The following is a 127,936-nucleotide window of genomic DNA, read 5'->3' on the forward strand; positions in this document are numbered from 1 at the left end:
GCATTCAGTGGAGGGTTTGTTTGGTTTTAGCAAGAGAGTTATTGTAGCTAACCTCAGTGAGTCTGGGAGTATTCCAGCTTCATATGATTCCTCATACATGTTGAGAAGTGGTAGGATTAATTTATTTTTAAATGTTTTATAAAATTCTATTGGAAGTCCATCAGGACCTGGGGTTTTACCACTGTTCATGCTGTCTATTGCTTCAGATAGATCTTCTATTGTTAAAGGACTATCGAGAGTCGTTTTCTCCTCCTCTAAAAGGGTTTTGAATTTTAATTGATTAAGAAACGCAGCTTGTGTGTCTTTGTTTCCAGAGTATTCAGACTTATACAAGTTTTTGTAAAATTCTCTAAAATTTTCATTTATTTCTGAAGGGTCTGTGGTTAAAATGTCCAATTTGGATTTTATGCTGTTAATAGTTCTTTCCGCTTGCATCTGTTTTATCCTCCAAGCCAATAATTTACCAGCCTTTTCTCCTTGATCATAAAATGCTTGCTTAGTCCACATTAAGTTTTTTGCCACTTTCTCTGTTGTTAATTTATCATATCTGGTTCTTAAAACATTCAATTTGTGCAATTTTGTCTGATCATTGCTCTGATAAACTTCTGCTTCGCTGGATTTAATTTGTCTCTCTAATAATTTTAATTCTTGGTTATATTGTTTATTTTTATTACTGCTATAACTGATAATTTCTCCTCTAATATAAGCTTTAAAAGCTTCCCATCTAATACTAGCTGTTGTTTCATCTTTATTCATTTCAAAATACTGATCAATGCAAGTTTCTATAAATGTAACAAATTTTGAGTCTTTTAGCAAAAGTGTCTGCATCCTCCATCGTTTCATCCCTTGGTCAATCTTATTTACTTTAATTTCCAAGGACACTGCAGCATGATCACTAATTACAATACTATTGTACCAGCAGTTCTCCACGTGAGGCAATAACTCCACGGAGATAAGAAAATAATCAATACGCGAATGGTATTGGTGTGAGCTTGAATAACATGAAAATTCCTTATTAGTTGGGTTTCTTGTTCTCCATACTTCATTTATTCTTAAATCTTTTATATAATTAAGGAGCATGTTCCTGGTTTGTGAATGACTGGTATCAATTTGAGTAGATTTATCCAGGCTTGGGTTAAGGGTACAATTAAAGTCCCCTCCTATAATATAAAATCCCTCCAAGGTTGACAAGGTTAAGAATAAATTTTCATAAAAGGATGGGTTATCATTATTTGGTCCATAAATATTTATCAAATTTAGTTTTAATGTTGAAATATGTCCCTGCACAATAATATATCTCCCATATGGGTCTTTAATTGTCCTTATAATTTGAAATGTTATTGACTTATGTATAAGAATAATAACTCCTCTGGCATGACTGGTAAAGGAAGAGTGATATACCTGACCCTGCCATCTTTTAATTATCCAATGTATTTCTGACTCAATCAAATGAGATTCTTGTAAAAAAATTATTTTAGATTTCAAATATTTTAGTCGGTCTAATACTTGTTTCAATTTATTTAGTTTTCGTATTCCTCTGACATTCCAGCTTGTAATTTTGATATTCAAACCATTTCCTTTGGTTGTTTTTTCCATATCAGGTTAATTTACTGTTATACTAAAATAAAGTAGGCAAAAATAGTGCAGAAAATGCAGGTTTGCACATACATTCACACATTCAACCTGTCAAGAAAACTGGCATGGGGTTGTGAGATCTTTCCAGGTACACGCAGAAAAGGTGCATGAGGGCCTGAGATAAATAAAGCAATCTTGTGATTTGATTAAAACAATAATTAAGTTGAATATATATGAATACAATTGGTAATATGGGTATAAGTAATCAATAAATAACTTTCTGAAATGTACTTCTGAATAATGAACTGTAACGATTACAATAATGTAATGATTATGTTTAATGATTATAATAAGTAAAGAATGTGATTAATTCTTAATGAATATCAAAGCTATGATGATTTGAAAAAGAGATTCAAATGTTTTTAATACAAGTTGAATGTGTTTAATGATTTGTAACATGATTAGTAACAAATGATAGTGAGTTATAGAAAAGAGAGGAAGTTACAATGTTAAAGTCAGCAGGATGGGTGAGGCCCAGCGGCTAGGATATGTTGCAAGTGGGGAAGAAGGGACTTTCCACCGACTCGGCAAACAGGTTGGGGGCCAACGGGGTTTTCCACCTGAATCAGCAGATGGTCAGGAAGTCACGTAGACCACACTGTCCGCACACACATATGGGTGTAGAAAAGCAGAAGTTCAAGAAAAAAATAGTAAACCGAGCTGCCCATACACACATATGGGGAGGAATAGTATAAAACAGGACTGAAAAGAGGAAGCAACCGTTCTTAGTCCGCGGCGTTGAAGAGGAGTCGACACGTAGAAGCAGATTAAGCAAAAAGGACCGCACCCAAGAGCCACGGGAGAAGTCCAGACTTCGCGCCGCCAAGAAGGGACAAGACACCGATTGCCCCATCCCTGGCTCCTGATTCGACAGTCGGCCCTGCCTCGACCCAACGATCTCAAAAATTCTGCGACAGACTTGGGGGAAAGACAAAGGTCCCAGAGGGATAAAGAGCTGGGTTTTCGAAGGATTTGGACCCGTTCTGCTTTGCTTCAATTCAAAGGAGGATTTTTTCCGTACAAGGACAAAGACTCTGACCAAGGCTTCTGGATGTTCCTGTTGCTAAAGATCCATTAACAACTGGGTGTGAGTTGAATCTGCTCCCTAAAAATCTATCTCAGAACTTGCGACATAAGTTAGGGAAAAGAGACAGGATAGTATGGTTATACATGTGGATTTTATTATACTGCTCTTGAATTATATACAATTGATTATAGATTTGTATGTCACATATCCCTGCTTAAGCTTGCTTAATACATTTATAATATAAAATTCTAATGAGGTTGGTGGACATTGGAATTAATTGAGTCATTTAATCATTTTTCAGTTCTTTTAATTAAGGTAAAACTAATGTACATGATTCCAGTAAATAGGTGGCTTCGTAATTTCCTTTGGTGAGTGTAAATAATGACCCTGGGACTTATATCTAAGTCACTAAACTTAATCTAGCCGGTTCCAAGAGCGAGTTATAATTTAGAAAGCAAGCTACCGTTAACAGAAGTGGTTATTGGAATTATGCAGCTGCGAGGGCTACTCAGCTGATTGTTTCTTAACTGTAAAGGGTCGTAACTTCTGGATCGGAGGTAGTTAGAGCTAGACGAATCGCTTTCGCCACCAGTTTGAACAGATCATCTCTTATAGATCTCTTTTAGGGTAATACCCAGGTCTCAGAGATTTTCCGGACCTGTTAGACAGAGAACTGGTCAGTAGTCAGTCCAAGAGAAGTTGTGAGGAGTGGGTGGGGCTGGCTATTGCTGAATAACAGACAAACCATACAAGACACAGAACTAGTCATGAACAATCCCCAAACAAACTTTTGCATTTCTTTATCTGAAATGCCTCCCCCTCCCCTTGAACCCAGTTTCTGAAGGACGTTGATCCACATTACTGAGGAGCAACTAGTCAACATGTCCTCACCAAAGCTCTCCACAGCAGACAGTGTCCAGCTATAAAATAATACCATTAACCCTTGATAGAACGGTAATAACTTGCTTAATGCTTAACTTTTAGCATTAATGCCAAAACAGTTCAAATTAGACTTCGAACATGTGAGCGCATAAGAGCAGTCGGTTATGTTTATATGAACTTCCCATTAACTTAGTACGTATCCTGATTATGATCCGGTTGTTGAGGAACAGCCACATAAAATGTCTTATCGGTTTACCTGTTTCTTAACCATGACTCACTGATCAGAGGCATCCGCTGTGTTTATTTTGGAAGAGTCTTGTAAAATGTTTCAGCTTCTTGAGGTGTTGAGAAGAGATGGATCTTTCCACCGTGGAGAACTCGAAGTTTGCAGGGGTTGTGTTGGAATCCGTGGAATGCACCAATGCCGACAAACAGCTTCACTACCGGGTGGAACCCGCGTCTGATCTGTACGGTCTCCGCCGATAGATCCTGTGCAAACGTGATTTTGGCCCCGTCTTGCATAATATCTCTTTTCCTTGCCTCTCGGTACACAAATTCCTTCTCCGGGAACTTTACGAAGCGAATCAGAACCGCTCTTCCCTGGTTTGGTTTCCCAGAGGCTGGTGTGCGGTGAACCCGTTCCAATGTGAATGACTTGTCCGGTGTGAGTTCCAGCCACTTCGGTAGCATATTGCTAATAAAGTCGAAAAGCGACTGTCTTCCTTCTGCTCCTTCTCGGATGCCAAAGACACGTAGGTTCTTTTGCCTTCCTCGGTTCTCCAGGTCATCTGTTTTGGCCTCAAGGAGCAGGATTCGTTTCATAGCTGAAGTCAACGATGTTTCTGCTTTTTCAAGCGAGCCTTCTACTTCGGCAATGCGGGCCTCAGCCTCCTCCATATGAGCCGCCTGGTTTAATAGGTCCTGTTTAACCTCAGACACTTTAACCTCCAGTGCAGTCATAGCGCTCGCCATTCCAGTCAGTCTTTCATCTATACTATCCAGCTTAACTCCAAAGTCCGACCAGAGTGACTTTAGCTCCTCCAATACTTGAGCTATGCTAGCCATATTAGCTTCTTCACCGCACGTTGAACTCGGTGCTGTTTTAGAGGTTGTCTTACGTCTTTTTGAGAAGATTTCGCACTGTTTCACAGACGAAGCTTTAGACATATCAGTGTCGTATCTTTTGAGCCTTCTTTACTGCTTTTGCAAGGGTTTTAAGAGAAAATTCGGAACACTGTCCTTGGAGCTGTTCACTGTGCTGCCATCTCGATCTCGGTCACGTGACCCCTCGCTTTTAGCACTTTTAGTATTTGACTAAACCACCTGGCTGGAAAACCCAATTTGACACAGGTTTGGAATGAACAAAACTAAGTATGAAATAAAATGGTACGCTCATCTTTTTAAAAAATAATTTATCCTTAAGCAGTGTCTGTCAACCATAACATGAAACAAATCAGACAGCTTAAAGGCAGAAACAGTGACATAATAGAATTACTGCAAAAAAAGAAAGAATACTTATCCATATGAGCCTAATGCTGTGGCACAAAAATCAAATTTGGCAAGCTGACAACCAACTCCTGCATGAAAGCATCTGGTATGCTAATAATAAGGCTAATAATTTGTACTTCCAACATTCTCAAACGAATCACTCGGAGGAAGGACAGATGGGATTTATGATAACATTAATGAATTCATACTCGACACATCAGTGATTCAGAGCTGAGGAGCCAGAGATTGGTGGTATCGGCCGGTGACATTACAAAAAGTCTTTGTCTGGTGGGAAGTAGAGTCTGACCATTTAACTACAGCTGCTTTCATTCAGGATCAGAAGGAACTGGGTTAGAAAAGCTGCTGCGGTGGATCCGGGTCCAAACAGTCATACCATGGTGTTGCCCTCAGTCACCTTGTCCATGTACTGAAAGGAAGGAGAGAAAAGTCAGTGTCATTAATGTATAAAAGACTACATAATAAATAAATAATGCATGTCCGTAACCTTGATGGTAGTGACGGGCCCTATCACCACCATCAAGGCACACAGACATTTAACAAATTTATGGTGTAGAAAACTCCACCATACAGCTGAGCACTGTGCAGCTGAGTAGCATCTACTTGATGCTATGCACTGCTACTCAGCTGCCTGAAGTAAAGCTCCTGAATTTTCCTTTTCCTTAATAGAAGTTTGGCAGGAAATTTTAAAGGATCACAACCCATTTTATTAAGAAAGCATCAGGAAGGAAGCTGTAATACCTAGAGTCGGGGACTAGCAGCAGCTGAAAGCCTGACTAACTGACCACCACCTGACTAAATATCAGTTTATTTCTTCTTGTGTTACTCTAAAAACCAGTAAAATGGTGAAAAGAAGAAACTTTGCAGTCCTTTGCAGTATGGGTTGTTGTACTTGATTTATCTGAAAACAACCACAGCATTAAGCAGGTGTTCATACCCTATTTTCACTAAAGCATGTGACACAATCAAAATAAAGACATGTGACGACCTCATTTTCAAAGTAATAACGTGTTACATTATTTTATCAGGAGTATGAATAATTGCTGCTTTTCTTTCCTTTAAAAAAAAAGCAATTGTGTTTTTGCATTATCAGTCACTAATGTCAGTAAGCAGAACGGAACTGAAGGCTGACAATCACTGCTCTATCAGATGAACATGAGCAGAATGTCTCTAGTCATTCTCAACAATTTATTAACGTTAATGTGTTTGTGTGTGCATTCAATAATGTCGCTACACAAAATAGACCTATGTCCCTACATCCCATTTAATCAGAATTGTGGATCTCTGCAGGTCAGCTTTTATTGTATTTCAGTATCTACCCTAACCCCTAACTATTTCATTAAAAGCCACTGATACCTTCTGCAACCTTGCAATCTGCAATTATTTGTCTTTCAATTGTCAGATTGGGACCAACAGATCATGTGGTACATTTGTATTTTATTTTTGTGTAAAGGCTGTGATAAGGCTAATAATAGAATTTTTATTCATGAATTTTTATTCATGACCATGAGTGTCATACCAGCCCATGCTTACTTATGGAATTAAACTGCCAGTGTGGTGTAAGGTGTGGAAATGGTTACTGAATTTGTAATCTATGTAATGTGTGAAACATGATTTGTAAACCGTTAAAAACATTTTGTGCGTAATTCCGGGTACTTGTACATATGTGGTCAAATGCACACATAAATGTTAAAAATTATGAACACACACAATTACAATTTCCACAAACATTAAATTTCAACACAGGTTTTTAAACTTCAACATCACAAATTTGATCATTTCAAATTCATACCTTCTTCTATGCCTACAAATCATTAAATAAGTGTGAACAAGCTCCCTGATGCTTATAGGTGGCTGATCTGCATTCACGCACAGATCAGATTACAAGTGCACAAGGGTTTTGATACTCATTTCATTCTTCAGGGAGTCTCAGATTCGTGCATAAGTGATGTGTTAAAATGTTTAAACAGCGACATATTCCAAGTGTTTAGTTCTGTCAGTTTTGATGATTATGAAAACTCAACAGTTTTTTCTCACATTGAAGAAATTAGTTCATAAAAATACATAAAACACTACATATGCACAACACATTTTTCTGATTATTTACAAAAAACAAAACATGTATTGGTTTTCCACTTCACAGTTACTGTATGTGATATTTTGTGTAAGCTCTTAATAAAATACATCCAACATGTTATGTGAACATGTTCACAGGCTGTGAATACTTTTGCAAAGCACTTTACCAAAGGATTTTCAGAGAAATATTTTCTTTGGTAATCCACCAACCTTTTCCAAGTTTCACACTGTTCCCAGCATGTTGAACCAACTACACCTTTAGTACTACTTTATTCAGTTGCTTTTAGTAACTGAAGAAAGTTATTGTAGTAACTAAAATAGCATTGTTATGCCAACTACGAGAAGCAAATGGAGAGATTAAGTGAAGATCAAGATGATGCCTAAAGATACAGGCTGTAGATCAGAAAAGTGTGGAAGAGGAAATCACCAGCTGACATAAGCTTAAATTTACCCGCAATTCAACTGAACAGTCTTAAAAATGTTCATCTGTTGGAAAAGAAAAATAATTTTTCTTTTAAACATGGCAAAACTTCCAGGTTTTGTGTTGTAGACACGGAATCATTAATGTCCTTGATGAGCTGAAAATCTCATAAGAACCACAGCGGCATGATGGAAGTAGTAAAGAAATGTAAGTAAGTGTTTTTATTCTCTCTTCTGCCGCCCAGAGGCCACTGCAGAAGTAGGACACCATGCAGATGAATAGTACCAGCAGATGTTATTGAACGAGGAATCCCACTAAACTGCTGACAACAGCAAGTCTATGCACTGCTTCAGCATTAACACTGCTTCCGTTGTATTGCTTCATTTGCTGACATCTGGTCTGGGGACCACAGTTCAAGAAAGACTGGTGTATCTAATAAAATATTTTCAAGGGCGATTCAAATCAGGAAGGGTTGTCGTCAGGGATGCCCTCTCTCTCCCTTACTGTTCACACTAGCAATCGAGCCTTTGGCATTAGCTATTCGTCTCCATCCACAAATCTCTGGGATCACCGTGGGTCCCACAGAGCACAAAATATCTCTATTTGCTGATGATGTTATTTTATTTCTAACAGATCTAAAAAACTCAATTCCAGCGGTGATGGAAGTGATCCAGGAATTTGGGAGAGTCTCTGGCTACAAAGTAAATAATACAAAATCCTCTATTCTGGTATTAAATCTAGGTGAAAGGATTAACCCTATCAGTGAGATTAAGCAATTTAAAGTAGTGGAACATTTCACATATTTGGGTGTTCAGATTTTCCCTGAACTACAACAGGTGGTCAAATCCAATTACGAACTCTTAATGAAAACAATAGCTACCTCAATTGACAACTGGACATCTCTGCCTATATCCATATTGGGAAGAGTTAATGTCCTTAAAATGAATATACTTCCAAAGCTATTATACCTCTTTCAAAGCATTCCACTGCCGCCTCCTCCTGAATTATTCAATTGGTTAAAAAAAAGCATTTTGGCTTTTGTGTGGAATAATGGAAGGCCTAGGCTACGCCTCTCGTTGCTTTATTTACCATTTGATAGAGGGGGGTTAAAGTGTCCCAACTTTAAACTTTATTATTGGGCCACTCAGTTAAGGACTATTATGTTCTATTTTACAGATAAAGATAATCCTCACTGGGTAGAAATGGAGTCCCACAATTTAAGTTTAGCTCTTCCATTGTTCATATACTCTGACACGTCAAAGAAGTTACAGAAACATATTACGAATCCCATTCTGAAAAACATGATAAAAATTTGGCAGGATGTTAGAAATTACCTTGCGGAGCCAAACGACATATCCCAATTTAGCCCAATATGGGGTAATCAGCTGTTTGCTCCAGGTAGAGCAGATGGAACCTTTAGGCTTTGGGCCCTGCAAGGTTTAAAAACTGTCGGTGACCTTTACCCATCAAATTCTGATATATTTTTGTCATTTGCAGAGCTACAAACCAAATTCAATCTGGATAAAAAACATTACTTCAAATTTCTTCAGATAAGAAGCTTTGTTAAAGCAAATTACAACAATCTTAACAAGCCCCCTCTTACATTACTTGAAAAATTAATGACTCGGAATAAATCAAGGAAGGGCATCATTTCAGATTTTTATAATGTGCTGATCTCTAACTCATTAGAGGACTCAAATAATAAGCTTATAAACTGGAATTTGGACCTATCATCAAATATCAGTGAACAGGATTGGGAAAAGGCTTGCATTAAAATTCACACAATGTCCATAAACAGTCGTCTTAGAATTCTACAATTTAAATGGCTAATGCGTATCTATGTTACACCTGTGCATTTAAATAAATACAATAATAACATCCCAGATCTTTGTGTAAAATGTAATTCTAAAGGGACTCTAATACATTGCATGTGGGAATGCAGACAAATCAAAGCATTTTGGACAGAGGTGAAAGATATAATTGAAAAAATTATCTTAAAGCAAGTTCCACTGGATCCTAAATTGTTCCTGCTAGCTTTATTCCCTGGGGAACATAACTTTAGTAAATCAGAACGCACTTTCATAGATATAAGCTCATTGGCTGCAAAAAAATGTATTGCTTTGACTTGGAAAAATATCAATAGACCTAGTGTCACGCAATGGTTAAAACAGATGTTGTCTAATTTGCCGCTAGAAAGAATAACATATATTAGGAAATCCAAATGGTATCTTTTTGAGAGGATTTGGGGGCCTTTCATTAATTTTATTAAGGACTTAGACTTGACAGAGGGTTTGTTTGAGCTCTGATTTGCCAGAACCTGTGGTGTGCCATGTTGTGTAGATGTGTATAATTATATCTGACCAATTTGTAATCTGTGAGGATACCCCAGTTTTTGAGAAGCTGTGTTCTTTGTTTTGTTTTTTTACTTTTTATTATTATTATTATTTATTATAATTATTATTATTTTTTGTTTTATTTTATTTCTCTGGGTTGAGTAAAATAATTACTGTCATGTAACAACTACAAAGAGAACCTGTTCAAATAACTACATGCTTGTATTTCCAAAGTGTAAAAACTCAATAAAAATATGTTGGTAAAAAAGAAAGACTGGTGTATTTTCATGTTTTTGTACAGTTGTGCATTTTTTTTGTTTTCAGATGATGAACTAATTAGAGTTCTGTGAAATGGTAATATTGGGATATTGTTCAAGTATCTAACCCCGATTTAAACATATCCACAACGTCACCTGACCTGCCTGCTGGGTTCCTGGGTTTTCATGATCCTGAATGTTCTGTAATGCTTTCTAAACAAACCTCTGAAGTCAGAAACAGATAAATAATCGTCACCTTATTTGATCTATTTGAAAAACTATGGAAAGAACTGAAGATCAATATGCAGAGAGAATATCTGCCTGATATTCACCTGAGCAATGTATCTGACTAGTTTTCCCATTAAAGACACACCTTGAAGTTCACTTTAACAAAACACAAGTCTTGTTCACAAAGTATTAACAAAATTTGTGAAAGTGTGTTCAATACTTCTTTCATATATTGTTTAAATTTTTTACACATAACTGCATTCCTGTTTCTTTTGTATGTGTGGATTATTTCTGTTCTTGTTAACATCTAATGTAAATTAGGAAGCAGCTAAAGAAAGTTTGGCTTCTTGGCAGGAAATGATAAATAATTGAGAAATGGTTTACAGACATTACAAGTAAAAAAACATGGAAAATACTGACAGTGATAATACTTCTAATGATGCTCTTTTCTTATCTAAGATAAAAGACTGTAAGGTTTCCCAATGTACAAGAGGAGGTAACCATTGTTTGGGTGGGATTTAGCATGCAGTGAAAAATTGCAGTGACTGACCACAGCTGCTGGGTATCCTCAGAACCAGCTTAGGAAGGCTTTAAAACAAACAGTTAAAAGAGACACAGATGTTAACCTTAATTGTTGAATTCTCACACAACAACATAAAAACAGCATATTTATATTTAAAGAATGAGGATATGTAAGATGCCTTATTGATGCTGACTAGACATGGGCTGGTGTGAGATTCTTATAATAACTTGAGCTTGAAAAAAGAACCTGATCAAGTTTATTTTAAATAAAATAAAATACTTATATTGCTGCAAAAATAATACAGAATCTTGATTGGTAATGCAAAAATGTAACATTTAACATTTGTTTAAGCTTATTTAGATTTTTATACATCAATTTGAAAAACATATAGAACAAATATTGTTAAATTTAATAGTAGTTTACAAGTGCTCATTATACAGAATTTTAGAATACCAGGCTGATATTAGCTTCTTAGTAAGTGGAACTATCTGCTAATGTTGATAGGCAGTAGCCAGTAACTTAGCAGGCCTGCTGCTTTTAGATTTTGACTACCATTTTAAAACAGTCTCACAGAAAATCTGTGGGATGTAACTTTTGTAAAAAATTGTTTACATATTTGTTGAAACTGTGATTATGTTTCACAACAAATTGTGTTCTAAAACAATCTGTGAAAAAAAAAATCAAGCTCCTGTGCCTTCTCCCAATGCACCGAGTCCACAACCAGTCCGAGCTGAATCAATCCGACAATGGCACACACCAATCATGGCTGGGTGCATGCCACTCTACCTCCTCTTCCCCTTGCTCTCTGCTACCATACAGCTTCTAGCAGTCGCGAATGCTAAGGCTAGTTAGCATGGCTAACAATGAGAGCGGATAAACGGTTTTTCTGTAATGGTAAGGTGTTTCTTTGGCATTGAACAGCAAGTTCACAAGGTTGACTGACATCGCTAAAGGTCCTTCCAACCAATCACAGTCTCGTGGCTGTGATTGGTTGTTTGTGGTCGGAAGCCTAACCGTAGCATTATGGTTATGGTTAGGCCTGTAAGTTAACCAGCCTGTAAGTTAACCAGCATATTTGCAAAACAGGGCAAATGGAATATTGATGCACTGCTAAACTGACTTTATTAAGTTGCAATAAATTGTTTCTTGCTCAAGCAGCAAAAAAAATCAATTCCTTTATGTTTTTATATTGTGTGATTATAGTTGTGACTGTGTCATTGTACATAAACTTACTGGTCACTTAAAGTGTTATTAACCCCCTTCTGAAAGCATAACCCCATCCCTGGCAAATTCTGAAAAATTCCAATGAAATTGGCAGAGCCAAGACACAGCTGAGTGTAAGAGGATGGAGGAGGAGAGGAGAGAATTGATGAAAGAGACACTGTTGTCAACCTACCCACTTTGTCACTATATTTATCAATTTTTCAGACTCCTTTGTCAAAACTACTTGTTTTTTCAGAAACAACTAGTTTTTGAAACTCCAGTGACTCCTTTTCTGTGTTGTTGGAGACTACTATGGCAACAACGTTCTGCAGCTCAACTGCAGGCAGCCTGTCTGTCCTGAGCAAGCAGTGAGAGAAGCTAATGCCGACTGCCATTAGCTTCTCCCGCTTCCTCAGCACTGCAGCCAGACTCACACAGTCATCCATTCAACACCAAACCTTCACCAATAGTCAGAGCAGAGGAGACCCATTCCATTTAGTGTCCAAATTGCAAATAAATCACACATTTGTAAAGCTGAGTAATGCTACTACCAGCTGCCACGGAAACACTCCAACTCCTTTTTCGCCACCGGGTGGGCAAGACGGAGAAAACATCTTACCGGAACACTGCACATATGGAGAACTGAGTTATTTTCTCTCTGTACCATTAAACTATGTGTTTACAGAACAAGGATTAATGCAGTCTCATAAACTTGAAGAAGATTTTGGATGTTGAGATTTAACGGCTACTTTGTGATGACAGTTACTATTTTGTGGCAATCGGCTGCTGTTGAGAGACTTGAGCAATGATCAATGAGCAATAAAATGATTCATGCATGTGAACACAGCACAGCTGCAAAGACTGCTGCAGTAGTGGTCAATACTCACAGCACTGATGAAGGGCAGGTTCAGGATAGAACCAAGAATTGGTATTCTTCTGATGAAGCCAACAACAACTGGGAAGAAGCCCCTGCACACAAACCCAGAAGCAGAGAGGGAATCAGGAGAGATAAAGCAAATTCAGAGGAGAGATCTGGGTTCTGAAAAAGAGATTGTGAGTACATGATGCAGTTGTAGTTATCTTTACTTCCTCTTACCTAAAAAGGAGGAAAAATCCATAGATTTCCAGCACAACTCCAATGATAGGCCAGCCAATAAGGACCACAAACACTCCTCCCAGGAAGAAACTAGTGGCCTTTAATTTGTGCTTCTGAAAGAAGAAGCGGAACGTTCGCTCCAAGCCGATGACGAAAGCCAGGCCAGCGACAAACAAGATCTATGGAGAAGAAAATGGTCAGTGTATGGTATACAGAAAACTGCGACTAAAGGACAAAACATCTGATCCACATGATAGATAATATACCTCCACCTTGAACGGATTTGTTCCAGACTCAAATTTCTTGAATTGTCATTTTTAAAATAAGAAATACTGCAATTCAGTGGATAGATGGATGTTTTAGTTAAATTGACAGAGACTAAAGAGGGAAAACAAAAATATTTTTAAGAACTCTTTTTTCTTTTTTACTTGGACCATGAAAATACTTGTCAGACTGCAAAAAAACACCTGCTGTTCAATCAGAACATCTCCAAAGAACTCAAACTGTAAATCAATACCATCTAGCCAATTTTTCCTTCCTTCTTCCCCCAAAAAACAACCAGAAGTACAAGAATTATGCATCAAGCAATTGTTACTAATCTTTAGATTTTAACTGGAACCAAAAAGTACATTAACATGCATGTGTGATTGGTCAGCATGGATGACTGGTCTGTTTATCAGAATTAAAGTGGAAGGGGGTTCTTAGTTTTGAAGGATTGGATGAACTACAAAAATATCTGGTGAATTGGTTGAGTGGTTGGTATGCACCTCTTATAACCAAGTCATTCTGCATTATACTAGAATGCACATACATTGCATTGCATTGTCGGCATGGGTGACACTACACATGTAGATCTTGCAGCATGATATACATGTGTATCACAGAAAGCAATACTCACATTTCCAATGGCCAAAAGCGCCTTATCAAAAAACAGGATCATCCCAAAGAAGAGGAAAAATACGCCAAAACCTGTTAATCCCATTCCAATTTCTGACAAACACAAATGCACGCACGCACACAACATGCAGAGACACACAGACACATATTCAAATCGCTATAACAACCTGATGTTCATTCAGCAATATATATATTTTTTACTTTTTTGCTGTTACAATCCAAAAAATATGTTTGCTTGAAGGTACTTAGAGGATAAACTGGCACTGATTAGGTGTTCTCTCCTTTAATATGGACATCTTTAGTCTGGTATAAACCAGCCCCTTGTCTTGCGCTATTTGCTTTGTACAGAGGGTCTGCGCTCTCAGTTGTTGAGAAATGATCGCTTCTTAGAGGCATGGACTGTGTTGAGGTTTTAAATTTTACCCAATTGCTAAAGTTTGCCCGTGACATATGTAATAGTTCAACCCTATGAAGCTAACCGGAAATTCCCTGAACATCATTGTTCACCACTTCTCCTGTTCGTTGACTGATGTGGTAGAAAATCTACCAAAGACAATTCAAGTCAAAGGGAGAGAGCCCAGACTGTGTTGTAAGCAAATTTTTTTGTCGAGTGGAATTGTACAGGAAGGCAATGGCCAGGCTAGTACAAGTGTTTATATTTATTTGTAAGGTCGTTATTGTAGACAAGAACTTGTTCTTACTAGATTGTCTGGTTACATAAAGGTTGAAAAATATGACGGAAAAGGTCATTTCTTCCAAAAATTCAATTTAAAAACTGAACTGATTCATTCCAGTTCAGTTTTTGAACAGAAATAACAGTGTTTATTTCTGTTAATTTAGAAACAGAATATATGAGTATTCTCACTCACGTGAGTTTACAGCTGTCCTATGCAAACTTTCTACCACCTCTTTCTACTGCACTTTTCCCCTCCACTTAACGTTCCATTAATGTGTCTGAATAGTACTGACACTGAGCTGACAGCTTCTTAAAATAACCTAGTGTGGCTTATCTCCCTTTTGGAGGACATCAGTGATATCACTCTTCTCGTAACTGTGTAGGCAACAACATTTCCATATCAAATATAGTTTTTATAGGTGTAAATAATGGTAAGTTATTGGTTTATAATGCCTATTTCTAAACCTTTCTATACCTGATCATTTACATTTAATATTATTAGTATTTCTTAAATTATGATTAACAATAATATAGGAATTTTATTCATTTATTTTTATTTAGTCGTTTCTTTATACTTTATATTTTAACATGTTCAAAATGAAGCGAGCCATATCATCAGTACCACCATTGCTAATATTTCATTATAAAGCAATAAAATAAGACTGCTTGAAAACTTCCTCGTTTACCTTGATTTTTACTTATAACTTAAGTGTCTTACAATTCACTAAACACCAAGATGGTGGTGGAAGTAAGAGGGTTGCAAAACTGTTTAGCAATACGAAAATTTATTTACATTGAGCCCATAAGTGAGACTGTTCATGACATGAAAAGTGTAGGTTGAAAGCTTCTGCAGCTCAGATGGTGCCAGTTTGACATGGCCATTAGCTACAATTTCTGTTCAACAACTAAGGTCTTACTTTGAGAGTCCGTTAGCGAAATCATCCTGATGCTGAATCAGTAAGTAAGGTATAAAACAATACAGACAAAAATAATAATACAAATATATTTTAAATTCTTCTAATGGCTTGGATGACAGACGGCTGCCACAGAATCGGCAGCCACGTCTTCCGGAAACACTTGTTATAGGGTGGTAATCTTCCGGGACACCTTAGCGAGCTACATTACACACACCAAACTTTATTTAACGTCACTTTACATGCATACTTTTGTCATGCCAAAGTATGCATTCGGACTTTAACCACGTAAACGTATGCATTTGGCATAGTTGCATAGGTCTTAAAGCAAAAAAAGAGAGACCAGAACAGGAGCAAAAAGGCTACATTCGAACGCGCTATAAAATTAAACTTCTTGAATGCGGCACAGGAAGGTTTCTTGATATCTATGCCCTGCGAATTGTGTGACAGGCAGTACTAATGTACCCTGAACAATTTAAAGTGTTTGTTTCAGACCAGACTTTATTTTTCATATGTTAAATGTAAACTATAATATATTACTTTGAAAAATACACGTCGTAGCGCTCAAGTTGAAGAATCTGTGACATTTTTGGAAGGGATTATCTTACCTTTCTAAGGTCCAGTTCAACCAATTCATCTAATGACTAACCTAGCGGACTAAATTCAGGGAATATTTTGTCTTTTTTGTCCCTTTGCTTTTCCTGTGTGTTCACTTGGACCAAGGTGTTTGACTGGTCATTTCGCTGTCGGAATCAAGTAAGCAAACCCTACTAAGCCCACCTTTAGCACATAGTTTCGACTAGGAGAAAAGCTACCTTTTGGCCTGTTTGGCTTAGTATCTTGATTTTCTGAAGAAATCAGTAACCATCACCTCATCATTAAACTCTTGTAATTTTTTTTTCTAGTTGAGCCTTTCTTGACCGCCCTCTGTTACATGTGCAGTATGTGAAACTGGAACAGACTTCACATGTTCTACGTTATTGAACGTTCATGGAATCTAAGGTCTTCCACTCTTCGCGAGCTAAAGTGAACAAAAATAAGGTTGAGAAAGCTTAAAACCTGTAAGTATGTTTTTCTTGACAATTTTTTGTATAATGGTATTGGTATTAAAAAAAAATTAAATGTGTCTGCCTAAAGTACAGAATCACTTTTCCATATTTTGTGACGTCACGGTGACTAACTTTGATGTATTTTATTGGAATTTACTGTGATAGACCAACAAACCTCATGATGTATCATGTGAAGTGAAAGCACTTCACATGATACAAATAATGTATTATGTATGACACAAATAACACACTGTTCAAAATCCGAAAAGTGTCTCAGCTTCTGTAGACATAAAATCCAGTTCAACCAATTCACCTAATGTCTAAATTGAGTCCATCTGTGTGTGATTTAAAGAACATTAATGATCAAGCAGTACTGTCTACCCAAGGAACAGGGTAGACTGGTTCAGAGATAAAATTTAAGGTATAGACAGACATATTTCATAGTAGATCATTCATGAAAACAGACACAAGGCATCAAACAAACTCAACAGATTTAGTTTGTATGAAGGAAGGACAAGAACATCTGTAGCTTCTCTCAAGCTATAAAGGAGACACAGCACCCTGAACACATTCAGCAAAGACAGACTTGGTCATACATCCAAAGCTACAGCATGTACACATTCATTAATTGTAGTTAAATAGTAGTTTGCAAAAGTTATCGTCTCTAAATGTGGAAAGTTGATGGGAGTCATTTCCCCAAAAGACTTAGTAGCTGTATTTGCGGTGAAAGATAGGTGCACAAACAATTGACTCACATGGGGCTTGAAACAAATTCTCACACACATGGACCTGTATGGTCACCAATACTACTAGTCTTGGTTGCTGTGGTGCTGAGTTTCACCTTTAGGTTAGGTTATCAGTTGACGTTAAGACAATTGAGTTTCATAGTTTGTCAATTGATTCTAAATCATTAGTGTCTGAATCTCGATGCATCAAGGTTTTGTCCCTGCCAGGCAAATCATCACTCTTTCACCCCACCATGCTTGAAAGCTGGTTTTAGTGTTTGAAGTGATTGACATCTTGTTCCACAGGTTTATGGTTCAACTTCTCAAAATTAAGTTGTGCCTTCTGGCAACAAATTAACTTTAAACCATGTTTATGATGTTTTTCCTTCTTTGCATGGTTATAACAGCACCTGTATGCTTCAGACCACTCAGCTGCCTAGACTAGAGAGTCTCTGATGGTGATCAGATAATTGATCATCATTTTGCTGCTCTTTGCTGTTACTTTTTTCTTCACACAGCTTTTCAATTTGCTGTGTAAATCATGACCATGAGTGTTTTTCTGCACCTGAGGTTATATTTAAATATTAGGACCTCATAAAGACCAAATAACTTCTTGGTCATTTCTAACACCAGAATAATAAAAACAAAATGAAAACATGCAACTTAAAAAAAAACTGACTGTTGATTATTTATACAAAATTAGAATGAAAGTCAACTTTGCTTCTGAAACAGGTTTACCTAATGGGAAATCTTATTGTGGTTTAACAGACTGAAGATTGAAACACCCCTGGAAAGATGGATTCTGGTGTTGGAACTATAGGTGAGTGATTCTTTATAATTTATAATAGTTACCCCTAACTGAAGATAGAGAGACATTGTGCTACAAGTATAGCTCACAGTCATGTTAGTAGCAAAAATATTGTGACGGTATGACTGCTCAGCAAGACATCACAGCTGCCTTATAGTGAAGACCAAGAATGTGGATTTCAGAAGGGATAGGGATCCTCTTCATCTCCTGTACATCGGAGGAGCTTTTATTGTTGCCATGCCACCCAGTGATGTAGGTGGAGAGAACGCTCTCCTGCACAGGGTGGTTAAGGCTGCACAGAGGACTCTGGTGAGTAGCCTTCCCACCTCGTCAGATCTCTACACACCACGATGTATGTGTGTATGTATATGTATATATATATGTATGTATGTGTATGTATATATATATATATATATATATATATATATATATATATATATCAGTGATGTGCGGTCAGGGGAGGCAAGTGAGGCAGAGCCTCACCTGTCATAATGGAAAATTATAATGATAAAATAATTTACATTGCTATTTTTACCATGTGGTTTGTACTGTAAAGTGTTTATTTTTTATTTAGCTTTACCAATTTTGATAATTTTTTCTTCAAAATCAATGAATTTTCGTATTTTCCCATTCAAATGCTCGGAAGCGCAGCTGGTGATGCAGCATTGGTCTGAGCATCACCTGGGATTGCGCAACCTCTCACTAACTGCACTGGTTGCCATTCTATGAGCGCATGTTCCTCCTGTCTGTACGTCGCCAATAAAATGGCTAAAAAACATTTAATTTATGAACTGATTTTCCATAATTTAGCTTATGTATATAATGTACAATGTTTTTCTCACCAATTGTATGTGTTTTGTGTGCGGAGAAGCAATCATAAACGGCAGAGAACAGATTCGAGGTGAGGCACGCAGTTCTCTTGCCTCATGGCATGGGGTGCTCATGTTCAAAGACATTGTGACTCCACAACTGCAGAGTAAGATACAGTAACAACGAGCTAGCCATACAGTACAGTAAAATCAAGTGCAACAATATATTTATAGTCTCCTTGTACCACAGTAATCACTTATTAATAATCACAAAATAAACAGTAAGCCTAAAACCATACCACTGCAACAGACTGAATGTTCTGCTCTTTGTGTGGGAAATATTTCAGTGTTTTTTTTTGGGGGGGCGTTGTTGTCAGTTGCTATGGCAATGAGTCTGTGTGTAACCTGGCCAATACAGAGCGTGGGAAAGATGTGGTTTTGAGTTGTACTTTAACAGTTTTTCCCTTTGCTGTGGAGCATAGCACGAAATTAATAATACCTAAATTTCCAAGTTTCATTGAGTTAGAATTATTCTACCGCGGCAGCGCAGCTATGGATGGCATGTAAAAGATTTGTCTTTTTGCCCTCCAGCATTGTCCACATACGTGAAATTTCCTTATGTAAACAATAACAATTGTTACTATAATAACAATAACAAATGTAGGCAAAAATCAGGTCTACGTTTGTATATCTGATTTGATATATATTATTTTGAAAATCGACACGCAAAATGAAGCAGTCACGTGACCCATGCAATGCGAGGCATCGTTTGTTGCCAGTCACGTGGTTTTCAGCAAGACGACACAAGCATCGAAGCGGGGCTTCATCTGACACGCCCCCTTTTTACTCGGTACATGCCTCGAAGCCTGGCTTCAGATGGCCCGTCAGTAATACACAATGTATCACAAAAGTGAGTACACTCCTCACATTTCTGCAGATATTTAAGTATATCTTTTCATGGGACAACACTGATAAAATGACACTTTGACACAATGAAAAGTAATCTGTGTGCAGCTTATATAACAGTGTAAATTTATTCTTCCCTCAAAATAATTCTACATACACCCATTGTTATCTAAACTGCTGGCATCAAAAGTGAGTGCACCCCTTAGTGAAAGTTCCTTAAGTGTCAATATTTTTTGTGGATATCATTATTTACCAAAATTGCCTTAACTGTCCTGGGCATAGAGTTCACCCGAGCTTCACAGGTTGCCATTGGAAGGCTTTTCCACTCCTCCATGATGACAACACAGAGCTGGCAGATATTCAATACTTCGCGCTCCTCCATCTTCTGCTTGAGGATGTCCCAAAGATGTTCTATTGGGTTTAGGTCTGGAGACATGCTTGCCCAGTCTATCACGTTCACCCTCAGCCTCTTCAATAAAGCAGTGGTCGTCTTAGAGGTGTGTTTGGAGTCATTATCATGCTGGAACGCTGCCCTATGACCCAGTTTCCAGAGGGCTCTCTATCAGGCTCTGCCTCAGTATTTCACGGTACAGATTGGAGTTCATGACATGTAACTACCCAACACCTGCTGCACTCATTCAGCCCCAAACCATGGCATTCCCACCATCATGCTTGACTGTAGGCATAACACACTTATCTTTGTCCTCCTCACCTGACAGCTGACACAGATGCTGGAGACCATTTGAACCAAACAAATTAATCTTGGGTCTTATCAGTCCACAGTTTCCAGTAATCCATGTCCTTTGTTGACATGGCTGTATATAGAGTTATTTTGAGGGCAAACTGTTTGCAGGCTTTCTTGTGTACAGACTTCAGAAGACCAAGGAGACACATCTTTCCAGGGTGACAGCCATGCAGACTAATATGATGTAGTGTGCAGCGTATGGTCTGAGCATTGACAGGCTGACCCCCGACCTCTTAAATCTCTGCAGCAATGCTGACAGCACTTTTGCACCTATCTTTCAAAGACAAAATTTGGATGTGACGCTGAGGACATGCACTGAGCTTCTTTGGACGACCAACAGATGTCTGTTCTGAGGGGACTCTACTCTTTAGAAAACTGAATGATTTTGGCCACTGTGCTGCAGCTCAGTTTCAGGGTGTTAGCAATCCTCTTGTAGCCTTGGTCATCTTCATGTAGCACAACAATTTGTCTTTTAGGATTCTTAGAGAGTTCTTTGCCATAAGGTGCCATGTTGGAACTTTCAGTGACCAGTATGAGAGCGTGTGCGAGCTGTACTATAAAACAGCTGAACACACCTGCTCCCTATGCACACCTTAGACCTAGCATCACTAACTAGACGCATGAGATTTTGGAGGGAAAATGACAAGCAGTGCTCAGTTTGGACATTTACAGGAGTAGTCTCTTAGGGGTGTACTCACTTTTATTGCTGGTGGTTTAGACAATAATGGCTGTATATAGAGTTATTTTGAGGGAATATATGTATGTATGTCTGTCTGTCTGTCCGTCTGTCTAATATGCATGTATGTATGTATTATTAATATGTATGTATGTACTCTATCATTTATTTATCAGGCTTCTTGAGAAATAGCCTGATATTTTGAACCAGTGTTTGTATTTCGAACCACAAACAAGCACATGTGGTCTGATATGACAAATGAAAAATATTTGAATCCTTGAAATTTAATTTTTCTAGATCTTCCCTGCAATATGTATTTAACCCTTGCTACTGAGATGGTAGGTCGATGTGTTTTGAACTATGGTTACTTCAATTGTAGAGATTAGAATTTGCATTTGCATAATTTAGCTTTTTTGTCTTATCTCTCTCTCTTTGTACATAAAAATTGGACGACAAAAGTGTTCAGTCTGGTGCACTGGTTTCAACTACCGTAATTCTTTTTCTGAAGAACACTTTTGTTTAAGACTTCATAAATCATTTTATTTGTTGTTTCTGTTGTTTTGTGTATTTATTTTCAATATTTAAAATGTCTTCCAGTTCAAGTGTTAAATGTTCAATAGAATTTAAAGTTTATTGATCTTTAGAATGTGTTCTTGTATTATTATGCCATTGAAAATGGTTTCAAAACAACACAATTATTGTTTTTTGCAATAATATGGGAGACAATTCATTGTCCAACAAAATTTATGACAGTCCTATGTGTGGCAGTATATGTGAATGTTCCAATAACCATGTGACTTGATCAGCGGCAAACAAATAGACCCCAGTAGTCCATCTAGCTACTGGAAAAAAAACAACAAAATAAACAAAAATAAAATGTTATATTTCTATGTCAGTCACATGGATTTAATGTTCAATTTGTTTCAATGAGGGCTATGAATGCATAGTAATTGGTGGTGTTTGTGTGCAGAAGTGCAGGCAGAGTTGGACTTGGTGGAGGCTGAGCTGAAGCAGGTGGAGCTTCAGGTCGCAGAGCTGCTGAAGAAGCAGGCTCAGTTGACATCTCGCAAGAGCGCTCTGCTGCTGCAGCTGGAGGAGGCCTGCGACACCATCGGTTCCTCATCCTCTACGACCTCAGTTCCCGAGTGGACGATGAGCAGGCAGGTGCTGCAGCACTATGATGGCTCAGGTACCAGACACCCATGGTTTCACCAGCAGCTTTTTAAACAGAGGTGCATGTCTGGATCCCAATTTGATTATGGAGTTGTGGAATAAGTCCTGGTTGACTCTTCTTGATAGATTTCCCTTGGTCCAAAGAGGTGGAACAGCATCTGAAAAGCTCCTTTGGTCTTTCTAAGTTCAGACCGTTGCAGCTCAGAGCCGTCAACCTAACCATGGCAGGCAATGATGTGTTTCTGGTCATGCCTACAGGAAGAGGAAAAAGTCTCTGCTTCCAGCTGCCTGCAATCTGCTCGAAGGGTACAAACACACACACCCCTGCATACAATCTGTGGTCTTCTGGATCTTTCTGACGTTTAGGTTTCTTTTTTCTTGTAAGGCAAATCTGTTGTTACTTAACTATCACCCACAAAACACTTCAATCAATCAGTCAAATTTATTTGTATAGCACCTTTCAGCAACAAGGCATTTCAAAGTGCTTTACATCACAAATACACAAAAATACATCATAGAACACACAGCCAATAATTGAAACATTACATATTGTCAAGTGTCATTGTTACACATCAGAATGTTGATTAATGTTTCATTTATGATGTTTCAAAAGCAACTCTAATTGGGTAGATTTAACGGCACTCACTGCTTTGTGTGTTTTGCTGTGTTCTGGAAGTTTATTCCGTATTTGTGGTGCATAAGAGCTGAATGCTGCTTCTCCATGTTTGGCTGGTTCTGGATGCACTGCAGACCTGAGAGGTCTGGAAGGTTGATACAGCAGCAGCAGATCTTTAATGTATTTTAGGGCTAAGCTGTTCAGTGATTTATAAATTAACAACAGTATTTTAAAATCTATTCTCTGAGCAGAGAGCCAGTGTATGGATTTTAAAACTGGGGTGATGTGCTCTATCCTTCTGGTTTTGGTGAGAACACGAACAGCATGCAAGTCAACGGGTTGGTGAGGACACCAGTGTCCTAGTGACAGTTAAGGGGTTAATGTACATTATTATTAATTCATAATAACAATACTGATGAAGTTAAACACACACTGTTGTTTACATCACGAGGGATCTTCTTTTTTCATCCACCTGTATGGCTATGATTGACTGGTTGGTCATTATGTTGCAGGTTTCACATTGGTTATCACACCACTTGTGTCTCTGATGGAGGACCAGATCATGCACCTGAAGTCTGTTGGTATTCCTGCAGTCATGCTGAATGCATCGAGCAGTAAGGTAACTACTGCTAGTCGTCTCTCAATCACTGGTTCTGTCACTGGAGCATCGTTGGTCATCACATGAGCCTTTACTTTTTTTGTACGATAATTGGCAAAACTGTTGGTGTAGAGCAGGGGTCTCAAACTCCAGTCCTTGAGGGCTGCTGTCCTGCAGTTTTTAGATGTGCCACAGGTACAAAACACTGGAATGAAATGGCTTAATTACCTCCTCCTTGTGTAGGTCAGTCCTCCAGAGCCTTGCTAATGACCTAATTATTCTATTCAGGTGTGGTGCAGCAGAGGCACATCTAAACGTTGCAGGACAGCGGCCCTCGAGGACTGGAGTTTGAGACCCCTGGTGTAGAGTCTCAGTCAATCCAGAACACTCCACTAATCTTGTGCCCCTGATCTACCTTGCATCATAGTCATAGACCTATAACCCCTATAAACTGTAAGGGGTGATATGAGATTGCAGAATGTGTGTAATGTAGTGAACTAATGCAAAGTTATTGAAAAAGACTGCTTGAATGCAGTGTTTGGTAGGAGATTACATTAGAAGTAACATGCATTCACAATATGCCTGTATTTCCATACCTGATGTATGTCTTTAGTTCCTGAGATGCTTAAACTCACAGAGAGTTGTATGTGGGGGGAAAAGGGGTAGATTATGGGTTAAATGTAATAAATATTGGCACTGCAATTTAGCTCAATAAAATCCAAATAGAATATTTTCCTGACATACTGCAGCCTTATTTCTGTACTTCTTTCCTTCCTCTCCCCCTGCCTCTTTTTTCAATCCTTCTTTTTATCCCTCTACATCCCTTCTGTCGATCTTTTTATTTTCTTACTGCTTCTACTTTCTTCCTCAATGTCTTCTTTGTATCTTTCCTTCCTCAGTATTTTTGTGTCCATCATTCATACCTTTCAGTATACAGAGTTTGCAGATGCCAGACGTCTGTATGTGCCAAACATTTATATAACATTTTAGTTTTTAATATTACAAGAAGGATGGAAAACTCCTTCTGGACTAATTTGTTCATGAATTTGTCCAATTCTATGCGTAGTTAACAGTTTGCCTAAACGTAAGAGACTGGACTGGATTGTTTGTCTCTTCTTTTTTTTTTGAGTTTTCACTTCTCAGGCTTCTTCAGATCTAATAATGGATTTGGAGCATCAAACTAATAATTTGCATGCAACCTGTTAACCATGAACAGAATATTTCTAGGGAAAATGTAAGTTCTTATCTTTATTAAACGGAAGGCTTCACAACAGAATTAACTACAGTATGAGACACACATACTTTCTTGACCTAGTCGTGTCAAGAAAGTACCCAATTAGGGTATTTTGTATGTGCCTTTTGTATGGAAGGCACATACAAAATAAAACAACAGTAAATTCAGGCAGATTCTTACTATTTTATATGGCTTTCCTTTAACTGCAGGAGCATTCCAAGCTCGTCATGGCTGGAATGACGGATGTGAAAGTCCCCTTCAAGATGGTGTATGTAACTCCAGAAAAGGTTGCCAAGAGCAAGCTGCTGATGGCTCGCCTGGAGAAAGCCTATAAAGCCAAGCTGCTGTGTCGTATAGTTGTGGATGAGGTGCACTGCTGCAGCCAGTGGGGACACGACTTCAGACCAGGTGGTAATTGTTTTTATTAGCCAACTATTAAAGTATTATTATTTTGTTATATTGTTTTCGGTGAAACCATTTCACATAACGAATGAATATATTGTCTTACTACATTTAGGACTGAAACGATTAATCAAATATTGAAATAATCATAAACTAACTTAGTAGTCAATTAATTAATTGATTGTAAACTGGAGTATACAGACTCAAAAAAGGCCGTTGGCTTAAAAAAACATATTCAGAGCAATAATTAAGCCAAAAGTGTAAAAAAATATATAAATTTTTCATCTAAGATGAAACAACCTTAGCCTGTAAATTTTAGCCAAAATTACACAATTGACAGTTTTAGCTTCACCTGGTTCAGAAATACTAAAGAAATGCTTTGTTATTGCATTTTAGGTAATGTATTATTTATTCTCTTATTTAAAAATGAATTTAAGTATTTGTTTATGTATTTTGATTTATTTATAATATTGTGTAAAAAAGGCTTAAATGAAATATCTGTAGAATAAACCATTTTAAAAATCTGATTAATTGTCAGAATAGATTAATTGGATAGATTAATCAATTACTAAAATAATCGCTAGTTGCAGCCCTAATTAGGTAGTAAAAGCTATATGTTAGGAAGAAGACTGTTTGGAAGTGGTCAAAGGAAGCTGAAGACATCCTACAGGGTTGTTTTGAAGCAACTGACAGGAGTGCTCTTTGCACATGGAGATGACATCAGTCCATGGCTGAGTATGTGACTGAGTACATAAACTTCTGTATGGACAGGACCATTTCCACCAGAACAGTGAACTGCTTCCCAAATAACAAACCCTGGATCACCAGTGAACTAAAGGCACCGTTGAACAAGGAAAAAAAGCCTTTAGGGAACAAGACAGGGAGTTATTGAAGAGTATACAGAAGCAGCTCAAAATCAAGATTGGACACAACAAAGAGACGTACAGGAAGAAGCTGGAGAATAAACTGCAGAGGAACAGTTGTCTAACATGTGTGGTCAGGGATGAAGATTACAGACTTCAGGCAAAAGGAGGATAAGATAGATGGAAGCCTAGACAGAGCAAATGAGCTTAATACATTCTTCTACAAGTTCAGTTCAGGAACAAATTCATCATCATCCTCTCCTGTTCCCAGCCAAACAAACATCCCACCCTCCTCTGACCCACAGGTTTCCTGTCAGACCTCAGATGTTTCATCTTCCACTTCAGTCATGGACTCTTCTGCTTCCACAAGTTTATCTTTAACCAAATCTAGACATCCTGTTTATCCCTTTGCCTCCGCCTCCCACTTTTCTGTATCTAGAAGTCAGGTGGAGAGACTGAACTGGAACAGTCTCTCCTTGATGACACCAACCCCAGGACTCTGGCCCTGGGGCTGGAGCTCTTTGCACTCTGGTGCAAAGAGCAGCACCTCTTCAGCCTTAGCTTGACCTAAGAGAACGTTCCAATGTTGTGAAAGACAACTTGCCTGATTCAGGTATTGAAGAAAACTCACCCATCAGACATGAACAAATATAGACTTGTTGCCCTGACATCCCACATAATGAAGGTCCTGGAGAGACTTCTGTTGGCCCACCTGACTAAGCAGGCAAGCTCATATCAAAACCAATGCAGTTTGCTTATCATTGTGCAGTTGAAGGAAAGATGCCATCATACATCTGCTTCAACAAACCCACTGTCATCTGGACAAAACAAGCAGCACTAAGAGGATCATGTTCTTTGATTTCTTCAGTATTTTTAACACAATTCAGCCTGATTTGCTTTGTCATAAACTCCAAAAGACACAGGTGAAGGTTCACTGGGATCTATGACTACCTCACAAACAGATCACAGTTTGTGATAAATAAAGACTGTGCAGGGTTTCCCCCAGAAAACTTGCTAAGCCCAGTGGTCGGGGCGGTCCACTGGTGGTCCACCGTGTTTTTGTATTAAAAGATGTTAAGTAGACAGAAAAAGTAAAAATATTACTGGATAATTATATGTTAAGGGAAGACATCACCATTGAAACAATATTTAAACCCACAACTAGTCTTTAAAACAACAAATCAAAAAACACAATTAAAATGAATATTAATTATTTGCACTTTTGTTTAATGCAAATTAAGTCAGCAGCTCCATAAGGCTCCCAGGGCTTCAGGGGCCCTTAAATGCTAATATTTTAACACAAACCACAGATACATAAAGGTAATATTTGTTTATTGAGATGATCAATGCTGCTAAATTTAATTTAAAGATTTTAAGTTGTTTAACATTTGTATGTAAGACTTCAAGAAGCTGGTAAGTTTACTTTATAAAAGTTCAAAGAACAGTATTCATAGTTAAATTGTTTTGTTACCAGAGCAACAATCTGATGCTGTGAGTTTGAGCTTTGTTTGTTCACAAATACAAACTTAGTAAACTGCGATTATAACTTATTGCTTTTTAGGTTGGCCAATTAAACTACTCCCAGATTTCACTAAATCTAACACAGAAGCTGTTAGAGAGGGGCCCCTAGGTCAGATTCTGCTCCAGGCCTTATACAGCCTTAGACCGGCCCTGCATGATGAGTTAAATCCGCTGCACTGCGCAGAGATGCGCAATAAATGGGAGATTTGATTCAGTGCTACTAATGTGGCTTTAGCAGCTTTTCGTGTCTGTTGAGTTTTTAACAAGGGAACACAGAAAGGGGACACAGAAACTACACTGCTCAAAAAAATAAAGGGAACACTCAAATAACACATCCTAGATCTGAATGAAAGAAATATTCTCATTGAATACTTTGTTCTGTACAAAGTTGAATGTGCTGACAACAAAATCACACAAAAATCATCAATGGAAATCAAATTTATTAACCAATGGAGGCCTGGATTTGGAGCCACACACAAAATTAAAGTGAAATACACACTACACGCTGATCCAACTTTAATGTAATGTCCTTAAAACAAGTCAAAATGAGGCTCAGTATTGTGTGTGGCCTCCACGTGCCTGTATGACCTCCCTACAACGCCTGGGCATGCTCCTGATGAGGTGGCGGATGGTCTCCTGAGGGATCTCCTCCCAGACCTGGACTAAAGCATCCGCCAACTCCTGGACAGTCTGTGGTGCAACGTGACGTTGGTGGATGGAGCGAGACATGATGTCCCAGATGTGCTCAATCGGATTCAGGTCTGGGGAACAGGCTGGCCAGTCCATAGCTTCAATGCCTTCATCTTGCAGGAACTGCTGACACACTCCAGCCACATGAGGTCTAGTATTGTCCTGCATTAGGAGGAACCCAGGGCCAACCGCACCAGCATATGGTCTCACAAGGGGTCTGAGGATCTCATCACGGTACCTAATGGCAGTCAGGCTACCTCTGGGGAGCACATGGAGGGCTGTGCGGCCCTCCAAAGAAATGCCACCCCACACCATTACTGACCCACTGCCAAACCGGTCATGCTGAAGGATGTTGCAGGCAGCAGACCGCTCTCCACGGCGTCTCCAGACTCTGTCACGTCTGTCCCATATGCTCAGTGTGAACCTGCTTTCATCTGTGAAGAGCACAAGGCGCCAGTGGCGAATTTGCCAATCCTGGTGTTCTCTGGCAAATGCCAAGCGTCCTGCACGGTGTTGGGCTGTGAGCACAACCCCTTCTGTGGACGTCGGGCCCTCATACCATCCTCATGGAGTCGGTTTCTAACCGTTTGTGCAGACACATGCACATTTGTGGCCTGCTGGAGGTCATTTTGCAGGGCTCTGGCAGTGCTCCTCCTTCTTGCACAAAGGCGGAGGTAGCGGTCCTGCTGCTGGGTTGTTGCCCTCCTACGGCCTCCTCCACGTCTCCTGGTGTACTGGCCTGTCTCCTGGTAGCGCCTCCAGCCTCTGGACACTACGCTGACAGACACAGCAAACCTTCTTGCCACAGCTCGCATTGATGTGCCATCCTGGATGAGCTGCAGTACCTGAGCCACTTGTGTGGGTTGTGGAGTCCGTCTCATGTTACCACGAGTGTGAAAGCACCACCAACATTCAAAACTGACCAAAACATCAGCCAGACAGCATAGGTACTGAGAAGTGGTCTGTGGTCCCAACTGCAGAACCACTCCTTTATTGAGTGTGTCTTGCTAATTGCCAATAATTTCCACCTGTTGTCTATTCCATTTGCACAACAGCAGGTGAAATTGATTGTCAATCAGTGTTGCTTCCTAAGTGGACAGTTTGATTTCACAGAAGTTTGATTTACTTGGAGTTATATTGTGTTGTTTAAGTGTTCCCTTTATTTTTTTGAGCAGTGTATTTTGGTTGGTCCAGTTTATGGGATGAGTTTCTCAGATCTCCGTGCAGCCGCGCATATTAACTCTGTCTGACTACGTGGACAAAGCATTTGATATGGTTTTATGCTTCGTAACCGGAAAAATAATAATAAAATAATATAAAACCAGCGTGATGCGTGACTGCGAGGCGAGAGCGAAAGCTCCTCACCGGGCTAACCTGAATGATGAGGTTAACACTGGTTCGTTAACCACTAACACTCCGACCAACCGGGACCACATACATAAACTTTATTAGCGCAGACAGAGCAGCGTGTTGAGATGGAAAAGTTGCACAAAATTCTTTGTCCATAAATATAAATCATTCTCACCACTCGCTCAACACACCTCTGAAAGCGCCACTACAAGTTCTTCCTGCTGTTCACATAGAGATGCGCAACCACAGCTAACGTGGTGGAGTTTAAACTCCTATCTTGATCAAAAACTCTGGAAAGAAACATAATTCTTCACAGGGGATTGATGTAAATATCCGTACAGGTCAGCCTGTATCCAGTTTGAGTGAAAGGAGGCGCGCGGGATCCGCGCTGATGTAACTTAAGACATCCAGCTGCTGCAGCGCGCGAGGCTCCGGCTTTAAATGCATAAACAATAAACTCATCTTCTATAACACATCGTCTAGGAATAAATCTGCTCCACCAGTGAAACGCTCAGAGCAACAGAGATGCTTGCATTGCGGCTTAAAAAAAAAGAATAAAAATAAAATAGCGTGTTTTTATTTATTATTATTTTCCTAGAAACATAAACAAGAAAGGCTTAGCCTGGCGGTGGGGCTCGTAAAGCATGGCGACTGCCAGGCCTATAATATACTAGGGAAAACCCTGCTGTGTGTCTAACCAAGTGATCAGCAACTTAGGAGCAACACAGGGCACTGTACAGTCATGGCCAAAAGTATTGAGAATGACACAAATATATTTTCACATGATCTGCTGCCCTCTGGTTTTCATGTGTGTATGTCAGATGTTGTCATCACATACAGAAATACAATTGCAATCATATTATGAGTAACAAAAGCTTTTAATGACAGTTAGGATGAGTTAATGCAGCAAGTCAATATTTGCAGTGTTGACCCCTCTTCTTCAGGACCTCTGCAATTCTCCCAGGCATGCTCTCAATCAATTTCTGGACCAAATCCTGACTGATAGCAGTCCATTCTTGCACAATCAATGCTTGCATTTTGTCAGAATTCCTAGGTTTTCGTTTGTCCACCAGTCTCTTGATGATTGACCACAAGTTTTCAATAGGATTAAGATCAGGGGAGTTTCCAGGCCACGGACCCAAAATCTCTATGTTTTGTTCCCTGAGCCAGTTAGATATCACCTTTGCTTTATGGCAAGGTGCTCCATCATGCTGGAAAAGGCATTGTTCATCACCAAACTGCTCTTGGACGGTTGGGAGAAGTTGCTCTCGGAGGACATTCTGGTACCATTCTTTATTCATGGCTGTGTTTTTAGGTAAGACTGTGAGAGAGCCAACTCCCTTGGCTGAGAAGCAACCCCACACATGAATGGTTTCAGGATGCTTTACAGTTGGCATGAGACAAGACTGGTGGTAGCGCTCACCTCGTCTTCTCCGAACAAGCTGTTTTCCAGATGTCCCAAACAATCGGAAAGGGGATTCATCAGAGAAAATGACTTTACCCCAGTCCTCGGCAGTCCACTCCCTGTACCTTTTGCAGAATATCAGTCTGTCCCTGATGTTTTTCCTGGAGAGAAGTGGCTTCTTTGCTGCCCTCCTTGAGACCAGGCCTTGCTCCAAGAGTCTCCGCCTCACAGTGCGTGCAGATGCACTCACACCTGCCTGCTGCCATTCCTGAGCAAGCTCTGCACTGCTGGTAGCCCGATCCAGCAGCTGAAACACTTTTAAGAGACGGTCCTGACGCTTGCTGGTCTTTCTTGGGCTCCCTGGAGCCTTTTTGGCAACAATGGAACCTCTCTCCTTGAAGTTCTTGATGATGCGATAGATTGTTGACTGAGGTTCAATCTTTCTAGCTGCGATTTTCTTTCCTGTTAGGCCATTTTTGTGCAGTGCAATGATGACTGCACGTGTTTCTTTCGAGGTAACCATGGTTCACAGAAGAGAAACAATGATGCCAAGCACCAGCCTCTTTTTAAAGTGTCCAGTAGTGCTATTCTTACTTAATCATGACAGATTGATCTCCAGCCCTGTCCTCATCACCACCCACACCTGTGTTAATGGAGCAATCACTGAAACAATGTTAGCTGGTCCTTTTAAGGCAGGGCTGCAATGAAGTTGAAATGTGTTTTGGGGGATAAAGTTCATTTTCTAGGCAAATATTGACTTTGCAATTAATTGCTGTTACGCTGATCACTCTTTATAACATTCTGGAGTATATGCAAATTGCCGTTATAAAAACTGAAACAGTAGACTTTGTAAATATTAACATTTGAATCATTCTCAAAACATTTGGTCATGACTGTACTCTCACCATTTCTTTTCACTCTGTACATTTCAGACTTCCAGCACAAGTTCAACTTCTGTCATCTACAGAAATGCTCTGGAGACTTTGCAGTTGTCGGGTGTATCAGAGATAGGGAAGAGGCTAAGTACTAAGATCTGGTGGACCGCTTTGTGTCATGGTGTGGGAACAATCATCTCATCTTGACTGTAAAAATATAAAACAAAGGGGATAATTGTAGATTTTAGAAGGAAAACCTATATCCATCATGAGAGAAGAAGTGGAGGTGGTTGGGGAATGTAAATACCTTGGTGTTCACCTTGTCAACTGACTGGACTGGTAACGAAACAGTGAAGCCCTCTATATGCAGGGACAGAGCAGACTGTACTTCTAGGGGAAGCTAAGATCCGTCAAGGTTTGCAGCAATATGCTGCAAATCTTCTATAAGTTTGTTGTTTTCAGAAATTATTTCAGCTAAGAGAGAATAAATATAATTTGCGAGGTTTGTTTATATTTGAAGGTGCAAAAGAGAAAAGCCAGATAAAGTCTAGGTGTGTTTCAGTTATTGGTGTGAAACTGTGGAATGAATTGAATGTTGATTTTAAGTTATGTCCTTTCTTGGTGAACTTTAAAAGAGCTTTAAAATGTAAAATGATAAAATCTTACGCTGTTATGTAGATTTCTATATGTACTGTGAAGATATCCTGGTAGGTTGTTAGGTAAGAAACAGGGTAGGCAAGAATAAGCTTTTCTTCGGCCTATTCCTTTTTTGGTAAACTGTGGGTTTGTTTATTGTTGTATTTTTATTTTTATTTTGTTGTTTCCTGTGTTTAATGTGGACAATTTACCTAAATAAAGTGATTGATTGATTGTTGAGAGCGTTATCTCTTTTGCTGTTATCTGTCGGGCCAACAGCATCAGAGCCAGAGATTTCAAAAGGTCTAACAACCTGAGACAGAAGGCTATTTCTGTTCTGGGGACAACTGTGAAACCTCTGGAGATGATGATGATGATGATGATGATGCAACCATTATCCTTTTATGAAGGATAATGGTTTTTATCCTTCATAAAACCAAGAAAATCATCAGCCACCCTCACCATCCCCTTCTTGAGACTGTCTTTGGAAAACAGAGTGTCTTCAGTCAGAGGCTTCTTCAAACTTGCTGTAATACGCTACAAGAGATCTTTCCTGCCAGCAGCCATCACTATCTACAATAAGTTTTTGAAGAGTCTGAATTAATTAATGTTTGTTATAATGACTTACAACAACATTTAATTTCCCTTTGGGATCAATAAAGTTTTTTTGAATTTGAATGACTCATATCTATTTGTTTACTTTACAGATTATAAACTCCTGGGTATCTTAAAGAGACAGTTTTCTTCTGTGCCTCTCTTTGGCCTCACTGCCACAGCAACCAGCAGTGTCCTCAAGGACTGTGAGAAGATACTGTGTGTGGAACAGCCAGTCACTATCACTGCCTCCTTCAATCGAACTAATCTCTTTTATGAGGTAACCATGACATCTGAACCAGCTAACATTTTTCAACAATATGCTTCATAGATAAGTGCATGCTAAACATGTGTGTACACATATTACATTACAACCACAAACCTTGCTATATATGTTTTGGATTGTATACAATAGATCAACACAAAGTAGCACATAGTTACAAGCACAAAGTGTTTTGGAAACATTTTGGAGAAAGTTGCAATAAACTCACAACTGTTCATTAGTGTGAAAAAATGTGACCGTCTGTGGATTTTTGCATGAATTTCCATTATTGCGGAAGTACTGGAGGGGGGGTTAAGGCTGTCAGTGATCAATGAAGTTCTTACTTATTGTCTTTCCACTGTGTCGTGGAAAAAAACTAGGTGTAACCTAACTGTAATTTTTCCACATCACACTGAACATTATGATCAAAGTTCTTCAAGTTTAAATTTTTTCTACAGTTGTTTCCTTGTGTGGGGCACAATGGAACCTGACAGTCTGAAGTAACGTGTAGAGACAAGTGCGAGACTGGAAGTATTTCACCTTATGTTATGAGGTGAAAAAAAATTAAAAATTTAAAATGGTATAAATACTTTAGCATGGCATTATATGCACTGCTCATTAAAAAAGCATGGATTAAATACATGAAAGTACTCATTTAGTATTTAAGAAGCAATCTAATTTACTTTGCAAGAGTAAATCCCCACAATTTATTTACCCCTAACAATACATCACGAGCGGTCTGTTTTAATTCCAGACTTCCTATTGCTTTATTTTCAGCCAATAGAAGTTGATCCTTTTAAAAAGTATATAAATCCACAAAGTCTAATTTTATGAAACAATAAATTAGACAAATAGCTTAAGATTTGTATATTTTTTCTTAACAGGATGAGATTTATAAATGTCCTTTGTGTGCAGGATCAGTCAGAAAAGCCTAAATTCATTTTGACTACCGTATTTTCCGCACTATAAGGCACACCTTCAATAAATTTTAAAACTTTTTTCATATACTGTATAAGGCGCACCGCATTATAAGGCGCATAGAATAGACACTACAGTAGAGGCTGGGGTTACGTTATGCATCCATTAGATGGAAAAAAGGAACGTCAACAAAACAGTCAGGTCAGTCAAACTTTATTAATAGATTACAAACCAGCGTTCTGAAAACTCCGTTCATTTCCAAAATGAATAAACAGCTGTTTTAATATTTTCCCCGAGGTAAAGTAAGTGACGTGGTATTTTCGTGACACAGTTTATCTTTTAACAACAGCAAGGTATAACATATAGTGGAGGGGAACTTTTCCTCGATTTAATAGACACGTAAAAAACAGTCTGATACTGTTACGCTAAATCAAACGTTAGTGCAATCACAATATATATCCACTTCCGTACCATTGATTCGTTCATTTTAAATTCTCTCGCTGCTGCTCTATTCCCGTGTTCTACTGCGTGACTGATCGCCTTGAGCTTAAACTCTGCGTCGTAAGCGTGTCTCTTAATAGGAGCCATTTTTGGGTCTTTACACAAAACCCAGCGTGCACCGTGTGCTTCTTCTTCTACGGGGGAAAATGAAGTCAGCAGCTGCTTACCGTAGTTGCGAGACCTGTTGTGGCTCAATATTGGTCCATATATAAGGCGAACCGGATTATAAGGCGCACTCTTGGCTTTTGAGAAAATTGAAGGTTTTTAGGTGCGCCTTATAGTGCGGAAAATATGGTACTTGAAATTCTCCTCCTCTTCTTTTGATCACAAAGACTAAATGAAACTAGGCAGTTTCATTTAAATTAAGAATGCATTCAATTCAGTACATCCCTGAGTGCAGTGGATGTATACATTATATGCATTTGACTTTGCTTGCTTTGTTTTTTTCCTAGGTTCGCAATAAAGTCTCAGATGGTGATGCTTTAATGAGCGACATTACCTCTCTAATTAAAGACAAATACAAGAACCAGTCAGGTAGTACACACCAATGACCTTTGAAGCTAGAGTAATTTCTTCTCAGGTTTTGTTTTCAGTTCACATATTAACATAGAGAGCAGCCACTTTGTAACAATGTGCCACATGTGCCACAGGCATTGTGTATGTGTTCTCTCAGAAGGATGCTGAGATGGTGTCTTGTGAACTCAAAAAACGCGACATCTCAGCATATCCTTATCATGCCAGTATGGACCCAGAAGACAAGTCGCAAGTTCACTGCAGATGGACTTCAAACAAAATCCAGGTGATAAACTTGATTGATCTTACAAAAATGCTGTAGTATTACTAATTACATGTACATATTAATACATGCATGTTTTATAATTTTGATATGTGTTTTGAATTTTACTGTTGATTGAGTGATTCAGTTTCTTTGGGATAAATTAGCTGATCTGTTTTATATATTTTAGAGGTCCAATGACCCATTTGATTGTGGGAGTCATAACCGAGCATTTTGCTGAAATATCTGTATTGGCGTTCAGGTTGTGGTTGCCACGGTGGCGTTTGGCATGGGCATTGACAAACCAGATGTCAGGTTTGTTATCCACCACACCATGAGCAAGTCCGTTGAGAACTACTACCAAGAGAGTGGGCGTGCAGGTACACATCATCATTAAGGGGTGCCCTGATAAATCAGCCTTAATTTCCTTCATTTTGAGCAATTGGCAGACACTAGCATGACAAACCGATCTTATCCACCGATCTTATCTGTCTATGCCTGGGGTGGTGAACCAGTTCAGCATTAAGAACCAAATTAAGCTCTTCGTCACCAGAAAGAACCACATAGCAATTTCAAGATTAGCTTTGTACCACATTGCTGAAACAATTTTTTTTTACCCTACACCTTTAGTGGAACTCAAGGAAGTTTTTAGTTTTTAACAGTGTCTTCAGGTTTGGTTTGTATTCTATTATAGCTACTTTCATGTACAGTATGTTATCAAGAACAGGACAATTATTAGACTTAACTTGCTTAAGTAGAGTAAAAACTTATTCACAGATGTACAGAAAATATTTGTCTTTGTCTGCCAAACTGCCGGATCTGGAAGTGTCTCATGCAGGACATTTTTGAAACATGTAGGGCAATTTACTCACGTGGGTCAGATGTGCATCTATTTGAGGGTATTGTGGTGACTTCTAATGTTTGCATATTTTACACTGTACTTAAAATATTATTTTGGTGTAACATCCCAAGATCATCACTGGACTCATTTAGCCCTCTTTAAAAACTTCCTGGATACACACCTGCTCAGTAGTCTTAAGAAGGCCTTTAATAAAAACATTAATATTCAAACACTAATACATTTGAATATTTTGAATGTGACGCACTAACTTAAAACTCACTCAAAGGTTAAACACAGCAGGTGTGACGCACATTAATAAATATCATTATTTATTTAAACTCTAAAAGGAGTCTTTGTTTCTTTCTGATTTTTCTGACTTTTGTTCTATTTTTTTGCAGTAGAAAAATTGCTCCATATCTCAAGTACATAATCCTGCTACTCTCCACATCAACGCAGTGCACACATTATTGATTGCGTTATTGTGACCAGAACCAGTTTGCTTTTCTTAGTGGCAAATTCTTAGCAGCACCAGAACCTGCTGTGCAAACTCTGACATAATGTTTGCTTGTATCTTTTTAGTGGTGGGAATGAACCACAGTCTTCTGAGCTTGGATGTGGCGTGAAGTGCACTGACTTGAAATAATGTAGCCAACAGAAATACAGAGATCTGTTGAGGAAAGCTGTTGCCATGGATGCAGATTTTAATCCTAAATGATTCAACTCCCATCTATCACCTCAAGTCTTCCAGACTGACAGCTACTGCAGACTTGTAGCACTAGGCAGCACTGGCAAAAGCAGTGCTGCCTTCAGGGAGTGTGGGAAATTTCAGTATAAAAGAGCCGCACAGGATGCGTCAGAGTTGCTGCTCAAGAGTTGCAGGTTTGACACTCCTGGTATATGCAAAGATCTGAAAATCAGCCACTGTCCTCTTTGCTCTGCCGTGAGAGAGGACTGACTGACTGACCCGCCCGCCAGGTCACATCTGCATGTATGGAGCTGACAATAGTCAATACACTGTTGTAGCAACGTTTTAGAAAAGAAAAATTGGTGTCAGCCAAAAATCTTAATTAAAAGATCAGTGATCAATTAGAAAGATCCTATTGGTGCACCCTAATTTTCATACATTTAAGTTCTAATAGCAGCTTCAGTGCTCATTCGTTCTTTGAAATACATAATGTTATTCTGAGTCCTCAGGTCGAGATGATCTTCCAGCAGACTGCATCGTATATTTTGGCTTTGCTGATATCTTCAGGATCAGCACCATGGTGGTCATGGAAAGTGCCGGCTACCAGAAGCTGCTGCAAATGGTCGCCTACTGCCAGAATGTTGACAGGTAACAAGCTACATGATTAATCTCTGGTTCACCCTATGGTTAGAGGTTATCTGATTGTTGGCTGTGTGAAGGTGTCGGCGCTCTCTCATGGCTGTCCACTTTGATGAGGTGTGGGACAATGAAAGTTGTAACCAAATGTGTGATACATGCTGCCATGAAGAAGGTTTGTATGTATAGCATATTTACACCTTGAATTTAGAAAGATTTTCAATATGAGTGTGTGTAGCATATAAGCATCAGCTCTATACTCCTTTAGGCTACACTAGTGTGGACATTACCCAGCATGCAAGACAAGTGGTGCTAATTGTAGAGCAAGCAGGGTCCATGAATGAAAAAGTTACCCCACTGAAGCTGGTGGAGACATGGATGGGGAGGGGCCCAGCCAAGCTCAGGAAGATGATCCAGACCACGGCTCTGTCTCGGCTGCAGGCTGAATCTGTGATCGTCTCTTTGCTTCTTCAAGGATATCTCAGGTGACTCATCCTGTTTCTGTGTTTTAAGTTTGGTTACAGGGGCTAGTAAAACTTCCTAACTTCCTTTTGCTTATTCTGACTGAAATGATTCGTGAAGGAGGTCTGAAATTTTGCAGTTATTTTCCTTTTTTACTTTAGTTTTAGTTAAAATAAATAAATAAAACAAGAATTTACATTAGTACATTTTTGTGATGGCAAAATGAAGCAAGAGGAAATATGAAAATTTGCCCACCAATTTTAAAACTAGAGAGCAGCTTCCCCATGGTCCAGTGATGCAAATGTTTATGGTTACTTTATACTTTGGTTTTTAGAGCAATGGTTCGTAAACTATCTATAACAAATATCACATCAATGCCAGGATTACCATTCCTACCATAATGACAGTATCAGAACATAACATGAACTTCATATTTTGTTGTATTATCTCAAGTAAACAAAAGAGGGAAAAAACTTTACCAATACTTTATAAGTTGCACCGTAGAGTATCTGGTTTGAAGTTATTACAGCCTTGATTAGTCTAATAATAACTCTGAATAATGAGGGTTTATTTTATTTTTATTATTTAAAAACTAGCCCCAAATGGTCCATCTTATAAAAAAGTAATGAAAATGTTATATTAGAACTATTTTTTCTACTTGACCTGGGAAGAAGACTAACTGGGAAGAAGACTAAATTTGCTGCATTGTTTTTTGTCTCAATTGGAGTGGGGTTTTTTGGGGGGGTTTTTTTAGTAAACTTATCCTGTTTATATTGTAAGTTTATAACATCGTTTTGCTGCCTCTGAAAGTTTTAAACCTGTTTACTCTTCATTTTGAAGGCAGAGGTTAAATTTTGAAGTATTCAGGCTAAAGCAATAAAATGATAATTAATGTTGTAAGATTAACAATATATAGTATATAAAATATTTGATGAAATGGGAATCATTACATCAAATGACTCCCATTTGATGTAATGAAATGGGAATAATTTCATTCCCATTTCTTAATTACAGCAGCTCATTCAACTAGCCTTCTAGTTCCAACTTACTAGAACTTTTTAAAAGATGACCCCTCTTTAAGCCACGTTGGCCTTTCAGTTGTGAGCTGGTCAAGCTGTCCATGTTGCAATGTAATGTTCAGGTCTAGCTGGTCACAATAAGACTCTAACTTTCATCTATAAAAATAGCTCTGTTTGCTTCTGTGTTGAATTTAGAGAGGATTACAGCTTCACGCCATATACCACCTACTTCTATATGAAGCTTGGCCGCAAAGCTCCTCTGCTAAAGGAGGAGACTCACACAATCAACATGAACATGTGGCCAGCTGGAGACGGACCTTCTGTGGTGAGTGTTTAGTTTAAAAGGTTTGTCTTTAAGTAAAAAGGGGGATTTTAAGGTTAACTACAAATTCTTTGAAAGTTCTCCCATCCTCCAGGTTCTGAAAAGTTATTCTCACTTCTCATAAAATTTGGTCTGGATGGAGTTTCAGAAAACATTCCTTTATTCAGGCTGGGCAACAAGGCTGTTTAAGAAGGCTGTCAAGGTCTGTAAGATTAGAAATGGGCCAATTACCTCTCAAGTGTATAAAGGTCTCCAAGTATGTCTGACGCTTAGAGTAACACATTACTCTCACACCGTCACATATTGCTCTTTTCCATGACTTTGCAGAAAACACAAGTATTTCAAATTGTACAAATCAAAACTGAAAGAGCGCCACTCTTTTTAAGCTAACACAGTTTCAGAACTGCAGTTTATATGCTATGAATTTTCTTGGTGCCATTATCAGGTGAGTTGTATTAATATTTTGGCATTTTTACTAATATAGACAATATTCAAGTATTTGAAAATTTATGAAGCTCTAGTGAACTTGGGGGGAATAACAAGGAATTATTGGCCTACCATCCATCAGTTCACACCCCCTGTTATATAGGAATATTAACTGGAATTTGCACACCCTAACCCACATCCTTGTAAATCTGGCCCTGTGTGTAGATGCCAAATGGGGTAGGTGGCTTGTTGAAGTTAGAATTGAACTGAACTCATCAAAATAGAGGAGGAAAGGATTTAATTTACTTTAGTCGCGGCTGGATTGTTGGTGTAAGATGTCAATGTCAAATTTATTTATATAGCACTTTAAAAACAGGTGTAAAACTGCACCAAAGTTCTGTACAAGAATGACAATAACACAAATGGATAAAAACAGAGTATCAAAACACTACTTCAAATAAATGCCAAAGAATAAAAATTAGTTTTGAGAAGCAATTTAAAATGATCTAGGCTGTGGACAGATCTAATTTGGAAAGGTAAATTGTTACATAGAATAGGAGCAACAACAGAAAAAGCCTAATCTCCTTTCCTCTTAAGTCGGGTCCGAGGAACTGTCAGTAATAGCTGATTATTTGATTGTAGGGTTCTGGACACAGACTGAAATTTTAAAAGGTCCCAAAGATAAGGGGGAGCTAACCCATTTAAAACTTTATAAGTTAATAAAAGAATCTTAAAATCAATTCGATAAAAGACGGGCAGCCAATGTAAGTAAAGAGGCCAGCTGCATTCTGGATCATTTGAAGTTGCTGCATCTGTGATTTATCCATGCCTTTATATAATAAATTCCAATAATCCTAACGAGATGTAATGAAGGCATGGATAAGTCCTTCAAAGTTCTTAAAACAAAAATAAGATTTAACTTTTGCTAAAATCCACAGGTGATAAAAGCTTGATTTAACAACAGAGCTAACTTGTTTATCTAGCTTTAATCAGCTATCAAAAGTAAAACCAAGATTCCTAGCAGAGGTCTGACAAAACCGAGCTAAAGAACCAAGAATCAGATCTGGATTTGTAGTGTGAAGACTTTGACCAAATAATATAACTTGAGTTTTACTTTGATTGGGATGAAGAAAGTTTTGTTCCATCCAAGATTTGACTTCAGCTAAACAATCTATCAATAGCTGAAGAGATTCATTTTTACCATTTTGTAGTTTAAGGGGCATATAAATCTGGACGTCATCCGCAAAGCAATGAAAAGAAACGTTACATTTATGGAAAATTTGACCAAGAGGCAATAAATATAAGATAAACAAAATGGGACCTAAAATTGAGCCTTGGGGAACGCCGTACTTTAAAGGTTTGGCCCCAGAACAGCATTGGTCAAGATGAACTGAGAAAGTTCTGTTTTCTAAATAAGATTTATACCATTCAAATACTGGGCCTCTCAGGCCAACACAATGTTTTAATCTATATAAGAGAATCTGATGATATACAGTGTCAAATGCTGCGCTCAGATCTAGAAGTAATAAAATTGCGACATTGGCTAAGTCAACTGTTAAAAGAAGATCATTATACACTTGAAGCAAAGCTGTTTCAGTGCAATGAGCAGCTTTATACCCAGACTGAAATTTCTCAGTTATATTATTGCAGTAGATCAGAAGATAGGCTAATCTTCTGATCTACTGCAATTTTCACACTCAACCATTTCTGCTTTCCAGCAGAATGAAAATCTGTGGATAATGGAAACAGGTTCAAATGGTAAATGGCTTTTACTTGGATAGGGCTTTATCAAGTCATTGATGCATGCACTCACACACTGATTGTGGCAAGCTACTGGATAGTAGCCACAGCTGCTCTGCGGCATCTGAAAGAAGCGAGGCTGCCATGCACCTTCGCCACCAGGCCCTCTGACCACCAGCAGCAGGCAAGGCAAAGGGTAAAATGTCTTGCCCAGGACTTGCCTTGGGGTATCCAGTGCTGGTTTTTTGACACTTAGAAGGGACTTTTCTCAGCTTTACATTATACTTCTTGTCAGACAGGATGTCTGTTTATTTATTTATTCATTTTTTTGAATCAGAAAAGGATTTGGTGGCCTCCATAGTCACCCGATTCTGTCCCTGTAATGGAAATTGTATTTTATTAATTTATAGCTGTACCTATTATACAGAACACTACACTTTATATTACTCAGCCCTTATTTGCATAGCACACTTTGATGTTAGTCTCTCTAATATAATGTTGATAGATCACAACATTTTCTGGCAATATTTACTGTTTTATATAATTTTTAAGGACAGAGGATTCTTAAAGTTACACATGGAAACTAAAGGTGTCCCATAGTGTCTAGCCCACTGAGCCAAGGATAAAGAGAGATTAGAGTCAGTAGACTAGAGGCATTGTAGCACAGACATTAACAGGAGCTGGATACTTTCTCATAAAATGAATGAATATTTTCTTTCATATTTCTGGCCTCTGTTCTTTAAATCTTGTTTCTTCTTCTCTGGCTGATGTGTTTTCCATTTACCGTTTTAAAATGTTTCTGCACGTTTTGCAATATTTGAAGAGGTAAGTGAGTAATGAATGTATTTTTTAATTTCTAAAGACCTGCTTGTAGTAGTAACCTTGCTTTTTGTTACGTTTCAGTTCACTAACTTGTTAAAGAAAATTGATCACCTCATAAAAATATCCTTTTGAGTCTTATCCTATTTGTAACCGAATTAATCATAAATAATTGTGGTGTATGCATTTATTTACTGCTAGTATCAAAGAAAAGGGGTGATTTTACCAAAGTTTAATGATAATCTCTAGTTCAACAAGATATGATCTAATACCTGTTTATCCAGGTTGAAACCAGAAGTTTGCATACAAAGAATAAAGTCACACCCACCTTTGTTTCTCAGCACCTAACTTCTCTTGTCAAGTGTAGATATACAAAAATATGTCAGCGTCCAAAATCTATCCAAATCAGACACACTTATCTCTGGGACACGGGTTTTGTGTCCCAGAGATAAGTGTGTTTTAGTCCAAATGTGGAGATTGACCCCAGAACAAAAACCAAAGACCTTGTAAAGATGCTGCTGAAGCTGATAAGACAGCCATTATCCACAGTGAACCATGTCCTGCACCAACATAGGCTGAAAGGCCCCTCGGCAAGAAGGAAGCCAGTACTTCAAAAGGAACATAAAAAGCCAGTTTGCAGTTTGCAAATGTCTATGGGGAGGGTGGGGGTGGGCGGAGGCACGGGTATGGTTGTACCATCCTAACTGTGAAATATGGGTGTGGAAGTATCATATTGTTGCTGCAGGAGGAACTGGTGCACTTCATAACATAGATTGGCATCATGTAGAAAAGAGGAATGGCCCAGAATTCCAGTAAAGTATTGAGAAAAGTTTGAGGAAGGAAAACCACAACGTTTGACCGAAAACATGCAGTTCAAATGCAATGCTACCAAAAACTAAGGAAATGTATGCAAACTTCTGATTTTGTAGACATAACAAACCTCTGATATACACTTTTTCGTATTATAATGGCAAATAAATAATAGAAATACATCTAGCAAATAGAAACAATTCTGATAATTTTATCTGACCTTAAAACAATTGGTTTGGTCTTATTTAACTTGAGACAGTGTATGTGTCTTTGTATTAGGTGTATGTAAACTTCTGGAGCTGGATGGAGTCTGTCATGAAAAATAAGAATGTGGTGTTCTTGCAGTGTTCTTTTGGTTCACTCTGTAGCTGTGGACCATCTCAAATAAAGACTGTTGTTAATGACTTATAGGTAAAACCTACAACTGGCAAGGGAAAATCCAAGGAGGAAAAGAGATCAGTTCAAAGCTCTGGAGACTCCCATGTGTCCAAGAAAGTCAAGACAAGGCTTTCCTAGTCCCCTCAACCCCTACAAACCCAGAAGACAAGTCAATAAAGTACAGTCCATCATTCTATACTCTGTTCTCTTCTGCTGCTATTGGCATGGCACCATCCTGATGATTGTACTTGATGTTTGAAACTGAATGTTGGAGGTTGGTTTGGTATGAAGGTACTTCTTGTCTAATATTAACAGGTTAAATCAGTCAAATCATTTTCACCAGCAAGCTTGGACAATGCATAGAGAAAAACTGACCTCTGTCCACTGCAAATAGGTGGCTAAATTGTAATTCCTTTTTAAGTGTCCAACCTCCGGAAACATAAACTCATCAGGTCTGGACATGTTTCCATTGTATGAACAAATGAAGACATTACAGTAAGCTTTAGAATTCCTCTTAGCAGTATAGACACTGGGGGCAGTCTACCAAAAATTATGGATGTCGTGATTGTAGTTTCCTGGCTAATTCTCGATCTTTAAAAAGCCTTACCTGCCAATTTTGATTTTGGCTAATATCAATTACTTTTCCGAAAAGCCGTTAACAATGGGGTGAGTATTGTTAACTGCACATGTACAGACATGACCTAGTGTGGGGGGTCTCTTAGTCTCTTGGCATAGTATAAGTGGACAGTGGATGATTTTCAGACTTTTGTGTTGGCAGGCAAGACTGGTGGAAAAGATCAGTTTCTAATGTATCAGCTGATCAATCTTCCAAAATGAAGAAAATCAAGGCAGATTCATTGGTGCACCCCTACCAAATATGCAACAAATTGATTTGACCTGCGTGTTCTCACATCTTTTCATCAGACCAAAAACTATTTGAAACAATTGTGGATCAGACAGCAAAGCTCAGGTCATTCTAGCTTCTCTGGTAGGCAGTTCTTTCACACAGCAGACTAGAAACATTCCAGTTAATTTTCAGCTTTGCAAGAAAATGATACAAGTTTGTACCTACCTCGTGGCAGATGGGATTCTGAAATTAAACTATGATGCAGCTCTATATAGCAGTGACTCAACTTGCAGTGAATATAACTTAACTAGGGGTTGCGCCAACTAGTCGACTAGGATATGCTTAATATAAACTAATATTACACCGCTAATACACAGCTTCAATCTCAAATAATATTGCTACCAACATGCTCTATTTAGCACGGTTTAATAAAAAAGAGTGTTATTAAACTAAAATATTTTAAGTACAGGGACGGTTATAAAGCCAGGTATAAATAAAATAAAACCTACCTTAATCTTTGACAAAATAAAATGGATGAAACGAAACTTCTACAGATAGAATATATTGATAAGAAATGAGTAAACAGTATGTGACGTAGCATTGATGTGTGCATGCACATTACCGCAAGGTAGGGCAGATTCACGGATAGCACAGAAAGTTAGAACACCGGTTAAAAAACCCCCAAAAAACAACAGCTGGAACACCGAAATAATATGCGACACTGCCCCAGGACTTTTCATGCATCCAACATTTCAATAGGACAGAACGGGGCATAATGGTGAAGTTGAAGGAAGCAAATATTTCAATAAGTACTGGGAATTTTGAAAAGAAGTTAATCATTAAATTTAGGAATTATGAAATTATAGATGTAAAGAAAGATTTTTTTTTCTCATTCCAACTTATGAGTCATCATCGTACAAGCCTAATATTTATTTCCTGTATCATATGTCATATGTCACTAACATTTCATCCCATCATCATAAACTGGTCAGTATGTGCTCAGTAACTACACTTGTGAAACCTACCATTGCTGCTTGATGCTTTAGAAAACTCTGAATGAAAGTGATCTGTATTATTTTCTGTTTTTAATGCTTTTTTCCACATTGAGCCCTTTATTGTTGCTAATTGTCTATATTTCACTGATACAGGACAAATCAGCTACTGACGTCGATGAGGAAAAGAGGTCTGTGTGAGCCCTGATCCCCCTGCCATTAAGAACAGACGTCCCCACAAAAAAAACTGAAGCTGAGGAAACAAGAGCTAAAACAATCCAGAAAGCTAGAGGGAGCACAAAAGCAGCCTGCTCACAGACAGGGAGCGGAAGAAGGATAAGAGGAGGTCATTCATGTCCCACAGCGTCGCTATAGAAATTATTGTAGATGTAAGTGACAGAACAAAGCTTAATCAAATTATATCTTTTTCCAAGCCAAACTCAGCTAGCTCTTTAAGGGCAAGGAGAAAACAATGTGAAAAAATCAGAGCAGCAGGTCAGAATTTTCAGATACAGCCCTGTCCTCACTGTGTCCAGCTCTCCCTCCCAGGTTTCACTAAAGTAAAGCAGTTCACTTGAGTTTCTTGCTTAAAGAGTAAATCAATGCTGTCATAGGAACAAACTCTTTCACCTTCTCTTCTGAGAATAGAATCACATTTAATTTGGCATCTCAATATCCATGAAGACTACACAGCTTCTGTAACTTTAGGCTTATTGTTTCTTTAGTTTCCAATTTGATTTGTATCCTATCATCCTGTCACATTTCACTGAGTTTTTTTTTTTAATGAAATTTTCATTGATGTAATAAAAGATTTAAGAAAACTGTCTTCCACTGACAATATTTCTTTATAAAAGTTGAAGCATTTTTCATAGATTAAAAAATGTAGTTTTAGGCATAACATCTCTGAGGAAACCTTCAGAAGGATAAGATAATCCCACTGAATAAGTTGTCTTATTTCTTATCCCACTCAATAAGAAATGTTTTCTTTGATGGCCTTTTCGGTGAAACACATTAGGAACACATTTCTCAACAGTTATCATTTTCATTTGGAATTTTTTACATATGTATATAAGTTCTAAATCTGGATTTCCACCTGAACTCTAATATTTACTGTCGCTGTGATACAGTTATGGGATATGTGTTATTATATAAATATATTCTCTTCATAAGTCTCAGAAACCAGACTCGCCACTAGTGTATATTCAATGCACGTTCTCGTCTGTTGCGCGCTCTCGTCATGACCACGTCGCCATTTTGATTCGAAATTTATGACTTGAGTTTTTCCTGCCTTGCTTGCTAAACTTAGCCGCGCGTTAAATATCTTTAGTGAGTCCAAATCATACCTTGTACATATGCAATAATACGTATTACTGTTAATGCAAAGGAGCTATTAATGCGTAAAAGTTGAGGATTTAATTGATTCTAAATCTATATTTGACTAACGTTAGCTAAGTTGATCTAGTTCATGTTAGCCCTGTGCTGTCTCAGACTGAACCATTTTCAAAACAAACCACTCAGAGGCTAACGAATGCTAGCCAGTTCTGCTAGCTAACAATTAGCTGGATAGCTTGTGACCTAGAACACTGCTTATGGATAAAACCCACTAAAGTTTAACAGAGAAGTACGGAACAACACTGGACTTTAAGCCAAAGGTAAGTCTGTGCATAAACATCTTCATTTAACGTAGTTAACCAACGAATGCCAGACTGGTACGGTAACGACAAAGTTGAATCTAAGTTCGGAAGCTAAGTTTGCTAACTTCGCTCAACAGTCAGTGGCTAGTTAGCGTACATGCTGATCAGAAGAATGAGGAACTGGTTAAGACGGGGTTGATTATTCGCCTTAGAAAGGGCATTAATATTGTTAATAGGCTGATGATATTGCTCAGTAGGTCAGATTTTCTTGAAAAGTCTGTTCAGGTGTTGAGATCAATTGTTGCTATGTAACATAACATAATAGCTAAGTTTTGTTGGACTGGTAAAGTTGCTGCTGTTGAGTGTGGTAGATTTTCCTATTGCAGTGATTCAGATCATAATGGTTTGACTTTTTTTTCTTTGGTGTATTGCCACTAATGTGAAAACCAATAGGGAGACGTTTGTTTTGTGGTGTTTTTGCACACGGTCTGACTCGGCTGAGACCAGAACGAACTCAGCTTTTTTTTGATCGTGTACAGGAATAAAGTAAACATTGGCTTTCTCAAGCGAAAGTTCAGTCCGCGGGGTTGATTTAGGATTATTGTTTTGAGATTGGGGTTAATTGATTTTCATCTGGTGCTGTCTGCTACCGGTGCCTCACTTGGTTTGAAGTAAACAGAAATCTGAGCTCCTACACCAAGTCAGTTGATGTGCATTTCATGCCAGAGGCTAAGCAAGGTGATTTTACATTTAGTTTTTTACCTTACCTCTGCTTATTTATTGGTTTTATTTAAACCTATAGTTAAAGTGACACCCTCTCTTGTCACAAAATATCCTGAAAGGTAAATATACATTTTTGTCATTCACTGCACAGAAACATTACTATATAGATTTTATATACCACCAGGTTAGTGAACCCCATTGTCATTCCATGCACCTCCGTGTTGATCATCTAAACATATGTATGTTCTACTTGTGTACTACTGGGTATGTGTATTGGTAACAAAATAATACATGTACTGTGTGTCATTAGTATCTAATTGTGAAGATGAATGTAGAATGTTTTCTAATGTTCACATTTATTGTATATTATTTTCTAAAACTGTAATATTGAAGGTAAGTATTACTCTGTTTTAAATTATTTTGATCCATGTCCCTTTTCGGTCAGCTATTGCATATGGAATTTGATAGATTATTACTAGAGGTGCACCAGTCAGCCTATTTCTGTTTGATACAAATTTTTGGTTTTTGTGTTTTTCTTTTCTATTTTTTTTTTATGTCTTACCTGCTAATTTGGATTTTTGTTTTCTAAGAACTGTAACAAAAGAAAGCAAGCATACTTTAGGAACTTTAATAGAAGACATAGATTTTAATCTAACAGAAAACGAAGAAATTATGAGATTATGCCATTGATGCATAAAACTGATTTCCCCACATTTTTCAGTACACAACCTGCTGGTCACATATCAGAGCGGATAAAGAGTAAACTGTCTAATTGTGATCTTTAGCCTATCGAATCACTAATTAAGATCCCTGGTCAACCCACAAACACTCCAAACAACCTTCTCCTGATAGCTATTCAGGTCAAACCACATAGTGCAATACGATATCACTGATCAATAGGCCTGTCGCGATAAACGATAAATCGATTAATCGTACGATAAATTAAAACTATTGACGTCATTTCAATTATCGGCATTATCGTCTCTTTTTCTCTTTCTGTTAATGACACCGAATGAAAAAATCCTTGGTATAACGGTTTGATCGGGTTCGTTCCTGCCGTGTGGTGTCCAACAATGGGCACAAAATAATGGCTACAAGTCCAGTTAACTAATTTTAAAACCAGGTATTAATCAATGCATTACTACAATCTACCTGCAATGCATGTGGCTAGTGTCAGCGTAAAGTCCTGACTGAATGAAAATCATTATAACCTATTTACGTCACGTTAACGAAGAACAGCTGAAAAGTTACCGGGTTTATCAACTGCGGTAGCAATTTCGCTCCAACTCCTCCTCTTGTCATTTCTATATTCTTTGCATGTTGAATAAACATTAATGTTGTTTCCACGTCCGCTGGACTTCGGGTTGCGCCGTGTCAGCTGTTTGGGATTCCCCGACGTAATTTCCCCTCAGAAAACACGGAGGAGAATCCGCGCTTTCTGATTGGCTGCCTGTCACATTCAACAGGCTGAGTTAAAGCTCCCAGTCGGGGAAAAACCCCTGATTTAGATCGGAGCGGCAACGAGGATCTACCGTAACACACCACACAACCTTAGGAAGACCAAAGGTCTAAGATTGTTGTATGGGGAAAAATAGGAGCAAAAAATCATGTAGTGTGAATTATTGCATCAGGTAGTCGATGTGCCCATCTTCTCTATTTAAATCTAATTATTACTGAAGGGCAACATAGTATACAGACTTCATAATCTGCACTCTTTTGGTTGAATGCAGTATTTATTTCCACTTTGGCTTTATGTTGTTTAGTTTTTATCAAGTACATTTTTTGTTAATGGAGACTGAGAATCCATTTTGTTTTGGGTTGTTTTGTTTATTTAGTTTATCAGCTCCAGTGTTAAATATTCTTTTGAAAATAAAGTGTATCTATCTTTGGCAGGAAATCACATGCATTATTACGTCATTTCTATTAAATCAGTGTAAAAAGGTCTTCAGACAATATTATCGTTTATCGCAATAATTTTTTGAGACAATTAATCGCTCAGCAAAATTTGCTATCGTGACAGGCCTACTGATCAATCTATCTGCCAAATTCTTATATTTTTTTGTGTTGTATTTATATTTACTTATATTCTATATTCTTATTCCTTGTTTCTTGCATAATTTAAGGTTTTTCTTGCATAATTTAAGGTTTTGGTTACTCACATTTGGTGTGTACCTTAGTATTTAATTTGTATTTTGTATTCTTTTGCACTTTTGCTTACTGTGTGTTATCTTTGTTTTTTGCCTGGGAGCTGCTGGTAACTTCAATTTCCTGAGGGAGTCTTCCCAAAGGATCAATAAAGTACAAGTCTAAGTCTATTCTTTAATATAGTAATATAACCACAGTAGCTTACAATAAACTGTGGGTTAGCTGTGCCTCAGCACGAACAGCAATCAGAAAAATACGGGTTTGATTCCAGCTTTCTCCCCAACCACATGTTAAAGTGGCTTAAAACAAGTACCTTAACCCCAAGTTGATCTGCGTATTGATGTGTGAGTATGTGAATGAGACTAGTTGTCAATATGAGTAGAGAAGCACTAAATACGTTCAGTCCATTTGCCTTTTTGACCAGATGTCCAATTCTGGTCCTTGAGGGCCGAAAACTTGCAAGTTTTAGATATGTCCCTGGGCATTTTTACACTGCATGGCACAAGGGTTCGGGTTTTGGTGTCTTTGCATTTGCATTTATAGAAGAGTTACACCGCAGTCTCTGAAACCCTGAGATCTGTAGTTCTTAGCCACTGATTGGTTCATTCTTGCTGTAGTGACTGCTCATTCTCTCCACTAGCTGCTGCTGCTTTTTGCTATGAGCTGTGTTTTTTTTCGTTAATGTCTTTGGATTCCATCAGAGTTGCTCCTGTTGTCTGGTCCAATGACAAGGTAACTGTTTAATGAGCAGGTAGATATGGAGTGAAAATAGTCTCAAAATATCTGTGTGTGTGTAAAAGTATTTGTGCGTGTGTAAAAATATCTGTGCGTGTGTAATACTGGATTTGTAAACCTTAAAAATAAACCTTCTCCTACGCCTACAAATGTTGAAAAAGTACGCAGAAGTCACATGGTAGACACACACAAAACTGCATTTACGCACAGATCCTGTTACGAGTGCACGAGTATTTTTGAGACTCATTTCATGCTTCGGGAGCTCCCAGATTTGTGTGTAGATAGACCTGTCGCGATGAACAATAAATCAATTAATCATACGATAAATTAAAACTATCGACGTCATTTTAATTATCGGCATTATCGTCTCTTCCGGCCTTTTTCTCTTTCTGTTGATGACACTGAATGGGGGAAAAAAAGGATCAACTCTGGTGCTCTCCACTGACCCTCCCTTCCTCATTTTCTCAGTGTAATGCCCAGCGCACCCTACACAGTCTTAGAGCTGTCGGCCCATTTTCAAAACCTGACAGACCACACATTAGCCGACAGAAATCCTAGATATAACGGTTCAATCGGGTTCGATCCTGCCGTGTGGTGTCCAATAATGGGCACAAAATAATGGCTACAAGTCCAGTGAACTAATTTTAAAACCAGGCATTAATCAATGCTTTACTACAATCTACCTGCAATGCATGTGGCTAGTGTCAGTCCTGACTGAATGACTGAACATTCATTCGAAGAACGTGACGTTCTTCGTTTACATCACGTTAACGAAGAACAGCTGAAAAGTTACCGGGTTTATCAACTGCGGTAGCAATTTTGCTCCAACTCCTCCCCTTGTCATTTCTGTATTCTTTGCATGTTGAATAAACATTAATGTTATTCCCATGTATCATCGGGTTGTGTCAGCTGTTTGGGAATCCCCCTCCGTAATTTCCCCTCAGAAAGCCAATCAGAAAGCATCTCTGCTTTCTGATTGGCTCCATGTCACATTCAACAGGCTGCTTGTAAGGCTCCCAGTCGGGGAAAACCCCTGATTTGGATCAGAGGGACTATCTACCATAACACACCACACAATCTTAGAAAGACCAATGTTCTAAGATTGTCTTAAGGGGAAAATCTGGGCAAAAAAATCGTGTAGTGTGAGCTATTGCATCATGTAGTTGGATGTGCCCATTTTCTCTATTTAAATCTAATTATTACTATAGGGCAACATAGTATACAGACTTCATAATCTGCACTCTTTTGGTTGAATGCAGTATTTATTTCCACTTTGGCTGTATGTTGTTTAGTTTTTAACCTCCTGAGACCCGGGCTTTTGTTTGATGTGCATTTTTTATGTCTCCTTACTATTTGGGATTAGTATGACCTAATTTTAGTTGAAATTAAATTTTAGCTTTCTATGTGCTCTTGAACTATGTCAAAACCAATGCCCTCATATGAGGACAATGGGTCTGTTTTTGCATATACATTTCTCCTTGTCATTTGGGATCATAAGGACCCAATTGGCCTAAAAATGAAATTTCAGCTTTCTACAATAAGTGGTTATCTCAAAACCCAATGTCCTCTGACGAGGACATTGGGTCTATCTGTGTGACGATAAGACCATTCAATCAATGTTATTACTTACATCTGTGTTTACAAAAATGTAATGTCCTCATATGAGGATGCAGGGTCTCAGGAGGTTAATGGAGACTGAGAATCTGTTTTATTTTTGTTTTTGGTTGTTTTGTTTATTTTGTTTATCAGTTCCAGTGTTAAGTGTTGTTTTGAAAACGAATGTGTATCTATCTTTGGCAGGAAATCGCATGCGTTATTACGTCATTTCCATTAAATCAGTTTAAAAAGGTCTTCAAACAATATTATCATTTATAGCAATAATTTTTGAGACAATTAATTCTCAGCAAAATTTGTTATCGTGGCAGGCTTATGTGTAGATCAGTGGTTCTTAACCTTTTTAGAGGTACCGAACCCACCAGTTTCATATGCACATTCACTGAACCCTTCTTTAGGGATAAGTAAAATATTTGTCTTTCAAATTTAAGACATAGGTTTATAGGCGCACCTTCAATTAATGGGCTATTTTAAAACTTTTTTCATATATAAGGCGCACCGCATTATAAGGCGCATAGAATAGACACTACAGTAGAGGCTGGGGTTACGTTATGCATCCATTAGCTGGAACTGCGCTAAAGGGAATGTCAACAAAACAGTCAGATAGGTCAGTCAAACTTTATTAATAGATTACAAACCAGCGTTCTGAAAACTCCATTCATTCCCCAAACGAATAAACAGCTATTTTAATTTTTTCCCCGAGGTAAAGTAAGTGATGTGGTATTTTTGTGACACAGTTTATCTTTTAACAACAGCAAGGTATAACATATAGTGGAGGGGAACTTTTCCTCGATTCAATAAACACGTAAAAAACAGTCTGATACTGTTACGCTAAATCAAACGTTAGTGCAATCACAATATATATCCACTTCCGCACCATTGATTTGTTCATGTTAAATTCTCTCGCTGCTGCTCTATTCCCGTGTTCTACTGCGTGACTGATCGCCTTGAGCTTAAAATCTGTGTCATAAGCGTGTCTCTTAATAGGAGCCATTTTGAGGTCTTTACACGAAACCATGCGTACACTGCGCGCTTCTTCTTCTACGGGGGGAAAATGAAGTCGGCGACTGCTTACCGTAGTTGCGAGACCTGTTGTGGCTCAATATTGGTCCATATATGAGCAGCACCGGATTATAAGACGCACTCTCGGCTTTTGAGAAAATTGAAGGTTTTCAGGTGCGCCTGATAGTGCGGAAAATACGGTATATGTTTTTTTTTTTTTCTTTACTGTTACACAAAATGAGCCGTGCATGAACCTCTCCTTAGAATAGAAAAGAATTCAACTTTATTGTCATTGCACTGTCACAAGTACAAGCAACGAGATGTAGTTTGCATCTATCCAGAAGTGCTCTGCTAGATATAAATATTTATTTACAGATGTACAAGACTATGTATGTATGGACTATAAGGGGTTATAGCAAAGAGATATAGATATTGTGTATAAATATAAATATGGGAGCTGTATGCACAGATTATACAGAATATACAGATTATACAAGAATGTTAGGGAATGGATTATATATGTATATAATATGATACAAGATAAATAATGGCAGATAAAATTTACCGGTTGTATGTGTGTGTGAAGAAAACAGTCCGTGATGTGTGTGTGTGCGAGGATAGTCCATGTGTTATTGTTGTATGAGAGGATAGGGGAGTACAGTCCTTATAGTTTATGTTTAATGTCAGGAGACGTTCAAAAGCGTGACAGCTGTGGGAAAGGCGCTGTTCCAGTGCCTGGTGGTTCTGGTCCGTAGGCTTCTGTAACGCCTCCCAGAGGGCAGGAGGGAAAAGAGTGTGTGTGCTGGGTAGGCCTGTCACGATAGCAAATTTTGCTGAGCGATTAATTGTCTCAAAAAATTATTGCGATAAACGATAATATTGTTTGAAGACCTTTTTACACTGATGTAATGGAAATGACGTAATAATGCATGCGATTTCCTGCCAAAGATAGATGCACTTTATTTTCAAAAGAATATTTAACACTGGAACTAATAAACAAAACAATCAAAAACAAAATGGATTCTCAGTCTCCATTAACAAAAAATGTACTTGATAAAAACTAAACAACATAAAGCCAAAGTGGAAATAAATACTGCATTCAACCTAAAGACTGCAGATTATGAAGTCTGTATATTATGTTGCCCTTCAGTAATAATTAGATTTAAATAGAGAAGATGGGCACATCGACTACCTGATGCAATAGTTCACACTACATGATTTTTTGCTCCTATTTTTCCCCTTACAACAATCTTAGAACATTGGTCTTTCTAAGATTGTGTGGCGTGTTACTGTAGGTCGTTGTTGCCGCTCCGATCTAAATCAGGGATTTTTCCCCGACTGGGATCGTTAACGCAGCCTGTTGAATGTGACAGGCAGCCAATCAGCGGATTCTCCTCCGCGCTTTCTGAGGGGAAATTACGTCGGGGAATCCCAAACAGCTGACACAGCGCAACCCGAAGTCCAGCGGACATTGGAGATGATATGTGGAAACAACATTAATGTTTATTCAACATGCAAATAATATAGAAATGACAAGGGGAGGAGATGGAGCCAAATTGCTACCGCAGTTGATAAACCCGGTAACTTTTCAGCTGTTCTTTGTTAGACGTAAATAGGTTCTAATGATTTTCATTCAGTCAGGACTTTACGCTGACACTAGTCACATGCATTGCAGGTAGATTGTAGTAAAGCATTGATTAATGCCTGGTTTTAAAATTAGTTCACTGGACTTGTAGCCATTATTTTGTGCCCATTGTTGGACACCACACGGCAGGAACGAACCCGACCGAATCGTTATACCTAGGATTTCTGTCGGCTAATGTGTGATCTGTCAGGTTTTGAAAATGGGCCGACAATCTGCCGACAGCTCTAAGATCGTGTAGTGTGCGCTGGGCATTACACTAAGGAAATGAGGAAGGAGGGTCAGTGGAGAGCACCGGAGTTGATCCTTTTTTCATTCGGTGTCATCAACAGAAAGAGAAAAAGCACGGAAGAGACGATAATGCCGATAATTGAAATGACGTTGATAGTTTTAATTTATGGTACCATTAATTGATTTATCGTTTATCGCGACAGGCCTAGTGCTGGGTGAGCGGAGTCCTTTATGATTTTCCTGGCCCTTTTCAAACACCGCTTCCTGTAGATGTCCTTGATGGCAGGGAGCTGTGCCCCAGCGATATACTGGGCAGTTTTCACCACCCTCTGCAGCGCCTACCGGTCGGAGACAGAGCAGTTCCCCTACCAAGCTGTAATACAGTTGGTGAGGATGCTCTCAATGGTGCAGCGGTAGAAGTTCGTGAGGATCTCTGAGGACAGATGACTCTTCCTCAGGGTCCTCATGAAGAAGAAGCACTGATGTGCCTTCTTAATGAGTTCTGCAGTCATTAATCTGCAAATCTAATGCAGACTCCATCCTTACCATGATCTTGTTGTGGACAGTTGCAACCCTTTTTGCATCCTTATTAAAACTTATTGCTGCTGTCGTCCTTATGTTATTTTCCTCCTTCTTTATGTAACTAAGGGAAGATTCATTAATTCCGTGATGGCGACCTACAGCCGCATAGCTTCTATCTTCCTTTAGCATGTCCAGAAGTGTAACTTTTTCTGCGACAGTGAGCATTTTCCTCTGCCTTTTGGGCCCGACCGCAAGTGCCTTTGTCAGTGCAGAACGTTTTGTCGACATTATGGGTTTTACAGAAACTTGAAATTGCAAGAGAATTTGCTAACTTAAATTTGTCAAGCTGTTTTACGTACGTGTACATATTTCCCGCAAAGTTATTGACACACAGGTAGAGAAGAAGTGGAGAGACTGTTTAGCCAATCAGAATGCAGAACACAATGCACGATGCAAATCCACGAAGCAGCGAGACCGCAAAAGGTGAACCACGAAATAGCAAGGGTTCACTGTATATTAATGTTTTGCGCAGACTCCTTTTTTTTTTGGACGTTAAATAACTGTAGCATCAAGAATATTACTAAATCACACTCATACATTGACTTGTTCTCTGCCATGCTAACTCACTATTTTGCAGCAGTAATGCCATATTTATTTATTCATTTGTCAAACATGCGTTGATATTCTCAGTAAGATGTCATTAAAATTTCTAATTCCATTGGTGCACACTTTTATGATGAGTCACATTGTCTGCGTTTCACTGATGAGGGCTTCTTCTATACTGTCTTGCACACACCCTTAAATCAGAGGTAACTTGACTCAAAACCAGGCCTGTCGCGATAAACGATAAATCAATTAATCGCACGATAAATTAAAACTATCGACATTATTTTAATTATCGGCATTATCGTCTCATCCGGCCCTTTTCTCTTTCTGTTAATGACACTGAATGAAAAAGGGCTCAACTCCGGTGCTCTCCATAGACTCCCCCCTTCCTCATTTCCTTAGTGTAAAGCCCAGCGCACACTACACGATCTTAAAGCTGTCGGCCCATTTTTAAAACCTGAGACCACACATTAGCCGACAGAAATCCTAAGTATAACAGTTCGATCAGGTTCGTTCCTGCCGTGTGGTGTCCAACAATGGGCACAAAATAATGGCTACAAGTTCAGTTAACTAATTTTAAAACCGGGCATTAATCAATGCTTTACTACAATCTACCTGCAATGCATGTGGCTAGTGTCAGTTCTGACTGAATGAAAATCATTAGAACCTATTTACGTCACGTTAACAAAGAACAGCTGAAAAGTTACCGGGTTTATCAACTGCGGTAGCAATTTGGCTCCAACTCCTCCTCTTGTCATTTCTATATTCTTTTTTTTTTTTTTTGTAATTCAAATTTTTTATTGATTTTCTGAAAATTATCTCACATAAAACAAATACAAAACAAAAAAAACAAAAAAGGCTGGTGCACCACCCCCCCGCACCCCATCATTTCTATATTGTTTGCATGTTGAATAAACATTAATGTTGTTTTCACATATTATCTCCGATGTCCGCTGGACTTCGGGTTGCGCTGTGTCAGCTGTTAAGGATTCCCCGACGTAATCTCCCCTCAGAAAACACGGAGGAGAATCCGTGCTTTCTGATTGGCTATCTGTCACATTCAACAGGTCGCGTTAAGCTCCCAGTCGGGGAACACCCCTGATTTGGATCGGTAACACCACAATTTTAGAAAGACCAACGTTCTAAGATTGTTGTAAGAGGAAAAATAGGATGTAATGTGAACTATTGCATCAGGTAGTCAATGTGCCCATTTTCTCTATTTAAATCTAATTATTACTGAAGGGCAATATAGTACACAGACTTCATGATCTACACTCTTTTGATTGAATGCAGTATTTATTTCCACTTTGGCTTTATGGTGTTTAGTTTTTTTTTCAAGTGCGTTTTTTGTTAATGGAGACTGAAAACCCATTTTATCTTTGTTTTTGGTTGTTTTGTTTATTTTGTTTATCATTTCCAGTGTTAAATATTCCTTTGAAAATAATGTGTATCTATCTTTGGCAGGAAATCGCATGCATTATTACATCATTTCCATTAAATCAGTGTAAAAAGGTCTTCAAACAATATTATCGTTTATCGCAATAATTTTTGAGACAATTAATCGTTCAGCAAAATTTGCTATCGTGATAGGCCTACTCAGAACTGAGTTAGTTGATATCTCCTGTTCTGAAACTGAAAACTACAGAACTGGGTAGGTTTTTTCAGAACATCTGCCTTCTATTCAAGGCTTGTTAACCCTGCTCTCTGAAACGGACAGGGTTTAGAGAGAGAACTGAACAATTCAGTTCTCTCAAACTGAATTGTCTAACCATGTGTATTTTGACTGTATGAAAATTGTCATGATTATATTATTGTAATCAAATTAGTTATTTGAACTTCAGTGTAAATGAATACATTAGCAGTTGTAATATGTTTTACATGTTGATTACTCTCAACATTCAGAATGTCTTTTTTATTGAATTATGTTTTTTGTACTCGTCAGGAATAATTCTGATGTTCCAACCCACAAATAATGCAACCAAATATGTTACTTAAAGTTCACAGTACTTGTTAAATTAAATCTCATATTTTAAAGGTTTGTGTTAGTATCGCTATAAATGATCAGGGAAACTCCTCCCACCCCCTTCCTCATATTATTATTTGGGCAGTTTTTCCAAGTGTAATCAAACCCCAGATACAGTGGTACTCTGACAGCCAGATAATAAGGTAAACAGACAAATCAGGCCACTCTGAAGTCTCACACACTAAATGTTTACTTACATAGCTATATAGCTGCTAAAGAAGATGAATGTTGTGGTTTCCTTAAGCATGCAATGAGAATAAAAAAATCTTCAAAAAGCCTTCCTTATGCAGTTAACAATTCCAAAGTACAGCTACACTTTTATTCTTTTTGGTTGTTTAAAAATCAACTTTTACTTCTTTTTACTTGGGCCTGAGGTAACCCATCTGAGATGATTTGGTTGATGCAGAATACCCATCGTCTGATGGGCATTCCCAAAAACCACTCAGTATTATTAATTATTGTTAATTATCTTTTAAAAATGTAATCCTAAATTTAAATTCTAGGTCTTTACAAGATAATCATTCAGATCAGAAACAATTTCACTCCTGCTACATAAACAATAGTACATGGAACTGAAGGAGCAAAACAAACCTGATGTGTCTGAGTGATGCCATAGAACGTTAATGTTACTGTAAAGCTGATCCCACCCTCTCTCTGCTTTGGTAGATCTTTGACACATTCTAATTTTTCACAATGCCATATGAGCCTACCACAACATTTTCTTTAAGCTTTGCACTGGAGTTTAACTCAATCATTAAGTGCCCTTCATCTTGAATTTATTCTCTACATTGCCATTTTGTGCCATCCTACTTCTATTTTAAAATTGTAAACAAACTAATTCTTGCCCATTGACTTAAAAATTTAATTTCAGTTCATTTCTCTTGGCAGTTAAGTATTTGAATTTCCAAAAATGTCTTAAATGAAACAACAAAATCTACAAAAGTGGAATAAGTGGGGCTCAGCAACTGCAGGGTGCTGCTGTGCTTGGGAACATTTCCTGTTCCATGGGCCCAATTGTAGCTGACTGATATATTTCACTCTACAGTGAAATGGTGTATGGTCAGGTGCATGGTCAGGTACCCAAATCCTGTGAACACATTTAAAGTGAAAGTCACAGACCTTATAGGCTTGCAATTTTACAATGCATAGCAACTGATATATGGTAGCCTCTCAAATGTTGCATTGATACAATCTGTTGCAATTACAGTAACCTATAGCGTGAATTAGCGCTATTATAAATTACTCTGCAAAAATCTGTTATTAGTAAATCAGCCTAATGATAATGCCAACATGAACAATTTGCTCCCAACCAGTTGATGCAAACATGCCTAAATCATATTTTCTTTTCTTTTTGTGACATTTTAAAAGTTTGCTTAAATTTGCATGACAGTTGAAGGAAACATACTGTAGCTATAGTTAAGAACACGCCACCCAAACTCTGAAAAATAAGCCATAGGAATTTCTTGAGTAAAAGAATGGAATCAAAATGTAAATCTTCCTTTATTTTTAAATGTCTAACTTCAAAATATGGTTGCAAAGGCAAGATGTAACCAGCAGTGTTACCTTTTTAGTTAGCTTAATTATGCTAACTGACAAAACTCTTGGAAGAAAGTTTAAAAGTTAAGAAGAGTTTTCACATGTAAATGGAAGTTTCCCTTTATGTTAATGCTTTTTACTTTGCTAAGTAATGTTTTCTTTGGCTCTAAATATCCACATACGTTTGGGCCTTTTAGGTGCCACTGGTCCTCTTTATTATTGCTATTATTGAAGCAGCCTCTGATGACTTCTGTTTTGGATGTAAAGTCAAGCGTTTGCTTTTGTGCAGAGTACACAGGGAGTTCTCAGTGGGTTTTTATTGCTCTTGTGTATTCTGTAAATGTATGCCAGATGGATGCTGCTAGCTCTGCTGTTGCCATGTGTGCAGAAACCCGTCCTTCTCATAGAGAAGCAAAGGTCAAAGAAAAAGGAGGAAGCACTTTTATTTCCTCCTTTGGTTTTACTTCCATTATTAACAGTCGAGCCTTTTGCTCAGAGAAACAGTTGAGCAAGTTTCCAAAAATCTGTTTATTTTTTTTATATATTTCAAAAGAGACACAGACAAGTAACTCACAAATGCACAACACACCAATCAAAACCAAAAGAAAACACATGAACAACTTAAATATTCAAGGTGACAAACATAAGTTGATTGCAGTGAGACAGAGTACTTTAAGTTTGTTTTCTTAGGCATGTATGTTGAGAGTTAGTCCAAGAGATTTAATTGCAGTCCACAAGGTAGGTGTAAGGTGATGGCATTGGCCTCCCTGGATCTAGGCATCCAGACATCAGTGGTTCAGTTTTGTACATTTTTCGGTGCGCCTTTTTAGGGGCGCCTGCGGACCACCATTGGTCCGGGGACCATAATTTGAGAAAGACTGCTCTACAGGAACCAGGGTAGTTCTCCGAGTACACCTTCCATCAGGTAGTACTGGTGAAAGGTGTAGGCCATACCTCCAAGAGACCATACCTCCAAGGTCTCTTGGAGGTATGGCCTAAAATGTACAGGAAGGCGACCATTTTGGGTTGCTTTCCTGCAACCTGTTGGTTTATGAGCTCAGGTCTTTTGTTCAGCATCCAACCTCCCAGTATTTAAACTCCTTGCTGGTTCCTCCCTTCACTTCTCCATTGCTTCCTGTTCCTCTCTGCATACCTCGTATCTGAATATGTTATCTAGTTATTTTTTGTTTACATTGTGTTTGCTTTCTGCTCAAGCTCAGTGTGGATTTTTTTGTAAGTTTTTTTTTTTGTTGCTCATCATTTTCATTAACTACCTTTTCATCATCTATTCCACCTCACCACTGTTCTGCATTTTTTTGTATCCACAATCATTCAACAACATGACAGTATAATCTTTTGACTAATTGAAAATGTTCAGTTTGGTCTACCAAAAAACAATGTATGTAGAAAAATTGTGATGTGGTCCCTTTAAAAAGTTATAATCTACTAGAAAAGGGAGGAATTACAAGATTATCCCCATTTGTGTCATATATCTCTTGGCATCATTGTTATATTTTTACTAAACCCCAAAAAATATTAATCTGTGCTTCTTGCTGGGTTTCAGATGACGTAGCACCAACGTCACCAAATGCAGATGGAGGGCAGGAAGTAAATGCAGCCCATTTGTTTCTGTTGATCCATCATCAAAATGCCTAAAGTCTGTGTCCTGTACAGTTGTTCCAACCGTTCTAATAGACAGAAAGATAAATGTTATTTTTGTGTTTCGAAGGTAGTTGGTCACAAGGGAGTTAATTTTAAAAAACTTACCAAAAAAAAGGAGAAAAGTGGATTAACAATCTACCGCTAAAAACAGGCGGTGTGAAAACTAACAATGCCAGAGTTTGCAGCACCTACTTTCTAATATTTTCAGATATTTTATTGGACAGTTATTTAGAAAGAGAAGCATTCATATGTAAGGTAAGATATATTATTTTTACACCCTAGCTTGGTAGTCCTCACAGTGCTAATTTCGTTACCAGCTAATTCAGTACCAAGTCACTGACAGAAAATATAATGTTTATTCAATGTGACTTTCATGTTAAAAAAAAAAGCTAATTAAATTAAATATAACCTACCCACCCATGCAATCACAGTGAGCTGTGACTATTCCGCCACATGGTTAGCTTGTGGCCGGGAACTATATTCGTGGCCAGACGCTAACATGGGGTTTCTGTAGATTGCTGTGAATGATTGACCTACATTGGACCTGAATCCAGCATCCTACAACGATTCAACATTAATGTACAACTCCAGCATAAATTTGGGTTTATAAAAGGTAAATAAATTATTTACCAGGAGATCTAAGCTCATAGAAATAACATAGGTTAGTTCGTTGTTAGCGATAGCATCGTTGTCATATACTAATTACTTAAAATAGCACAATTCATTACTCACCCTGCATAAACAAGTCAACAGCCATTTAATGCTTCTTTTGATCCTAAATGCTTGACCCAACTTGAAACTAAATGATTGTATTCTCCATGCTTTTGAAAACTTTCTCCTAGCTCGTCGTATAATATGAGCTCTGCAGCTCCATATAGTTATATGGATCGCCTCGACACCTGGTAAATCCTCAAGATTATAAGAGAAGTCTTTTTTTACCGATAACATGAATCATATCCTAAATATGCGTATTTTTTCTGAGATGCCTTGTCTCTTTCAGCCTATTTAGGGCATTAGTATACTCGTGATCAATTTTGCTTTGTTTTGAACCGGAGAAATCCACTTCAATTTCGCGCGTCGTCCAGGTCACGTGTCTGAAACCCAGCAATTGTTGGTTGAAGCTTCCATAGATTGAAAATGATGGAAGTTCTTAGTTTTGATACATTTCATGTACAATTTTTGATCTCTGCCTGTTTATTGGTGCATTCTTTCCCTATTATTCTTTTCAAATAATGGGGCTAAAGCAAATAACCTCACATCCCACTTTACCAATTTTGAGATTATAAATAAAGAGTGACCACATCATGAGCTAGCAATGGTTAAATCTGTTAATGTCCTTTTGTTTGCAGATATAAAATCTCTTATGAATACTGTGCTAAAATATATTTTTTGGTCTTTTGCAGGTTATGGTGAGCGTCACAGTGTGTCATCTCCTAAAGAGGCCTGTGTTTTAAGAAAAGACCCATGCTGATAAATGCAACACCTCACCACACACTCTGTTGTCTGCATAAACTCAAATGCCTGCCTGCCCGTGGGGGAGGTCTGATTAAAGAGATCCAGATTTCATCCACTGGTGTGTGTGAGCTCTTAACAGGGCACTTCTGGCCTGTTGCAGTTGTAGAAATGATAATGATTGCATTTATTTGCAACAGGATTGTATTATATTGTGATGAAATGCACAGAATTATTTTCTACATTTGTTTAATATTTTTTATCATGCTTTTAATCATATAACATGATCATAAAGATGCTCATTGTTCCTGATTACCGTTTCCATGAAGCATCCAGGGGTTCACTGCTTTTTATTTGATTTCTTTTTTTCCAGGCCTACGCTCCCCACTCCAGCGGCCAACATGTTTTGGAAGTTTGACCTACACACCACCTCCCACATCGACCAGTTGCTGGACAAAGAAGACGTGACCTTAAGAGAGCTGATGGAGGAAGATGATGTCCTGCAGGAGTGCAAGGCCCAAAACAGACGGTTGCTTCTCTTCCTCTCTCAGGACCACTGCATGCAAGAGCTAGTCAACCTCATCACCACAGAGCCCCCTGCTGACCTGGAGGAGAGAAGCCGCTTCAAGTGAGACCTACTGATAATGGTTCAGGGGAAAAATTTATCGATGGGCACTATATAAAAGCACTATATTCTTTTTGGAACGTCATGCAGGCTGCAAGGAAGGGTAGAAAAGAGACTGGTAATTAGAATATAAGCCTGATGGTAAAAAGAAGAGAAAATTCATTTAATTCTGTAATGTAGTTCAATATATATATATGTTAAACATTTATTTTTGTCGATTTTGGATTAAGGGTAACTAATAAAACCCAAAATTCAGTCTCTCAAAAAAGATGATTAGCCCCTCCAGAAAGCCGTTTTAACTCAGAAATGTCAGCCTGCTAAGAAAGTTTGTTAATTTGCTGCATATAGGCCTGTCGCGATAAACGGTAAATCAATTAATCGTACGATAAATTAAAACTATTGACGTCATTTTAATTATCGGCATTATCGTCTCTTCCGGCCCTTTTCTCTTTCTGTTGATGACATCGAATGAAAAAAGGCTCAACTCCAGTGCTCTCCACTGACCCCTCCCTTCCTCATTTTACTTAGTGTAATGCCCAGCGCACACGAGCTGTCGGCCCATTTTCAAAACCTGACAGACCAAACATTACTCGACAGAAATCCTAGGTATAACGGTTCGATCGGGTTCGGTCCTGCCGTGTCGTGTCCAACAATGGGCACAAAATAATTGCTACAAGTCCAGTGAACTAATTTCAAAACCAGGTATTAATCAATGCTTTACTACAATCTACCTGCAATGCATGTGACTAGTGTCAGCGTAAAGTCCTGACTGAATGAAAATCATTAGAACCTATTTACGTCACGTTAACAAAGAACAGCTGAAAAGTTATCGGGTTTATCAACTGCGGTAGCAATTTCGCTCCAACTCCTCTCCATGTCATTTCTATATTCTTTGCATGTTGAATTAATGTTGTTTCCACATATCATCTCCAATGTCTGCTGGACTTCAGGTTGCCATGTCAGCTGTTTGGGATTCCCCTCTGTAATTTCCCCTCAGAAAACACAGAGGAGAATCCGGGCTTTCTGATTGGCTACCTGTCACATTCAACAGGTGTTGTTAACTCTCCCAGTCGGGAAAAACCCTGATTTGGATCAGAGCAGCACCAACAATCTACCTTAACACACCACACAATCTTAGAAAGACCAACATCCTAAGATTGTTGTAAGGGGAACAATAGGATCAAAAAATCGTGTAGTGTGAACTATTGCATCAGGTAGTGGGATGTGCCCGTCTTCTTTATTTAAATCTAATTATTACTGAAGGGCAGCATAATATACAGACTTCATAATCTGCACTCTTTTGGTTGAATGCAGTATTTATTTCCACTTTGGCTTTATGGTGTTTAGTGGGTTTTTTTCAAGTGAGTTTTTTGTTAATGGAGACTGAGAATCCATTTTATTTTTGTTTTTGGTTGTTTTGTTTATTTTGTTTATCAGCTCAAGTGTTAAGTGTTCTTTTGAAAATAAAGTGTATCTATCTTTGGCAGGAAATCGCATGCATTATTAAGTCATTTCCATTAAATCAGTGTAAAAAGGTCTTCAAACAATATTATCGTTTATCGCAATAATTTTTGAGACAATTAATCGTTGAGCAAAATCTGCTATTGTGACAGGCCTAGCTGCATAGCACTTGCATATTTGGTCAGTTCATGTTTTTGCATAAATTATGGAATCAATGCTGCATGGAATGAGAGAGATGAGCTTGAGGAGTAATGGAAGCTTGGGTTGCTTTAATAGTTGCCTTCAGTTTGGCTGTATTGTTTGCTCGGCTGTCTCTCAGCCTCCTGTTGACCATAGATGTGTTTAAAATTCCTTGATTGGATTGAAAAAAACAAATTACAATGTACTATTTAATCTGATCAAGATGTGCATTTGCATGCCCCAGGCTTTATTCAGAATAGAGAGACTGAGATGCGCAGAGTTGTTCTGTGACTTCTGAGCACCCAGAATGGACCAGCGCCAGGTTCTAACAACGTTTGAAATGTTACTGCACTCCTTGATTGAGGTTTTCTTCCCTTCCATAGTGTCTGTCCACTGAATGCATGGGTGCATCATGTTAACATGGTGCACACATGCATAGTTAGGTCAGTTTGCTACAATCAGAATAACATGATCCACACTGTTCGGATTATCAATCAGCTTAAACCACCCTTTCATTCTGAAAATAATTTCATTCTGATGGAGTTGAATCCAATCAGAATATTCAAATTGGGATATTTACATGATGTATTTTTATTCTGAACAGTTTACGTGGGCATGTTTATATATGTCCATGACATGTATACATGCATAGTTATCACATGATTCATAGTCAAAAAGACTATACTTTCACATGCCATAGCCGCGCTGCCACAGTAGAATAATTCCGTTAACTCAATAACACTTGGAAATGTTGATATTATTAATTTAGTGCTATGCTCCACAGCAAAGGGAAAACCCGTTGAAGTACAACTCACAAAACTATTTCTGTCTTGCTCTCTGTATTGGCCAACCTACATGCAGACTTGTTGCCATAGCAACTGACAATGCCACTTTATTTCAACACTAAAAACCACTCAAATATTTACCACACAAAGTACAGAACATTCTGTCTGTTGCAATAGTATGGTTTTAGGCTTAATGTTTATTTTGCTATTTTTAATAAGTGATGCACTTAAAATATTTAAGTATAGAAATGTAATCATCCACGTTAATGTCGGAAGAGAGGCGAAAACAATAAATCTATTGCTGCACTTCACTTATTTACTGCAGATGGAGAGTCACAAGACCAATGTCTGGGATCATTAGTGCCCCCTGCAATGAGCCAAGAAAACTGCCTGTATAAATTTGTATAAATCTGTATAGAATTATACAGATTCTATAAACAGCATAGAATCTGTTCTATGCGGTTTATGATCGCTCCTCTGCACACGAAACACGTTATACACACAGTTGATGACAACAAACACTGTACATTATATACATACTTACGTATACTTATATACATACATACATATACATAAATCCATACTGCCATGGATTTATGGGACAAGTTAAATGACATTGTCAGCAACGGACCCTGTTGCGCTTGTTCACGTGTTACAGGTCCCGGTCACACTATCTCTGTCGGACTTGAGCAATGCAGAAGTTCAGTGGACATTTGATATGTTGCATTTTTAAGCATCATGGTGTCACAATAAATAACTTGCTGCATGACTACGAGGCAAGCACAATAGTCCCTAATGCACTGGCACACTGGGGAACACATACAAACTTTATCAAGTGAAGACACATAGCCAAGCGCTAGGCGAGCATGTGTAAATGCATACAGCATTCATAATTCTTTGTTCATAAAGATATATCATTCTACCTTGAGCCTGTGCAAGCAGAGCAAACGCTGTGGCTTTTAAACTTGACGCCTACCTTGCTGCAGTATTCTCTGTCAAAAATGATTCGTGGATTAATATAAATATCAATACAGGTGAAACTTCTCTGCAAGAACACCTTCCAAATTGTCCAGTTTGAGTGAAAGGTGGCATGCACAATCTAATCAGCTTCATCAGCTACAGAAATCAAATTCTCGCCAGGCTTATATGTATATATAAGGGAGACCTAGGAGCTGTGTGTGGGGAGTTCTCCAGAAATTAACATCATTGCCACAGTTTGGAGCGGGTCACACCCCAGACAGTTCTGACTGCTCCAGTAAATGAACTGATCCTACTCATGTTTGTCCGTCCGCTTATCATTGTCCCTAATCAGACCAATTACAATGGACTTAGTTAACCAGACCTGGTTAACTGCACTATTCTTCTACTGACCAGAAGAATAGTTCAGAGAATAGTGCCTCTGGTTGGCGCCAGTGCTGGTCATCCATAAGCTTCTGTTCTTTAGAAATAAACACTTGAAATAAATTAGCAACTAATCTGTATAAAATGATTTTCCCTCTTTGAATTTCATTTCTGAAATCAGTTGACTTTTTTGCAATTTCCTTTTCTATGTAATATTTGATATAATTTATTACAAGAAAATACTTCAATTCTGTTATGTTTTTGTTGTACAAACAAGTATTCTGACTGTCATGATTTTGTCTTGGAAGGTTTCCAAATATAGCTTGTGAGCTCCTGACCTCAGATGTGTCCATTATAAATGATAAGCTTGGTGGGGATGAATCTCTCCTTGAGACGCTCTACAAATTCCTGGATAACGAGCCGCCCCTTAATCCTTTACTCGCCAGCTTCTTCAGTAAAACCATTGGCAATCTGATTGCCAGGAAAACAGAACAGGTTCATTAAAAAAATCTAAGAATTCAGCTTAGAATCGATTTTTTTGGTCACCACGAAAATTCTAATAATTTTTCATTATGTTTTTTCAGGTTATCACATTTTTAAAGAAAAAGGAAGGCTTTATTGGTTTGGTGCTTAAACACATTGATGCCTCTGCCATGATGGACCTGCTTCTTCGCCTTATCAGTTGTGTGGAACCTGCGCCTTTAAGGCAGGAAGTGCTTCATGTAAGTTACCAAAAACGCTTGCTTTTACAAGTCTTCAGAACAATTTTTGACAGCATTTTGTCCTTTTCCAGTGGCTAAATGAGGAAAAGCTGGTACAGAGACTCATAGAACTTATTCATACTGGCAATGATGAAGAAGTATGTCATCTCAGCCGGACCTACTCAGTTTTACTACCACTTAGTACTTTAGTATTAACTGAAACATTCCTCTCTGAAATGAATAAATTGTTTTTATTTTCAGAGACAATCAAATGCGTCCCAGACACTTTGTGATATCATCCGCCTTAGTCGAGATCAGGCCAATCAGATGCCTGATAATGTGGAGTGTGACCCACTATTGACTGTACTGGAGTCGTAAGTTTTGAATGACTGTTAGTTTCATAGAACAAAATCAGCCATTGCAAACACAAACAAACCTAACTATGTCAATACTGATCTCCAGATATAAAGGAAAAATTCTGGGTATGATTATTCCCAGGAATCATAAAACAAAAAATACTTGGAACATATCTCTCTGTGTGTCTTGAATCCTTTTTAGTGTCATTTTTAAAAGCATGTTTAAGGTATACTTATTCAGAGGCTACAGATGTAAAAGGAAGGGTCAAGTTAATTCTCTTAGCAAAGCCCGTTGAACAGTAATTTTTCTTTAGATAATTCTTATGTATTTACATCGGAATAGTTCCTTATGCTACAGGAACCGATGGAAGACTTGTGCTTGTATGCTTGCTTTTTTTTTAGCCTTTTACTTCCGTGTTTTCCAGGCAGGAAACTGTAACAGGGCTTCTCAAGAATATGTTTGAGGGGGAGAAGAGTGAGGCCTCCATTGTTAATGGAACTCAAGTGCTACTTACCTTATTGGAGACCAGAAGGTCTGGGTGAGTACCATGTCTTTTCCCATCAAGCAGCCATGAGATGATTATTCACCTCACGTTTAGTGATACCCTTTTATCAGTGGCGGGCCGTGTATTTCACCCCTAGGCCTTCAGTAGTGCTCCGTCTGAATCAATCCAACCCTCAATAACTATTTTAAGGCTATAAAAAATCTACTGCAGGTACAGCTGCGACACACATAAAAAAAGCATAAAAAATAACCTGATAAAATTGCAATACTATTTAGGAATATAGCAACGTTTTACTCACCAAAAATCCTGATTGTACACAAAATCTATCCTCCTTTCTATTAAAGTTCCTGCTTGCCCAAAAAAAAATGACACAGTCTATCAGTCTTTTTAAGATTTCCCTATTTTTCTTCACCTTTTTGTTGTGGAGCTCCGTTTCCCTGCGCACTTGCTCGCTCAGCTGTAGATCCACTCTGGTTTCCCCAAAAGTTTTGGAAAGCACCGTTGCTTGTAAGTGTCCAGCAGTGCTTTGATGCCTCGTTGCTGCCTTGGTTAGGCAAGTCAAATTTACAAATCCAATGTGGCTCCAAACACCATGTCGATCAGTGGCAAATAACAAGCACTCCCAGCAATACAATTTGCAGCATTCCTCGGAGCCTGTGAGCCAGGAGTACCGCTCGTAGTTAGTAGACTGAAAGTGGTGGACAAATCCTTTTCCCGGTTGTGACAGGCTCGCTAGCTTCGGAGTTGCCCGACCTTGCTTAACAATGTCCAGCTTTTCTTGAAAAGTCCGCCTTGAAAATGGCTTTGACAGTAAATCTCCAACCAAATCCATTTCTTCTCCTCCTTCACCCATTGTGGGTTGACAAAACAGCTATTAAATCAACACAACAATATCTTTGCTTGTGCAGCTCGCTACAGATGCAGTTTGCTAGCTCTGGCTAGTACACTCTTTGACTATCCAATCAGAGCGTGTGAATACGCTGACGTTTCCGTACGCCTGCTAGAGGGCTGTGGTGTTGCCAACTCAAAATCTGATTGGTTGAAGCAACAGTTTGATCAACATTTATTTTATGCTACAGGGCCCGCAGAACTGATTGTGAAGGCCTCCAGGCAGATTTCTTTGACCCTGGCAACAAATAGTGGCTGAAATGTGATTGGTTAAATGCTTAAATATGAAAATACACGTCTGGAAGCAGCGCAACCAGGGGGTTAGCAATGAAAGGAAGCGGACAGACCATTTGGATTTATTTAATACGTATTCATGGACAAAATATAATTAACATCAGTCTGTGATTCAGATATTTTTAGGCCAGCAGAGAAGGCCTTGCAGGCCCTGACGGCCCACCACTGCCTTTTATGCTACCAAACCAGACTTGACCAGCTGAAGTATTGAGCCCACTATGTCTTTGAAATTCTGCTCTATTACTCAGCTGTCAGGATTAGACATTTTACCAGTTGAATGTTAAAAGGAAGAGAATTATTTACTATATCTCACACGTTAGATTACACGGTGCAAAATTTAAAGTCCAGTTTAATGCCTTCAAGCTGAAATTCATGCACTTTTAAAACTGCAATATATAACTTTTATAAAAAATATATATATATTTTTTACATATTTGTTAAAACTGTCACCATGTCATGACAGTGTAATATGAGATGGATAATTTGTGAAAAAATCGATCTCTGCCTTTTCCCAGTGTTACTATTGCCGTCTGCAGAAATACTGATTGGTCAAAAACGACCAATCAGATCCAGAAGGAAGGCCTTAGGGCTGTCAATCTCCTTAATGTACTTGCTGCCTAATGTACTAATGCCAGAGAAATAACTTACTGTTCCAGGAAAACTGTGCAGTGTGTACACAATCATGATTGACAGCACTAAGATCCGGGGTGGAAACTAGCACCCCCCATTGGCCAAATGCGGGTAAAAATATGAAGTGGCATGTGAATTTGAGCAACTCACCCGCCACTGTGTCAGGTTGGCAATTTGAACTGAAAAAAACCCTGCGTTCAGTTTGAACTCCCATTCAGGGGAGGAGTGACCGTCTGCCCTGGGCGTCTAGACTGATATGTGCATCAGTCTAGACGCCCAGGGCTGTCATATTTTTTATTTATTTATTTTTTACCTCTCCAGGGGGTCTTTTGTGGGCTCTAGTGTCCCTTATATGAAAGTAGGCTGACAAGAAAGGGGGAAGGAGAGGACGGGAAGACATGCGGCAAATATCGTCTGGTCCGGGAGTCGAACCCGCGACGGCCGTGTCGAGGACTCAAGGCCACCAAACATGGGTCACGCTATCCCCTACGCCACCACGGCACACCCCATGGCTGTCATATTTTAACAAAAAAGTGTATTAAAATAAATTTCTATCAACCACAACAGGATTTTATTGATGGACATTGGGCCTTACCCAATGAAATCTCTCAGTCCTCCTTGGCCCGCCTCTCCCTTCTCCTCTTGCAAAGTTTCAGCTAACTAGAGTTGAAGAGAAGTGAGCGAATTTGTGACAAGGCAGGCCAGCAAAAGCTAAAAAGCACCTAAGCCCACTCAGAAAAATGTGTCAAACTAACTGATATATTTACCACACAAACTGACTGCTGGAGCATATCCAGAAGCAGAGAAGGAAGGGGAATTAGTGATTAGTGAGGAGGGGGATTTGTTGTTATTGGAGGATGATGATGAGAGTGCTATGACCAGAGACAGATTGAGGAAGAGGTCAGATTAGCTGCTATCAGCCCATGCTTTATTAAGTTAAATTAGTCTGAATAAGAACATATATATGATAAACTTGTCAGTAAACCTGTTTTCTTAGAGTTAAGAATAAATCATGTTTTATATAATTTGTTTGTACTGATGGGGTTTGTAAATAAAAGAAAAAATAGTGGCTGGTAAAAAAAAAAAAAAAATTCTATCTCCATCCCTGACTAAGAACCTCATCCTGGCTCTGATTGGTTGTTTTTAGATGGCACTGGGAGAAGGAAGTGGAGCTTGATTTTAATTTAATTTTTTTTTCTTCACAGATTGTGTCTCATGCAATACTGTCATGATGTAATGACGGTTTGAACAAATACGTAAAAATATATTTTTTATATTTTACATACTTGCATACTATTTTACAAACTAATCGCACTTAAAGCAGGCACTACCATAAAGTGCCTGTAGGAATCCATCAGGTTGTGCTGCTGCACCTTTTGTGCCATCTGTGTTTGGCATAAAAGAGGCTGAACTATTTTATGCCAAACACTTTTAAACAAACTGAATTAATAAAAGAACGTCAACTCACCAACAATACATCAGAGCTATACAGTGACATTGGTCTCAATTTGTTTTACTTTTGATATGTTGGCACACATTATTGTGAGCATGTGTGAATCACCAAAAGGAACAAAGCTGTTTTAATAAGATATTTTCTGAACTGGTAACTGGTGTTTGTCAAAGCAATTCCCAAATACATTCAAAGAGTTACCGTTTCCCAGAATCCCACACTTCATTATAGGTTTTCCCAATACATAGGTTTTCCCTATGTGATGTGATAAAATGGCATATTTTTTTTCAGTTTCACTTTGATGACCAGTCACTGTATGTACATCCACTATTTTTCGTTTATAGATTCCATTCCTCCCTGGCTGAATATCCGGTGAATTTCTTTATACTCCCCTCTTCTGTCTCATTTTAACTTTACAAAATAAATGAACTTCCATCAGAAGTCAATCACCTCTGCTAAACATCAGTGTTTTTACATGTTTTCCATTCAAATATAGAAAGTTGTTTATTTGCAATACTTCATTAAATGTAGTCTATGGGGGAATTTTTTGGCCATAATTCGAGAGCACACATTTTCAATCTGGATTACATGTCTTTTGTTCTCAAAACTAAGTAAAAGTATTAAACTTTTACTTATATTTTCATTTTGAAAACAGGATTCATGTCTTTCTTCTCAAAACTTGTAATGTACTCAAAACTTCTCTTGGTGGTCTTGCAGAACTCTCTGTTTGTTTACAAAACGTTCTCTGCTTGATTTTTAACAAAAAATACACCGTCTGCTGGCAACCACACCAGTAGAATGAAATTGTTGTACTGGGTGTGTTTGTTTCTTTCTAGTGAGCGTGCCTGTGTGGCTACTAATATTGTAGTACTCAAGACTGGTCTCGACCACTTTTTGATGGTCTCGTCTCTGATTCGACCACATTTAGTCTCTGTATTGTCTCGGTCTCTGGCTTTGAGGACTCGGGATTTTATTTCAAGATCGGTCAAGAACACAACTTTATAATTATCACTTAACTGCCATCATATTGTCCAGTTTATTTATTAACATCTATGCAAAACATACCAATTAAAATTCAAGCAACAACGTGGCTTACTAATTAAGTGTTTCTGTTACCTCTGTCACATTTCGCCTTCCCATTTCACGCGCACGCGGCGCTCCAAGACATGCTCAGGTGTTTTTTCTGAGCGGCAGATGTCTGTCTAATTGTCGGCAATAGAATCCCGCTACATAAATCATAAGATATGGCGACATGTAAATTCAGCAGCGCTTCGCTTTTACAGATGGTGGGGACTACATCTAAATTTTATCGTCACTTAGAAAAGAAGCTCAAAGAAAGGGTAAGCTATGTGGACGTGATGTTAACAAAACTAGCAGTGAAGGGACAAATTGTATGAAAAAAGCTGTCACTGGTGTTGACTGACATGTTGCATATATGGGACAACGCTGTGACCAAAGTCTGCAGTACAGTGATGTGACATTCCCAAATTATCCAAGTCTTCTGAACAGCTCTTTACTAAGACGATAGAACTGGAGCCTCACTGAGAGCTGTTCTTTGTTCTTGTAATGCTCTTCATACACTGCAGTTATTACTTTATTTAATTATATAGATTGATATTTATTTAATTAGTGAATATATAAAACACAAGAACAGAAGAGCACGCAGAGCATGCTCATTGCTCTTTGATTGTTTTCGTCACATGTCATGGTGGTAGACATTACAGCACTGTGCTGCCTGGCTTCATGCAGTGGGAAAGGGAGTGAGAACAGTCAAAGTGCTCGCCTTGTGCTTGACTACTTCTTGCTTATTACTCCTTGGTCAGTGTTCATAATTGAGCGTTGTTTACTATTGGGGCATTGCCTTAATTGCTACATTTAATTGTGCAGACAGTGGTGGTATCTGATATGGGCAATATGGGCAACTGCCAGGGCGTTATCTTTTAGGGACCTGTGCAAGCCACTGGATGTAGGGAGAAACGACGACCTCAGCTTTCTGCTCTGTGTTACACTTAACATCTGCCAGCTTCTGATCACTAACAGCCTTCTAATCAACATTGTTACAACATAGTCACGACATCATATCTATCTAGCTATATCTATGTAGCTATGTCTATCTATGTCTCTATTTATATTTATCGATGTATGGATACATAGATATATAGATATGTAGATAAATATAGATCTATATTTATTTAGATAGATCTATAAATGGTAAAATGGTAAATGGACTGAACTTATATACCGCTTTTCCAGTCATTTTGACCACTCAAAGCGCTTTACACTAGAGTCACATTCACCCAGACGCACTCACAAACACACACATTTATACACCGATACGCAGATCGGTAGGCAATTTGGAGTTAAGTGCCTTACCCAGAGGCACATCGACATGTGGCAGGAGGAAGCTGGAATCGAACCTACAACCTTCCGATCGCAAGACGACTACTCTACCATAAAGCCACAGTCGCCTATATTTATCTATCTATATATAGATAAATATAGATCTATATTTATTTAGATAAATATAGATCTATATTTATATGTATCTATATAGATATCTCTTTAGATACATCTAATTATATATATTTAGATAGATAGATAGATAGATATCATGTCGTGACTATGTTGTAACACGGATGCTCAGAGGCTGAGGTTGTTGTTTCCCCCTACATTCAGTCGGTGGCACAGGTTGCTACAATTGATAGTAGCCACACAAATGCACCCACTACAACACTTTCATTCTATTGGCTGAGATGATGACAGATGATGGTGCATTTTTGTTCCAAAAGCAATCAGAGAATGTTTTGTAAACAAGCAGCGTTCTGCAAGAGTGCAAAAAGAAAGGTTTGAGAACAAACATTACAAGTTTTGAGAAGAAAGACATGTAATCCTGCTTACAAAATGAAAATGTAAGCAAAAGTATTAAAAGTTCTGATAACAAAAGATTTGTAATCCTGCTTTCAAACTAATGTGTGCTCTTGAATTATGGCAGAAAAATTTCCTCACAGTAGTCCCAAATTTCTGCTTTCAGTATTTTCATAGAGAACACTTTCTTCAAAGCTTTTTCAGAGAAAGGAAAACAAGTCTGCTTTAATTTTAAATGCATGTGGTGACATTAACTGATTTTGTATCTCTTCTATTTTTGTTTCTTCAAGGTTGGAAGGGTTAATGGAACTGTATTCTCAGGGTTACGAAAGGTCTTACACTGTCAACAGCAGTATTTTAAATGCCATTGAGCCCCATTTAAAAGACTTCCAGCAGCTTCTTCTGGATCCCCCTAAGGTAAAGAGAACAATTACAGCTTCATCTGAAAAAAATTGGACTATCATGAAACAGTTCAATATTTTTATCTCTTATTTCAGAAAGTGAAATTTGTATCTTGTATAGACTCATTAAACACAGAGGGAAATATTTCAGGCCTTTATGTCTTGGAATTGTAGATGATTATGGCTGGCAGACATTAAAAATCTAAACTTTACTACCTTAGAGAATATAAACATTACATAGAGTCAGTAACAATGATTTTTTTAAATCCATAAATTCCACGTCATTGTTTGGAAGACTAAGACTGTTGCACAATTTTAATGTACAGATTGAAACAGAAATCAGCGTCCTTGATAAAAAGTTTAGACCAGTTTTGATTTTTCTCTCCACAGAAAAGTGCAATATTGATGACTGTTGGCATTCTGGAGCAGCCCCTGGGGAATGCCCGTCTTCATGTGGCCCGGCTGGTGGCTGCCCTGCTGCAGACCAGTGCACCCAGCATCTGTCAAGAGCTCTGCAATCTTGCCACCATGGACCTACTGCTGGTAGGTCCATGGTGCTGCAGTTTTTCATGATAAATGAAATGCCTTAGCACTGGTCATTTCCGGTAGTTAATGCTTAGCTGTCTACACTTTTTGATCGTGTAACACATTAACTTGGATGGTTTTTGCTTCTTGGATAGGATCTGTTCTTCAAATATACCTGGAATAACTTTTTGCACCTTCAAGTGGAGCTGTGTGTGGCAGCCATTCTGAACCATCCTTCATCAGATGAACGGCCTGTCCTGGGTCCACAGAACCATGAAGGGGATCCATCAGCATCCAGCACTGAGAGGGAGGTAGAGCAGAAGGACACAAGCTACCCAGAAAACTCTGTCCATAATCCTCTTATAACACATGTAAGTGACATAAACTGAACTAAAATCCAAGATTTGTTACTTCTGTCTAAGGGTGGATAAAAAAATTTATTCATCAATGCAATGCTATTAATTTTGTTCTAATTCAATACTGATTTGAGAAACCCTGTGAAAAAACAGCAGGGGATCGAATAGATATTCGATTGAATAGATATTCGATCCCCTGCCCTGTGGGTTTGCGGCAGGGGTGGGCAATTATTTTTTCCATGGGGCCGCATAAGAAATAGAAAATATTGTGGAGGGCCTGGCTAAAAGGCTGAACATGTTGGTGTATAAATACAATGTAAAAATACCAATTTCTGATCTGGGTCAATTTCACTCATTTTATCCTGCATACATTTTAAAAGTCCAACATTTATCCTGTAAGATTTGGACAACCGTCCGTGGTAACACCTACCAATTTGTCCCATTTCAGTTCCAACTTGTCCACTCACGTATTTACCTCCGTGAAGAGATCGCTCCCTGTCGTCGTCCCTTTTAAAGACTGCATTAGCTGCCAGCACCTCCATAATCTTGAAGTCCGGTGTTATCCCACGGAGTGATATGAGTAGCTGGGCTGTGTCGTGGATATCATAGCTCTCATCCAAAGCCACAGAGAAAAAGTCAAAACTTGGCACTTCACGTTACAGCTGTAGCTCCAGATTCCCAGCAATGTCCTCGATCCTCCTCATCACAGTCCGCCTGGACTTGCTCAAGTGCGGCTTTTTTTTCGGGGTATATTAGCACTGCAGAGTCTACCAAGCACTCTTTCATAAACTCCCCCTCTGAGAATGGCTTGCTGTTTTTGGCTATTTTGTGGGATATCACAAAGCTGGTCTTGGTTGCTGCATTTCTGGATGCGTGGAACTTGGTAAAAAAAAAAATGCCTGGCTGGGTTCGCAGTTTAGCTAACAAAGCTTCCGATTTTCACGCTTTTTCGACATCAGTCAAGTTTTTATATTTCTCCCCATGTTTCGTCTGGTAATGCCGATTCAGATTGTAGTCCTTAAGCACAGCGATCTGGTCCCCACAAACTAAATACACGGCTTTACCTCCAACTTCAGTAAATAAATACTTACAAATACAATTTTTGTTGAAAATCCTACATTCGGAATCTACCTTTCTTTTTTTAGCCTGAGCTGACATTTTGAGGGCTAAAGTAGTCTTCTGATAACGTTCAATCATGCGCACGTGTCGCATGAATAAGAAAAACAGCAACTTCAGAATAAAAGCAGTGCAGCTTTAGTCCATGAATGAGATGAAATTAGAAGGTATGTTTATTTTGGAATTTCCAGTTAAAGTATACATGGCGGTAAGAGTCAAGTAAGGGTATGTGGTCTGGGCTGTACAATGCCCAGGTCTGTCATACGGGCCAGTCAGTCACATCCGGATGTGACCCGCGGGCCGTATAATTCCCAGGTTTGCGGGATGGTGAGCAACACTTTAGTGAGTCACACACACTGTCAATGGATGTTGGAGATTTCATAGTTGATCGCACCACTTGCTACATTTCCCACACTTTCTGCCAGTGGAATAAACTCTGGCAGAAAGTCATGAGTTAGCTTAGGACCTAGCACCATGTCTTTGCTGCTGGCATTCGTAGCAGACCTGCCAGTGTGGCACAGAGTGGCTGTCGTTACGCCTGCCTGCTGCTGATATGCTCAGTGTCATTTCTAAAACAGTTTGATGCAAAGTTGTCATCTTCTTCTTTTTGAGTTTGACGGTGCTAACGGCTATTTGGTGTCCATTACTACTACCTACGGTGAAGAGTGTGGGTCAAAATGTCAATATTGTTCAAATATGATTAATGGTGTATTAGGTTTAAATACACTTCAATTCAATACAATACTTCTACATTCTAACCTTTGTATTCCAAGTTTAGCATAAGTATTATTTTACTACTCTTGTTTTCAGATATTTACTGCTCAAAAATGTTAATGTATACACTGTTTAAGTGATGTATACACCACGGCTATTCATATGGGCAGGAAATGGGTGTCTTAAAATAGGCTTTCCTGATCCCATATATATTTATTTTTAATTTTTACTGTATTCTTTATTCTTATTTAAAAATTCTATTAATGTTATTTTTATATGTTGTGCTATTTGCTTTATGGCCTGTGGATGGACATTAACACCTTGCTAAATCTGGTGTATTTATGACAATATTATACTTTCATTAATAGGCACTGTTCCATTTAAATAAAATTTAAGTCAATATCAAAATATTTAAATCAATATCTAATCTAAATCAAGTTTAATTGTGACCAAAAGAATCGAAATCAAATTAAATTGTGAGGTTCTTAACGATACCCAGTCCTGCTTCTGTCCCCACAGGATGATTTTTGTGTTTGTGTTTGATCCTCAGCTTTTCCAGAAGTGTCAGCTTGTTCAGAGGATCCTGAATGCCTGGGAAGAGAATGAGCAAATACAGTGAGGAACTTTTATTTATCCTTAAGAGATTTAATTTAGGACAAATATGAGTGTTGTTTTACTCTCCTTATGTTTATGTCACTGTTAGGGCTGAGGGTGGCACCAGAAGAGGCAACATGGGTCATCTGACCAGGATTGCCAACATGGTGGTCCAAAACCTGGAAAAGGGACCAGTACAGGCACAAATCACAGACCTTATCAAAGGTGTAGCTTCTACCATCCAATGAGTTGTCATTCTAGATGAAAAGTTGATCAAAAATAAACATCTGTGTATGGGTTGATTTTACCTCAGAGCTGCCAGAAGACTGCAGGGGTCGCTGGGAGAACTTCGTCGATGAAACCCTCAGAGAAACCAACAGAAGGAATACAGTAGAGCTGGTGAGGCATCTTTCAACTGAACACACTTTTTCCCATTTCAATAAAATACTTTGAATAGGCCCTCATTACTCCCTCTCTTCTGTTCTTTAAGCCCTTTCTGGTTGACTTTAGTTGTGATAACAGCAGCGATAGACCATGCAGTACAACAGAGAGTCCAGATGAGCAGTAACAAGCTTTTCAACTACTGGAATTACAATTGTAAAGAAAAAGTACTTAATAACCCGCAAGATGGAATAAAAACATATCCCACCTGTGTGCCTAATTATTAATTACAAACAATATGGATGGCTTTTGTCAGAGAATCCACTTGGCAGCTTGCGTTCACACAGACCCAGCCAAAGGTATTTGCCCTGCAAGAAATTTATCATTCAGTTTAAGTGGATGGATTTTCTAACATAATGTTAAATGTTCTGTATTTGATTAATCCAGAGGATTTGCATTGCTTCACTTTTAAGAATATCTATAGGTTTGTTTCCACTGCAGTAACGTTTTCCAGGACCCATTATAGTTTTCTGGAGCAGTATTTCTGTTTAGTATTTATTACTGGTTAAATATCCTGAGCATTTTGTTTCAGCCCCACCCTTCCTGGTCAACCTAATTGAAAGTATTTAATTAGAGGAAGTACAGACTTCTGCTTACGCCGGCCCCATGGAGACAGAATGTTTAACATTGTCTTCAAAGCATTTTTTTTTAAATTGACTCGTGAAGTTAAACAATTTTTCATTGTTAATTCAAATTCAAAAATGCTTTCTTGATCCCAAAGAGAAATTAAATAAAGGTTAATTTAATATTTAAAATATAAATTGGAGCAATGACAGTTCCCTGGCATTGGTGATCATTGACCAGTTTTAACACTGAATGGAGCAGACAGGCTTCTATGAGACCCGTCTACAGATTCTTATTGTTAAAGATGTATGATTGTTACAAACTTGCTCTGTTAAGCAGTTTTAATTCAGTTTTAGAGCATAACCTCTATGCAAATTGCCACAGTTTGGAATGGCAGTCTATGGCTTTTAAATCATAACCAGTATCAGATAGTGTGCTTCTAATGATACTTTGGTATGATTTTACAGTTTTTAGTGGCAATTTTGGCTCAGTTTTTGCGGAGAGCAGAGAGCCACCCCATGTTGCAGCAAGAAGAGAAGCCACTCAGTGGCAGGGAATGTAAAGCCACACAAGAAACGACCAAGGCATATAAAAAGGTTCAGGGAAAAGAAATCTAGGAATTAAACTCAAGAACCCATAGCGACCATCTTTTGGCTTAAGATGAGGCCACTGAGCTTCTGCTCTGTTCTGCAGGTAAGCACCCACAATATCCACTCATCCAGTGAAGATGACGACTTCCCCAATGATATGTCTCTGCAACAGGTAGAAAAATCTTGAAAAACATCCCAATAATCAAACACTATTTGGTGAAATCACATATTCCCTATTCTCTACAGACCTTCTCGGACTATCAGATCCAACAGATGACTGCCAACTTTACGGACCAGTTTGGGTTCCATGATGAGGAGTTCAGTGAGCATGATGAAAATATCAAGTAAGTCACATTCAGACTTTCTCACAGGAGATCTCAGATCTACTGACTATCCTTTTGGACTTTGAACTGATGTCAGATTCTGAGTCATATCAGTCCATAGCATTGTGGTCTGTTGTTTTAGCAATGCTGCTCCTGCTATTATTTGCTACTTGATGCTGACGTAAAAATTCTCTTCCCTTCTTACAGCTCTACCTTTGACAGAATTACTGAAATAAATTTCTCTCTAGATGCTGATGATAATGGTGTAAGTTTTTTATTTATTGTCATTCAATATATTATTTGTCACACTTGTACATTTCAGATTATGAAACAAACCTTTAAGATAGCTTGAGTAAAAACAATTTTCAAAGAATGAGCTCATTAAGAGGAAAAGCTATCCAACCTGAACTGGCGCTATGTGAAAAAGCAATTGCCTCCTAAACCTAATAACTAGTTGTGACAAACTCACCAACAACAACTACTATGAAGAGTTTGGGATAACTGCCACTGAGTCTTTACATCACCACAACATCACCAGGAACTTAGGCCTAACTGTAAGATTCTGTGATTGTTTTGAAGCTATAGTGTGCAATAATCTGTGCCATGCATATGGTGATGACTACCATACCATGAATGTGTGACTGACTTTATAAAGTTCTGTGTGGATAACACCACCCCCACCAGGATATTGAGATGCTTCCCTAATAACAAATCCTATATAACCAGTGACCTGAAGGAAGTGCTAAGCAAGGAAAAAGAGAGCCTTCTGGGATGGACACAAGGAATTGTTTAGAATATACACTAGAATAATTCCCTTAAGTAACTTAAAGTCAAAATTAGAGACAGAAAGGAGGTGCACAGAAAGGTGAACGAGGATCAGACAAAAAACTGATCTTTAGAATATCTGTATTTGAAATACTTTTAACTGCAAATTCAAAAGGAGATTTCAAACTTGGATGAAAACAAAAAGGTTGAGAACAGTGAATTTTAAAGTTTTTGTGATAAAATAAATCTATTTATAGTTGATTATCCAACAAATATGAGGTCTGTTCATTGCTATCATTCACTTTGTACTGTTGCTTTTTTTCCATCAGGCCAATGCAGCTGCTTTTGAAGCTTGCTGTAATGAGAGGATACGTCAGTTTGATGATGCTGAAGAGGAGGAAGAGGACATCTGGGAGGAGAAGGAGATCAACTATACAGCACAAGCTAAATCCCGAACAAGGTGGAGCTAGTCATTTTCACACTCTAAGTTTTATGTTGCCCACAGATGGTTGGTGACCTTTGTTTACTCCATGTTTCAGGTTTGGGGTGTCTCAGACCTCAGAAGGAGGCTCCAGGGGCAGCATAGAAAATGGAGGACAGGAGCAGGCCTGTGAGCTGCAATCAGATGAGGAAGAAGATACTGAGCAAAACACATCAGATACAGGTATAACAGAATACAGCAACTCTCTACACTACAATTAGTAGTTTCCTATGGATTCAAATTGTTCTTTTTCTGTTTCTTCCACAGGTCCAGGCTGGACGGCAAATTTCAGGGATTCTGGAGGGACTGGTCCACCCCAAGTGCCAACAGGGTGGGAGAGTTCAGGCAGGGGTGAAGCACAAACACAAGTAACAGGCTGGGCCAACTTTATTGAGTTTCAGCCTTTCACCGGGTGAGAAACATAAAGTAGAACATGTTTTACTTCTCTAAATAATTTAATATAAAGCCAGGAGGTTTTTAGCAAGACTCAGACCAAACTGAGCTACAATGAAGAAGTCAGTAATTACTCTTTATATAGACACAATTCATTGTAATGTATGATTCTTTGTTTTTGATTTCACCAGTACTGAGACTGGTCCAAGATGCAGCTCTCCTGTAGACAGCGGTGATACTGAGAAACAAGCCAAACAGAACCATGAGCCGGAGGGTGAGCATCTGGACCTTCACTTGTTCACCTTTTATTTTGTTTTCACACTTTTACCAATATTCGTATTTTCTGACAGATAAAGGTTTGGGTTTCCTAAACCACAGTCACCAGAAACCAGGAATAATATATCTTTTTTAAAATATATTTATTGTTAATATATTTTTTAAATAAACTAGTGCAGGTGTGCTCAATATGTCGATCGCGATCGACCAGTTGATCACAGGAAGGTTTTCAGTCGATCTTGGCAGTAGGTGACAAACTGAACACCGCTAGGAGGCTGAGACAAGCATGTCCTCTTTTGACGCGCTTATCAAAATAATCACCAAGATCCAAAACGTTTGTAAATTTATTAAAGAATAATATTTTTAAAAATCAACAAAACGTGTTCAAATTAATGACCCAACAAAAATAATATCAGTAATTATTGTTTCAACAAGGTGTTACACAGTTCTGTGCATTTCGGCTCCATTACCTAAATAAAAAATAAAAAGGCGGCCGACTCTCTGTCTAGCAGAGCAGGAGTTTAAAATTAGCTAATCAACCACTGCTGGGTTCAGGGGAGCGCTAATAATCGCAAAATAAATATCAAGCCTGAAAACAACCTAATGTCGTAATGGACTGAATGTTATGTTTGTAACGTAATCTCTGCTCGGAGTGCAGGCAGTTGCCATGGCAATGGGCTTCTTAAACGACAGAACAAAAAGGTATGAGTGGTTTTGAGTTGATCTCCTGTTCTGGTTATTTTACCTTTGCTGTGGCGCATTACAGCAGCTGTAGTTTATGAATGTTCAATAAATGATAAAATTGGACTAATTATCTTGTTCATTTGCGAGTACACACCATTCACAACAAATACATTTCATTAAGTATTTAACAAACAATTGGCTCCAACCACACCAATTATGTGAAATTAAATTAATTGTCTAATATTTTTAAAAAACAATTAGTTTGGTGCTCTCTGGCATATTGCTTTAAGCACAGAGTCTGAAAGTTGATTTTTCTGGCTTTTCCTCTATCAAACATGCTATTAATTTTTGTTTCTTATTTAGTGGAAATATTTATGTTGATGAGACTTTTTCCAAAATGGCAATTTTTTTTTACTTTCATAACTCTACTGTTGAAAATGAGGAGCTGACTTTAAAAAATGACATTGAAATAAAATCCAGTCCAACATCTGGCTTGAGAGGACTCCTCTTGAACCTGATGGAGGAAAAATATCCCAACTTCAGAAGATGTGCTTTTAACTTAACAGTGCACTTTGGTTCCTATCAATCTGAAATTTCTCATATTGAGGTATCAAACCAAATTTCATATCTACCATAACTGATTGATACTTGCTGGCCTCAGGTTTACAACCAGCTTCTGACTATGAAAAACCATTAACATCCTCCCAGTGTCAGAATCTCACTGAGGAAGAAACTGGATTAGGTTTTCTATCACTTTCATATTTCTGCTATAACTGATGTGTATAAAATAAGTCAATAAAGTTCCAATTACAATTTTTATACCTTTGTGTCGTGGTAGATCTCAGCCGGCTGGTGAGAAAAAAAAGTAGATCTTGATCTCAAAAAGCATGTCACTGGCATGGGCTTATAGCTCATATGTGTATTTAAAGCAGGGACTAGCTAAAGCTGCAGTCAATTACAACACACGCCAGTGTAAAACTCGCCTCCCTGTTGCTTGAAGACAGTCTGACTAGTTAACCGCTGAGTCAGGATGTCATACAGCTGTTAATAACAAAGTGTATAAAATTATATGGTAATGACAGCGTATACTTGTCTGACAGATATAGCCGTCACTTCGTGCTAAGCGTTGAAAATAATGTTCAAGAATCAGTCATGAAGTTGAATTTACTTCAGGGATGGATATTTTAGCAAGACAAGGATCCAAAATTTGAACACAATTACTCAATATTTTATACACATCACTATTTACATCCTTATTGTTTTATTGTATTTGGGTGTGTGAGTGAATGCAAGTGTGTATAAGCTGTTCGCTATATTAAGGTGGTTGTATCCTTTAAGTGAAAATTCAATAAAATAATATAGGAAAAAGAAAAAAGAGAAGCACCTGGATGTTGGGAATGTGCAATATGGCATTTTTCTCTAGCTATTGTGATGGGTGGTGCTAACTATATATATCACAATATGATTTTGGTAAAGACTTACTACATAATATAAACAGGTTTTTCGCTGCCAATTCCAATTTCATGTACAGTATATGTATATATACATATATATGTATATATTAGGGATGCTCAGATCAGGTTTTTGCTTCCGATTCCGATCATCCATGAGGCTAATCTCTGCCAATCATTGATCGTTACCGATCACCTGGATTGGATGTTAATTTTTTGTTCTAGGTATAAATGCTACTATGTGATCTGGCAAAATGGAAAATGATCTGGCAATAAAATCACCTAATTTAGACATATAACATGCAAAATACTTGTAGCACAATACGGCAGCTACTCAGTCAAAAGGACAACTGAAAAACCTGCAATCAGTAAAATATTTAACAGTAAGGTTCTCTGTACCCTAAATTATACATGAGTCAAATAAATCTCACAATACTGACTATATCAGATAGGCATGTAAATAAGGAAACATTCATTCATGCAGGCTGCATCAAAATAAACAATCCTGAGTTACTGAATTAAAACTTCCTGAGAGCATGGCTAGCTGATTAATGCTGGTTCTGATTGGTTGTTTCTGACCGAGCAGAGTAACTCTGCAGAACACAGGAGGATGCAGAGGAGATTGATTATTTTTCAGAGATTATCTGTCTTATGATAGGACAGTTAAAATTTTTGTATATCTATTTTTTCATTTTATTTTATATTTTAAGTTTCATGCTGCAGCTTTAAGCAGACATTCTGTGTGGGAGTTCACTGTCTGCATAGGCGTAAATCTCTGGGGTGGGGGGGGGGGGGGGGTGTCTGGACCGCCCCAATCTTGGAAAAGTCTAGAATTGTCTCCCCCCAAAACAAATAATTGAAGAGACATTTGCATTTAAATAATATCAATATGAAAAGGCAAAAGAAACAAGGAGCGAAATAAATCTGCCATTTATCTCAGAAAAAATAAGAGTTAATTTTTAGGTGCCCCTACCATTGTTAGAACAATGGTTCAATCCAAAGTGTAGGAGGAGCAACAGCAGCAAGTGAGGAGTTAGCTGTTAGATGTGGCTTTGCAGCACAAACATAAAACCCTCCAGTAAGTAAATACTTAAAGCAAAAGACATGCAACACCTAGGGTTGCCACCCGTCCCGTAAAATACGGAATAGTAAATACGTATTTGGCTGTTAAATGTTGCATCCCGTATTGAACCGATACGGTACATGATTTGTTCCGTATTTCTATAAATGTCCGATAGACATGCCTATCACATACATATTAACACTAAGTGTAAGTGTAAGTCTTACTAAGTGTAACAATAATGACCAAAATAAAACACAGGAAATATTACGGTCAGCTAAATTGTCGTGGTGGGAGCTAAAGCAGTGGTCCCCAACCACCGGGCCGCGGACCGATACCGGGCCGCGGACCAATCGGTACCCGGCCGCGCAAGAAACAATGAACTACTTCCGGATCTTTTATTTTGAAAATCTTAAACCGTCAACTTGCAGCAGAATGAATAACATCGGAGTACTGCGCGCGCACCTCCCCCTCCTCCCCCAACAACAGTATCGGACTCGATACTTACGACGCCCCCCCCCCTCCCCCCAGTCCGCAGCAAAATTGCGAAGGGCTGACCGGTCCGCGTGACTAAAAAGGTTGGGGACTGCTGAGCTAAAGGACCCGCAGAAACGCTGCCATGGTTGCCTAGAGACAACCATGGCAGCTCACACTACACAGCCGCGGTGAGCTGCTATCAACTCGCGTCATTTTAAAACGTCCTCAACCTGATTCTCCACAGTCCTTAGAAGTAAAACCTCTTGTAAAGATGCATAAGTAACAGGGAAGACACAAATCCCAGGTTGAATAATGCTAGTAAGGATGAACGCAGGCAATTTAAAAAAATGTGTCCATCGTGGCTGTATGATATCAGACAGAATGGATCAGGAGAGGAACACAGCAGACCCGTTAGAACCTAAAGAACCAGACACCAGCGTCTCTTCATCCCTCAATCATCTCCTGAGGTTGACATGGTACAGAACATTTTACTATTGATTAAGTTTTTTATTGTGCTTTTTGTAGACTATATTGGTTTGATTATTTGCTTATATATGTATAATATCAGCCAAAATATTTATTTAGTATAACTTCTTTGGTACCTAATGGGGTACCTGTCTAGATCCGGCCATGGGCTGCAGGTCTATGTCTGGTTCATAAGTGACCACTGAACAATGAATTCATAAAATATATAAACATTTCAAAATAAAACATACAAAAAGCCCTGACAAACCTTTTAAAGTAGGGAATATTTGTGTTTACTGTTAATCTAATGTATGATTTGTTCTTTAAATGACCACCTATATTGTTTCATGGGAATACTCAGTGGTGGATTTTTGTTAACCTTCACAATTTTACTTTAACAATGAATTAAAAATTATAGTGCTGCACATTTAGCTACTGTATACGACAGGGGTGGGCAATCCTGGTCCTCGAGGGCCGGTGTCCTGCAACTCTTAGATGTCTCCCTGGTCCAGCACACTTGAATTCAACAGCTGAATCACCTCCCACGTGCAGTCAGGTTTTCCAGAGTCCTGCTAATGACCTCATTTGACTCAGGTGTGTTGAAGTAGAGATGCATCTAAGAGTTGCAGGAGACCGGCCCTCCAGGCCTGGAATTGCCCACCCCTGGTATATTCTCACGCTTTCCATCTGCCAGGGATCTGCAACCTGGATCTCTGGTGACACAAGTGGCTCTTTGGCTCACTTATTCAAATGAAGTATTGCTCTGTGTTTTTTTGTTTCATTCTTTTTCAAGTGTTGCCATGGAAAAACACTGACTACCTTGGCCCTCGTGGTAAATTTGACCTAGAACCAACTTCCAAACCTAACTCCTTATTTGTATAAATATTTTGGTAATTCTCTTTACAATACCAGAATGTTCACATAACTTTTATACTTTTAGCTGTCTGAGGATACATTTTGAATATTAAATCAGGTGTTATGATCAGTTACTCAGTACTTGAGTAGTTTACCAAATACTTTTTATACTTGCTTAATTAAACGTGTTTAAGGTATGCAACCCTGATTGGAGTACAATTTTGGGATTCTCTAACTGACCTCTATGCATGAACGATTGATCTATGGATCATTTAGACAAAAAACACTGCCATAAAATAATGTCTATCACTGCAGCGGACGTCCAACCCCATGAGAGTAGGACGTGGTGGGCGTCCCTTATTTTGATTTCTGAAAGGTGGCAACCCTAGTAACACCTTTTATTTACTTTAACTGCTCAATAAGAAGAAACACATTAACAATAAAGATCAGACTGCAGTTCATTCTTTTCTTACTTTGGCTGAATCATAATAAGCTGCCTCATTAGCAAAACTGCTACACTGCTTTCATAGACTTAAGCTTTTTTGTCAAAGGTAGCAAACATCTCATTCATATTTAGCTCTTTAACTTTTAGTTAATTAGAAGAGTTTGAAATGGGAGGGGCTGAGCAAGTGACCAACAGCTTTGTGTGTGGGAGCCGAGAACAGATAGAAAAAAGAAAGCTATGCCTTTATTTCTCACTGTCTTCAATGTAGAGCCTTTAAAACCACAAAATAAAATCTGAATATTTTTCTATATAAACCTGGTGCTTTAAATGTTACGTTTAAGTTATGATACTCCCCAGATATTCATTTCTATCTACCTGTTGGTTCTCAGTCTCCCTGGACATGACAAAACTAAAAAAAGGCTTAAAAATAAAGCAAAATAAAGCAGTTATAATTTAAACAGCCCATAACTTCTATTGGGAGCCATTTCAATAAATCAATGTTTATGGGAAATTTTATTGAGAGCAGTTGCTCATTAAAGCTTTTTTATTTAGAACTATTAAGGAAGAATAATTTATAAATTAACTTTGGACAAAACGTTTGGCTCTCTCTTCCTTAATCTTCCGGGTCCTCAGCGGGCGGCATGCAGCTAGAGTGAAAACAACAACGCTACGCATTGACGTCACAGATCACAGAGTTTAATCCCATACAAAGCAACGCATGAATCAATCAACAAAGCTGCAGAGGTACAGAGATATGCATTGTTTACCTTATACAAACAAAGACAGACAAGACAAAGACAGACAAAAAACAAAACAAAGACGCGTCTTTGGAGAGAGCCGATGGAAAAAAGCAAAATAGTGGCAGCTCTCTGAATTTTTTCTCCTGACGTTAAGTCTTATACTAAAGGTGTGTCTTGTCTTTTTAATATATGCACTTAAGGCGTTCCTCTAGTGGACCAACTGGAAACTCCCTTAGGCACTCAGAGAAACTTAGGAACTCCCCCTAATTTACGGCAAAGATCAAAGGGCCATCTGGTCTCTGGTAAAACAAAAGAGCGAACCGCTGCGTCCTGACCCCCTGTGGTTCCACGGCCATCCCGGGCACAGAAAAACCTGAGATAAGATTTCACAGATATCTGTGAAATCTGAAGTCTCTCTCATTATCTCTCCTTACATAAATTCTCAAAGAAACTTACATCCCGTAATTTTAGTTCAAGGAAATGTTATTTTTACAAACCCCAGTTTTGCTTCTCTACAGTCAGCACCCCAAAAGATTGAGTCCTGCCAAAAATAACACATAAAATCAACAGAACAAAATAAGGTATAATTCCTGAGCAATTTTCTAATAGTAAACAAAACATTTTCATTCAAACAATTTCCATTTGCTTCTGATATAGTCACAGATAATACAGTTTTCAAATACATTCATCATTTAGTAGTTTTAAAATGAGATAATACAATCTTCAGTAAAAACATGTTATTAATACTTAGAAAAATGTCTTAGAAATTAAATGTTAGCGGTTTCAATCTTCTATGTTGCATTAAATTTCACACCATCCCAGATGTTGGTTTCTTGCAGGCTTTTGATCTGCTGTGGACAGACCAGATGTCTCTCCCCCAAGCTCCAGTGCTTCTGCCCTGCAGGCTATGCTAATTTTATGGCCTGCTGTGCTCTGGCCGCACAGCAGGAGGCCCCTGTTTGTCTGAATGCCTGCTCATCTGGCCCAATCCCGAATGCTCAACACAAACCTGTTCAAAATAAAGAAATTTGTTCAAAATAAGAGTGTTGAATATACCTTTTACACATGCCGTAAAATTAACTGTATTAAGCACTAAAAATAATCATTTTTCCTCAACAGAACCTTACATTTTTGTAAAGGTGTGGCGGGTGTAGCAGTGAGACTGAACAAAACTCATATAGAAGCAACATTTGAATTTTAGTTTTATTTCTCAAAATAAAACGATTTGTTTTATTCTGTTTTATTAAAAGAAGTGTTTTTCTTATTGAGAAAATCACTTGATATGCATTACCAGTAATTTTTGGTCCTGCAGTTTGAATGTGGTTTAAAAACTTTTTAAACTACATTTTACATTACATTTCACTGGAACCTTACCGACCCCCCCAAAATTGCTCTTAAGAAATTTTCCTGTTTATGGTCCCGCCCAATAATGAGATGTGATTTACACCCTTGCTTGCAAATTAGATACATTTTATTTGGTTCACAAAATGCCTTATGGGCAAAAGTCACAATTTATTTTACTATAGCTAAATTAAACAGAAAGGTTCTCTGTACCCTAAGTGACCACCTTAAAAGTAGGAGTCTATGCTGGCCCTGGGAACCTTATAGCAGGAAAAAATAGTTAAAACCCAATTAAATAAAACAGACTGCTTGTGGGAGGAATAATATAATAATAAGGAAAACACAAATATAACTAAATACGCCTAAGTGTTCCCCCGACAAAAACACACTCACACAAAAATCCCTGATGAATACAACAAAGAAAACAAAACTCCCCTTCCACTAGTCTCTTCAAGCTAAATAAAACAGCTTGGAACCCAGGGGCAGCAGAGGTCCCTTTTTAAAATGAGCCAGAGGGCTGGACAATAAGAGCTCCTCTTCCCTAAACAAAACCCAAAATACTTTAAATCATTAACTACCTACAAGAAATTCTGGGGCGTGCTGTGGTGGCGCAGGGGGTTAGCACGCCCCACGTTTGGAGGCCTTAGTCCTCGACGCGGACGTCGCGGGTTCGACTCCCGGTCCCGACGACCTTTACCGCATGTCTTCCCCCCTCTCCTCACCCTCCTTCCTGTCTGCCTACTGTAGAAAAAATACGAGCCACTAGCGCCGCAAAAACTCTTCGGAGAAAAAAAAGGAAAAAAAAAAAAAAGAAAGAAATTCTAATCTGAAACTAAACAAACAAGAGAAACTGAAACAGTAGCATTCCAGCCTACACACAAAAGAGATAAGGTTAGACAAACTCCTTAAGTAGCCAGACAATAATAAGAAGCAGCATTTACCTCCTCTAAAGTGAAACCAGCCAAAGGGCGCTCGGTATGTCACTCCCTCTAAAAGTATGTTTCCTTCAGAAAAATCAAGTAGAGGAGTTAAATATAATTCTAAACCCACCTCTCAAGATCAATGTACATACCTCTGCGAGAGTAATCAGCCTGGGATCTGATCTCCTCAGCGATCTACATGCTCTTAAATCTGAGTGCCTATTACCTGTCACCATAATGAACCAGCTGCGCCCTGTCACAGCGTCTTCCACATATGGGGAATAAGAAGAGTGCACAGCAACATACTTCCGGGGACAAGATGCCCCGGCTACATATGTATGAGTGTGTGTGTATATACAGTATATATACAATGTACAATGTCCAATAAATGCATATAATGTAGCAAATTTCACTTTAAGCTAAATCACTGAACCAACCTCTTTAGAATATTCAAATTTATCAAGACGGACCTGTATGAGTTAGAACATGTCCAGGTTCTTTTGTTTTTGTAATAAGTTACTCATTTTATTGTGTGTCTGCAGATTTTGGTGCCTCTTCAGGTCCTTCTAAACCAGGAGACACACAAACCGCTCCAGTTGTGGCATCAGACAGCTGTTCCCTCGGGATATTCGAAAGTGAAGGAGGGGACAAAAATGCTAATGTTCCTCCTGAAGCAGTCGCCTCACAAATGGCCCCTACCAACCAGACAGCCGACCTCAAAAGGTTTGCACTTTGCAACTGAAACTCTTCACACCTAGCTCTAACATGCATTCTTATTAATCCAATTATGTCAGACAGTGTCTAATGCAAATCTGCCACTTGTCGAGCCATCCTACCTTGTGGCACACTTTTAAGACTCAAGTTACTTTTCTTTAACACCCTGTTCATCAAATTATCTTCTGTGTTGAAGTTTACTTGTTTCAATCTTTGAGGAAAGCGTTGCCCAACTGACTATTCATTTTGGTCTGTGTTTTATAATCTTTCATGACTGTTAGTCGAGAGTGACTGACGGACAGCCTACATTTATAAACAGCCTTAGTTCAAATTTTGTCTTTGCATTTACTCTGCAAACAACAAAAACAATGCTGTTTAGCTTTTAACATGCACCCATGTACAGCAACGTTTAATTTCCCTTTGGTAGGGTTTCCCTCCAAAAAACTTAAGCCCGGTGGTCAGGGCACTGAAGCGGTCCACTATGCTTTTTTATTAAAAGGTGTTAAGTTGACAGGAAATGTAAAAATATTGCTGGATAATTATGTTACTGGAAGACGTTATTGACAATTCCTAAACCCACAGCAATAGAATCTTAAAAACAACAAAACAAAAATAATACTATTAAATAAAGATCAATTATTTGCACTGCTGTTAAATCCAAATTAATTCATCAGTTAGTGGATCTAAAAATATGATGAAATGCTGATCACATTTAGAACTAGCCTGTGCTATAAATGAACTAAGCAGCTGTTTAAGACTCCCCAGGCCCATAAATGGGCCTGGGTTGTAATTTTATTACAACCAAAGATATAGTGATATATACTGTATATAAATTTGATTTTATGATTTCATTATAGATAAATTCAACAATTTTAAATTGTTAAACATTTAAATGGAAGATTTTAAGGAGTTGGCAAGTTTACTTTGGAAAAGTTCAAATAACAATTTTCATAGTATTGCAATATACTACAATTATCATTGATTGCTTGTTAATTAAGTTAAGATAATTAAGTTAATTGGCCAACTTCACTGAAGTTGGCCAATTAAATTAGCCTCTTTCCCAGATTCCACTAAATCTGTGTTGAAGCACTATTAGTGGTGCTGATGTTCTTAGCAGCAAGAGGGGCCCTTAAATTAAATTCTGCTCAAGGCCTCATACGTCCTTGGACCGGCCGTGAATGATGAGCTAAATTCACAGCACTGTGCATTTCTCTGCTGGATACAGAGACAAACGGGAGATTTAATTGAGTAATTCTTCCATTTTGTGTCTATTGAGTTTTTAATAAGCGCTACAGAAACTGTTTTGGTTGCCTTTTGGGTTGAGTTTTCCTGATAACAATAACTCTGCCTGTAAGCATTTAATATGAGTTTGATGCATCTATTCCATTTACACAACAGCATGTGAAATTGATTGTTAATCAGTGTTGCTTCCTAAGTGGACAGTTTGATTTCACATAAGTTTGATTTAATTGGAGTTATATTGTGTTGTTTATGTGTTCCCTTTATTATTATTATTTATTTTTTTTTTTTATAAAGCAAAAAAAAGCTATTACTTGTCCTGGGCTGCCAGGACAAGTAAACCCTGGCAGCCCACCAGGCTTATATACACTGCCTGCTTTGGAGTCAGTAAAGCATTTTTGAATTTGAATTTAAGTTGAAATGTCATGTGACAGACCTATAGTTTGGCAGGTGACCTGTTTTGTGTGGCTAAGTGAGATTTTATAATATCAATGGATTTTGATTGTAATAACGCAAGCTATCCACATTCCTTCAAAGAATAATCATTAATGGGGATGTAAGGATTTCCTCTAGTGATCATATTTACAGTTGTGCTAACCTCAGATCAACAGTTTTCCACACTAAAAAATAAAAACAATATTTGACATTTCTATATAACTAATAACTTTTTTTGTATTTCTAACACAGTTGACTTGTAAATAGCAGTAAATCCCACCACCACAATTATGATTTTCTTTCTGCAGTGAGGAGTGTCTAGTGTCTCTGGAGAAGCTCTCTCTGTCAGATCCTCTTCCCCCTTCACAGCAGCATGCTGCGGACTCATCTGTAAACACACAGACTAATGAGAAGTAAGTGTTCATGCAGCCAAATAATGTTGGATCATTTGAGTGCTCTAACTGACTGTGACATCTTGTGTTACCAGAGAGGACTTGTCACAGACCCATGAAGTGTCTGTCAATGGACCGGTGTGAGGACGCGTTCATCCAGAACCCTATCAGTGACCATGGCGCAGGCTGTCAGCCTCCTCCAGAGTGACTCTCCCAAACAGCCTCACTGCAGCTCCAGTATTTTTACTGAATCACATTGCCACATTATTGGATCTGGACACTGCCACCCAACACCAATAATGAGGGGGCAGAACATTTAAAACAAAGAAGAAAACTAGAAAAAGCCAACAGACAGAGCAAAGTTAAGAGAAATCATCTTTTCTCCCACAGATGTTGCACATCACTCAATGCAGTTTCAATGTAGCAGCAACTTTTGAAACTACATGATCTGTGGGGTAACATCTGAATTTTTTTAAACTGAAGGTTTTCTCCTTTTTTCCACTGATTTGGATTTTATAAGGTCACGCCTGAATGGATAGCACAGGCTAACTTTTAACAATGCCTCAACCAGAAATACCTGCTTTTATTTTTAATACAATTTTTCTTCAAGCTTAAAGAAAAGCACTTATGTCAGCATTTTGTTGTATGTAATAGCACAATGTTCATCTCTGCTGGCTGTCTCATCTGTCCTCTGATCCACATCAGTGTTTCTACTCATTGTTTAGTTTGTTTTTCCCAATTTATGGTTTCTGGTAATGAAATGTGTCATCCATCACCAGGTTGAATGTTTGATGTGTTTCAGGGGGAAGAATGAGGGGAGTGATTTGAACAGTGCTGTAATAGTATTACTGTTTTTGCTCATGTGCAATAATGTTGGTTTGCCTTTTCTTTTTTAAGAGAGAAATTGAAAAAAATGTTCAGTCCAACCTTGGTGATGTTTGGTGTGGCTTTGGGCAAACAAATTTTTATCTAATCTCAAACTCATTTTTCAGATTTTTACCTGTTTTCTTTTTGTCTACTTTTAGTGCATGTAGGTTCTCTGTTGACCTCACTAGTGAGCTAAGACCTTCTGATTGTAATGAACTTAAAGATCCGATTGCTATCCTCCACAAATCAGCCAAACATTATCTACCTATATACAAATATTATCTACATTTTAAAGTAACTTTACAAGCATTTTTGAGATTTTTATTGTCTGATCCTTTTTTCTTGCTGTGTCTTCACCAAGCACTTATTCACAAAGCAATAGGGGCATCTGATGCGGTATGTTTGGTTATGTTTGTTTTTTTCTGTTGAAGCAGCAGGATTGGAAGGAGTGCAGGCCTCCAGGTCTCTTTGATGTTCTCATTGAAATTCTTTAGCAGTGATCAGCTTCTATGGTTGCTGTTTAAAAAAAAAAAAAAAAAAACTAAAACATTTAAATTAAAAGCAACTGGTTTACCACATTCATACCAACAGATTTCCTTTGCTAGTTTGATTCTTGTCTTTCCACCAGACTTGTTGAGGTGCAAGGAGACATGAACAGTTGTGCAGCTCCAGTGAGAGATGAGATACAATTTTAGGTCTCTAGAACCACATATACAGTTGTGCTCATAAGTTTAAACACCAGAGAATATGAACGAATACACAGAAACCTTTCACTCATGGCTCGTAGTTGGGTGAAACCATTTGTTGTCAAACGACTGTATTCACTCATTTTAAAACATGAGCCTGATCAAAGGTTTCCACACCCTGATGATTTTGACCTTATGCACACAAGTTGACACAAACTGAAGGTGACCATACTCACTTGATTTGTTTACTTGTATTCATCATAGTTGTTTGATGATAGTTTCAGCCAACCACTTGTGGTTTTATTCATATTCTTTGAAAAATGGCCAAAAACCCAAAAAAATTCCATGAGGGTATATAAACATACTAGCACAACTGTAGATTTATTTTACAAACATTGAGCATTAATTTCTAATTTACTTCTTATTTAAACCCCAAATTACTATATTTTTGTATTTTTTATGCAGCCTACTAAAAAGTGCATCCATTTCCTGTACATTATGTGTACTCACTACACAATTCATACTCAATTGAGTCCATCAAAGGGGTTTGACATGGAGGAGCTCAGCCTGTGCTTGTATTGAAAGTTCATGTTCCCTTTAATTTGTCTATTTTTTTCCTTATGGTGACTCAAGTCATTTTCCTCGAGTAGATTCGTAGATTCTCTATAAGGTCAAGGTCAGTCTTCTAGTTTACTGGCCAACCAAGCAGAATGAATGATGGTCATCAAAGCAGGTATTGAAACTTTTTGCAGAGTGGGCATGGCCCAAATCCTGTGGGAAAGGGAAATCTGCAACTCAATGACTCTTGTGACCAGAAAGAAACATGGCAGACACAGTCTTTGGACATGAGAAACTCAGTGAACCAACCCCAGAATACTTGACCTAACCCTAACCCTAGCTCCCCAAATCATTGCAGACTGTGGAAACATCACACTTGGACCTCCAGCAGATTTCCTTTGTTTCTTCTCCCAGGCTTCAATTTTCTAATGAAATGCACACATATATTTCATTTGAAAAGATGACATTTGTCCATAGAGCAGAGGTCCAGTTGTTTATTTCCTCAGCCACGTAAAACAATTTCAATTCAGCAGTTTTAGTCTGTGTACTAAACTAAATCAGGGTGTGGTAACTCTTGAAGCACTTATTCTACTTGCAACCCACACTTTTTGAATATCTTCTATAGTGTTGAGTGGAGTTTACTTTCTAATCTTCTCAAGGATCCATATGTATAGCACATTTTCTCCACATTGAGGAAAACAAATGAATCAAATCCATCAATGAATGGATGTGCTTGTAACTCCTAATGGGAGCAACCCAGGGGCAGCCACAGTCACTCCAGTCAATCAACCAACTAATCAATCAAGTTTATTTCTATAGCACATTTCAGCAATCTTTACATCAACCTCTCCATCGGCTGCCACCTTATCATGGTGGAGGGGTTTGAGTGTCCCAGCGATCCTAGGAGCTATGCTGTCGTGGGTTTCATGCCCCTGGTAGGGTCACCCAAAGCAGACAGGTCCTAAGTGAGGAACCAGACAAAGCGCAGCCCGAAGACCCCTTATGACGGATAAAACCTTTGGAATTGGTGTTCCCTTGCCTGGATGCAGGTCACCGGGGCTCCACTCAAGCCAGGTCTAGAGGTGGGGCATGTTGGTGAGCACCTCGTAGCTGGGCTTTTATCCGTGGAGCCCGGCCAGGCTCAGCCCGAAGAGAAAACATGGGTCATCCTTCCCATGGACTCACCACCTGTGGGAGGGGCCAAAGAGGTTGGGCACAGTGTGGAATGGGTGGTGACCGAGTGCGGGGACCTTGGGGATCCGCACTCGGATCCCCAAGGTCATGCAGAAGCTGGCTCTTGGGATGTGGAATGTCACCTTTTTGGTGGGGAAGGAGCCTGAGAGTGTATGTGAGGTTGAGAGGTTTTGGCGAGAAATTGTTGGCCTCACCTCAACGCATGGCTCTGGTTCGGGAACTAGACTCCTTGAGAGGGGTTGGACATACTTCCACTCTGGAGTTGCTCTCAATGAAAGACGCCGGGCAGTAGTGACCATACTTGTTGCCCCCCATCCTGGTGCCTGTACGTTGGGGTTTACCCCACTGAACGAGAGGGTAGTCTCCCTCTGCTTATGAGTGGGGGGATGGCTTCTGACTGTTTATGTTTACGCACCAAACAGCAGTTCAGATTACCCACCCTTTTTTTAGTTCTTGGAGGGGGTATTTTAGAGTGCCCCTCCTGGGACTCCCTTGTTCTGCTTGGGGACTTCAACGCTCACGTGGGCAATGGCAGAGAGATCTGGAGGGGGGTGGTTGGGTGGAACGCCCCCCCTGATCTGAACTCAAGTGGTGTTCTGACTCGGGACCTTGTGGGCCGGTGGGCAGAATACTTCAAAAACCTCCTCAATCCCATCAACATGCCTTCCATTGAGGAAGTGGAGACTGGGGACTCTGGGTCTGGCTCTTCAAATTCTGGGTAGGAGGTCATAGAGGTGGTTAAGAGGTGGGGGTGGGGGGGGGTTACTATAAGTAAGTGGAGGAGTTTAAGTATTTGGGGATTTTGTTCACGAATGAAAGAAAAATGGAATGGGAGATTGACAGACGGATTGGCACAGCGTCGGCAGTAAAACATGCGCTGTACCAGTCTGTCATGGTGAAGAGAGAGCTGAGTCCAAAAGCGGAGCTCTCGATTTACTGGTCGATCTACATTCCTATCCTCAGCTATGGTTATGAGCTTTGGGTAGTGACTGAAAAGCCGAGGTCACAGATACAAGCGGCCAAAATGAGTTTCCTTCGTAGGGTGTCTGAGCTCTCCCTTAGAGATAGGGTGAGAAGCTCGGTCATCCGGGAGGGTCTCAGACTAGAGCCGCTGCTCCTTCACATCGAGAGGAGCCAGATAGGATGCCTCCTGGACAGGCGTCCTGGTGAGGTGTTCTAGGCACATCCCACTGGGGGGAAGACCCAGGACACGCTGGAGGGACTATGTTCCTCGGCTGGCCTGGGACCAGTCGTCCTGAGTGGTTTGGAAGGTTGATACAATAACAGGTCTTTAATGTATTTTGGTGCTAAGCCGTTCAGTAATTTATAAAAGTCTGAACAGAATATCCTGACTAGTGTGTAAAGGACACATTAGTTATCAATGGTAATACAGTGCCATCTACTGGTTTTTACATAGAACCATGTCTTTTTTATGGAAACAATTAAGGACAAAGAAATCTAGTTTTTTTAAAAATCTGGCAATTTACTCAGTTACTTGGCAATCTTCTCAATCTTTTTCTTCTTATGCTGAGATAAAGCCTTTTTTGTCCTCTCAGCTGCAACTCTCATGAAACACAAGATTTATACTTGGTTCTAGTTTCAAACCACCAGAAATGCAGTTTTTCAGCATTTGTCAGCTGTTACATAGCAAATAATGTTGAAAATTGAATGCCGAGCTGCTGATCTACAGATCCTCCATTTTTCACTTCTTTTGATGAGATAAAGCTTTTTTGTCCTCTCCCTCACCTGCCACTTTCATGAAACACAAGGTTTAGACTAGGTACCAGTTACAAACAACCGGAGCTACTGCTTCTCAGCATTTCTGTGCTTTTCCAAAGTTAATAAGGCTGAAAATTGAATATAGAGCTGAGAATTCAATCTGGAGAGATTTAAAAGGTTTATTGACATACATGAACTAAAGCTCTTTGGCGCTCGGCCCCCTACTGAGGACATCGAGCTGTGAATTGCAATAAGCTCGATGAGCATTCCCGCTGCTGGTTCGGAATGTCATCCCTCGGGGCCCGACACTGGTGGTGGAGGTTGGGTGAAGAATTCATGCCTGGAGTGCTGGGAGAGTGGAGGTGGAGAAGGGGCGGAGCTGGAAAGCAGAAGATGCCATGGATGGAGGTCCTTATCAACTGGGGCTTAGTCGGTGATTGGCCATGAATTGGCTTGGTCCACCGTTGCAACACGTTCTCACTCCCGACTCGTCATATATTGACGCTTGGGCAGGTTCCCTCAGCGTCACATATTGACGCGTCGGGTACCCCGTTCGCGTCAATAATTGACGAGAAGGGTTCTCTCATTGAATGCTGTACGGCTCCCTAAGCGTCCAAAACCGACGATCTAGGAACAAATAAGATGACGAGTCTGTTCTATTTTTGTAAAAGGCACACAATTCGTGCATAGCAGATGTATTTGTAGGTTTTTAACAATTTAGTTAATTTTACTTCAGTTTTAAAAGATCCTCCGGTTCTCTGAAGCCGCGATTTTATCTACATTTCTATTTATTTTTTAACAGCAGACACGAATTACACCAGTTTCACTGATTTCATCGTAACTTCATGATTGCAAAGGACATAATATTCTAATTTTTACACAATAATAAAAAAAGAAAGGAATACGTATGTTATTTGGAGTTTATGAGGTTACAGATAATACCGGCATGCACCTCCGAAGTCGTTTGCAGTCCATTAATAATTAAAAAAAGAATTTTAATAAAAATGTTTAAGAAGAGTGAGGGTGCATTTCCTTTTGTGATTACATGCCAGACGGTTCTGTAAACGTTTGATTAAAATAAAAATAAGGACAGATCCCACCCGTCCATAAATCTACGAAGAAGAAGAAGAAGCTGACGTCATCGCATGCGACATTGGACCCCGGTGAGTACAAACCTGAATCTGTCAGAAATGGTTTTGTATTATAAAACAAAAGAAAATACTACACATTCTTGTGAATGCAGTTGTAGGACTTAATGGTAGTAGGACTGTGCCGCGAATGGTTGAAGACATTTGGACACGTTTGTAACATGTATTTTTTTAATTTTTGTTGCCGCTAGCTACATTAGCTAGCTACATTAGCCGCTTGGAGCCCAGAGAGTTCAGCTGAACCTGCACTTAATACATTTAATTAGCCATGATAGAGTCACAGAATTGTTTGTTGTATAATTTGAGGGTTGCTATAACAACCCTAGGCTGTGATGATCCTAAAGGTTTTCTGAATACACTGATTGCAGCTAGGTCATGCATTTGAATTAAAAACGAACTTGGGTCATTACAGCCAAAGTTCTCTCCACCTGTCTAAGTTGAAATAAATAACTTCCGAAATCTGAACATTTATTTTGTTTTTATGTCAACAGGTTCTTCTTTGAGATATTCATCTGACATACATTTCTGCTCATTCATAGCACCCACAAAAGGCACTTTTAAGAGCCACGTTTGTCATATCTCTTCGTCATCTTTGTGTTCTTAATTTGTCTATTGTTCTTCACGTAATTTGTCAACAGTTCTGTTTGTTTGTTTGTTTGTCCATCATAAGTCTTTGCATTCTATTTTGCTCTTTGTCAGTGTTTTTTAAGTATGACACGCCCCAAATTCAGGCCATGCGCACAGTGTCAAACGCCCAATCAGGCAAACAGAAAAAGTTGTGTCGCCTGCCACCAGAGTCTTTACACCAAAAAAAATAAAATAAAAGAAAAGTTTCAGACATTCAATGATCAGTGGAGGGAAACAGTTTTAAAAAACAGAAATGTTTCCCGCATAATGGATTCTGCGGAAATTGCAGTAAGTAGAAAATTTTAGACTGAAAAAGTTCTGTTAATGAGCAAAATAATGAAAAACAACTGCTCTAATAGGATGGTGCGTTTTAGTAACTTGTAACATGTTTTTATCAATTGCAGGTTCGCAAACTTCATGCTTTAGGCTATAAGCCTATTTTATTTTTTGCTAAGGAAGATAAGTCTTTAAGCAAGTGGGTAGCAGATGTAATTACTCATTTGGAGCCCACTGCTACTACAAATAATTTTCTTGAGAAGATGCAAAGGGCTTATGAATTTCTCCTCCCTGAAGGTAATGCATGTATGTGTGTGAGAGTGTGTGTACTTCTGTAGCGCATTATATCAAGTCCACAGAAAGCGAGCAAGATATGTGTCTATGGATATTTATTTCTGTTTTCTGTAAAATTACGTCTTTCCTAGCCACGTCTGTACCATTGCAGCCTGACACCTCCACGGAACAGCAGGTTTTTTCACCCAAAGAGCAGTGGGCTGATGAAAAAGCTGAGAACCTGGTCTATGAACCAACAGAGACAATAGCTGAGGAAGAGCCTGTGATTGTGCTTGATCTGGTTCCTGTTTCTCCTCCTATTGTTCCTTCTTCTCCGGCTTTCCAGAAGAAGAAAAGAGCCAGAAGCACCTCTCCACCTGCCTCTCCTCCTACTCTGCCATCTGTCTCTCCCATAGACCAGCCAAATCAACATTCATATGAATCGCCTGCTGCCCATGCCATCTCGTTAAGTCAGGGTGGCCTATTTGAAAATAAGAAGAGAAAGGGTAAGTTTTGTTTTCCTTAGTCCTGTGACTATTTCTTTTACATCCATCCATTTTCTTACACCAGGGGTCGGTAGGGCTGCTGGTGCCTATTTCCAGCAAGAGGCGGGGGTCACCCTGGACAGGTTGCCAGTCTGTCACAGGGCAACACAGAGACAGACAGGACACACAGCCATACACACAGACACTCACACCTAGAGAGAATTTAGAAAGACCAAAAAACCTGACAGTCATGTTTTTGGACTGTGGGAGGAAGCCGGAGAACCCAGAGAGAACCCACCTTGCACAGGGAGAACATGCAAACTCCGTGCAGAAAGACCCCGGGCCGGGAATTGAACCCAGAACCTTCTTGCTGCAAGGCAATAGCTCTACCAACTGTGCCACTGTGCATTTAACGTACATTTTTGTTATACTAACCTCAAATTCTGAAACAACAATAATGCTTGTCTTGGCCTTGTTTGTGAACCTTTGGACAAGTACACAGTATTTGTTTTAAGTTTAACTAACTGCCCTGAAAGCATAACCCAAGCCTTTTGAAATTTGACACAAGTGAGCAGAGGGAAAAGACACGACTGGAGATGGAGATTAACAAAGATAGAGGCAAAGCTTATCCACTTTGTTGCTATCTTCGTATATTTTTTTCATACTCCTCTACAGACATTTTGTCAAAACAGCTAGTGATATGTGTAGCCACTCTTTTTTGTGTGTTTGAGACTCTTAAGTCAACATTGCTCTGCGGCCTTGCTGTAGCCTGTCTGGCCTGAGCAAGCAGCATAGATTGCTTTGATTCCCCCTCGCTTCTAGAAAGACTTGCAGTATAACAGTTGTCTGTCCTGCAGAATACCTGTGGCAGTAATCATAGCAGAGCAGACCCATTCCAATTTAGTCAATATTACAAATAAATCACACATTTGTAAAGCAGAATGATGCTATCATCAATACTCATGTTGGAGCCTATTAAGAATTGGATTAATTTATTTTTGCTAATGTATTAAGGTTACAGATCTAAATTTATATAAATAATATATCTATTGTAACTTGTTTATTTACTTGTTTTGGTTAGACCCTCCTCCTTATCAGGTGGCCTCCTGCTGTGATTAGGCAGCGGAAGCAGCTGCTGCAGGGCATCTGATTGTTTGGTTAAGGAGCGAGGGGTGAAATAGTTTTTCCACCACACCAAATAAAGTTTAATTTTACATTTTTTGGAAAGTCAACTCGGAGAGTGTTTCTGTTATGTTTGTACATTGAGAAAGTCACCGTTTGCCACCAGAAAACTTTCCGCGAGTGCTTTGTTTTGGATGAGTCGGAAAACCCTCCTCCTAGAAACTACTCTGGCACCTTTTGATTTTTGTTAAAATCCAAGAGTAGCCGTAACAACTCACCACAACGCTCAATACTCCATACTCACTCACAACTCAACCACAACCACCGTGTGGGGCAGTGGGGCTGAGTGAGACGGTCATATACCAGAATGTGTCCTGAGTGACATGGTTATAGTATTATTTCATATTTTTGTGTTAATGACTTTCACTGTAACTATTAGGAAAACCCAACTACCGACTTAAGGAGTCAAGCACTAAAACAAAATTCTCACAGACACAGAAAACCTTGATAGACAGTTTATAAGCAACAAAAACTTGTTTTGGGTTTAGTTACACTTTAAGTATTAGTTTTTCCATTTCTGTGGCCACTCTAAAGTAGTTAAATATTAAAAATATTTAACTACTATATATTAAAAATATTTAACTACTAACAATATAATATCAACCTCTGACCTAATTTGAGAAAATGTGTAAATCCATGTAAAGAAGAGTAAAGTTTAGAAGGTTTATAAAATATGAGTCACCATACTAGTTTTCATTTTTCAGTGTACACTCTGACTTTAATTCTTATTTTGTTTTTATAATTTTTTTTTTCTTTTCTTCTCATTAAGGTTGCCGGAAATGTAGCAGACAAAAGGTGTTCCTGTTTGACTCAATCACTGGGCATAGGACTAATGCGGTAAGACTTGAAGTGTTACTAATGTACCCTCTCAAAGTTTATCTCCACCCCAGTCAAACATGCCAAGATACACTGAGAGACATTGCCTGTGTGGAGTTGAATAGATGGGGGTAGGGGTGATAAGTGGGACTGTGGTATGCAAAAATGAGCACAGTTTTTTACTTATAAACCTTGTGGTTACATTTACTGACATTCCAGACTCCTTTTCTTTCTTTCTATTTGTCTATTGTTTTCTAAGGACAAAGAAGGGCATTACAATAGGAATCAGTAGTACTTATACCACATAAGTCACAACATCTCTGGTATTGCAGAGCGAAACAAATTCACACAAAAAGTCAGTATTTGCACAGAAACATAGAAGCATAGAGATAGAACTCCAAATAACAAAATTAGGCCTTTTATCATAAAAGAAATGCTGATTTGGGAGTTATTTCGTCTTTCTAAAGGAAACCCATGACCACTTATCATCCTTCAATAACATGTAAAAACCGCTTCCACACTTAAGTATTTTAGAAACAATTTATGGATATGTTGTGTGATTGCTTTAATTAATGCATTTCTCTTGTTTTATGTGGTGTCTAGGGCAAAGAGGAAGTAAAAATTCATTGGTTACCCTGCTCTGCTTGGTGAGAAGTGTTTCTTTGCACTTATTATTATTATTTTGCTATTTCAGGGGGAAGTATAATGGAAAATCAACTTTTGGAGCTGTATATCATGTTATAATGTCATCAAGCTTTCTGTGGCCTTTTGCCACAAAAGCTTTTCCTTGGCTTTTCAGTCTCTAGCTGAGATAGTGCCCTACAAAGCATACATCCCACATGCAACCCCTCAAAGCTAGTGGCAACAACAATTAGCAAACACCTGGTGGAACAGCCCCTCTGCTGAGCTCATGTGAGGGATCTTCTCAGTCCAACTCTACTAAGAATGGCTGTAAACCGCTTGGAGGAGTGATGTTGTGATGACATCCTGAAGGCAGAGTGTCAGAAGAGCAGGCGCTTCTTAAAGAAACAATGACCCATTTTCAAAGGGGTTTATTTGTATCTCCAATAGCCATTGCCTTAAACATGGCTATTCTTCCTGGGATCCATAATTTAAAGTGTGCAAATGGCAAAGTGACATTTCTTTTAAGTCATTTTTGATAGAATACCTATCAAACATGTTGCCTTCATTTTTTATAATAGCTGAAGGTAACAGACTTATTTTATTATATTATGAAAAGGCACTATGGACCTGTGGAATAAAATAATTATTTACAGTGTGTTTACTTTTATTAGAAGTTTATTTAATATTAATCTTACAATGTTTAATTAGTTTATTATGTCTCACTCAGTCTTACAGAGTCATTGTTTCTCTTTTTAGCCTTCACAGTTTGTCTCAGTGTGTCAGAACCTTAGCAACAGGCGATAAGTAAATAGTTGTCATACCTTGCGGAGGGACAAGACCAGACCGACGGCTCAGTGATTATTATTAGACACAGAATATTCTGTCTGAAACCCATTTTTAACTGAAAGTTGCATTTTTCTCTGTGTGTGTATTAATCTGATTAGCTCCTTGGGAATGTTGGTGGCGACACTCTGTCTGCGGGAGAAGGACAGTATACAGTATATGTAGAGAGGTGATTCCTTTGTCTAGTTAGATCTCTTCTGAGTTCTCCATCTGTGCAGATGTAAAATAAAGCTGTGTTTTGTTCTTCCTCTTTAACAAGGTTTGGACTTTGTTAATTTTTCTCGCTCCACAATTTGGCGTCACGAACAGGATTCTTCCCGGTTCGTCCTTCCGGTGGACAGCCAGGAGAGGGCTGATCACCAAGACCCTCATCTACATAGCAGGCCTGTCAGAGAGCGAGGGCTTTTCTGGAACTCCACCGGTTGGATCGATCGAGACAGAATCCGACAACCTGGTCTGGGGGAGAACAAACCAGCAGTGTTTAAGGTAAAAAGGCTGTTTCCAAATATATGTAAGAAATTTAGAGGGTTTTAGGCTTAAAACACCTCAGAGTTAGATTTTCCTGGGCGTAGGAAATCTAAAGTCTAAAGTAAAAGGTTTTTTGAAGGATTCTCCTGGGCGTAGGAAATCCAAAACAGTATTCAGAGTCTAGGCTTAGCTCTGAAGGAATTTTTGTAGGTTATTTTAGGCTTAAAATAACTGAGGATTTTTGTAGATTGTTCTAGGCTTAGACAATCTATACAAAGGTTTTACTGATTTAGAAAAATCAGAGGGTAAATAAAAAGGTTTTACTGGTTTAGAAAAATCAGAGGGTATTTATAAAGGTTTTACTGGTTTAGAAAAATCAGAGGGTATTTATAAAGGTTTTACTGGTTTAGAAAAATCAGAGGGTAAATAAAAAGGTTTTACTGGTTTAGAAAAATCAGAGGGTAATTAAAAAGGTTTTGCTGATTTAGAAAAATCAGAGGAAAAATAAATTAAATAAAAAAATAAATAAATAAATAAAATAAAAAATAAAAAAAGGGAAAATGGGAGGAACTTTTAATAAAGGTCAAAATACTGAAGCATACGTTCCATGTGGCCCAGAAATAGATCATATGGTTAGAATTCATGGTAGAGTTTGTTGTCAACATGTTCCACAGTGGCACACAGAGTTTAGTTTTCCTAAGAATGGCAGCTTAGAGGTAGACCACATCAGAGACTTAGAGCAGAAACTCTTAGCACAACGCGCCAAACTGATGCAACACACAAAGATTTCAAAGACACACCTGCAAGCACTACAATCACACGAAGAAGCATTCAATCTCTGGAAAAGAGAAGCCTTTTGCAGGGATCAAAAACACCAGAGTAAACTACAGATGGTTCAGAAATTTGCACACAAGGGGAATGAAAAATATAAGACTAAAAAAGAACAGGAAAAATCTAATAAAACAAAATGTGTTTCTTCTCACGCATGTACATCACTGGCTGTACCTGGCTTGAGTCCAACGGCACCAACTGACCCTTCAGCAAACCCATCTGTGGCGCCACTCTACCCAGTGCTCCAAGTCCTTGGAACTCCACCACCGTACCATCCAAAGACTGATGGTCCAGGACCGAAGAATCCATTCTGGGATCCCTCGGACGACTCCCTGCCTCTGGCTATCCTCCACCAATCAAAGACTGAGCAGAAACCCCATCCTGTTGACCTTGAGCAACAACAGGACCAGGACAGAGTTCCCTCACAAGGCATGAAAGGCCCGCCTCCACGACCCCCTACAACTGAACATGGTCGTCACCTTCGCTCTAAAGACCAACCCCTGACCCCACCATCACCTGGCATCTCTGGAAACCGGTACAGAGGACAGAAGGTTGAAACCTATCCCATGGTTGAAGTCCCTGGCCTCAAAGGCCCTGACCTTCTCTACAGAGCTTGGGGACCAGATGACCTCATTGCTGTAGCCAAACAGCACCTTCCCCCTATTGAGAAAGGAGGCAGAGCCATCGCTGAAGCCCTAGAGTATCTCAGCAAAACCATGAGACCAACGACCTATGAACTTAAGACTGTTTTGCTCCATGTTTATGGTCCAACTGTGGTCTCCAAACTTGGTCCAGTCTTCTCACAAGATCTCCGTCTAAGAGGAATGGATAACCCTGACGGAACCGACAATCCACTCAATGCTGACTACAACAAGGCTCTACGAAAAATCGGCGAAGCCTTCATAGAGCAGTTTCCAGTCCGCCCCAGCTACAATGTCATCTCAGCCTGCATCCAAGGTCCAATTGAAGGTTCAAATGACTTTTACAGACGCCTGTTTGACATTTTCTCAGCTCACTCTGGTCTAGAAGTCCCCAAAAATGACTGGATGGGAAGTGATCCGGCTGGTCCCTTTGAACTGCTTCTCTGTCAAAAGTTCCTGGAAGGACTGAGGCTTGACATCAGAGATGGAATCAAAATGTCCTACATTGGATGGGACATCACACCAAGAATTAAAGAACTTCTGCTTCATGCCCAACACAATGAGAAACTCTGCAACGATCGCCAGAAGAAGAACAAAGACCGCAAAGAAAAGTGCATGGAAGATGCTCAGCTCACCCTGATTCAACACATCACTGCTCAGAACTCCAACCACCGCCCACCTGCAGTTGATCAATATGGAGGTCCCTCACAAGATCCATGTTTCAACTGTGGCCAGATTGGACATTGGGCTTGAGAATGCCCTCAGAAAAAGCGAGACAGAAGCAGAGGTAGAGGTTTCCACCACCATGAAGGACGTCCAAACCCACGTGGCGGCTTTGGCCCACGTGGCCGAGGGTTCCTAACTCAGGGTGGTTTCAACAATCAAAGAGGACATTATTCCACCTGGCTAGAGCCAGCAGCTAGCCCGGTGCCGTTGGATCAACCCATGGTTCAGCAAACTGCAAGTACCAGCACACACACATATATGGTATATCATCAAAATGCATATCAGAAGTTGCCAATGTTGACAGTGCAAGTTAAAGGTGGTGACATACATTCTTTAGTAGATTCTGGGGCCACCCAGTTCCTAATAAAACATGAATGTCTCCCTAGAGCTCCATTATCTGGAAAAACAGTTCATTCCACGGGAGCTTCTGGTCAAGTAACACCTGAACCAGTCACAAAACCATTGAATCTCATTGATCCTTTCATGGGACAGGAACTGACACATCAATTTTTGTTGTCACCTGTCTGCCCAATTAATCTATTGGCTCGAGATTTAATGTTAAAAATGTCTCTGTGTCTAAAATGTACACCAGAGGGCATCCAAGTGGTTAAACAAACGGAAACAACCACATTCTCTAAATTACCAAAACTTCTCTACATTTTTGAATGGTCTATTGCTGATCAACAAACTGAAACCATTCTGAGGTTAGCACGTAACCGTGTGCCTCCAACAGCTGATGTGATGCCTCAACAACGCTTGCACTGCACAACACTGGCAACCACAGACCCAGCTGATGAGCTCGGCGATGAGTTCATCTGCTCTCCACCCACATCATTGCATGTGACACACATGTGTTGGCAGCACAACACAACGTTCTTACTGGTTTGTCTAAGCCCTGCCCAACAACATTTTTTCCAAGTCCCTGAGTCATTTCCACATATCTCTCTGGCTAAAGATCCAGCTGATAAGTGGAAGTCACTAGGACCTCTGGCTAAATCTGCCCATGAAGCAACTGATTGGATGTTCCATTCTCCTGGAATAAAATACTCCCCCTCTCTACAAATGTACAGAGAGCAGTTAATTGCTGATTTGTCTGTCCGCCCCTCAAAGGAAGTGATTGATGACAGCTCATGACTGACACTTGATCAGCTCTGCAGCCCTCATCCAGCACTTGACACATTGCCTGATCATCTTTGGGCTGTTCACTGTTTAATGGGCGTTCCTACACATTCACTAGATTGTGTCAAGGTTATTGTGAATCACCAACCATTTTCCATCAAGCTCTGAATGACAACTTAGCAGCTCTAACATTACATCCGAAATGTGCTCTGTTGCAGTATGTTGACGATCTCCTATTGGCAGCACCTGATGCTGAACTCTGTAAAAATGAGAGTTTGAAATTACTCCATTTTCTTGCTGATAATGGACACAAAGTTAGCATAACCAACTTGCAGTTTATGCAACCTTGTGTGACATTCCTGGGACACGTGATTTCAGAACAAGGCAGAACTATTTCTGAAAAACGCATTTCAGCAATAGTTCAGCTGCCCCTCCCACAAACAAAGAAGCAGTTAATGTCCTTTCTAGGACTGTGTGGTTACTGCAGGCATTTTATCCCAAATTACGCTGAGGTTGAGAAACCATTAAGAGAAATATGTCATGAAAAAGGGTTATTGATGAGCTCGAAGGTTACATGGACATCTGAAGCATTAACATCATTTGAAGCGCTGAAAAAACAATTACAAAAAGCACCCACTCTAGGCATTCCTGATCCAACTCGTCCGTTTACACAGACAGTGGATGAGTGGGGTGGCTGTATGACGTCAGTTTTGCTCTAAAAACATGGTGACCGATTGAAACCAGTCGCCTACTTCTCCTCCAAATTGGATGTTATCGCAGCTGGGCTCCCACACTGTTTGCGCGCAGTGGCGGCCGCGGAAAAAGCTGTTTTGGCATCCAGAGACATTGTGGGTTATTCTGATCTGACCCTACTCGTTCCCCACTCTGTCACACTCATTCTAAATGAGCAGAGGACGGCGCATCTGTCAACTGCCAGATAGCTGCGTTACCACTGTGTTCTTTTAGATATGTCACACATAACCATTAAACGCTGTACAGTTTTTAATCCAGCTACTCTTTTGCCAGCACCTGTGGAAGGCCAACCACGACTGTGTTGCTGAATGGGACGTCCTGTGTTTTCCCCGATCTGAAGCAAGAACTGCTCTCAGATTCAGAACTCACATTGTTTGTTGATGGAAGTGCATCCAGAGATCCGCACTCTGGCGCCATCTTTCACCACTACAAAGACCCCATTTCTTTAGGAGACACGGCAGCTGATGCTGCTGCAAAATCTGCAGCCAGAAGGTCTCTACCCAACAACCATTCACTACTAAAAGTAGGAGCACTGACACCTTTGCCTCTTACTTTACAAGATTTTCAATCCCATGCAAATCCCTGCCTCCCTGAAAAATTTTTCAGACCCTTCTGCGTGACGTCACATGGTGTTGACCATGTGTCGAAGGGAGGAATGTTGAGGGAGATGGACAAATTATGGTTTACAGTAAATTTTTCAAAATCAGCTCACATTTTTTGTGAAAACTGCGTTATCTGTGCTCAAAACAACATTGCAAAAGGTCACAAAATGCAAGGAACAGGAGCACACCCCCGGACACACACACCTTTTCAACATATAATGATTGATTTTATTGAGCTCACCCCATGTGAAAAGAAAAAATATTGTTTAGTGATGGTTGACATGTTTTCAAAATGGGTTGAAGCGTTCCCAGTTCAAACAGCAGATGCCTCCACAGTAGCAAAGATCCTCTTAAGGGTCTTTCTAGGCACTTGCCGCTGGGGAGTGCCTAGAAGAATTTCTAGTGATAATGGAAGACACTTTGCAAATCAAATACTTACTGAACTGTCTAAAATATTGAATCTGGATCTAATAAAGTTAAAACTAACTACAATATGTGAAGAAACAGGTTTGAACTGGGTACAGACTCTTCCAATTGCCCTGATGTGTATGTGAATGAGACGTCGTCAGAAAAATAACCTCAGTCCTTTTGAAATTCTCTTTGCAGGTCCTCCAAACATGGGGATGGGACCCCCAGATAGTTCTGGGAAAGATCTAACCACATGTGATGATAATATGATTAATTATTGCATTTCTCTAGCAGATCAGCTGAAAACCTTTAGACAACAGGCCTAAGGAGGCCAACCAGCACCAGCTACTAAACCACTGCATGATATACAACCAGGAGATTTTGTGTTTATTAGGAATTTTAGGAGGAAAAACTGGCAATCCCACCAGGGCCATCCATCAGAGGATGCTGAGGCAGCATTAAGAACATGGAGGGAACCAGACGACATCATCAGCGACACTGGATCACAGAGGCCTTGTGGGATGTGTATTAATTGTGGTGGAAGACAGAAAAGACAGCGACAATGAGGAGTTATTACTTAATCCAAGTTTTTATTGCTCTAAATATATTGTATTATCATAATATGAAGGAATTTGAAGTTTCTAACTCTTTTGAAACTTTTTATTGTATGTGTTTTCATCTTTATTTTTATTCATCTTACTATAGAAATAATTATTTTTAAGTTGTTTCAAGAGAAACAAAAGGGAGGAATTGTGGAATAAAATAATTATTTACAGTGTGTTTACTTTTATTAGAAGTTTATTTAATATTAATCTTACAATGTTTAATTAGTTTATTATGTCTCACTCAGTCTTACATAGTCATTGTTTCTCTTTTTAGCCTTCACAGTTTGTCTCAGTGTGTCAGAACCTTAGCAACAGGCGATAAGTAAATAGTTGTCATACCTTGCGGAGGGACAAGACCAGACCGACGGCTCAGTGATTATTATTAGACACAGAATATTCTGTCTGAAACCCATTTTTAACTGAAAGTTGCATTTTTCTCTGTGTGTGTATTAATCTGATTAGCTCCTTGGGAATGTTGGTGGCGACACTCTGTCTGCGGGAGAAGGACAGTATACAGTATATGTAGAGAGGTGATTCCTTTGTCTAGTTAGATCTCTTCTGAGTTCTCCATCTGTGCAGATGTAAAATAAAGCTGTGTTTTGTTCTTCCTCTTTAACAAGGGTTGGACTTTAATTTTTCTCGATCCACAATCCTATAAATTATTTAATACTGTGCCTTTTATAATTCATACAAGCTGGAAATTAAATCTGAAACGGTCACTTTCTTTGTGTTTTATTTTTTTTAGACTTTTCTAAAAAACTATGAGAGATTTTTCTTGTTTGTGTAATGGTAAAAAATGACTGTGCAGTCAGTTTGTCATTGGATACTTAATGATAATTCAAGATAATATTGTATCTTTGGGACACAACAAGATGTACGTACTAGCTGTTAATTGGGGGGGATTTAGGCAGGGAAAAGTCTTTGGCTACACAACCTCTCTTTTAGAAAGAGAAAATTGTCAACTTTACTTCACAAAAAATCCACCACTTGATTTTATTGTTGTTGATCTTTTCTAGCCGGAAAATCTGGGATGACACCTGGGAACCTGCAAGTGAATTCACACATGTTGCTGTCCCCCAAGAGCTTCTTCCTTCAGACAGCAAACAAGTCCTTCCATGATGTTGCTCTTTCTTTTTTTGTGTTACAAAGTTGTAATTTCCATTTTTCTATAACTGCAGTTTGACTATATTAAAAAGTTTTCTGTGTAATATTGTTTTCGGCTTATTTTGGGCTGTTTATTGACACGTCTTTGTCATGTTCTGTAAAAGACTGAGTGATGCTGGTTGAGTCAATGCATGAACAAGTTATTTTGCCTGTATTGAGGCTTCAAATTTTGAACAGGATTGTTTGTACATTTTGGCTTGTAATAGTTGACCTAATGTCTTAAATCCTTTAAACATTTGTTTTTGAGTGTTTTGAAGGTTGATGTGGATGTACAAAGTATAGTCTATTAAAATAGAAAAAAAAATGTATAAATATAACTTAATTTAAATATAACTAATTGGAAGTTGTTTCATGCCAAGAAGCATGAAAATTTCAACAATTCAACATCACCTTTTTTGTGTCATGTATTTTGTCAATCGAGATTGTATTTGTGAAATGCTATAATAAAATTGCTTTCAAATGCAGTACAATTACTTTTTAACACAGCAACTTTAAGTGAAGTTACTGATGAAGACCATGATAAAATACATTTTAATGTCCAGATCAACTGACTATATAACACCAACACATTTTAATAAAATTATGTCACAAATGCCATGCACATGTTGAAGAACAAACATACATACATATATATATATATATATTTATATATATATATAAACTAAACCTGTAATGTATATATAAATCATTTATATCTATATCTTGATATATATATATTCCAGAACTGATCTGTCAATACCAAAGAAGTGCTTTTTTTAAGTACTGGATGTTGCTGGCTACATTTCCTTAGATGATCCAACGTGAAACAGTCTAAATAAAGCTGTTTAGACTGAAGTACCTTGACGAGAAACCTGTTTCAGACCTGATCTTCCATAATGTTTTATTATAAACCATACAAAATATTTCTGAAGCATCACAGCTCCGCATAGTTAGTTCTAGAATTCTTGTACGGCTGATCGGCAGGAATTTGAAATGGAATCCAGCCATTATACGGCAGACCGAGTAAAAGAAGAAAGGAACACATCGAGCTCCATCAACACATTGTACCTTACAGGATTATCTCGGGGGAGAGAGGGCACAAATGATGTTTGACAACCTTATTTGTCAGTTGTGAAATAAGGTCAAGTTAGTGGTCAACGAAACACTCTGAAATGTTCCCTCAAAATGTAGTTAAAATATGCGTATGTTACAGAAAGAGTCATAATGGGATTTATAAACATTTTTTAAAGTTTGCCCTTCTCAGTGACTGACAAGTCGGCTGCCGTTAGAGGTTGGTCAAGTTTCCCCTATGTATTGTCTTGAAGGCATGACGCCAGGTTAAACTGTACAACTGATTGGTTTCCTCCACACTTGCAGAAGTGTGTGAAGCTATGTTATGTTACTTATGTGTTTCATAGATAGAGGATTAGCCAGCTGACTTTGAGGAAGGAAAGAAATTAAAGCATAGATGTGGGTAAGACAGTAACAAGTGCAGTGCGCTGGACAATAAATGCGCACGCAGCTCCACCGTTACGCTCAAACTAATCACACATCAAATGACAAACGCCAAATAAATAAATAGTTACACTACTTACGCTAATGGTAGTCTAAAAATCTAAACCAGTAAAAACTTCATTGAGATAATATGTCGGGTCCCCCGAACCCTGACCAAGGACAGAGTGCAGTTCACTGGTTTCCTATCCAGACTGTCGTAATGCGCACCTGAGCACTTGGTGCGTTGACATTTTCCACTTAATGAACAGAGAACAATTGCGGAGCTCACCATCAATCAGTATAAGAAAAATATTTGTCAGACTATAATTTGTGATCGGGAGGCTGGAGCAGGCGCTTTGTAGCGTCTAGCGCAGTTGATGCGCTTCTGCGAGAATTTTCTCCTGCAGAGAGGAGTGTGTGCGGCATCAGGTCTTACCGACTTCTGATTACTTCATTTGGTGAAATGTTACCCGATTTCAAAAACGTTCTCACTGTACAGAAAAAGATAAATGTTCAGCTTGATGACTACAGCATGGAAAGAAAATGCACTTGTGAGCAGGTACAGTTTCTATTATGTGTGGAGAACCTTAAATCCTCTTTTTACCAGATCACACAGATAAGTTTGTAAAAATTATGAGGTAGTAAGAGTCTATGCTGGTCCTGGAAACCTTGTAGCCGAGAGACATAGTGAAAACCCAATTAAATAAAGTTAGACAGTTTGGGGGAGGAATAATGATAAAGAAAACACAAATACAACTAAATGCACCTAAGTGTTCCCCAACAAAAACACTCACACACAAAAAGCCCTGATTAATACAGCAAAGGAAAGAAAAACTCCCCTTCCACTAGTCTCCTCAATCTAAATAAAACAGCTTGGACCCAGGGACAGCCTAGGTCCTCTTTGTTGTTTTAAAACCATTCTAACCCCAACCCTAACCCTACTTCTACCCTACCTCTGTACAAATCTGGGAGTATAATGGAGGCTTCCGCGTCTGATATAAATCTATTTATATTTTCACATGGCCTTATGTAGTTTTATATATTTCTTTGCATATATGTCTTTATAGTAATCTATGTAATATATATGAAAAGATTAATATATATTAAATATATAAAAATACATATCACACATATTTGAGGAGTGATGTCCGAGTTATCAGTGATTGTCCATGATTGGAAGGACAAATAATAGACTATTTCCATGACTTCAGGTTCAAAATAGGTGACTAGATTCTGTTACAGAAATTAATCCTGTTAGTTCTATGTATGCGATTATAATTAATTTTCAAATGTCCTTAAGGGGTACCTAAAAGCTGAAAAACGTATTTCTTAAAACCACTTTTTGTTATGTTTGTCCAAAATTTTAATGTGCTTCATTACTGGCTTTTTATCAACTAGTGGATTCAGAACATATCCTACTTAGTAAAGTGTCCACTAAGCTAGATGCTTTTTAGTTTATAAAGTCGTGCTTGATGAATTTCTTGTATAAATGTATGTAATTAAACAAAATCAGAACCGTGAGTACTGCATTAAAATATCACATTGATATGTACTGAAACTTTGCAACTCATTTCTTTTTAATACAGAAATTGACAGAAAAATTGAACAGAATTCAAGTGACCACAGACAACGAAGTGTTCCACCACTATACACTGTGTGTTTATTGAATTAAAAAATAAGTTAATAAAAAAAGAAAATAAAAGTATAATATCCAAAAAGATGTCTTGGTTAGTGCAGAATCACTGCGACTGCTTAATGTAGTGTTGTAGCCATTTTAAACTGCTAAACATAAGCACAACTGTTATTACTCCATTTGAAGTAAAAGTAGTAACTAAAATTATTAACTACAGTAAAATTACTCTTACTATTATCTGGAAATACAGTAGATATGGAGAAACATAATGAAAAAGAAACAAAATGAATGACATGCCTGCGCAAGTAATCACAGCCCTAGTAAGCCCTTTTAGAAAGTAAAAAGGCACAAACATATTAACTATATTAAAAAAAAGAATCACCGAAATAAAACACTGCCAATTTGGAAACATGAAAGCACAAGAACAAATTTAAACAGAATTGTGTCTCTTTGTGACTTATGAGCAAACATACTTTACTTGTGACATATTGGTCAATCCAGAAGGAGCCGAATACTGTCACGCTAGTGTAGATCTTTGTCAGCAGTATATGCACAAATGATTACAGACTATTATCAGAAGCTTCCGAGTCACTACCAAAGTCGTCATCAGAAGTATCGTCAAAACTAACACTTTCTGCTCCTGACAAAGTCTGTAGATAATGTTCTCTTGCCTGCAGTTTCATTTGTTTTAAGTGCTGTAGCTCTCTGAGGATGATGCTCTGGAGACCTCTTAGAGCTTCATCAGTTAGGGAACAGGACGAACCTTTAAAATTGAACATAAATAAAAATAACAATTAATAGAAAATTTAGATGTTTTAATTCTTGATAGGTTTATACATTACTTAAAAACATACTTTTAAATTTGCCGCTCGATAACAGGCGGGGAAGCTCCTTTAGAGCATCTTCATAGGATGACAGAGATTTCCAATGACGGTCCATCTCTCCTACGAGGATCCTCTTTTCCTCTTCCAGTCTCTTTACTGTCATAATGCCATTGAATGCCCTCCTTTTTGTGGCAAGACTGACAGCGTCTGAAATGCATTTAGGAAAAAGACAAATTAACTCAGTTTGAATTTGTAATAAAGTTTAGGTCAACACCTGGAGTATCTAGCCACATTATCTGTCAGGTATGATGACAGTATAAAATGTATTAGTGTATGTTTATTTACCACTGTCTGATTGCTGCCATGGCAATGTTGTGTCACCGGACAGGATCTCTTCTAAAGATAGTGCTTCTGTGCCTGTAACAGTCTTGTAGTTTTCTAAAGCCAATGCTAAGATGTTTTTCTCCTGTCTTATTTTGCGACGAGCCTTGGCACGAGCTTTGTTTCCGTCTATGTCTTTATAAAGACGCTGAGATCGCCTTTTGATGCTCGCAGCCAGAACCTCAATTCTGCCTGCCAAGGAGTCCGGATCAGTTGTGCTAGATGTTGCTGATGATGATAAATAAGGGACATGCAGTTAACATAGAAGTACTTTTGGAACTTCCTCTAATTTTTGAACTCTATTAGCTCACCTTCTGCCCACTCCTTAATATCATGGACCCAGTCATCAAGTTGACTGTCAGTCACCAAAAGCTCAATTTTTAAGGACTCCAAGTTCTGATGTTGTTTTTGAAGAGCTTTTGTGGCCTGCATTGTCAATTTCAAAGAAATAAAAAAAAAATCAGATCACAGCATGTATAGGAATTAACAAACATCAACAGTTTCACTACCTTCTGATATCGACGGGTTAGTGAGGTGGCCAAGTTGTCAAGTTTTTGCTGATTCCAGCGCATGGCCATAAGAGTCAGCATGTCTGTCCGTCCTGCAAACAGAAAAAGGCCCACAATAGTAGAGTTTTCCTTTATCGTAATTAGTTAAAATTTCAGGAAAGAAATCTTTGGTCTTCTCACCAGCTTTTGACATATGTTTTGTCGTAACAGCAATCCTTGAGAGAAATGCATTGCACTGCTCAACTTCTTCCCCTAGAGTCAAGCCAGCACCATCTTGATATGCTCCACTCCACTTAGCCTAAATAAAAGCATGCACGCACAAACAATATCAACTGAGTCAACGATGTTCATGCAGTTATGTTCTAGCAAGGTGTCTAGTCAGTTTTCCTTACCTCACATTTGAAGTCATGGGCTTTGGCATGGAACACGGAGAGGAATGGCTTCATTTGAAGCAGGTGTTGGAGCTCAGGACAGCTTTTCGATACTTTCTCAAGATATGGCCAGTACTTGCATGTCACATTCATGCAGAAAAATGTGATCCGTCTGTTGGCCAGCCTTTGCTGCAAGTACAAGGGGTATGCAAATATCTCACCCCTATACATGTTCAGGGCACAAAGGAAGCACCCCATGTCTGCACACCGCTAGCTCCAATCCCTCCTCGTCCAGTTTGCTGCTGGATCTGTGAGAGGTCTCTCTGGCTGCTGACCATTGCCCACCACAGACACCTCTTCCAGAAGTCTAGAATGCATAAAATTAAGTCAGGCACGCCGTCATTACAGGCTAAAAGGTTACTGTCGTTATACATTTATAATCTGCAGTCTTACATGTTTGGTTGATTTGTGTATATAGTCCACAAATTGTCCTACGTCTTCATCCTTGGCTATGAACAGGTCCTGAAATAGGGCCTGTTCCTCCAATCTGAAAAAAAAAAGAAAAAAAAAAAGCACTTAATAGGTGTTATGGTCCACAGGTAGTGAACATCACTAACTTATACAAAGAATTGTTATATTGAACACATTTTACAATACCTTGCTGCATTCTTGAAACGGTAATGCTTGCGGTTTCCATCCACTGAAACTGCAAGCATATCCCGGGTACAAGCTTGACACTTGAAGGGATCCTTCCTTAACATTTTATCCAACTCATATCTTATAGCTTCCCACTCAAAAAAACTTTTCAGGAAGCTGTCAGCTGATATCTTTCCTGTCTGATTTAAAATGAGAGACAAATAATAATAAAAAAAAAACTAAAGAAAGGACATAGTTGTCCAAATCCCAGGTATCAGGATATGTGTTTTTCAAGTTTTAGATGTGTCTCTGGCACAAAACATCTCATTCAATAAATTTTGATGTTACTACATATGATCTGAATGCTGAATGAATGAGGTGGTACCTCAGCCATTTGATTCAAGTGTGTTTAACCAGTTACATCAAAAGGTTGAAGAACATAACTACTCAAGAATTGAGTCAGACGGCCCTTATGAGATATGTACGTCAAAGTACTCACACGGCCAAAGCGGACGGTTCGTTGGTCTAACATTTTAAGAAATGCTTGACAGGAGAGACCTGGTGCTGCCATCTTCATTTCTTCAAATGTAAAAAGCACATCAGTTGCATATCGAGTGGAAAAGTGAAGGGTAGCTGGCCAGTAATCAGTTAAATTTAGATCATGTACTCCACATGTCCAACTAGCCTCACATCCCTCACACCTCAGCTCTGGCATGCTGAGATCATAACGACCTAAAACACCAAAAAAATGTAAAAGTTGTAATACTTAATTATTTTAGTGTCAGGTTGACATTGTGTCACAAACAATTCCTTGTAGTCAGCAAACAAACATACTTAATATTTAAATTTTGCTAACATTGGTTTTTATTATGTTTTGATTTTGATTCATGAAAAAAATAAAGTTATTCATACCATTGATTGTGACGACAGTGACAGCCTTTCCTGCTTTTATCCTCAAACACTCTGATGGACAATCACAAATTCTAACTGGGATCTCCACAGGTACGAATCGTGCTAAAGAGGTTGACATGTTTAAAATATGAATTCGCCTAAACTGTATTAACACACTGTAACTAATATATGCAGAACCAGATGACCTAAAAACCAGAACATTCAAAATACAGTCAAAAGTTAACAGTAAGAAAAACACTCTGAGGAGTGTTTAAACAGTACAAATAAAAAGCTTAATTAATACTTTGAACTTACCATCATGGCAAAGAGTTGTATTTAAAACATAGGTAGTTGGAGGCAATGGCTGGAAGAACCCAGCTATGATGGTTTCTCTGTTGTGAAAGACATGTTTGGTGTGCATCATCACATCACATTTTTCACAAAAGAAGGGGTGTGGTAGGCAATCACGACACCGAAGTGCAGATGGATTATTTCCACAATGCTGGCATAAGTGTGCTGACACACTTTGCTGAGCTGCCATGGTGTTAACCAGACGGGGTCTTTCTGCTTTCCAACACTCTGAAAAAAGGCTTTTTCTTCTGCTCCAGTTTGTGGAAGCCAGAGGAGCTTTTGGCACTACTGGTTGACCTGCAGCATCATTCAGTGAGCTCTGGAGTTCTTGTAGAAAAGACTCTTTTAAAAAATAAAAACATTTTTTACATATTAGAAACGTATGGCACATAGAAGATGCTTAGAAGAAATACAATAAGATCTACTACAGACATACCAACAGTCTCTGGAGCAAAGGCAACTTCACAATGAATGTTAGAGGGTTGAGAGGGACAGCTGGTCTTCCGACGGTGGGGCGCTTTAAAAATAAAATAAACAAATATAAAAGTAAGGAGTATATCTAACATCTTACTTAAAGTAACATTTCGAAGTACAATTTCAATTTAATAACTGTATTACATTCCCATATCTTAAGATTAAAATTTGTAGTAGAAACCGGTTCCTACCGGTAACTAAAAAATTAAGAAAGTAATTTATACTGTCAGACAAATGGAGGAACAACACGTTTGTTTGTAACCTTTTGTAACAAGGTATGTCTCTAAATACATATACATCAACTGCTGGAAATACATTAACTCTGTTTCAACTGCATTCTACTGTATGTCAAAACAGAAAAAATCCTCACTTAAATAACTAACATGTTCTATGTTGTGGAGTAATTTCTATTCAGCATACTATTACCGTATAATTGAAAATAATTATGTGCTGGGGAAAGTTATCAATCCTCTAAGAAATAGTGATTTGTTTCAAAAAGCAGATAAATATCAACATTATAGATGTAAAAACAAACAGAATAAATTACTTGGTTAAAAAAATATATATTGACAAAATATCAAGTAATGAATGCATTAATTTAGTGATATATGTGTCAAAAATGTGTCATATATGTATTGTTGTTGCGCAACACCCCCCCCCCTCCTTTCTGTCTCTACTCTCTCACTCTCGTACTTCCTCTTCTGAGAGGGGAGATGTGCTACCAGCTCTCCATCTAACGGGTTAATTGAGTTTCCTAAATCTGCCGGGATTTACCCTGTCCAGAACTGAAGTAAACTCTGTTTAAGCTGGTTTCGAGAAACGATTCACCTGATTTTTAACGGCCTACATCCAGGTGTCTCACCCTTCTTCCCTCTGTGAATTAGCCAGACTGAGCAGCCTACAGCCAACTAGTTTCACAGAGCACACCTGTTAACGGTCGCTCGTTCTCTATTTTACAACTTGCATTTGTTATTGAACCAGGTAGGTTTTAGTGACTCGGGCGAGTCCCAAGGATGACGTTTTAAATATGGGCTACCAGCAACCTATAAAACATTTTCCACTTCTTCCTCTCCAGAATCAAACATCACAGCTATTTTACAACCATCAAAGAACTTTAAGGTGACTCATTAACTGAATGTCCACAACATCTTTTAGATTTTCTTTATGCTAAATATTTTATTAGTAAGGCATTTTTGCAAGGGTCAGTACAGCTTAATTCAGTAGCAGAAATAATCAAATAAGTAAAATCAATCATCTAGTCTATCTTTCCCTACTGCTGACACTGAAAACTAAAAAAGGAACCTTTGAGAGAGACGGACGGAGCCTGGCGCCTCGAACCCCAGACCTGGCACGACGACGAAGAAGGTGCTGCAGCAGGAGGAAGACGCCGATCGATGAAGGCCAGGATCTCCGCAGGTCTGATGATGAAGAAGGTGTTGCAGCAGGAGGAAGACGCCGATCGATGAAGGCCAGGATCTCCGCAGGTCTGATGATGAAGAAGGTGTTGCAGCAGGAGGAAGACGCCGATCGATGAAGGCCAGGATCTCCGCAGGTCTGATGATGAAGAAGGTGTTGCAGCAGGAGGAAGACGCCGATCGATGAAGGCCAGGATCTCCGCATGGATGGTGAGGTCACACAGGACTTGGTGATGGCAGGAAGGAAGGCACCAGTTCTTCTTCTTTGTCTTTGCCTTTGTCTTCATCTTTGTCTTTGGGGTCTGAACCCAGCCGATGAGAGAAGTGCGATTTGAAGCCACAGGTTGTGGGGCTGACGGGTTGGTCCCCATGGCCGGACAGTCTTCGGCTCCGTGGCCCCGGCTCTTCTTCAGCTGCAGAGTTCTTTGTCCATCTCGATCTTGGCTCGAAGCTGCCCGGAGGATCCAACGAAAGGTTCCTCTTTTGCACCCACCTTATATAGGGTTTCTTTGGCTAGCACTGTTGCTGGGCTTGTTTCATTGGCTGACTGCTCAGATGATTTCATATCCATCACTGTCTTACAGACATTATGTCCTGATGTCTGTGCTAATGTCTCAGGGTTGCTCAACCTCCTATGTCCATTGCCTGCACAACCTTTCACCTACTCTCTAAATAAGGCGTTGATCATCTCTGCTCTCCTGTTAGTTCCTTGCCTTTCACCTTTCACCTACTCTCTACCTCCAACATATCAGTGATGTTTAATTGCAGTTACACCTTTTACACCATTTCAAGTTCAATGTCAAAATCACATTTATATCACATTTATTTTCTTTAGCTTCTCTGATTTAGCATTCATTTATAATTTTATAACCATAACTTATATCACATTTATTTTCTTCAGCTTCTCTGATTTATCATTAATTTATGATTTTATAACCATAACTTATTAATTATACTTATTATAATCCTAATGTGAGTTATTACAGATGTTTTTCTGAAAAGAAACCAAGAATAATACATGATTCTAATTATTTGATACCAAAGTTACAGTTACTTGTTTTTCTTGTAAGTGTTCCCACAAATGTAAGTGTAAGTATTATTACAAGTAAACCAATATTAATATAAGTATTTTACTTTGAATCTTATCCAATTACTCAAAAATGTTTAGATTTCATTCTTTAAAACTTTACCTTTGAAATAAAGAATAGTCTCAGCTATTTTTATAAATCTGCAGGCTGGAACTTGTTTCCTCTTTTTCCAGGAAACCTGCTTTTCCTGTTTAATGACTCTCTCTGACTGACTATGATTTCTTATGATTAAATAGAGAAAAGTAGAATTAAAGCAAAGCTTGCATGAGACAAAAACAACACACACAACTAGATTTATTTTATTGACACTTAAGTCTACTGTTGGGCCTAGATGTCACTTGAGTGATTCATTTTAAAGATAACTTTATTTATTATTACTGTTAAACTAACTTTATTGACACTTAAGTCTACTGCTGGGCCCTGATGTCACTTGAGTGATTCATTTTAAAGATAACTTTATTTATTATTACTGTTAAACTAAAATCTCCAGCATGGGGAAGTGGGATGAGCTCGGATTTTCTTGACAGTATATATGTGTCATATCTACATACATGTTTTAAAAGAAGTACTTACTCTTACCTAATTGATTTCTTGTTGATCTAGGCCTCTTATATAGTATGTTTCCATCTTTGTCCCTTTTTCTCCACCTTACTGTGGGTTTAGGGATCTGCGTAGGTACTTGATCTTTATCTTTCTTCAGATCAACAAGTAAGTCATCAAGTTTTTGAAGCTCAACATTTATTTTATGCTGATGTATCGCAGCATCCAGGACCATTAATGGATCAGGGATGTTTGAGACACTCATGGTGATGGACAAACAAACAAAACAAACAAACAGAACTGTTGACAAATTACGTGAAGAACAATAGACAAATTAAGAACACAAAGATGACGAAGAGATATGACAAACGTGGCTCTTAAAAGTGCCTTTTGTGGGTGCTATGAATGAGCAGAAATGTATGTCAGATGAATATCTCAAAGAAGAACCTGTTGACATAAAAACAAAATAAATGTTCGGATTTCGGAAGTTATTTATTTCAACTTAGACAGGTGGAGAGAACTTTGGCTGTAATGACCCAAGTTCGTTTTTAATTCAAATGCATGACCTAGCTGCAATCAGTGTATTCAGAAAACCTTTAGGATCATCACAGCCTAGGGTTGTTATAGCAACCCTCAAATTATACAACAAACAATTCTGTGACTCTATCATGGCTAATTAAATGTATTAAGTGCAGGTTCAGCTGAACTCTCTGGGCTCCAAGCGGCTAATGTAGCTTGCTAATGTAGCTAGCTAATGTAGCTAGCGGCAACAAAAATTAAAAAAATACATGTTACAAACGTGTCCAAATGTCTTCAACCATTCGCGGCACAGTCCTACTACCATTAAGTCCTACAACTGCATTCACAAGAATGTGTAGTATTTTCTTTTGTTTTATAATACAAAACCATTTCTGACAGATTCAGGTTTGTACTCACCGGGGTCCAATGTCGCATGCGATGACGTCAGCTTCTTCTTCTTCTTCGTAGATTTATGGACGGGTGGGATCTGTCCTTATTTTTATTTTAATCAAACGTTTACAGAACCGTCTGGCATGTAATCACAAAAGGAAATGCACCCTCACTCTTCTTAAACATTTTTATTAAAATTCTTTTTTTAATTATTAATGGACTGCAAACGACTTCGGAGGTGCATGCCGGTATTATCTGTAACCTCATAAACTCCAAATAACATACGTATTCCTTTCTTTTTTTATTATTGTGTAAAAATTAGAATATTATGTCCTTTGCAATCATGAAGTTACGAGGAAATCAGTGAAACTGGTGTAATTCGTGTCTGCTGTTAAAAAATAAACAGAAATGTAGATAAAATCGCGGCTTCAGAGAACCGGAGGATCTTTTAAAACTGAAGTAAAATTAACTAAATTGTTAAAAACCTACAAATACATCTGCTATGCACGAATTGTGTGCCTTTTACAAAAATAGAACAGACTCGTCATCTTATTTGTTCCTAGATCGTCGGTTTTGGACGCTTAGGGAGCCGTACAGCATTCAATGAGAGAACCCTATGGAGTGAAAATAGTGTCAAAATGATTTGTGTGTGTGTAAAATGATTTGTGCGTGCGTAACAGGATTTGTGCGTGCGTAAAAAGATTTGTGCGTGTGTAAAAAGATTTGTGCGTGTGTAAAAAGATTTGTGCGTGTGTAAAAAGATTTGTGCGTGTGTAAAAAGATTTGTGTGTGCGTAACAGGATTTGTGCGTGTGTAAAAAGATTTGTGCGTGCGTAACAGGATTTGTAAACCTTAAAAATAAAATACATGTTGAAAAAGTACACACAAATCACCTGGTACGCACACACAAAACTGCAGTTACACACAAATCCGGTTACGAGTGTACAACTATTTTTGAGACTCATTTGCTCATGAGTCTCAAAAATTCTACGTTAGCCTACGTTAGCTAAGCTACTATTAGTCCTCGATTAGTATCACGCATCGGTACAGTTTAAAACAGTATCTTCCTGGCCCATTACAGCTATGTCTACGTTTATCACCATGCTCAGCTATTTTTATGATGCCGACAATAATGTAGGCTTAGGTGACGTCTTTTATTATAATTTATTATAATTATATTTTATTAATTATCTGCCAGATAATTAATAAAATATTCCATATTTAATTTGTATATGTCCTTTTTCAACTATGCAATTTATAAAGTGAAAAATTTAACACTGACTGAAATGTGGAAAACACATACATTTTTCGATTTACAAGATATTTTTATATTTATGATTCCAAAACTTTTAGCAACTCAGGTGTTGATTGGTCTATATAATTGAGATTTATTTGTTGTCTCAAAAGCAGATAGTTGGAAACATGGCTCATGCCTTGGCTACAGCACTCACAAGGGAACTTGTGGGAAATACAAGCTCTCGCTCAACAAGTTCATGCCCTAATATCGGCAACAATTCTGGCCCTTTGGCTTCAAATTCTTCAACACGGGTCAACCAGGCATTAAAACGGTAAGATTTGAATTTCTTTTTAAAATTGGAAATGAAGTAGATAGCAGTTATGTATTTATTTCATATATGTTTTTTCATTGTTTTTTTTTTTTTATTTTATGCACTCTGCCTTGACTGGATGTTTTGTCTCAAAATATTATTATTATCTTTATTCTCAAAGGCAATTTCCAAATCTGTTTCAAAAGTCAGACCTGAAAAAAGGCAAACAGAGGATTATTGCCTCAACTCGTTCTACAAATTGCCAGGCCCCACCAATCTAACCCCAAAAAATTCTGATGAGCTTCCCTTAGCACATGCAGGGTTAGGGAGAAGGGTGCTTTGCTTTTCTGACGACAGCAGGCATGAGGAGGTAATAAATGACAATAATTATCATTTACTCATAATATTTCTTGTATAATTTATTTTGTATTGGTGTTCTTATAGTAGTATGCATTATATATAACAGATTGTCAGTCAGTTGGAGGACGGGTTTATCAAACTTAAACAACTGAAGGGAAGATGGATGTTCCATAAAGCATCAGGTTAAAATGATTCCTCTTTAATAAGATTGTTCATATTTATTTTGATTTGTAAAATGTTCAGGTTACACCAATAAATGCATATCTTTATTTTATCTCAGGTGGAGGTGGTCAAAGGAAATTGTCAATAATCTCAATGGATGCTGAAGGGTACAGCGGCAAGCTGCTCCGTTCTGCTTCAAATAATGGGAAAATAGTCCTCTTCCTGGTACCCCTCCAGGAAGAATTGGAGACAAGTCCACTTCCATTTGATGTGGAGGAGTTTGCCAAAATGCCTCAGGTGCCCTGTGTCACTTGTGGTATAACAATGCCTCTTCAGATGCTAGCGTTACATGCTGGGTCTTGCAGAAAAAATAAAAAAGTAAGTTGTACTCATTTCCTCCATAACTTAATCCATCAACATTACTATGTTGAACTCTTATTCAGATAATAAGGGTGAAAATTGAACGCAGTGCTGAAAATTCACATGTTCTTTGGAACAGCATAGAAATGCTGAGATGCAGTAGTTCTGGTGGTTTGAAGCTGGAACCAAGTCTAAATGTTGAGTTTCATGAGTTTTGAATGTTAGAGACCAAAAAAGCGTTTTCTCAGCGACAGAAGTGAAAAAGTGACAATATGTGAATTTTCAGCACTGCGTTCAATTACCAGCCTTATTATCTTTGGAACAGCATAGAAATGCTGAGATGCAGTAGTTGTGGTGGTTTGAAGCTGGAACCAAGTCTAAATTTTGAGTTTCATGAGTTTTGAATGTTAGAGACCAAAAAAGCGTTTTCTCAGCGAGAGAAGTGAAAAAGTGACAATATGTGAATTTTCAGCACTGCGTTCAATTTTCAGCCTTATTAGCTTTGGAACAGCATAGAAATGCTGAGATGCAGTAGTTCTGGTGGTTTGAAGCTGGACCAAGTCTAAATTTTGAGTTTCATGAGTTTTGAAAGTTAGAGACCAAAAAGCGTTTCCTCGGCGAGAGAAGTGAAAAAGTGACAATATGTGAATTTTCAGCACTACAGTCAATTTTCAGTCTCGTAAGCTTTGGAACAGCATAGAAATGCTGAGATGCAGTAGTTCTGGTGGTTTGAAGCTGGAACCAAGTCTAAATTTTGAGTTTCATGAGTTTTGAATGTTAGAGACCAAAAAAGCGTTTTCTCAGCGAGAGAAGTGAAAAAGTGACAATATGTGAATTTTCAGCACTGCGTTCAATTTTCAGCCTTATTAGCTTTGGAACAGCATAGAAATGCTGAGATGCAGTAGTTCTGGTGGTTTGAAGCTGGACCAAGTCTAAATTTTGAGTTTCATGAGTTTTGAAAGTTAGAGACCAAAAAGCGTTTCCTCGGCGAGAGAAGTGAAAAAGTGACAATATGTGAATTTTCAGCACTACAGTCAATTTTCAGTCTCGTAAGCTTTGGAACAGCATAGAAATGCTGAGATGCAGTAGTTCTGGTGGTTTGAAGCTGGAACCAAGTCTAAATATTAAGTTTCATGAGTTTTGAATGTTAGAGACCAATAAAGCGTTTTCTCAGCGAGAGAAATGAAAAAGTCACAACATATGAATTTTCAGCACTGCGGTCAATTTTCAGCCTTATTATCTTTGGAAC

General features: G+C 38.6%; 5 protein-coding genes across 12 annotated transcripts; 3 read left to right on the top strand and 2 right to left on the bottom strand.

Moving 5' to 3' along the window:
• Positions 1–4,941: 4,941 nt before the first annotated feature.
• LOC102236124 (vesicle transport protein GOT1B) lies at positions 4,942–15,825 on the bottom strand. 4 transcript variants are annotated; one of them, XM_023350569.1, is made up of 7 exons: positions 15,678–15,825; positions 14,086–14,177; positions 13,188–13,366; positions 12,979–13,060; positions 12,643–12,717; positions 10,916–10,953; positions 5,304–5,459 (listed from the first exon to the last, which is right to left on the bottom strand). In XM_023350569.1, the coding sequence occupies exons 1-6, from the start codon at positions 15,700–15,702 to the stop codon at positions 10,945–10,947; spliced, it is 462 nt and encodes a 153-aa protein (XP_023206337.1). In that variant the 5' UTR covers positions 15,703–15,825; the 3' UTR covers positions 5,304–5,459; positions 10,916–10,944. The 4 variants fall into 4 exon arrangements, with proteins under 4 accessions (XP_023206336.1, XP_023206338.1, XP_023206337.1 ...); XM_023350568.1 differs by lacking the exon at positions 10,916–10,953 and having other exon boundaries at positions 4,942–5,459; XM_023350571.1 differs by lacking the exon at positions 12,643–12,717.
• A 289-nt stretch (positions 15,826–16,114) lies between these two features.
• recql (RecQ like helicase) lies at positions 16,115–46,071 on the top strand. Of its 2 annotated transcripts, none has more exons than XM_023349998.1 (17): positions 16,115–16,430; positions 16,580–16,735; positions 18,217–18,268; positions 22,366–22,581; positions 22,692–22,871; positions 23,694–23,800; positions 25,223–25,421; positions 33,463–33,629; positions 35,483–35,564; positions 35,681–35,829; positions 36,068–36,185; positions 37,841–37,979; positions 38,051–38,142; positions 38,236–38,452; positions 39,644–39,773; positions 43,977–44,121; positions 45,939–46,071. In XM_023349998.1, the coding sequence occupies exons 3-16, from the start codon at positions 18,244–18,246 to the stop codon at positions 44,079–44,081; spliced, it is 1,926 nt and encodes a 641-aa protein (XP_023205766.1). In that variant the 5' UTR covers positions 16,115–16,430; positions 16,580–16,735; positions 18,217–18,243; the 3' UTR covers positions 44,082–44,121; positions 45,939–46,071. The 2 variants fall into 2 exon arrangements, with proteins under 2 accessions (XP_023205766.1, XP_023205765.1); XM_023349997.1 differs by having other exon boundaries at positions 16,116–16,430; positions 22,363–22,581.
• A 956-nt stretch (positions 46,072–47,027) lies between these two features.
• LOC102221355 (serine/threonine-protein phosphatase 6 regulatory subunit 2-like) lies at positions 47,028–95,556 on the top strand. Its single transcript, XM_005814427.3, has 24 exons — positions 47,028–47,434; positions 63,261–63,430; positions 63,683–63,937; positions 68,010–68,196; positions 68,286–68,423; positions 68,495–68,560; positions 68,664–68,776; positions 69,184–69,297; positions 75,682–75,808; positions 76,183–76,335; positions 76,473–76,688; positions 79,054–79,118; positions 79,207–79,322; positions 79,411–79,496; positions 80,796–80,864; positions 80,939–81,036; positions 81,223–81,280; positions 82,110–82,240; positions 82,320–82,444; positions 82,529–82,673; positions 82,846–82,928; positions 91,911–92,091; positions 94,065–94,169; positions 94,244–95,556. Exons 3-24 carry the CDS (start codon positions 63,711–63,713, stop codon positions 94,290–94,292), a joined length of 2,652 nt encoding a protein of 883 aa, XP_005814484.1. The 5' UTR covers positions 47,028–47,434; positions 63,261–63,430; positions 63,683–63,710; the 3' UTR covers positions 94,293–95,556.
• Positions 95,557–98,644: 3,088 nt separating this feature from the next.
• On the top strand, positions 98,645–105,237 carry LOC111611867. 2 transcript variants are annotated; one of them, XM_023350580.1, is made up of 5 exons: positions 98,645–101,235; positions 101,352–101,520; positions 101,649–102,002; positions 103,933–104,000; positions 104,583–105,237. In XM_023350580.1, the coding sequence occupies exons 1-5, from the start codon at positions 101,032–101,034 to the stop codon at positions 104,628–104,630; spliced, it is 843 nt and encodes a 280-aa protein (XP_023206348.1). In that variant the 5' UTR covers positions 98,645–101,031; the 3' UTR covers positions 104,631–105,237. The 2 variants fall into 2 exon arrangements, with proteins under 2 accessions (XP_023206348.1, XP_023206349.1); XM_023350581.1 differs by having other exon boundaries at positions 98,645–101,520.
• Positions 105,238–115,900: 10,663 nt separating this feature from the next.
• LOC111611856 lies at positions 115,901–121,689 on the bottom strand. Of its 3 annotated transcripts, none has more exons than XM_023350510.1 (14): positions 121,652–121,689; positions 120,269–120,349; positions 119,797–120,174; positions 119,503–119,604; positions 119,090–119,322; positions 118,612–118,790; positions 118,408–118,501; positions 117,976–118,321; positions 117,764–117,881; positions 117,584–117,675; positions 117,386–117,500; positions 117,039–117,302; positions 116,724–116,900; positions 115,901–116,632 (listed from the first exon to the last, which is right to left on the bottom strand). In XM_023350510.1, exons 8-14 carry the CDS (start codon positions 118,210–118,212, stop codon positions 116,430–116,432), a joined length of 1,206 nt encoding a protein of 401 aa, XP_023206278.1. In that variant the 5' UTR covers positions 118,213–118,321; positions 118,408–118,501; positions 118,612–118,790; positions 119,090–119,322; positions 119,503–119,604; positions 119,797–120,174; positions 120,269–120,349; positions 121,652–121,689; the 3' UTR covers positions 115,901–116,429. The 3 variants fall into 3 exon arrangements, with proteins under 3 accessions (XP_023206278.1, XP_023206279.1, XP_023206280.1); XM_023350511.1 differs by lacking the exon at positions 121,652–121,689 and adding an exon at positions 121,609–121,633; XM_023350512.1 differs by lacking the exon at positions 119,503–119,604.
• Between the last annotated feature and the right edge of the window lie 6,247 nt (positions 121,690–127,936).

The sequence above is a fragment of the Xiphophorus maculatus genome, chromosome 17, assembly GCF_002775205.1.
Source record: "Xiphophorus maculatus strain JP 163 A chromosome 17, X_maculatus-5.0-male, whole genome shotgun sequence".
Lineage (NCBI taxonomy): Eukaryota > Metazoa > Chordata > Actinopteri > Cyprinodontiformes > Poeciliidae > Xiphophorus > Xiphophorus maculatus.

What these genes read in the sequence shown, in the direction of transcription:
- LOC102236124 (XM_023350568.1), bottom strand. Translation starts at nt 15,702, where the DNA reads ATGATTTCGCTAACGGACTCTCAAA. An exon ending in GGATTTTTCCTCCTTTTTAG is followed by an intron (nt 13,061 to 13,187) that starts GTAAGAGGAAGT and finishes GTTTGTGTGCAG; the next exon opens with GGGCTTCTTCCCAGTTGTTG. An exon ending in ACCTGCCCTTCATCAGTGCT is followed by an intron (nt 12,718 to 12,978) that starts GTGAGTATTGAC and finishes CCATATGTGCAG; the next exon opens with TGTTCCGGTAAGATGTTTTC.
- recql (XM_023349997.1), top strand. Translation starts at nt 18,244, where the DNA reads ATGGATTCTGGTGTTGGAACTATAG. An exon ending in GGGACACGACTTCAGACCAG is followed by an intron (nt 25,422 to 33,462) that starts GTGGTAATTGTT and finishes TTTACTTTACAG; the next exon opens with ATTATAAACTCCTGGGTATC. An exon ending in TACATGCTGCCATGAAGAAG is followed by an intron (nt 38,143 to 38,235) that starts GTTTGTATGTAT and finishes ATACTCCTTTAG; the next exon opens with GCTACACTAGTGTGGACATT.
- LOC102221355 (XM_005814427.3), top strand. Translation starts at nt 63,711, where the DNA reads ATGTTTTGGAAGTTTGACCTACACACCACCTCCCACATCGACCAGTTG. An exon ending in TAGATGCTGATGATAATGGT is followed by an intron (nt 81,281 to 82,109) that starts GTAAGTTTTTTA and finishes TTTTTCCATCAG; the next exon opens with GCCAATGCAGCTGCTTTTGA. An exon ending in AACACACAGACTAATGAGAA is followed by an intron (nt 94,170 to 94,243) that starts GTAAGTGTTCAT and finishes TTGTGTTACCAG; the next exon opens with AGAGGACTTGTCACAGACCC.
- LOC111611867 (XM_023350580.1), top strand. Translation starts at nt 101,032, where the DNA reads ATGACACGCCCCAAATTCAGGCCATGCGCACAGTGTCAAACGCCCAAT. An exon ending in TGGATTCTGCGGAAATTGCA is followed by an intron (nt 101,236 to 101,351) that starts GTAAGTAGAAAA and finishes TATCAATTGCAG; the next exon opens with GTTCGCAAACTTCATGCTTT. An exon ending in TGAAAATAAGAAGAGAAAGG is followed by an intron (nt 102,003 to 103,932) that starts GTAAGTTTTGTT and finishes CTTCTCATTAAG; the next exon opens with GTTGCCGGAAATGTAGCAGA.
- LOC111611856 (XM_023350512.1), bottom strand. Translation starts at nt 118,212, where the DNA reads ATGGGGTGCTTCCTTTGTGCCCTGAACATGTATAGGGGTGAGATATTT. An exon ending in CCCATGACTTCAAATGTGAG is followed by an intron (nt 117,882 to 117,975) that starts GTAAGGAAAACT and finishes GCTTTTATTTAG; the next exon opens with GCTAAGTGGAGTGGAGCATA. An exon ending in ATCGAGCGGCAAATTTAAAA is followed by an intron (nt 116,633 to 116,723) that starts GTATGTTTTTAA and finishes TCAATTTTAAAG; the next exon opens with GTTCGTCCTGTTCCCTAACT.